This window comes from Lontra canadensis, unplaced genomic scaffold (assembly GCF_010015895.1).
Source record: "Lontra canadensis isolate GAN:19392208 unplaced genomic scaffold, GSC_riverotter_1.0 scaffold123, whole genome shotgun sequence".
In the NCBI taxonomy this organism is placed as follows: domain Eukaryota; kingdom Metazoa; phylum Chordata; class Mammalia; order Carnivora; family Mustelidae; genus Lontra; species Lontra canadensis.
The window spans coordinates 4901431-5045609 of record NW_022631117.1 but is presented as its reverse complement, the minus strand read 5'-3'; the positions used below and the strand labels follow the sequence as shown (position 1 = coordinate 5045609).

Sequence of the window (144179 nt, the reverse complement as noted above, 5' to 3'; positions counted from 1 at the left end):
AGAATATCCAAAAGGATATAAAGAACTAGAGTTAATAAGGGAAAAATAGCCAAGTTACTGGATGTAGGAGCAAGAACCAAATACCACATCTATTTCTATGGAATAATGAAAATAGTTAGAAAAAGGAATTTAAAATACCATTGAAAGGAGTGTTAAGAACATCAAAACCCAGGGAGTAAACCTAAGGGAAGGTGTGTTGGAGCATTACATGTAAGACAGAAAACCTCACCGAGAGATGCTAAAGCCCTCAGTAATAGGGAGACAGAAAGTTTGCATGGATTGCACTCATTATTAACTCACTATTGTCATTTCTGTCCAGAATAGTTATTGCATCATACTTAAAATGTAAATAATTTTTTATTTAAATTTTTCTTAAAAACCATCCTCTTAGTTTTGGGGGACATTCATGACCTAATACTAAGGAGTATATGGATATCAAAAGGCCTAGAATAGCTGAGACGCTATTTAGGCAAAAGCACCAGGTTGGGAGACACACACAGCCAGACAGCAGACGTAGGAGCCATGACAACGCTGTGGGGTTGGAGCAAGGGTGGGTGGAAACACCAGTGAGACAGGACAGGGAGTCTAGACATAACTCGGAAAACAGCAGGTGCTAGATTGCTGACACTGGGGCCTTCAAGCCTCTGTGGTCCATTCAGTAAGTCCACCTGCTCCCTGTGGGGAACGGCACCTCTGCCCTGATCCCCTTCCTGTCCATATAACACTGATCTCCCATGAATAGGAGAGCTAGAAGGACATGTAGGATATTATCATCGTGGCTTTGGAGTAGGCAAAGATTTTGAAAAAATAAAAGCACTGACCATGAGCCATGAGGAATGGATTGATTAGACTTAATTACACTGAGACATTCTGTTCATCAAAAAGACACTGTTGAGAGAGTGACATGTGGGTGGCCTGGGTGGTTCAATTGGTTAAGCCGCTGCCTTCATCTCTGATTGTGACCCCAAGGTCCTGGGACAGATCCCAGCATTGGGCTCCCTGCTCACTGGGGAGCTGGTTTCTCCAGCTGTCCCTCTCAAATAAATTAACAAAATCTTAAAAAGAGAGAGAGACAGACAGACAGACATGGGGCATTTTTCCCGGGGTGCTCTGTCTCAGCCATGGTGGGGCTGGGCTTCTGTGGTGTTCTTTTGGTCCCTGGCGGGGAGCTTGAACGGAGAGCCAGGAACCATTCCCCACCCCACCAACACCCGACCCGGTTTTCAGGAAACCCCGTCGCCCCCGAATCCCCCACCCTCCGTGTTAGGACTCAGCACCTGAAGACGCATCCCTTCAACAGCAATGGGAGATTTACATAAGGAAAGTCCCTCACAGAACTCAAGATACCACCAAGCACAGATTTCTCTGCAACATGGCTGAAATAAACTGCCCCGAAAATGCGTCCCTTGTGCTGAGATCAGAACCCACCCAAGTGTCCCCACAGACCAAGGTAGATCCTCCAGGAAGACACCACAGCCAAGAAGAAGCACTTCCAGGTCACAAATTGAGCCCCCGGGGAAAAAAATCCACACTTCCAGCCTTAATATCCTGACCTTGTTCCAGGAGGCTGAAAGAACTCACACAATGGCGGTGAAATTGTGGTGCCTCTCACGTGGAACTTTCTAGAACCTGCCCTCCGAGTTGTTGGATATACGCCCCCTAGGGAGTATGGGAGTGGTGTGCACAGAGAGCTGTCTGGCCAGAAGACTCATCTATTATCACTGCCTCAGGGAGGTCTAAGCGCAGCTGCAGGACGTGGGGTGTTGCAGGCCACGCTGCCATGCAGATGCCTGGTCCCCGAGAAGCTGTGTGCCACGGGAAACCTGCTGCTGGAGAAGCCTCCTGTGCCCCATGGAGGGAGCTGTGCCAGAACCAGGAAGCAAGTGTTCCCCGGCCATGTATCGGGCTCCCTCTACAGGCAGACGTGGGTCACACATGCCACAGGAAAACAAACAAACAAACAAAAAAAAAACATTTAAAGGAACCAGAACATTTTTTCAACTGGGCAGGCTAGAATTGTGAATTTGGAGCTGAGTGAATAAGTCAATAGCTGGAGCCCTATAGGAATAGAAAAGGAGGCAGATCATATGATCGTCTTAACTGATGCAAAAAAGACGTGATAAAATATTCATGAAGAAAATGAAAAGTATTTGGTAGAAAGGTGTCTACACAAATCTGCTTTGCACATTATTCTTGGGGGACAAACATTAGAAATACTGCTCACAAACTCAAAGCAAGACAAGGCTACTGACTGTCATCCCTTCTCTTCAACAGTCCCTGCAGGAGGGCTGCCTGGCACCATAAGGTCAAGAACAGGGCTGCACACACAGAGTGAGCTGCGAGGGTATTGAATTATGCACAAGCCCACAGTGGTTCTTTTGGGGGAGTTGCCAGACACATCCAGTAGTGACAACTGTCTGGAAATGGAGCTTTGGGGAGGCTGTAAATTTATTTCTTCCCCTTTGGTGGCTGATAGGTTGCTGCTTCACAGAGCAATCATAGCCATGAGTCTTGATTTTCAAGGTTACTGCAGAGCAGAAAAGAGGATAGGAAGGGGGCCCTTTAAAACACCACAAAGCTTGTGGTTAGTATTGTGATTTAGCCATTTTCTTTTTTTTTTCCAAAGATTTTATTTATTTGACAGAGAGAGAGAGAGCATAAGCAGAAGGAGCAGGAGAGGGAGAAACAGTCTTCCCACTGAGCAGGGAGCCTGATGTGGGACTCCATCCCAGGACCCTGAGATCATGACCTAATCTGAAGGCAGACACTTAACTGCCTGAGCCACCCAGGTGCCATGATTTAGCCATTTTTCTGGAATAGACATTGTTCTGATTTTTGCAGCTCGTTGGTTAATTCCAGAGTTCTGAAACCTTGATAATATTTACCAGTATTCTCATTACCTTTTTGCATCAGTGGGTTTTCAGAAGTTCTTATTCATAAGTGCATCTTTCTATATACTGTATTTCAAATTACAAATCCAAGAAATTAGACTGCGTATTATTTACAAAATCTTCTTCCCCTCGAAGAAAACTAATATATGGTGCCTATATAATTATGCACAACCACCTATGACCAGGATTGTAACAAATCTATCTAACTATCCCCTATTTTTCATTAAGACCCATTAAGCACCTGCTAACAGAGTTGCGTAGATGTTCCCTGAGGGGATAGCTTGTACAGAGGGAGTCTTTCAAATTCCATATGTAAAATTTCCTTGCTATTAAGTTGCATAGCTAAACACGAACAAATATCATTGTTGATGCTGAGTGATGTTTCAGATTTAAATCCTTCTTCGGTTGTATTTCTAAAGAAAATGGTACAATAATTTTTTCTGGAAGGAATAATAATTCACAAGAGAGTCATAACTGGAATTTCTCCAGCATTAATGAACTTGTGAAAATAAAAAATATATACTTTTATATATGCAGTGATGTCACCTTTTTGTCCCCTAAATCTTTGTAAATTAATAAGAATGTAACTATTTGATTAAATGTAAACCTCTTCATAAAAATTAAAAGAAAACTTCCCAATACCGTGTTTTTCTTCCAGTATATCCAATGCAGTCTGAACAGGATGTTTTATCCCCCAGACTGCTCTATCATTTTGCCTCTCTATATATGCAAACCCCACCACAGTGGTACTCACATTAGCATTTGCCTGAATAACCAGAAGACTAGCATCTTGAAGGGACATACTTAGAATCCCACCTACCACACAGGATGAGAGGGGACAACAGCTGCACTGCAGCACCTCTCCAGGTCAGCCCTATAGGAAAGTTGTTCAAGGAAATCCTCCAGAGGGCAGAAAGTTGAGCTGGTCCCCTGGTTGTCCATTTTGATTGAAAGTAGAGATGGCCAGAGATGTGTCAATATTGATGTGTATATTATGCCCAGTTGACTGGCTGAAGGGTCGGGAACTTTTAAGGAACACAATTGAAGAGCTGTGGCCAAGAGGTATGAGGAAGAGGTACGTGGATACATCTGTCCAGGTGAGCATAGGATGTATAGATAAGTGTGTCTCAGGAGACTAATCAGTAAAGAGTAACCTCAGCAGAGCAGAAGTTTAATAATCTGATGGCTAGAAGACCCATTTTGTAAATAACCATCAGACTTTTCCCCAGCAGTCATGTCAGAACCCAGTGGGCTCAAGAACTAGGTAGCCAAGTGGCAGGGATGGAGTTTATACTCAGCAACATGGGCCTCTGCTCACCAAGGCTGATTTCACTACAGCCATTGCTGAGTCCCAGATCTGCCAGGAGCAGAGGCCACCATGGAGTCCCTAATATGGTACCAGGGAGTGATCAGCCAACTACCGGGTGGCAGGGACTTTACTTTGGACCAATTTCAGCTGAAATTGATGGTCCTTTCGAGAGACCGTGATCATGGAAATGTGTTTCTCTGCACCAGATACAGTCTGAAATCTTGTATCTTGCATCATTATGTTCTAGGATCTAGAATACTCTCCCTTTATCTCACTTATTACTGAGTTATTACTACAGGCTCAAATCACTAAGCCTAAAACAATTCCTATGCCCTTCAAGGCAGGGTTGAGAATGGGCTGGCCTCCCTTACATAATAAGCCCAACTCAAGAAAAACCCAAACTGACTTATTCTGCATTTGGAAGAACCTAGGCTCTGTGACGGCTTCTTATCATACAGAGAATTTTCACCTCTTTGAGAATTTAACTGTATATATTGACTCTCCTCACACACACACACACACACACACACACACACACACATACACACACACACAAAAGTACTCTTATACACACTTGGTATACAATTTCAGGGGGTCTGACCTGGCTTATATTTGTTTATTTTATTTTATTTTATTTTATTTTATTATTATTAGATTGGCTCCAAACCCAGCATGGAGCCCAATGCGGGTCCTGAACTCAAGACCCTGAGATCAAGACCTGAGTATCAGGAGTCAGACACTAAAAGCAATACGAAAGACATAAATATATCAGACGAGCTCAAGAAAACACCAACTATTCATGTCATAATCTATCTTGTAAACATACCTTTGACAAGACATGTCTCTCCATTTCAGGGATTAAATTCATTTTTCTATTCCTAAATGTAAAATGTTTCCACTAAGATAAAATAAGGATTTAGTGTGCTGCACACCTATTTCATTTCAAGGAACTCCACAATCAACTACCAATGCCAAAGTTCTCTGAGAGTCAGACTACTCTGATGGTCATCATGAGAACCATTCCCGCTTGGTTTTTGGCTGATAAGTGGTGCCACTTGGCTCTACCTTTTCAGATTCCAATCATGACCATTGTATTTACGAATGTTAGAAGTTTCCATAGTAATTTCTGGCCAGCAGACCTGAGCTACCATAGCACTCTTCAAAGATGTTGGCCCTTTCATTACAAATTATTTTTTCTCAGCCTTGGTGAAAGATGTGTCATCTGGACCCTCCAGAGGTAGATGAGCAGATCTTACATGAAAAATCCACTCTAACATAATATCCCAGAGCCTTTGGATACCTCACACTACAGTCCACCAAGGAAGTTCTTACATTTCTCCTTAATTTAGAGTAGGCTAACATTGGTCCTTATGTCATGCAACCAACCAAACAAGTTAGTAGAGCAGCCCAAAAAGCAAAAAGTAGCAATTGCCAACCTCATTTTAATAATTCCAAATCAAGGGGTGCCTGGGTGTCTCAGTTGGTTAGGTGTCTGCCTTCAGCTCAGGTCATGATCCCAGGGTCCTGGGATCTGAGTCCCGCATAAGGCTCCTTGCTCAGTGGGAAGTCTGCTTCTCCCTCTCCCTTTGCCCTCTCCCTCGCCCCCTGACACTTGTGCTCTCTCTCAAGCTCTCTCTCTCTCTCTCTCTCTCTCTCAGATAAATAGATAAAATCTTTTCTTAAATTCCAAAGTAAGAAATTTGGCTTGATCAACTTTATATTTCTTCCACTTTTATACTCTTCCCCTAAGGGCCATTTCCAAACAAATACCCCAGTTGTTGGCTATAAGTATTAGAAAACAGATTGCAGTTTTTCTGTTCTAGCACAGCTCCCAGTGGGTAGCAGGGTGTACCTCACTCTCTGTGCCTGTGGGAACTTGAGTCAAGTTATAGCTCTAGAAGTGAAAAGGGATGGAAAGTGCACCTCCTGAGGAGGATCTGAGTGTCCTGGAAGGGAACTAGCTCAGAGAAACCAGATCAGGTTCTTCAGAAAAAGAGAAAATTAATCTCCTTGGGCAAGAGTGGTAGAATGCCTACTAGCAAAGAACACTCACAGAACTGATGGGGTCAAGGCAAACAAATCCATGGGAATGGACCAATATATCCTAATTAAAAATGTCAAGATTCTGTTCCCTTCTACTCAGTACCCAAACATTAATAGTAGACATCCTGTGAATTTGGGATTCAATGTGTTGTAATTCAGTGTTGTGGATTTAATGTTTGCATCCCCCCCAAATCATATATTGAAATGCTAATCCCTAATGCAGTAGGAGGTGGAGCATTTGGGAGGTAATTAGGTCATAAGACTGGAGCCTTCATGAGGGCTTTCAGGCAAGGAAATCAGAAAGAAGTCCCTTATCAGAAATTGACCTTGCTGGGACCCTGATCCTGGACTTCCCAGCTTCCAGAAATGGGAGCAGTTAATGTCTATTATTTAAGTCAGTTGCTAGTATTCTAGGATAGCAGCCCAAAGAGTATATATATATATATATATATATATATATATATATATATAAATTATACTTTGGATCCGGTTTTCCCAAATCTCAGTATTGCAGTTACTGGACGTAGTGGCTCCTTTGAAGGCAATCCAAGAAACCTGCAGGTCCTGTCTTACCTCTTGAGCTGGGAATGTGAGAACTTGGGTTCATCATTGTCTTTCCCTGATTCTCAAACACATTTAAAAAGCAACCAACTGAAAAGAATAAATGAAACAAGATGGGATCCAGAGGGAGACAAACCATAAGAGACTCATAATCTCACAAAACAAACTGAGGGTTGCCGGGGAAGGGGGGACAGGAGAGGGTGGTGGGGTTATGGACATTGGGGAGGGTATGTGCTATGGTGAGTGCTGTGAAGTGTGTAAACCCGGCGATTCACAGACCTGTACCCCTGGGGCTAATAATACATTATATGTTTTTAAAAATTTTTTTTAAAAAGCAACCAACCAACTCTGTTATACTTTTTATTGTGACTAGAATGCTCGAAGGTAGCAAACACTTGGTGACCCAGAGCCTGGTTCTTTATAGACACTTGATTAAAAGGAGATAAAATTTATAAATTGAATAACTCTTTGCCACTTCCTGCCACACACTACCAGTAGCCTCTTTAACACTGGAAACAGGGGTGCTGATGCCTTTAAATCCAATGGGATTAAAGATATTCCAGAAACAGCAGAACCACTTCAGAGAATTATCTTTAAATTTAGATTTTTCTGGAACCACTCTCAGCACCAAAATCAGTATCAGCCTGTACTTCAATCAGAGAAAGTAGAACCAATGTGTATATGTGTTCATGTACACATATATTCATATATAATAGTTTAAAAAAACTATTTAAATAGTTTTAAATATAAATACTGTATAAGGTTAATTCCATGTAACAATAAGGTTAATTCCATGTTACATGGAATTAACCTTATGGAGGTAGTCATGTTATCTCCACCTGTAAGGCTATTGTCTCCTGTAAAATGCTGAAGCCAAGTGAACATTCAAGAAGGGGAGATCAGACCAGACTGGCACTTACAAGCACCAGCTGGAACTCCATGTGGATTGACAGAAACCCATGGCCATTCTTACCTCTGACCCTAGAGACAAGGGTATCCTATAGAAGCGGAGGTCCTTCAAAATGGAATTGAACACACACTCCTGGTCCTGGAGCCAGAGAAGCTAAAGTCAGATATGAGGAAGATAGAATAATCAATTAGGTGAATCAGCAAATTAGCCACGAAGTGTGGGAGCCACAAAATGGTCACTGCCCTAAGGATCTCTGTCCAGAAACACACAAGAGTGGAAACGGTGTAACTTCTACTTCAGCCTCGCCACCTTTTCATATGACAGAGGTATCAAATGGCCATTGTTTGAAGGTGGACCCGTGAAATTCCTGCAGCAGAGAAGAAACCCCAGAGCAGACAGAGAAACAGGCATATTCATCAGTCACACTGGGAACATATCCACCAGCTGGGTAGAATCTGCCATCGTGGGGATTTGAAGAGGGTAAGCTGTTATTCTGGATACAGCTTTGTTTAACCTTCCTATTGTTTGTCAACTGGCATTAGGAGAGTCCCCGCAGCAGATTTGACCTTACATTTCTCAACATAAACTAGCAAGATTACCTCCTGTGCTACATGGACTGTCAAGAATGGTAGTTCAGTTTCTTACACTTTAAAGTTAAAAATAGACCCCAACTGGGGCACCCGGGGTTAAGCACCCAATTCTTGATTTTGGCTCAGGTCATGATGTCAGGGTTGAGTCTCACATCAGGCTCCCCACTCAGCATGAAGTCTATTTAAGACTCTCTCTCTCTCCCCCCGCCCCCATTCCTCCCCTCTCAAATAAATAAATAAATAATCTTTTTTAAAAAATTGACCCTAACTTCTGAAATGACTGCTTTACAGAGGTTTTCGCAGAGTGATTTTGGAGGTGTTTTTTTTTTAAAGATTTTATTTATTTATTTATTTATTTATTTGACAGGCAGAGATCACAAATAGGCAGAGAGGCAGGCAAAGAGAGAGAGAGGGAAGCAGGCTCCCCACCAAGCAGAGAGCCCGATGCGGGGCTTGATCCTAGGACCCTGGGATCATGACCTGAGCTGAAGGCAGAGGCTTTAACCCACTGAGCCACCCAGGTGCCCCTGGAGGTGTTTTTAAGATGGAAAACCAGTTGTGGGATTCCTAAACATGCTATGCCTACTGCTTCTGTAGCAACATTTAATGTGTCAGAGCAGTTGGTGAAGACTTATTCTGGGCTCAGCAAACCGGATCTTGTACTAGAGGAACAGGGCAGAGGCATCGACTAGAGCACTTAAACAAATACGGCCCCAGTGAGCAGGGAGGCTGCACCTCAAACACACAACACTCCTGGGTCCGGGCAAGAAGGAGCATATGCACTAAACGGTGTGCAGACTTGATTTCCAGACTCTGCTCTGGCTCTAGCTGTCTATAACCTTGGATGGGTCCGTCTCTTCTTGGGGCCTCATTTGTGTCACTGTAAAATGGCAATCCAGGGACAGATGATGTCATAAAGTCCTCGTGGCCTGGACATTCCTGTCTGGGGAGATGGCTTTCCCTGCCCACAACAGTGGGATGTCTCTATTAACACTTTACTTATTTTTAACACCTTTATTCTAAAGTCTGAAAACTACCTTGTTGGAAAACAAAACGGTTGCTGTGAGGAATCTGACACTCGTTATGATGGTTCCTTCATCCAACAAATGTTCCTGGAAGGTTCTCTAGCGCTGGGTACTCTGGTAGACACTGAGTGAGATGGGGGTGAAGAAGATCAGATGGTCTGTACTTCACACATCTTACACTTCAGGAAGTGCATGACTTACGAGAGCACTGCGCTGGCAGAAAATCTGCCATGAGCATGGAGGTGGTTCAGGGTCTCACACAATGTGAAGTTCACAAGGACAGGCAGAGCAGGGCCAGGACTAGGTTGATCCAGGTGCAAAATTTTAGGAACTGCTGAAGCACTTGCCAGTCAAGATGAATAACAGCTTACCAACATGTTTTTGAGAGTACCCAAAACTTATTTATTGATAGAACAAGTTTGGAGACAAATTTCAGAGCTTACCATTCAGACTTCACTGTGTGTCATGATATGGTCCCTTTATTTTTTTTTTATATGGTCCCTTTAAAATCCATTCAGCCCATAGGGCACCTGGGTGGCTCAATTGGTTAAGTGTCTGCCTTTGGCTCAGGTCATGATCCCAAGGTCCTGGGATCAAGCCCCATGTCGGGCTCCATGCTCAGCAGAGAGCCTGCTTCTTCCTCTCCCTCTGCCTGCCTCTCTGCATACTTGTGTGCGCTCTCTCTCTTTCTCTCTCTCCCAAATGGATAAATAAAGTCATTTTAAAAAATCCATTCACCCTCATCCCTCAACAGACTCAGCCTCCAAACTTGAGGCTCCTTGTGGTTTCTGAAGCTCATCACACTATAAAGATCACTCAGTAAGTTATATGCATTTTATTCATTAATAATTTTTGACTTTTCAAAAATGAAATTTGACCAACTATCAAACATTTCCTGACAAAAATATACTTTACTGGGAAAATAATGTTATCAGGAACATTTTATACTTTAGTTACTTAAAACAATTATGAGGGTTGCCTGGGTTGCTCAGTCATTTAAGCATCTCCTTTCAACTCAGGTCATGATCCCAGGGTCCTGGGATAGAGTCCCAAGTCGGGCTCTCTGCTCAGCAAGCAGCCTGCTTCTCCCTCGTCCTCTGCCTGCTTCTCTGCCTACTTGTGCTCGCTCTATCAGATAGATAGATAGATAGATAGATAGATAGATAGAATCTTAAAAAACAATTAGGAATATTATAATGGTACTCAATTTTTTTTTAGAGAGAGAGAGTGGAGGAGGGACAGAGGACGAGGGAGATAGAGAGTCCCAGGCAGGCTCCATGCCTAGTGCAGAGCCTGACAGAGAGCTCGATCTCATGACCCTGAGATTGTGACCTGAGCTGAAACCAAGAGTGGATGTTTAACCAAATGAGCCACCAGGCACTGTGGTTCTCACTTCATTTTTAGAAATTTATTTTTCATGGTTTTTTTTTTCAATCTGGAAACCTCGTGTGTAATATTCTGTTTGTAATTATTGAGTTGTGTATTTTATACAAATTCTTATATGCACCTAAGTCTTTAATATTGTAATTTAGATGCCTATAGATAGTAAATATAAATTACTTAGGTATATATTATATACTACATTTACTTTAAATAGATTGTATTGATTTAAAAATATACTAGTAAATTACACTATAATTATTTAATGGAAATAAGACACCAAAAAGAATGTGGTGCAATGTTTAAAAAGGTGTCATTTAAATAAATTGTAAAAATACTATGACACAGCTTCTAATTTATAATAAAACAATAATATTTTACTTGAATGTGGAATGAACCCAGAACAACATGCAGATTTTAGAGAATCGACTTCACATGATGACCGAAGATTTTTAAAAGACTGGTGTATAAGAAAATATTCTAATAGCGAGTTGATTCATCATGACTGGATCGATTCCAAAGAATGCTTGCCTTTATGTAGCTTTCCATGGAACTTTTTAGCAGTCCTGTGACACATTCAGATATTTGAAACTCCAAAAACATTTTCAAAGATTGGAAGAATTGGAATAGAATAGAATAGAATAGAATAGAATAGAATAGAATAGAAACATGAGAATTCCATGTTTCATCACGTTCATCATCATGTTTCATATATTTCCAAAATAGAAATGTATTAAGATGTGTGTGTGTGTGCGCACACGCATGTGTGTACATGTGTGTGTGTTTGTGTGTGTGTGTAGTGTCAAACGGCCATCCCTCACTGTAAAGGAGCCTGAGTGAGTAAGGAAAGAGTTAAGGTATATGCAGGGAGAAGTAGGGGGCCCCTGACTAGGCTCTGAAATTACTCCTGGCAGGCAAAAGTGCTCAGTCAGAGGGAACCAGAGAAAAGGGAACAGACCAGACCCCGCTGGCCCCTGCTGTGAGGGAGTATTTTTCTTTGGCAGCTACAGTGTAATTACAGAAAATAGCCAAACCTCAAAATAGTAAGTCATTAAGGGTGCTATCATTTGTCCTTGTTCAAACCAAGATGGCACAAGAATCTCAAGGCCACAAGCTCCCAGGTCAAGTTTCCAATAAAGACCGGCCCTAAAAGCCCTCAGTGGCAACCCATGTGAGACCCCTCTCACCCTACAGAAAATTTTCCTTCCTTTCTGCTCGCACCTTCACTTGATAAACTTTCACTTCACTTCACCCTATTGGGTGCACGAGATTCATTGTTCCACTCTGTGAGACAGGGACCCTGCGATCCCGCAACATGAGGCAGGGGCATATGTATTGAAGGACACATGGCCACCCACCACAAAGTCAGGGTTCCGTTCCAGTAGTGAGGAGGAGAGGGGACTGAGCATGGGTGGACAGAACCCACACAGAACCAGGGAGCGGACCCACTATCTGCATGTCATCGTAGCGCTGACCGAAAAGGGGCAGAAGGAGAACTACGGAGGATCTCACTTTAGATGCAGTGACACAGTGCCTCTCTGAGGAGGTGGCATTTAAGGACAGAGAGGAAGGATGACAAGACTTTGGAAGGGAGATTGAGGCAGTGGGAAGTCTGCTACAAAGATCCCTGAATGGGCGCAGGCTGCCCTTTGCAGGGAAACAAGAGGTCAGGGTGGCTGCAGAGCAGGGATGGGGGAGAATGTGGGGATCCCGAGTTTGTTTGGACACAAGCATGAATCTTTTCAATGGCTCTACCCATGATTGCTTTGTCAGTCCTTAGTGGTTGAATGGTTGAAGGTCATGGTTAAAACAGTTTAAACACGGGTCTGGGGGTGCCTGGGTGGCTCAGTGGGTTAAGCCTCTGCCTTCATCTCAGGTCATGATCTCAGGGTCCTGGGACCAAGTCCCTCATCGGGCTCTCTGCTCAGTGGGGAACCTGCTTCCCCCTATCTCTCTGCCTGCCTCTCTGCCTACTTGTGATCTCTCTCTCTCTCTCTGTGTCAAATAAATGAATAAAATCTTTAAAAGAAAAAAATAAAAAAATAAACACGAGTCTGTGCAGCACACTGCTCCCCACATAAGAGACTTTTGCTAGAAGGGGATAACTCTATTCCTCTTTTTATGTTCCCTGACCATCACTTTTAATGATTACACGAATTGGATAATGAAGTCGTGGAAAGTCAACTTGAAGCAGACGATCAGCTATAAGCGGAAGTCTGCTGCATATCCAAGGGCACAATCATGTGGGACCCTGATTTTTGATCTTCAGAGATGACCTACTCATTATGTGCGAGCTCTTTCCTGAACCATCAGGGTAAGTTGTCATGGAAGCAGGGTGGGAAGATGAGCATCTGGAGTTAATCGCACCCCCCTCATCAAGGCTCCTGAAAACATTCTCTGGCTCCAAGAGACCCTGCTGCTTCTCTGTCCCTAATCATTAAGAGTTGGCTTTACCACTTCCTGAGAGAGCCACCTTGCCTGTGCCTTCAGCTGCCTTGGCTTGAATCTCCTCCTCACAACAGAAGAGCCGAATCATCTCTACTCCACAGACGGTAAGAAGGAGTAGAAGAGGTTGCACATTCCGAGTGTGTTGCTGGACTCGGTAGCACCCAGAAATCTGTGGGTTCATGCTGAGGGTGATGAGTGATCGCTGGGCTCTCTAATGCTGTGTGATCACTACATGGAGATGGACTCTGGGGAACCTGGAGTACAAGGGAGATGTCTACTCTCAATGTGCAGAGAGCTAGCCACTGGCCGACATGCTCTTTGGGGGGTGGGGGGGGGGGGGGCGCGGCAGGAACACCATCCCTAAGGGGATGTGGGCTTTAGATTTCAGCAGACTTTCTTCCTTGGTCTACTCCATGTTGCAAAAATTATCTGCCTAGGAGCACTCAACCCGTGGGAGCTCCTGTCAAGGAGGGAGAGTGAGCAGAGAATGTTCCAGATCCAGGGTTAGATGACAAATAAGGACCAATGGCAGGCTGTGGGCTGGGGACAGCCAGAGGCTGTGTAATCTGGGGGCAGCACTGGAGGACTGGGAAGAACTTGGCTTCAACCCAGAGCTGGCTTGGAGTGGTTGCTCCAGGTCTGCCCTTATTTGCTCATGACCTGGGGTTATGTACCTTACCTCCTTGTGTTTCCACATCCACTCCTGCAAACTGAGGTTGCTGAGAGCATCAAACTCCCAGTTTGGTCATGAGGTTTAGAAATAATTCATTAGCTATTTGGCGCAAACTAAGTGGCAGCTGCTTATTTAGGTGTGGAAGAACAGTGAACTGGATGCCCTTCGCATGGATCTTCCATGAGACACTAGACAAGCAGAACAACTATCACGTAGTGGTAAGTACTCTGCACAAGGTACAAATGCAATGGAGAGATGCAAAAAGGTGGACAGTAGCTTTTACGGGGTGGTCAGGGAAGGCCTCCTTGAGGAGGAGACATCTAACGTGAATCAGAGTAAAGGGCCTTGGCAATTAGTCCTTTCAGAAGGGCCCTGGCCTCTACAGAACACCCTCTTCCCCAAGCAAGGTGGAAGGAAATGTACACTCATGGGCATCAGTAGGTCTTTGTGGTGCATGAGGCTCATGTCTGTGGCTTCCAGCTTGATCCTGGCCACTTGTTTCTGAATTTCTGCTCTGCTCCAGCATCAGATAAGGATGCAGTCTGACAGAGACTGCCAAATCAGCAAGGACCATTGCATGAAATCCTTTCCCTGGAACAAATCCATACTAGCACACACATCAACACATATGTGCATGGACACATACAGACACGTGTCCATATTCTCTCCTACTGGTTTTCCTCCTCCTCTCTGATACAGATTTGATGCTTAGAGTGGTTCCAGAAAAACAAAAACTTTTTCTTAAAAAGATTTTATTTATTTGTTTGAGAGACAGCACAAACAGAGGGGGAAGGGGCAGAGGGAGAAGGAGAAGCAGGCTCCCCGCCGAGCAGGGAGCTCTACGTGGGCTCCATCTCAGGACCCCGGGATCATGACCTAAGCTGAAGGCAGATGCTTAATCAACTGAGTCACCCAGCACCCCAGAGAAACAGAATCTTAAGGATGAATTCTCTGAAAATGTTCTAGGTTTATGAGATTTCTTCTTTAATCTGACTAGATTTAAAGGCATTGGTGACTCTGTTTCCGATGGTAAAAGAGCACTGGTAGTCTGTTGCAGAAGTGACAACTGAGTTTCTCAAATTATGACATTTAGATCCCTATAATCAAGAACCTACCAAATGAATCCAAAGGTCTGTGAACACTGTAGTCACAATAAGGAGGATATTGTGGAGAACTGGTTGCCTCTAAGTCAGCTCAAGAATATAGGGAAGGAGAATAATGTCCCCATGTTCTTCAAGTCCCAGCTCAAGGGCTACATAAAAGATCTGAAATCTTCTATGAACTAGCCCTGAAAGAAATCATTATCTCCTGCAGCCACAGGGCCAAGATGTGGGAAAACCAAAGTCCAAGACTAATCCTGTGATGTTTTGTATTAGAACACAATATGATTTCTCAGATTCTCAGGGTTTTTCCACATAATGTTAGGGCACTGATTGAGAATGAATGAGATCCTGAAAGTTGGAGTGGGACACATGCACAGCCTAATGAAGCCCGGTAATTTGAACCCCTAAGTTCTCTGAGGTGCCTATGCCAATAGAAGTTGCTTGACCCTGCCATCTGAGGAGGTTTTCCCTCTCTGTCCAAAGAATCTGTAATCATCTTGCCTAATGGGGCCTGCACACAAGCTACCTCCACCACCTCTCTCTCCTTCAAAACCCTGTAACAGGCCTCAAATTCCCATAGGCCAGGAAATGTGAGTTATAGTGTGACCCATGAGTGGGTGTAGAATTTCCCAAAACTGGGGCCCCTGGGTGGCTCAGTTGGTTAAGCATCTGCCATTGATCAGCTCAGGTCATGATGCCAGGGTCCTGGGATTGAGCCCTGTGTGGGGCTCCCCACTCAGTGGAGAATCTGCTTCTCCCTCTCCCTCTGCCTACCCTCATTTTTGCTCTCTCTTTCTCTCAAATAAATAAATAAAAATTTTAAAAAAATAATAATTTACCAAAACTAACCATATGATTTTTCCAAAACAAATAGAAATCTGGGAAATTTGCACAGAAAATACTTAAGGGTAGGGTATGAAGGAAAATAAAGTTAAGTAGACCAAATTTATTGATATGGAGTCATTAAGCCAAGCCTCTGGATCCAATGCTTTTGCTTGGTTAGGGATGGCTCTAACACTTTGCTTGGCTGTTGGTTGAAATAAGTCCCAAAGGCAGCCTGTCCTTAATTAAGGAGAAATATAAGAGCTTTCCTGGTGTACTGAGGGGAATAAATACAAAACCTTAAAGAGCCTGGGAAGTTAAAGTGAATTTATCATGTAAGATGTGTTCACTCACCTCAGGAGTTCCAGGAGATACAATATTCACTGAGGCTGTGGTAAATTGCTTTCTAAGGAGAGCCCAGGCATCTGTGAAGAACTCTGTGTGGCTCTTCTCTGTTGGTCAGAAATTACTGTGGGCTTACCCTTGAGGAAGGACCATGGTACACTGCCAAATATTTATGCTGTTAATTGCTATCCCAACCTTCCCCCAGTGGACCTGTGGCCAATTACTAGGATAACAATGCACAGTGGAAAGGTAAGTAATCAGAATCCCAAGAGATTATTCAATATTGGCTCTGAACTGGCACTAATTCCAGGAGACACAAATATACCAGTATTGTTCTCTAGTTAGAGTATTGGCTTACGGTGGTTGGGTAATCCATGTGATTTTATCTCAGTTTCCTCTCTCAGTGAATCCAATCAGTCAATGAATTCATGCTCTGACCATTTCCCAAGTGTCAGAGTCTATAATTAAAACAAACATACTCAGTAAGTGGCAGAAATTCCACACTGGCTCCCTGATGTATGGAGTGAGGGCTCTTGTGATAAGAAAGTCTAAATAGAAGAGCTGCTTTAACTATAAAAATAGTAAACCAAAAGCAGTACCACATTCCTACAGGGGTTGGAGTGCCTTTGCCACCATGAGAATTAGAAAGATGCAGAGTTGTGATTCTTATGACATCCCTTTCAACTTCCATACTGGTCCTGTGCAAAAAAGATGGCTCTGAAAGAAAGATGGATGATTATCATCAACCTAATGGTGGTCATTCCAATTATAGCTGCTGTCCTGCATGTGGTTATTGTTGCTTTAGTAACCAACACATCCCCAGACACCTGGTATACAGCATTGATTGGGCAAATGCTTTTTTCTTTCTTCATTAAATATCACCAGAAGGAGTTTGCCTTGAGCTGGAAAGGGGAGCAATGCACCTTCACCTTCTACCTCAGGCTTCTATCAACTCTCTGAGCTTATGTCATAAGCTATGCCTTAGAGACTTTGATTAGCTTTTCCTTGCACCAGACATGATGCTATTTTTTTGCACTGATGACATTATTCTAGCTTATAAGGATGTAGAAACTAATATAGACACATTGGCAACACACTTGAATGAGAGAACATGGCAAATAATTCCCACACAAAATCAGGCACCTTCCAAATGAGTGAAATTTTTAGTGATTTAGTAGTCTGAGAAATGTTAGGATAGTGCTCATTAGTGAATGGAAAGTTTCTACATCTTGCTTTTCTTACCACTAAAGAGGAAAACAGCAATGAAGTGGCCTACTAAGATGCTGGTTGTAACATATAACTCATTGTGGTATGCTACCATGACCCATTGACTGAAAACCTACCACCTTGGAATGGGTCCCAGAAAAAGAGAAAATACTGTGATCCTGCACCTGTGCCTTCACAGAGAGTTCCCTGTGACCAGATGACTGGGGGGGGGGAATTGTGCCTGATTTTCAGTCATTTCTTCACAATAGCCATGCACCATCAAGTTAGTTTTCTATTCTTGTGCAACCAATTTTACCCCAAATTTGCAGCTAAAAACAATGCAAATATTTTAACAAGCAGTTCTGTAGGTCAGAGGGCAAGGCAGGCTCCATTGGTTTCTCTGCTTAGGGTCTCATAAAGTTGAAGTCAAGGGGTTGATCATGCTGGATCATTAGCTAAACACTCAGAGAAACTGCTTCCAAGCTCATTCAGGTTATTGGCAGGTCCAGGATGTAGGACTGAGGACCATTTCCTTGATGTCTCTCAGATGATACCACTCTAAGTTCCTAAGACCACTCCTATACTTTCTTCAAAGTGGTACTGGAACATTATGGTCACGGTGGCTATGATGGAGGTTATTCATGGGCTCAACATTAACTTCCAATCACCATGGCCCATCTCAATACAGTCACCAAAGACTGTGTAATCTGCCAGCAACAAACCAACACTAAGCCCCCAATATGGCACCATAACCCCAAGTGGTCATTCAGCTTCAAAGTGACAAGGGGATTACTTGGGTTTGATTCCATAATTGAAGCAGTGCTTTGTTCTAACTCAGACAGTTATTCTGGATATGGATTTTCTTCCCACCCAGAGTTCTTATAGAAAACCAACATTTGTAGTCTTAAAAATGTCATATCCACCATCATGGTATTCTACACTGTATCATGTCTAAGAATGAAACACAACAGGAAACGAGGTACAGCAATGGGATCATGTTAGTGGATTCCACTGGTCTTATATTCACTATCATCTTGAATTGGCTGGCTCAATAAATAATGGAATGACTCTTGGAGCTTCATTTATAGTTCTAGCTTGGTATCAATTCCTTTTGGAGCTGAGGCAACATAATCAAAGAGGTGGCAATGCTCTATCTTAGTGTTCAATATGTGATGCTATTTCTACCATAACCACATTTGCATCTTCAGCAATGAAGAAATGGCAATGTGAGGAGGACCTCCTCTCACTTAATCCTCCATATCCAATAGCAAAAACTCTGTCCCTTCAACATTAAGTTCTGCCAGACTAGAAGGTTTTTTTCCAAATGGAGAAATTTTATCAACAGGTGACCCAGCAATGATTCATTGAAATGGAACTTGAGACTGCCAGTTAACCCCTGTGGATTCTTCATCTGTCTCAATCAACAGATATAAAGGGGGTTTCTGAACAGGCTGGGTTGGTAGAATCTATCAAAGAAAATCGAGTTCTTGCTTAAGCAGTGGCCTAGGATAAGTATGTGTGGAATGTCTACAACACTTCCTAATATTCCCATGTTTTGTGGTTAAAGTATGTGGAAAATTACAATAACCCAAATCAGACAGGATGTCTAAAGGTCCAGATCCTTCAGTAAAGGATTAAGTCACCCCACCACCAGGCCAAGCACCATGACCAGCTGAGTTGCAGTCTCAGGGCAAACAAAATAAGAAATGGGGAGGGGCATCTGTGTGGCTCAGTTAGTTGGTTAGCTGGTTCTTGGTTTTGGCTCAGGTCATGATCTCAGGGTCCCGGGTTGGAGCCCCATGTCAAGCTCAGTGCTCAGCGGGCAGTCTGCTTGAGGATTTCTCTCCCTCTCCCTCTGCCCCTTCCCCAACTCTCTCTCTGTCTCTCTCTCTCCATCTGTCTGTCTCTCTTTCTCTCTCAAATAAATAAATAAATAAATCTTTAAAAAAGGAAGCTACTGTATTATCTTCATTAAAGTTCATGTCAGAGAAAACTAGAGGGATAAAGAGAAATGGTTGGATTCAGGAATTTTTATGATATTTACAGGAGAAAAAGAAAAGGAAAAGCAGAAGAAAAGAATGGAAGGGGGTTACCAATAAGGAGAAGGAAACCAGTAGAGCATGGAGTTTGGGAAGCCAGGGATGTCTACATGAAGGACAGACTGAACCCCTGTGTCCAGTGTGGCTGACAGATTAATGGCAGCCTCACTCAAAGCCAGTGACCTTGATGGGAACTACTCCCTTGGCATGGAGGAGCCAGAGGCAGGGCTGCCCTGGATCAAGTCAGGGAGGGGAGGGGAGGACGGGCATCCTCACCATCTTCCAAGGACATGGCTGAGCCCCCAGGGTGGGACACTCCCTCCCCTTCCTCTCACTGACAGCAGTACCACGCTCAGCATTCTCTTAGAAGGAAGAGGACTCGTGGGTTCTCCACGATGTTCGTTTGGCTTTCATCCCTGATAGCAGACTCCTCTGCTTTACCAGTCATTATTTCCTGAGAAGCATCAAGAAACAATTTCCATTAATGACAAAAATACTACCATGACCAAACTGCATTCTACATTTGTATAGGCAACATGCCTCTGAAGCATTTATATGAGTTTTCCTAGGGGCCAAGGTTTACCATGCCCACAAACACTCTGTTCTAGTCAACCCAGCCTAATTTCCATCCAGTCTATGGGGAAAATGGAGGATGCTAACATAGAAGACGATGCTAAGTCAAACATGTTATAATCATAGTTAATCAGAATGCTTAGGGAATGAGCAGTTCTCATCAACCAAAAGTGGCTAAAAACATGATTACCTCTTTGAAGTATAAACCAATATGTGTCAACTCATTAGGGGAAATTATTCCTCTTCTTTATCCTCTTTTTAGGAAATCATTACAAACCTGTTAACAACAGCTGAGAAAACAATAGTGGAAAGAACAACAGGCCAAGATTTCTCCTGAACTTAGACATGAAAATCCTAAACAAAAGATTAGCAAGTAATATACACTAGTACCTTGAAGGACATATATCTTGTCTTATTGTGTGTGTACAGTGCAGGAAGGCAATATTAGTTTGAAATTTGAAAGCAATATAATGAGTCAGATTAACAAACAAACACAAAAAGAAAAAAACTTTATGATAATTTTTATAAATGGGTTAAATTTCAGCACCTATTCATGATAAAACTACTAACAACTAAGAATACAAAGCAACACCAATGTTTATAGCAGCAATGGCCACGGTTGCCAAACTGTGGAAAAAACCAAGATGCCCTTAAACGGACGAATGGATAAGGAAGATGTGGTCCTGAGTGAAATAAGTCAAGTAGAGAGAGTCAATTATCATATGGTTTCATTTATTTGTGGAGCATAACAAATAGCATGGAGGACAAGGGGAGTTAGAGAGAAGAAGGGAGTTGGGAGAAATTGGAAGGGGAGGTGAACCATGAGAGACTATGGACTCTGAAAAACAATCTGAGGGTTTTGAAGGGGCGGGGGATGGGAGGTTGGGGGAACCAGGTGGTGGGTATTAGAGAGGGCACGGATTGCATGGAGCACTGGGTGTGGTGCAAAAATAATGAATACTGTTATGCTGAAAATAAAAAATTTTAAAAAAAGTGGTGAAAAAAAGAAAAACATAATAAATGATAATTTAAAAAAAAAAAGGAAGATGTGGTCCATATACACTATGGAGTATTATGCCTCCATCAGAAAGGATGAATACCCAACTTTTGTATCAACATAGACTGGACTGGAAGAGATTATGCTGAGTGAAGTAAGTCAAGCAGAGAGAGCCAATTATCATATGGTTTCACTTATTTGTGGAGCATAACAAATAACATGGAGGACATAGGGAGATGGAGAGAAGGGAGTTGAGGGAAATTGGAAGGGAAGATGAACCATGAGAGACTATGGACTATGAAAAACAATCAGAGAGTTTTGAAGGGGCAGGGGATGGGAGGTTGGGGGAGCCAGGTGGTCGGTGTTATGGAGGGCACTTATTGCATGGAGCACTGGGTGTGGTGCATAAACAATGAATTCTGTTACACTGAAAAGAAATTTAAAAAAAAAAAAGAATACAGGGCAACTTCCCTAATCTCACAGAGCACAGCTACAATAAATAAATAAATAAATAAACAACTATACTTAATGATGAAATATCAAACAGATTTTCCCCAAGTTTGGAAAAAAGACAATGATGTACACTATATATTCAATAATTTTCCAAAGGTCCTAAAAAAGTGCAGTAGCACTAGGAAAGTATAATAGTTATAAAGTTTGGAAAGGAAGAAGTAAAACTGCCATTATTCATGGATGACATTGTTCTGTATATAAAATATGCAAAAGAATATAAATCATTAGTGTTAATAAATGAATTAATCAAGTTATTAGACATAATACAAACCACTTTTTCTATTTCTGCAACAAATAATCAGAAAAACATTTTTAAATGCCATTAAAATAGTATCAGTTACATCAAATATCTAAACCTAACGAAAGCTGTGCTAAGGCATGGCACAAAAAGTACAAAACATCACTGAGAAATTAAAAGCTCCAGGAAATGAGGAGAAATACTTCTTTGCATAGATTGAAAGACTCATTAGTAAGACTCATTACTGTCAATTCTCCCCCAAATGATCTCTACCAATCCCACTTAAAATCTCACCATGTTACTTCCTTTTTTTTCAGCATAACAGTATTCATTGTTTTTGCACCACACCCAGTGCTCCATGTAATCCGTGCCCTCTCCAATACCCACCACCTGGTTCCCCCAACCTCCCACCCCCCCGCCCCTTCAAAACCCTCAGATTGTTTTTCAGAGTCCATAGTCTCTCATGGTTCATCTTCCCTTCCAATTTCCCTCAACTCCCTTCTCCTCTCCATCTCCCCTTGTCCTCCATGCTATTTGTTATGCCCCACAAATAAGTGAAACCATATGATAATTGACTCTTTCTGCTTGACTTAATTCACTCAGCATAATCTCTTCCAGTCCCGTCCATGTTGCTACAAAAGTTGAGTATTCATCCTTTCTGATGGAGGCATAATACTCCATAGTGTATATGGACCACATCTTCCTTATCCATTCATCCGTTGAAGGGCATCTTGGTTCTTTCCACAGTTTGGCGACCGTGGCCATTGCTGCTATAAACACTGGGGTACAGATGGCCCTTCTTTTCACTACATCTGTATCTTTGGGGTAAATCCCCAGTAGTGCAATTGCAGGGCCATAGGGAAGCTCTATTTTTAATTTCTTTTTTTTTAAAGATTTTATTTGTATTTATTTGTCAGGGACAGAGGGAGAGAGAGTGAGCGAGCACAGGCAGACAGAGAGGCAGGCAGAGGCAGAGGGAGAAGCAGACTCCCTGCCGAGCAAGGAGCCCGATGTGGGACTCGATCCAAGGATGCTGGGATCATGACCTGAGCCACTTAACCAACTGAGCCACCCAGGCATCCCTATTTTTAATTTCTTGAGGAATCTCTACACTGTTTTCCAAAGTGGCTGCACCAACTTGCATTCCCACCAGCAGTGTAAGAGGGTTCCCCTTTCTCCACATCCTCTCCGACACATGTTGTTTCCTGTCTTGCTAATTTGGGCCATTCTAACTGGTGTAAGGTGATATCTCAATGTGGTTTTAATTTGAATCTCCCTGATGGCTAGTGGTGATGAACATTTTTTCATGTGTCTGATAGCCATTTGTATGTCTTCATTGGAGAAGTGTCTGTTCATATCTTCTGCCCATTTTTTTCTATGATTGTCTGTTTTGTGTGTGTTGAGTTTGAGGAGTTCTTTATAGATCCTGGATATCAACCTTTTGTCTGTACTGTCATTTGCAAATATCTTCTCCCATTCCGTGGGTTGCCTCTTTGTTTTGTTGACTGTTTCCTTTGCTGTGCAGAAGCTTTTGATCTTGATGAAGTCCCAAAAGTTCATCTTCGCTTTTGTTTCCTTTGCCTTTGGAGACATATCTTGAAAGAAGTTGCTGTGGCTGATATCAAAGAGGTTACTGCCTATGTTCTCCTCTAGGATTCTGATGGATTCCTGTCTCACATTGAGGTCTTTTATCCATTTTGAGTTTATCTTTGTGTACGGTATAAGAGAATGGTCGAGTTTTATTCTTCTGCATATAGCTGTCCAGTTTTCCCAGGACCATTTATTGAAGAGACTGTCTTTTTTCCATGATTCTTTATATGGAAAACCCAAAAGACTCCACCCCCAAACTACTAGAACTGATAGAACAATTCAGCAACGTGGCAGGATACAAAGTCCATGTACAGAAATCAGTGGCTTTCTTATACACTAACAATGAAAATACAGAAAAGGAAATTAGAGAATCAATTCCATTTACTATAGCACCAAGAACCATAAGATACCTGGGAATAAACCTAACCAAAGAGGTAAAGGATCTGTACTCGAGGAACTACAGAACACTCATGAAAGAAATTGAAGAAGACACAAAAAGATGGAAGACCATTCCATGCTCTTGGATCGGAAGAATCAACATTGTTAAAATGTCTATACTGCCTAGAGCAATCTATACTTTTAATGCTATTCTGATCAAAATTCCACCGGTATTTTTCAAAGAGCTGGAGCAAATAATCCTAAAATTTGTATGGAATCAGAAGAGACCCCAAATCGCTAAGGAAAGGTTGAAAAACAAAAAAATAAAACTGGGGGCATCACATTACCCGATTTCAAGCTTTACTACAAAGCTGTGATCACCAAGACAGCATGGTACTGGCATAAAAACAGACACATAGACCAGTGGAACAGAGTAGAGAGCCAGATATGGACCTTTTTTTTTTAACTGACAAACTGAGGGGTGCCTGGGTGGCTTAGTCAGTTGAGCATCTGACTCTTGATTTCAGCTCAGGTCATGATCACAGGGTCATGAGATACAGCCGTGAGTCAGGCTCCACACTCAGTGTGGAGGCGGCTTAAGGTCTTTCCCCTCGGGGCACCTGGGTGGCTCAGTGGGTTGAAGCCTCTGCCTTCAGCTCAGGTCATGATCCTGGGGTCCTGGGATCGAGCCCCGCATTGGGCTCTCTGCTCAGTGGGGAGCCTGCTTCCCCCCCCCTCTCTCTGCCTGCCTCTCCACCTACTTGTGCTCTCTCTCTTTCTCTGTAAAATAAATAAATAAAATCTTTAAAAAAAAAAAAGATTTTTTCCCTCTGCCCCTCCCTCCACCTAGTGAGCACTCTCTCACTCTCCATCTCATTCTCTAAAATAAACAAATAAAATAAATCTTTAAAAAGAAAACTTAAAAGCTAATAGTAAAAAGTCCACGGATATCAAAAAGCTTAGAATAGACAAGACAATCTTTTGGAAAAAGAACAAAGTTAGAAGACACACCCTACTAGATATGAAGATTCACTTATAAAAACACTGTAATTAAAACAGTGTGGTCACGGAGCAAGGTAGGGCAAACACACCAGTAGAAGGACAAAGAATCTAGAAATGAATCTGGAAATATAGAACAGCTCGATTTCTCACACAAGAGCCCCTGCAAATCATTTTGGAAAGGAGACAGTGTTTTTAATAAGTTCACATAATATGTACAGGGGGAGAAAATGAACTTTTATTCTTACCTCATTTCATTCCATAAAACTTTATTAGAGATGAATGGAAGATCTAGTAGAAAACTTAGGATATTATCTTCATGGCTTTAAGGTAGGCAGAGATTTTTTTAACAAGGAGAAAAAAAGCACTAACTAAAAATAATAGTGTTTAGTTATATATAATTTTAAACTTCTGTTCATCAAAAAGATGCTATCAAGAGAAAGAAAAGCAAAACAGATCTGTAGAAGAGACTCAAAATTATATGCATCATTGTAAATTATATATAAATTATATACATATATATGTATGTATATATATTATGTATATATATTATGTATATATATTTATGTATAAATATATTATATAAAAATATAGAGATTATAAAAGACTCAAAATTATATCAATATAAAATTATATATATAATTGGATAAACATTTATATATAAAATATTCATATATACATATATATTATGTATATATATTATGTATATATATTTATGTATAAATATTTATTATATAAAAATATATAGAGATTATAAAAGACTCGAAATTATATCTATATAAAATTATATATATAACTGGATACACATTTATATATAAAATATTCATATATTAATATATTTATAATGTATAACTATATGAGAAATAGAAATGACATGTAAATTGTCTATATTTAAATAGATTAATCTGTATGTATAATTGGATATATATACCTCTTTCTCCAAAAATTGCTGGAATCTAGAACATATGTAGAACTCTATCAATGAAAAATTTACAATATAAGCAAAAGACCCAAAAAGGCACTTCAGAGAGACATACCCAAGTGGTCAATCCACAGCTCGAAGGTGCTCAACTTCATTAACCAACAGGGATATACAGCTTAGACATAATGAGAGGCCCCTGCACACCCACCAGACTGGCTGAGAGTCCCGACTGCCTGGATAGCAAGTGTCTAGGATGTGCTGCAGCTGGAAGTCTCATCCATTGCTGGACACAGACTCCCACCTAGATTCCCAAGGCCATGGCTGAAAGGTTAGACAGAAGTCTTTCAAGGCTGAGATAAAGAAATCAAAGAAAATGTAACTGAGCAATCTGGTTTCAGTTGAAACAGGGGAATTCTGGCGATACAAGAAGCATGGACTGATGGAGAGTTTCTTTAAGATGTCGTTGTTTGAGCAACTCAGCCTTGACTTTTCCCTGCAAAGATGCTGATTGCCCTAGTTTGTGTCAGGAAGGCACAGTTCTGGTAAGACCCTGTGGGGGAGAGGAGGCATGCTTCCCCAAAAGGGCATAATAGACAAAATCACCGGACATCAACCTTGCTAATGAAGAAAAACCTATCCCCTACCCTTGTTGCCTGTTGTTACTTCTCCTTTAGTGAACTGCTTCTTCTTTAAGTGCCCTTGATGTTCCTTCCCAACTATTCCATTAGTTCTTCTCTTACTCAGTTTTAGCTTTTTATATATTAAAACCATCTGCCCCATATCTTCTATATTCATTGTAAATATTTGATAACTCTCACTAGTTTGTTAAAAGTTAACCGGTATTCTTTCCAAAAATTTTTTTCTTGCTTGAATTAACCAGCACCTGTTCAAGACATTTGAAATGAAATAAACTTAATACCAAATAATAATAATAATAATAATAAGTTAAAAGTAAGTCAAGAAAATACTACATTCCATATAAATATTAAAATTAAATAATAACAAGAGTTATTACGGGCCTCCTCATAAAGTGCTGCAATTTTGGAGGGCGCCTGGGTGGCTCAGTGGGTTAAAGCCTCTGCCTTCGGCTCATGTCATGATCCCAGAGTCCTGGGATTGAGCCCTACATCAGGCTCTCTGCTCAGCAGGGAGCCTGCTTCCTCCTCTCTCTCTCCTCTCTCTCTCTCTCTCTCTCTCTCTCTGCCTGCCTCTCTGCCTACTTGTGATCTCTGCCTACCAATTAAATAAATAAAATTTTTTTAAAAAGTGCCGCAGTTTTTTGAAGGTTAACGTCTCCTGATCTGTTCCCACACAATACTATTTCTTCTCATTTATAAAAGTGAATTTTATTGTAAAATATTGTATATAAATATATTATAAATACAATTTATAAAGGTGGAAAGTTACAAATAAATTGAATGCTTAACATACAGAAGTGATGAAATATTTTCATATCGTTTATGATTAAATACTTTGCAGCCATTAAAACACAGGTTTTAGGCTGACATTTACCAACTAGAGAAATTGCTGATGACATAAACTTATAGAAAACAACTGATTCTAAGATATGTAGTATGATCTCAATTTTGGGTAAAAAGTATCTATTTGCACATAAAAAAAACTGCTAAAAGGGAAGATAAAAATATGTTCACATTTTACTGTTTTCTCTTTGTATTTATAACATTTCATTTTTTTCCCAATGAGAAAAGGTGTCATTTTTAAAATCAGAATAAGATGTAGCTAAAAGAAAAAAGAGAAATAATAAATCAAAGTACCCCGCCCCACAGCTGAGACAGAGCATCACAGTGACAGCACCTCCCCTCAAAGTGCATGAAAGCACCCAAATAAAACCTCACCCCAAAGGCTGAGACAGACCACACCAGGAGGAATCTACCCTGTAAGGCAGAGACAGAGCCCCCCCAAGGCCGGGGGCTCTAGTCTTAAAGCATCCGAGGAACAGCACCCACATAGGAGGGGACAGAGCCCCAGGGAACTCTCCCCAGGATTAAGAGTCCTCACCAGGGACCAGCAGAACACCACAGAAGCCCAGCCCCACCATGGCTGTGACAGAGCACCCCAGGAAAATGGCCCCTCGTGCTGAGCTACACCCCAAGGCGAGTCTCTCACAGGCTGAGGTAGAAGCCCTCAGGGACAGGAATCCGAGGGCTGAGCTGGTGCACCCCAGGAACCATCCCCCTCACAGAGCTTGAACGGAGAACCAGGAACCACTGCCCCCGTCCCTCACTTAGGACTAAAGTGATCACCCAAAGACAAGTCCCCTCACCAGTGCTGAGAGAATGACTAAGCAAAGTCCCTCACAGAACTCAAGACACCGCCAAGGACGGCCTTGTCTCCAACATGGCTGACACAAGCTGCCCAGAAAATACCTCCCCTGTGCTGAGGTCAGAACCCACCCATGACTCTCCACAGAGCTGAGGTAGATCCCTCAGGAAGACACTGCAGCCAAGGGAGAGGCACCCCCAGGGCACAGAGAGAGCGCTAGGGGAAAAAAAAATCCACTCTCCCAGGGTTAAAATCCTGACCTTGTTCCAGGCACCTGGAAACAAGAATGGCACTCAAGTTGTGGTGCCTCTCAGGTGGAACTTTCCAGAATTGTGCCCCCCGGGCAGTGGCTGGAAACATGCCCCCTAGGTGGTCTAGGAGTGGTGCGCACAGACAGCTGTCCGGCCAGAAGGCTGATCTATTTATTATTACTGCCCCAGGGAGGTGTAAAGGCAGTTACAGGACTTGGGGTGCTCTGGCCACGCTGCCCTACAGCAGCCCGGCTCCCCGAGAAGCTGTGTGCGGTGCGGAACCGAGTGCTGGAGAAGCCTGTTGCCCCCCAGGGGCCAGCTGTGCCCGCTGCCCAGAACCAGGAAGCAAGTCTTCCTGGCCACGTCTCAGGTGTCCCTACAGGCAGAGCACAGTTACACATGCCATGGGGGAAAAAAATTATAGGAACTGGAACATTTTTCACATATCAGGCCAGAAGAGTGAGTTTGAAGCTGAGAGGTAAAAAATTTAAAAACCAAAATACTATATTCACCAAAAAGGAAGAAGGTTATGATTTTTAAAAATGCAACAAATGTTCATGAGGAAAAATTAAAAGCCTTTGTTAAGCAGAATCTCCAGCAGAAAACTACATTGTACATTATTCCTGGGGGAAAAACATTAGAAGTATTCCACATAAAATCAAAGCAAGACAAGATTTCCCACCACCATCCCTTCTGTCCAACACTCCCTACTGGAACTCCTACCCTGCACCTTCAGATAGTAAATGGCTGTTTGCTCAGAGCGAGCTCTCACACTGGTCAGTGATGGACGAGCCCGGGAGTGGAGTCACCGGGCATGTCCACTAGTGACAAGTGTCTGGGAATGGAGATTTGTGGGGAGCTCCCATCAGTTTAGTCCCCTCCAGTGGCTGACAGGTTGCTGGTGTTCCGAGCTACTGTGGACGTGAGGTCCTCGGTTTCAAGGCCACCACGGAGCTGAGGAGGGGGCAGTGAGAACAGTGCTGGTGACAACAGCCCAAAGCTCCCCGTCTCTAGCGGGACAGAGCCATCTTTCTTGAGTGAAGACTCTTCCGGTTGCTGCCAGGCTTGGGTTAATTAGCACGGTTCTGAAACCAGTTCATTAGACAGGATTTGCCCGTGTTCTCCTTGCCTGTATGCTGGAGTGGATTTTCACAGGCCCCGCCTCCACCGACCCAGAAATGCCTCCTCCTATAGGCTACATAGTAAACTAAGTATAAAATCCAGTGCATGAGACTGTAAATTATTTATGCTGTTTCTCTCTTGTTCTGGAAGGAAACTGGAATAGGCAGTGCCTGCATATCAGGAAGAACTCTCTAGAATCCAGGCTGCACGTATTGCTTCTCTAGCCAACTGGTTTTAGCAAAATCCACATGAGCATATGCGAATCGCCATTCCGGGAGGGTATTTATTCATTTTTTTAATTTTGTGTGACAAATTACCCCAATTTCATGGCTTCAAAAATCATGCCAAACTTAGAGGCTTGAAACAATATTGTTCTTTCTTCTCTCAGGGTCCTGTAGCTCAGAAGTCTGATTTCAGCCGAGCTGGGCTCTCGTCTGGAAGATCTGGGGTGGAATGCGGTTCCGAATTCATTCGCATCTTTGGCCAAAGTCAAGTCCTTTGTGCAATGAGACAGATGCTGCATTTCTCGCAGGCTGTTGGCAAGGGCTCAGTGTCACCTCTAGAGGTCACTCTCGGGCCCTTTTCGTGTGGCTCTGTTGTCTCCAAGGGAGCAATGACACATCAAATTCTTATGTTTCTAACTCCCTGGGCTGCAGCCACCAGCCGGAGGACACTGATTCAAAGGCTCAGGAGGGCGGCTGGGCGCTCCCATTCATCCCACTACAAGGGTCAGACGATCAGTAATCTCAGTTCCATCTGCGAAGTCACTTTTGTCCTGTAATGTCGGGATGGGAGAACACCGGGGGGCAAAGGTCATGGGAAATATCTTGGAATTCTCCCCAGCAAGAGAAAGAAGTGAAGGTCGCAGGACTCAGAGCCATGGGTTTGGGGCCACTTCCTCGCGCAAAGCCCTCATGGCTTTGGGACCTGCTTGGGCTGATCTTGCACACACCACTTCCATTTGGAAAAGGGTGCTTCTGTGCACACCCACGGCTATGACTTGGTGGGTCAGAGAGCACCCAGGTTAGGACGGACAGCTCAGGTGGCATGGGGACGCGGTGTCCCCTGGTCAAGCCTTCAATCCTACTAAGGCCAGTAGTAAGCCCAGTGTTATTCCAAAGGACCGGAATGATGTTTTGGTTTGTGCTGGTTTTGGAGCCGGGCTCCTCTAATTTGTGCTGGTTTGGAGCCGGGGTCCTCTAATTATGGACAAATCTGATTATTTCTTGTCCCCAACAGACGGTCACACTGATAAAGGGTTGCAGGCCCCTTTGGGTATGGATGGGAGAAAGATAATAACAAACTTTTTTAGAAAGGCGCTTCCGTAAGATGCCTCCCCCTTCATACACGAGTTTTTGGATCTTTGACTAAGTCAGGTGTGGGGTTTGATTGATTCAGGGACCCTTGGTCAGAAGGGGAGTAAGCAGGTGTATGTGGGCAACGCACGAGATACTCCCATGTCAATACGCCCACATCCACTTACTTTGGTCAATGGAAACTACACCAAGTTAATTCATTCAGGACTGCTAATGGCCATAAACTGCGGGAGAGAAAGTTTGGGTCACCCATCAGGAAAAGGATCATCCTCAGAAAAATTGCCTTTGAGGCTAAAAGAAGGTGGAATGTGGAAGAAGTAATCACATAATCATATGCAGAAAAAAAGGACTGTAATAATGAGTAATTACTTCTTTATATTCATAGGAATTTACTCACATAATATTAAGCAAATAATTTTGATTTTGACACCCTCTCATCCCCTTATCTTATAGCACAAGATGTTTTATTAATTTTTTTTCAGTATTTAAAGTACAGTATTTTAAATTGCGGGGTAAATCAGGTAGCCAAGGAATGAACAAGACAAGAAAATATAGGATTTAGTGCCCTCTTTTAGGGAAGGGTTAGGATTTTCTCAGTTGTAGGTGAGAGAGATTTGTGTCATGTTAAGCAGAAGTATGACTTTGTCATCGTCTGTAGAGATTAAGTATGGTTTAAGGAGATAGGTATGGGTACCAAAGTGACAAGGATATCACTTGTGTCTCTAATGCATCAATTTGGCTAGGCCAAATTACATCACCAGCAATCCCCTTTCTGGGATGTATGTGGTTACAGTATGCCACAGACAGATTCTTTGAAGATTGGGGATGGTGTCTGAGTGGAAGCAGCAGCCACTTTGTAGCTCCCACGTGTTGCTGCTGATTGGCTGATTCACCCTACCGAGGTGAAGTAGCAGCTGGCCCTGCAATTTCTCTTTTTTCCCCTGGATCCTCCTTCAGCAGCTCTATCTTCTGGGCCACATGTAGGCACTTAGCTCCATGCAAAGGGCCCTCCTGGCTTCTGTGGGTTACCATCATCCCCAAGGTCAGAGGAAACAAGGATGAGTACGTACTTCAATCTGTCCTTATGCATTCCAGATCATGTTTGTGGGTTCCGGCCTGTTTTTTACTTCCTTACCCTTAGCTGAGGTGACAACATCCCTATAGAGCCTGCTTAACTGCCTTCCACAGTTGTGTAAGGCCAATTTTCTTTAACAAATCTATCATCTGTCTATCTATCCATCCATCCATTTATATAACCATGCATCTATCCCCCCTACTTTTTCTGCAGCTGGCTGAATGCTAAGGGCGGGGGGGGGGGGGCAATGACCAAACCCTTATTAATTTCATTATACCACCTGCTTCTAGACTTGTGAGGTCTCCCTCTGTGCTGGTATCTTGAACATCATCCTGTTTCGAAATCCATCTTTTTAAACTCACTCTGCTGTTAAGTTCAACATTTTGGGACCAAATGTGAACAAATACCATTGATGACAATGAGGGATGTTTTGAAGTTCAATTCTTATGACCTCTTCTTCATTTTTTAAAAGAAAATGGTACAATTTGTTTTTCCATGAAGGAATGACAAATCATAAGAAAGATATAACTAGAAATTTCTCCAGCATTAATGAACTTGTGAAAAACCAGTAAGATGTGTTATTTTTACATATGTAAAGTTGAAGTCTTTTTTACATAAAATATGTGGAAATTAATGAGAACACTACCAAAAATAAACTTGTGTATAAACATGAAAGGAAAACCTCACTTTATCTTGTTTTTCTTTTAGTGTTTCTTAAAGTTATTTATTTATTTATTTATTCGTTTATGTATTTATTTATATTAAATTTAAAAATTGTACACACTTAAGTTTTACAATACAATGATGTATACACATATACATCGTGAAATGGTTATTACAGTCAAGCTAATGAACATCTGCATCTCCTCACACAATTATTTTGTGGGGAGGGGAGGTGAGAGCACCAAAAATCTATTCTTTCAGCAAATTGCCAGGATTTGATACAGTATTTACTGTCCCCACCATGCTGCTCATCAGATCTCTAGACTGACTTATCCTATGTAACCCCAACTGTACCCTTTGACAAACTTGTCCCTCTTTTGGTGTTTTAAAAGCACAGAATGTGCAAGTCAACCTGCACATGGTCTTCCATTCTTATCTGCCTGAGCTGCTCCAACATCATATCTGGAGACAATGTCCTTAAGGGACTGCTTGAGCCAGTTCTACGTAGCAACCAAGTTCATTGGTTCATATACACTCGTATATGTGATATACATACATTAAAATCTCCCATTAGTTGTGCTTTTGAGGTTGAAGGCAACTGATACAGATTGGGGTACTGAGAATGGTTCCAAAGGAACAGAATCTTAACAGTGTGTTCTCTGAATTTGTACTGGGTTTCCTGGAATACATCTCTATTTAGACTGGAAGGCTTTAATACCTTGTTTCCAATGGTAAAGTTGGCACTGTTAGTCCACTGCGGGAAGTGGCAAAAATGCTACTCAAACGTTCACCTTTAGTTACCTATCATTAAGTGCCTATAAAAGATAAGTAAGTCTCCGGGTCACCAAGTATATGATATGTTAGAATATTTTTGTCAAAATAAGGAGGATTATGAAGAAAAAAATTGGAGTATTATGGAGTTGATTTGTCATTTCTAAATGAACTTCAGAACTTGAGGAAAGAAAAGACTGAGCTCGGGACCTTACAGTTCCAGATCAAGTCCAGATGAAGCACCTGAGAAGTCCTGTTACAGGCCTGAAAGAAATCATTATCTCTTGTAACCATGGGCGCAAGATTTGGGGAATCCAGATCCAAAGTTTAGTCTTTGAGTGGCTGAATTACAACACAAATTAAATTCACAACCTTGCAGGGTCTTTCTGTTAATATTAGGACACTGACTGGGAGACATAGGATGCTGGAAATTGGAGTGCGGATATACAGGTGCATGCCAATAAGTCAGGTCCTCAAACCTCTGAATTATGTGAGGTGTCTTTGCCAGCAGAAGCAGCCCTTCCACTCCTACCTGGAGAGGTTATTTCCCTTTTGCCTGAAGAAGCTCTAAGGGTCTCACCTGAAATGGTGGCCAGGCAAGGCCCTGCTGGTCTTCCTTTGTAGCTCTTACCATCGCCTCTCACTGCTCCTTAACATATACCTAGACTCGAAGGCCTGCAGGCCAAGACTTGAGTGAAAAAATGAGACCGTGGCAAGATGTGATAGTCACCAGAAGCACGTCACATCTTTTCCAATAGATACAAGTAGCCTGGGGTAAATGTGTGGGAATGGCTCTGAAGGTTGGGGTAAGGACATGGAAGCAATATAATGCTGGATCTTGTTCATGTACAAGTTCTTGTGTGGACACATGCTTCTGTGTCTCTTGAGTATGTACCTAGAAGTGAAGTTGCTGGCTATTTGGTAACTTGATGTGTTCTTTTTTGATGAAATGCCAGCCTGTTCTGCCAAGATGCCACATCATTTCACATTCCCACCAACAACATGGGAAGATTCCAATCTCTTCAGGCCGCTTGTTAAACACCTATTAACAGCTATCCCGGTGGGCATGAAGTGGTATCTCATTGTGGTTTTCAGTACCAGCTCCCTCCTGACTGGTATGTTGAGGATCTATTCACAGTTTAAGACTGTAAACGCGAGGTCCGCATCGCATTGCTGGGTGTCAGCCAGGGGCCACGGTCAGCTCCTAGGTCCTCCTGCATATCTTCTCACCCTTCTCACATGGACCCCTACACCTTCAAAGTGGTAAAGCGTGGCAAATCCTTGACTTCCTCTTCTCCCTCACCGAGATAGCTGCCTACCTTTAAAGGACTCACCTGCGTGGATCAGGCCCAGCCGCAGGACATCTCAAGGACAGTGGTTATAAAGAGATTCTGTCAACTGCAAAAGCCCATCACAGGAGGTCACTGCCTAGGTGGGGGGGGGGGGGCTGCAGGGCCATGGCCGCAGTGAGGACCAGGACGCAGGGGCACTGGAGGCCCAGGTCATGGAGCTGGGGTGCAGTAGGGCGCGGTTGTGGGACGTCTTCCCAGAGGGTCAGGACAGGACAGACCTTGAGCCCTGGCTCCCAGTGGCAGGGGCGATGGCCTCGCTGCAGCTGCCAGGAGGGGAGGGTGGTGGGGGGGGACATCTGGGGGAGGCCCTAGGGTGCGGGCAAGCTGAGAGCTTTCAGGGCGCAACCCCCCACCAGCACACCCGGGGTGGGCAGGGTGGGGGGGATGGTGAGTCAGTGAGGGCAGATGGGGGTCTGGCGATGGCTGTATCCATTTCTCTCCGGTCCCACAAGTGTCTGTCCTGGAGCCATCAGTCATTCCCCAATGAATCTCCAGGCAGTGACCCGGAGAGACTGCTGCAGAGACCTGAAGAACGCAGCTTTGAAGATGGTGTGCCTTCACACCCAATATCCCGACTCTTTGGGCTACTGGGGGAGGGACCAAGTTCTCCCAAACGAAACGGTCGTGGGGGAAGCTGCATTTTGTATGGGAAATGGCCAGAAATACTCAGGACACTGCTGGACCTATGCTTATACTAGACAAGGATCACTACTTACCCTTGGGCTTTTAGCACATCTTCCAAAAGATGGGAGAGTAAAAGCCACCAAGAATGTCCTAACTGTGGTGTTCTCTCTCTAGGGACCCAGACCCTCAGGGAGAAGTTTCTCTGGCACTGCTGACAAGCTGAAGACAAGAACTTGGGAGCACAGTACAGGGCTGGCCTTGACCCGGGATGCATATTCGAAGCTGAGTGATGCAGACGTTTTCTGTACTAATGATGATAATTACTGCGACAGGACTCTTCAATATTTGACAGTACCCTGGCTGCCAACATTCTGAAAAAAGCGGTTCCTCAAGTTCCTAGCAATTTTCATGTGGAGACAGGTATGCAGCACGAGAAAACCTGTAGGCCATCCACCCAGAATTTTGTCCCCCTTAAATAATAACAAACAGCACATATTTCCAGAAACTCTACCAGTGAGAAGTTCGTTATGGCAGCCATTTTCCCCACCCAGGAAAGAGGGGTGGGGGGATATTAGGGCCCATGAGTTCTGTAAAAGCTACAATGAAAAATCACAATTACAAAAGCAAAAGTGATAGTCTTCTGTCAGATATTAGTCCAATCAGGATATATAATCGAATAAGAGGTTTTGGGAACTGGTTTCTGCTTTAATACAAAAAAGAAATGGTTTTATAAAAGGTTTCCAAATATAAGTAAACTTTTTCAATTATATCTGATTAAGATTTAAAACTTGGGTTTTCATTTGGGGGGTTGTATTTAATTTTTTAAACACTTTATTCATTTGAGAGTGAGAGAGAGAAACAAGCAGGGGGGGAGGTGCAAAGGGAGAAGGAGAAGCAGGGAACTCAATGCAGGGCTCAATCCCAGGACCCTGAGATTATGACCTGAGCTGAAGTCAGATGCTTAAACGAGAGCCACCCAGACACCCCGGGTGGGGGGGGGGTTGTATTTTAAAGTTCAACTCCCAACTGCTAAAGATTACCATCGATGCTAAGGGAGCGGAGGGGACACCTTATTAAATTTCTTCCCCTATCATTTTATCTGGAACTTTGTACACTCTTCCACTTTCAAAGCCTATTTTAAGTACAGGAAAATTTATATAAAATTGTCATAGCAGTAAAAAGTATTACAATGAAATTGTTAGAGTATTAATGGAACATGCTGTTTCACTCTTGACACAGTTGTTTGGAAGGGATTGCTTGACTGCTTTTAGAACTCAAAAAATATGTTTTTAAACACCCTGTCAGAGAGAGTTATTTTCAGTATTACAGATTCCTGTACCATTGTGTTAAAATTTGCCTGTGCTTTGGGACCTTCCTAAAACATTCTCATTTGGAATATATTTGGAGGATAACAAAGTTTAAACATTGTTTTCACCTCAACAGTAGAAATACTGTTGTTTATTCCTTTAATGCTACCAAAATAAAATACTCATTTTTGCAGTAAAAACATCCCACAGCAGTACTCATACTAGTGTTTGAATAACCAGAAGACTGGGATATGGGGGGGGGGCATAATTAGAATCCTGTCTCCCACACAGGCCAAAGGTGGACAGCAGATGCACTATAGTCTCATCCGGGACTGCCCTGAAGGACACTGGTGAAGGGTAAACTTCCCAGAGGGAAAATTTTGAGCAGTGCACCTGCTTGTTCACTCTGCCTGGAGGAGAGATGGCCAAAGGTATGAGTGTATAACCATGCATAGGCCGTGTCTGAGTCATTAGCTGAATGGCAGGGACTTTGAAAATACATGACTGAAAGTTTGTGACAAGGAGGTCTAGGGAAGAGGTGTATGGATACGCCCATCTGAATAGACATCTGATATGAAGATAAGTGTGTCCCATGGGTGATCAGCAAAGAACAACTTTACTAGGGCAGAAGTTTAATAATCTGATGGCTAGGGACGCCTGGGTGGCTCAGTCGGTTAAGCTGCTGCCTTTGGCTCAGGTCATGATTCCAGGGTCCTGGGATCGAGTCCCACATCGGGCTCCTTGCTCAGTGGGGAGCCTGCTTCTCTCTCTGCCTCTGCCTGCCACTCCGCTTGTTCATGCTCGCTCGCTCTCTCTCTCTGACAAATAAATAAATAAAATAAAAATAAAATCTTAAAAAAAATAATAATCTGATGGCTAGGGGACCCATTGTGTAAATACCCATCAGGCTCTTCCCCAGCAGTCATGTCCGAACCCAGTGGGCTCAAGAACTAGGTGGCCAAGTGGCAGGCTGGGATCAGCAAAGCTGATCTCACTACAACCATTTCTGAGTGCCCGATCTGCCAGAAGCAGAGGCCACCATGGTGCCCCTGATATGGCACCTGTGACTGATCAGCCAACTACCAGATGGCAGGGGCTTCATGGTGGAGCACTTTTATTAAGGAAGGGGCCATGCTTTGTGCTTACTTAAATAGACACTCTGGATATGGATTTTCCTTCCCATCTGTAGTGCTTTTGAGAAACCAATATGTGTAAGGGCGCCTGGGTGGCTCAGTGCATTGAGCCTCTGCCTTCAGCTCAGGTCAGGATCTCAGGATCCTGGGATCGAGCCCCGCATCAGGCTCTCTGCTCAGCAGGGAGCCTGCTTCCCCCTCTCTCTCTGCCTGCCTCTCTGCCTACTTGTGATCTGTCTCTCTGTCAAATAAATAAATAAAATCTTTAAAAAAAAAAAGAAACCAATATTTGTAGATTTGAAAAATACCTTATTCACCATCATGGTATTCCAAAGAGCATCCCTTCTAAACAAGGAACCCATTTTATAGGAAATGAGTGCAGCAATTGAGCACTATTCATGGAATTCACTGGTCTTAGGTTTCTCCTCATCCTGAAGTGGAATGGCACCTGGAAGACCTCACTTGTTTCTAGCTAAGTGGTGGTAACTTGAGGATCTGGGGTAGCTAAGCATTTACATGCATAGGTATATAGTACTGTTCCTCTTATCACATGGATTTATGGATCCTGCAATCAAGGTATGGAAACAGGAGTGCCTCTCCTCACTATTACCCCCAGCAAGACAATAGAAAATTTTTGCTTCCTTGTCCCATGACAAGAGATCTAGCTCTTCTGGGCTAGAGATCTTCGTTCCAAAGAAAGAATGTTTTCACCAGGAAATAAAACAATGACTCCATTGAATGGGAAGTTGAGTCTTCCATCTGGGCACTTGGACTCCCCAGACATCTCAATCAACAGGCAAAGAAGGGCTATACTGTACTGGCTGGGGTGACTGAACCTGACCATCAAAGGAAATTGAGTTCCTACTACAAAACTGCTATGGAGGCATATGTCTGATATGTTTGGACAGCTTCTTGATAGTCCCGTGTTTTGTGATTAAAGTCAATGAACAACGCATGTCTATCACATCATCATGATGTACACTTTAAATATCTTACACTTTTATTTGTCAATGAAGCTGAAAAAAAGTTAATGGATAATTATAATAACCTAACTGAGACAGAACCTCTAGTGGCCAAACCATTCAAGAATGAAGGTTCAGGGTGCCTGGGTGGCTCAGTGGGTTAAGCCTCTGCCTTCAGCTCAGGTCATGATCTCAGGGTCCTGGGATCAAGTCCTGCATCGGGCTCTCTGCTCGTCAGGGAGACTGCTTCCTCCTCTCTCTCTCTGCCTGCCTCTCTGCCTACTTGTGATCTCTCTCTGTCAAATAAATAAATAAAATCTTTACAAAAAAAAAAAGAATGAAGGTTCAAAGGGCTCAGTCGGTTCAGCATCTGCTCTTGGTTTCAGCTCAGGTCATGATCTCAGGGTCATGAGACCAATCCCCCATAGGGCTCTGCACTCAGCTCAAAGTCTGCTTGGGATTCTCTCTCACTCCTTCTGCCCCTCCCCTGCCCCACTCTCCTGCGCATGCTCATTCATGGTCTGTCTCATTAATGAATTAATTAATTCTTAAGGAAAAAAGAATGAAGGTTCAACTCCTCTTCCCAGGCAAAGAATCATGAGGAGCTGAGGAGCAGCAGAGGATAGCAGTGGTGAAAGAAGGCACTTGTCAGTACCAGCAGCGTGACCTGCTATAGACACTAGGAGAGTAGTAGGATTTTGCCTGAAGAGTTAATTCCATACCCTTCCTCAAGTGGGAAAACAAATAAGAAAGCAAACTATATTTTCAATGGATATTCTTAGGGCCAAAGCCAAATTTTACTGATGGAGAATCACAACATTAAAAAGTTCCATTGTTGGGGCTCCTGGGTAGCTTGATCAGTTAAGCATCTGCCTTTGGCTCAGGTCATCATACCAGGGCCCTGGGATCAAGCCCCGCATAGGGCTCTCTGCTCAGTGGGAAGCCTGCTTCTCCCTCTCCCTCTGCCTGCCGCTCTGCCTACTTGTGTGCTCTGTGTGTGTGTGTGTGTGTGTGTGTGTGTCAAATAAATAAATAAAAATAAAATCTTTTTTTTTTTTTAAAAAGGTCCACTGCTTTTTCTTAACCTCCAGAAGGCAATTCCCTTGAAAGCCACATTCTAGGAAACCAGCAATATCCAACACCATTCTACAACACAGCAAACGTGTCCTTGTTTCTCACAGATAGTTGTGATAACAGGCTATGTTTTTGATGTAATTAACTTTGTTGTGAAGACAGCAAAAATTACTTTTTCTAGTATCTTCTCAAGGTTGTGAATCTTTTTTCTAAATTGAAGATAAACAGAAATGTCATTAACCAAAAGATGCCTAAAACATCTATGCTGTGCAAGACGCTGTGGGGGATCCAAAAAGGAGCTTACAGTGTACATAGGACTATAAAATGAATTTTCATGCAAAGTTGCAGGATACTAAATCAACACACAAAAATCAATTGCATTTCTGTACACTAACAATGAAAAATCTGAAATGAAAATGAAGAAAACAATTTCATTTATAATAGCATCAAAAAGAATAAAATACTTAGAAGGGTACCTGGGTGGCCCAGTCACTTAAACGTCCAACCCTTGGTTTCAGCTCAGGTCATGATCTCAGGGTCCTGGGATTGAGCCCTGTGTCAGGCTCTGAGCTCAGTGGGGATCCTGCTGGAAAATTTTCTCTCCTTTTCTATCTTCCTCTGTCCCTACCCTTGCTTGTATGCTCATGCATGCACTCTCTAAAATAAACAAATAATTCTTTTTAAAAAAGAATAAAATACTTAGAAATAAACCTAACAAAGGAAGTGAAACATGTGTACATTGAAAACTATAAAACATTGCTGAAACAGGGCACCTGGCTGGCTCAGTCAGTAGAGCAAGTGCCTCTTGATCTCAGGGTTAAGTTCAAGCCCCACGTCGGGTGTAGAGTTTACTTTTTTCTTAGGTATTTTTTTAAGATTTTATTTATTTATTTGACAGAGAGAGAGAGAGATCACAAGTAGGCAGAGAGGCAGGCAGAGAGAGAAGGGGAAGCAGGCTCCCCGCTGAGCAGAGAGCCCGATGTGGGACTCGGTCCCAGGACCCTGAGATCATGACCCAAGGTGAAGGCAGGTGACACCTGAGCCACCCAGGTGCCCCTAGAGTTTACTTTTTAAAATGCTGAAAAAAATTAAGATGATACAAATAAATGGAAAGACATTCCATGTCCATGATTAGAAGATTTAATATTGGTAAGATTCTTGTACTACCCAAAGCAATCAACAATGTAATCCATACCAAAATTGCAACAACGTTTTGTGCAGAAATAGAAAAATTCATCCTAAAATTCATATGGAATCTCAGGAGACAATGAATAGACAAAACTATTTTGAAAAGTCAGAATCAAACTGGAAGACTCCCATTCCTGATTCTAAAATGTATTACAAAGCTTCAGTAATTAGAACAGTGTGGTAATAGCATAAAGATACACAAATAGACCAATAGAATAGAGATCCTAGAAATAAATCTGTGCATATATGGTCAAATGCATTTTTATAAGTGTCAAGACCACTCAATGAGGAAAGGAGTCTTTTCAAAAAATGTTACTGGGGGAAGGGGGCACCTGGCTTGTTCAGTCACTAGAGCGTGTGATTCTTGATCTCAGGGTCATGAGTACGAGCTCCACATTGGTTTTAGAGCTTACTTTTAAGAAATTTTTAAAAATGGTATGGGAGGGGCACCTGGGTGGCTTAGTGGATTAAGCTGCTGCCTTCAGCTCGGGTCATGATCCCAAGGTCCTGGGATCGAGCCCTGCATCGGGCTCTCAGCTCTGCGGGGAGCCTGCTTCCTCCTCTCTCTCTGCCTGCCTCTCTGCCTACTTGTGATCTCTGTCTGTCAAATAAATAAATAAAATAAATCTTAAAAAAATGGTATGGGAAAAACTGGATACCCACGTAAAAAAGAATAAAGTTGGGCCCTTATCTTACACCAAGAATAAAAATGAACTCAAGGGTGCCTGGGTGGCTTGGTGGGTTGGGCCTCTGCCTTCAGCTCAGGTCATGATCTCATAGTCCTGGGATCGAGGCCCGCATCAGGCTCTCTGCTCAGTGGGGAGCCTGCTTCCTCCTTTCTCTCTCTGCCTGCCTCTCTGCCTACTTGTGATCTCTCTCTGTATCAAATAAATAAATGAAATCTTTAAAAAAATGAACTCAAAATGGTTAAAAGACCTAAATGTAAGACCTAAAACTATAAAACTCCTGAAGCTAAACATAGGGGGAAAGCTTCATGACATTGGACTTGGCAATAATTTCCTTTTATAAAAGATTTATTTATTCATTTGGGGGGGCCAGAGGGAGAGAATCAGCAAGCAGACTCCCTGCTGAGTGTGGAACCTGACTCAGGGCTCAGTCCATGACCCATAAGATCATGACTTGAGCCAAAACCAAGAGCAGGAGACTCAACAGAATGAGCCACCCAGATTCCCCCCAAATTTCTTCACTATAACACCAAAAGCCAAAATAGTGCTGTATGTGGAGAAGGTATGTGCAAGGGAGGGAGTTCAGGAGTTCAGTTTAAACACAAGGAATGGGTTGAGTTTTGAAAGTCTCTTAGACATGTGAGTGGAGATACCATGTATGCATTTGAATCTGAGTCTGGAGTTCAGGAGCAAGTTGTAATCTAGAGGTATCAGTTGTTGAAATACCCATCATCATATTTAAAGTTCCAAGACTATGTGGGATCATCTAGGGAGAGAGTATATTCAAGGGAAGAAGGCCCAGGATCCAGATTAGTGGCCATAGAGTATTTAGTAGTGGGTATGAAAAGAAACAAGCAGAAAAGGAAAATGAAAAAGAGTCCCAGTAAGGGAGGAAGAAATCAGGAAAATGTGGTTTCTGAAAGCCCAAGGTTTTCATGAGGATTGAGTGAATGACTGTGTCAAATACTGCTGAGAAGTTAAAGACAACATACAGCAGACACTGGGGAACTGACAAGGACAGTTTCAGTGGAGCAGAGGAGACAAAACCCAGATGACGCTTGGTTAGAGGATGAACAGGAGGTGAGGACATGCAGAGAGCGAGTGCAGGCCCACTGTCCTGTTGAGCCCATCATCTCCTACTGCCACAGAGACGTGCTTCACCCTACCAACTCGTGCAGCAACTCCAAATGGTTGCAGCTTATTAGATTCTTTCCTTTCTACTGGCAAACATGCTCATATCTGTTTCTCAAAGACATAATTACCATCTTCCTTACTATTTCATTAACAGCAAGGCGTCCTCTAACTTCTCTTACATGACAAAGGACTGTCGGGTTCTCCAGGACTTTTCATTTTGTTTTCAAGCCCTGAAGCAAACTCATCTGCTTCATTGGTCATCAGCCCCTGAAAAAAAAGAAAATCAATCAACATACTCCATCACTGAAAAAAATGCAACTGTTGTAAAGTTGAAAAGTCTGCCTATGTGTCTAAAATCATGCATTTGCATCATCAATATAAGTTTTGATCATGCAGCAAAAACTTACCATCCACCAAGAGATGTTCTATTCTCAGAAATGCAACTTAATTTTAATCCAGCCTAAGCGGAATGAGGAGGAAGTGAAAATACAAAGTGTTGTCCAGGGCACCTAGGTGGCTCGGTTGGTTAAGCGACTGCCTTACGGCTCGGGTCCTGATCCTGGAGTTCCGGGATCGAGTTCCCCATTGAGCTCCCTGCTCGGCAGGGAGTCTGCTTCTCCCTCTGACTTTCCTCCTCTTGTGTTCTCTCTCTCTCTCTCTCTCTCTCTCTCTCATTCTCTCCCTCTCAAATAAATAAAATCTTTTTTTAAAAAAGTTGTTGTCCAAAGTCAAATATAATACAGCCATGATTCATCAAAATGTTTGGGGAATGAGTGGCTCTCATCAACCAAAAATGAGCCAATTACACGATTACCCATTAAAGAAGTATAACCCACTCTGTGTCAACTCTCTTTAGGGGAAATCGTGTGTGTGTGTGTGTGTGTGTGTGTGTGTGTGTGTCTTTTTATGTTTTAAAGTCATCATTAACAAAATCGATTACCACTTACCTAATGCTACACATAGATAACGAAGAGTAGGATAGTTTGAAAGTGTAAGTCCCCAAACACAAGGAGATTCAAATATGTCCACCTAGGTGCCAGGCAGAGATGGGTGCTTTTCAATGTTGGAGGATACAGATCAGAAGTATAGAAGGTTATGTTTAAAAAGAAAAGGTGTTATTTAAGCTGTTATCATGCAAGGATAACCAAAACTATGCCCCCTGTTATTCGAATAAAATCCCAAGAAACAATTTTTCATACAATTTGCATTTCCCACAGTAGAAGAGTACAGAGGGTAAAAGCATTTCGTTGAGCATTTACTATCTTCCAGGTATTATTCTAAATGGCTTACATGAACTCACTTAATCCTCTACAGAGCCCTGTGAACTAGGTGCGTTGATCATCCTCTTTGTTATAAATAAGGAAACCAAAGCACAGGAAGATTAAGGGAAACTCTAACTGAAGACTGGGGTAAGGTGGAATACCATCAAGTCTAGTTTCTGTGAGACAAGGATTATTCCCTGTCCTGTGCCTTTGTATCAATGACCTCTTCCACAAGTCCAGATATAACATATCTCTCCCATCCCCACCAGGGCTGTGATTGAACTCCAGAGAAGAGCTGCCCTTCAGGGCTTAGAAAGAACACCCAAGGAAAAGCACCACTCTCAGCACTGAGTCATAGCACCAAAGTTAGTATCCTCATCAGGACACCCAAGGAAAATCCCCCTACTGCGTAGCTGAGATACAATGTCCATGGGAAACCCCCCGCCCAGTACTGACATAAACACCCAAGAAAGAGTGCCACACCTGGGCTGAAATAGAACATCCAGTGAAAAGTCCTCTCCAGGACTTAGAGAGGGTTTAAGGGAAAAAATCCACCCCCTCTAAAAGTACTGAAGTCCAGATCTTGTTGGAGAAACTGAGCTATGACTCAGTGCATGGCAGAGGATTTCTGTGGTGCTGGAAACCCACCCTCTGAAATTAGAGCTGTAGAACCCAAGGCAGAATCCCTTTGTCTAGGGCTGAGAGCAAACACTGAAGGGAAAGCCCCTCCTTTAATACAGTTGAGAAAGACAGCCTTAGGAAGTATCCTCTTGGTCTCCACTCCGACAGGGTGCTCAAGTAAAAGCCCTCTCTCCATCTCTAAGACAGAGTCTCCAAGGAAGAGCCCCCACCCCAGGGCAATGTAAAGCCCCCATAGAAGAGTTTCCCTTTACAGAGGTTAGATACAGAATCTAAGAAACAGCCCCAAACCCAGGGCTGAGATGAAGCAATCAGGAAAGGAACTCCCCACTGCACAGCAGATAAACAAGCAAGGAAAGACCCTTGCCCAACATAGCAGAGATAGGGAGCATTCAGGGGAAAGTCTTCCCCCAGGACGGAGTACCAAAGAAGAGATCCTCCTCGCTGGACTCAAATAAAGGCCCCTCATCAACACAACTGAGAATGACCAAGGGAGAGTTCTCCCCCAGGCCTGAAACAGTCCCCCAAGAAAGACAGCCCCGCATAGCTGAAGGCAGAACACCCAAGGACTGGTCCCCCACCCCATGGCTGATCTATAGTACCCAAGGAAGAGCTCTCCTTCCCAGGGTTGAGAAAGATCAACCAAGGAATAGTACCACCCCCTGGGCTGAGAATACCCAAGGAAGAACCCCTTCCAGGACAGAGAAAAAGTTCCCAAGGAAGGGTATTCCCATGCCAGGAGTTGTAATCCTTACCTTATTGAGAGAGAATAGCAGCAACTCAGAGAATGGCAATCAAGTTGTGGTGCCACACCGGTGGAACTTTCTAGAAATCTGCTGACAGCTGCTGGAAATCTGTCTCAGGGGTATCTGAGGACGTTGCACACAGAGCTGTCTCACCGCAAGCACTCTAATGTATTACTGCTTTGGAGAGTTTAAAGAGAAGCTGCTGGCCAAGGAGTGCCGTTGGCCACAATGCCCTGTATCAGCTAGGTACTGGAAAAGCTGTGTGGGGTGCAGAGCGTGGTGCTGGAGAAGCCTCGTGCCCAGAAGGGGCCTGCTGTATCCGTAGCCCAGAACCAGAGAGCAAAACTTTCCCCTGCAATGTCTCTGGCGCCCCCTACAGACAAACTTTAGTAACAACTGCCACAAGAAAACAAAATTTAAATGAACCAGACCAATTCCAGAGATCAAGCCAAACAGGTGAATTGGGAGCTGAGAGGCAAGAAACCCATAACCAGTATGCTATATCAACAAAGGAGCAAAGTCATACGATCATTCTAATCAATGCAGAAAACATTGTAGAAAATGTAGTAAAGTGATAAAATGCAGTAACTATTCATGAGGACAAAATCAAAAGCATTTGTTGAAGAGTGAATCTACCAGAAATCTACAGTGCACATTATTGCTACTGGTGAAAATTAGAAGTATTCTTTGTAAGATCAAGAACAAGACAAGAGAGGTGCCTGGGTGGCTCAGTCGGTTAAGCATCCTACTCTTGATTTCGGCTCAGGTCATAATCTCATGGGTCATGAGATGGAGCCCTGTATCAGACTTCCCAGTCAGTGAGGAATCTGCTTGAGCTTCTACCCCTCTGCTCCCTCCTCAAATAAATAAGTAAATCTTTAAAAAAAATAAAAGAACAAGACAAGAATGTCCACTATCACCATCTCTCTTCAACACTGGACTACAAGAATCCCTAGCTTGCACCCTAAGACAATAAAAGATAAATAAGTTATTTAGCTAAACTAAAAACTCAAAGTAGTCTATAGACAAAGAGTTTAACAATGAAGCTAGGTGTAAAATCAACACATAAAAATTGATTGTATTTCTATATAACAGCCACAAGAAATTCAGGAAAGTACATTTTTAATTTACTGTTAAAATTAGCAAAATTACATAAGGATAGATATATAAAGATAGAAATATGTATTATGTATGGAATATATACACAACAGAGAGAGAGAATGTGTGTGTGAGAGTATGGAATGAATGTAACTAAATGTGTATAAAATCGATATATAGATAATTATAAAATGTTGTTGAAAGACATCAGAGAATAAATAGGAAACTCAGTGTCCACTTCCTCCACCACTTGATTTAATGTATAAATCTAGCACAATTATAATCTAAACCCCAACAGGGGTTTTTATGAAACTTGAGGAGCTGATTCTAAAATTTACATGGAAAAGTAAATGCTCCAAAATAGCCAAGACAAACAAAGAACAAATCTGCCTTACTATCCCAAGACTTACTAGCCTTTAGTAATAAAGACAGTGTGCTAGAGATGCAGAGGTATATGCATTGAACAACGCAGAGACCAGAAAAATTCTCATGAATAGAAGGACATTTGATGCATTTCAGAGATGTCATTTCAGATTACTGGGAAAAGAACAGAATATTTTCCTTTTTGCAATACATGGCACTGGGATAATTGGCAATCTGCACGAAAAATAATGCAATTGGGTTTCTTCTTCACACCATATACAAGAAATGAAACAATTTTAAGTACTTAAATATAAAAAACATGACTGTGGAAGAAATTTGGAAGACTTCAAATTAGGGAAAGATTTCTTAAGGAAGACACAAAGATTGCTAAACATAAAAGGTGGATACAATAGTATTGGCAATACTCTCACGTTTAAGTTTGATGGTAAGTTTACAAACATCCCTTTTATTAAGTTGCATCTTACATAAATGTCCCATATATTTTTGTATGGATGGAATTACCTTATAAAGTGACTGGAAAAAGAAAGACATACAAAGTATGGCAAAGAAGGAGGTCAGTGTCCTTAATAACCATGGAGGAAATAGGGACACCTGGGTGCTTCATTTGGTTAAGTGACTGACGCCTTGGTCAAATCAGGTCGTGATCTTAGAGCCATGAAATCTAGCCCCATGTTAGGCTCCACACTTTGGGCAGAGTCTGCTTGGTACTCTCTCTCCTTCTGCCCCTCCCTGCTGCTCTCTCTCTCTCTCTGTCTTGCTCTAAAATAAATAAATAAATCTTTAAAAAGAATAACCATGAAAGAAATAAATCCAACTTTTAGCAGAATTCTAGTCTTACTACCGAACCTGTGGTTTGAAGAAATTTTTATAAAAGTAGGGTTAACATTAAAGAAAATCATAAAAAACAAAAATCCTAGAAAGCTGTATTTTTTTTAATGGGTACCTGCTTCATCCATGAATGCAAAGATGGGTCATCACTTAAAAAGCTATTCTTATAATTTACCACTTTAATACATAAAAGAAAAAATATATGATTATCTCAATATATACTGAAAAAGCATATGATAAAACTCAAGATTAATTCCTAAAATTTAAAAATGATAATAAAGAGTAAGATATAAGGTTAATATACAAAAGTCAATTGCTTTCCTAAATACCAACAATTAAAATTGGAATTTGAAATTTAAAAAACAATACCATTTGCAACAACACCAAAATAATGAATACATATAAATCAAACAAAATATGTACAGGATCTCTATGTGTAAAACCAAAAATCTATATAACAAAGAGATACTCCATGTTCACAAATTGGAAGATTCAGTATTAATAAGATTTTAATTCTAACATGATCTATAGATTCAAAGTAATTCCAATCAAAATCTTAGCAAGTTATTTTGTAGTTATTGACAAACAGGCTATGAAGATTATAAGGAAAGATGAAAGACCCTGAATAGTCAACACAATCCTGAAAAATAAGAACAAAGATGGAGGACTCACACTACCCAATTTCAAGACTTAGTATAAAGCTACGGGAGTCAAGAGTATAGTATTGATGGAAGAGTACACGTATAGATGAATGCAACAGAGCAGACAAAGCAGAAATAGAGCTACACATATAGTCAACTCATTTTTTATAAAGAAGCAAAGCCAATTCAATGGAGAAAGTATAGTCTTTTCAACAAATGGTGTTGGAACAATTGGATGTTCATATAGAAAAAAGGAACCTGGACACAGATCTTATATCTTTCCCAAAAATTAACTCAAAATGGATCATAGCCCTAAATATAAAGTGAAAAACAATAAAATTCTATAAAAAAAAACATAGGAGAAAACCAAGATGACCTTGGGTTTGGAAATGAGCTTTTATTTTTTAAATTTTTTTACTTTAAATTTCAGTTTGTGAGCATACATTGCAATATTGGTTTCAGGAGCAGAATTCAGTGATTGACCACTTGCATACGACACTCAGCGCTCATCATAAGTGTCTTCCTTAATCCTCATCATCCGTCTAGCCCATGCTCCACCTACCTCCCTCCATCAACCCTTAGTTCGTTCTCTATCATTAAGAGTCTTTAATGGTAGGGCGCCCGGGTGGCTAGTTGCTTGAGCATCTGACCTTTGATTTCCACTCGGGTCATGATCTCGGAGTCCTGAGACTAAGCCCCACCTTGAGCCCCATATCAGTCTCCATGTTCAGTGGGGAGTCTGCTCAAAGATTCTCTCCCTTCCTCTGCCCCTCCCTCTGCTCTCTCTCTCTCTCTTTAAATAAATAGATAAATCTTTGGAAAAAAGAGGCTCTTATGGTTTGTTTCCCTCTCTCCCTTTGGAAATGAGCTTTTAAATGTAAAACCAAAAGCATGATTTATAAAAGAAATTTGGTAAGTTGGACTTCACTAAAATGAAAAACTTCACTGTGATAGACACTGTCGTGAGAATGAAAAGATAAGCCACAGACTAGGAAAAAATACTTGAAAAACACACATCTGTATAAGACTCGTATTCAAAATCTACAAAAAACTCTTAAAACCCAACAAAGAGAAAACAAACAACACAATTTGAAATTGGGAAAAAGATCCAAATAGAAACTTTACCAAAAGACAAACACAGCTGACAAATAAGCATATGAAAAGATGCTCAACATCGTTTTCATTACGGAACTGCAAATTAAAACAAGATATCATGGGGCACCTGGGTGGCTCACCCAGTTAAGCGACTGACTTCTTGGTTTTGGCTCAGGTTGTGATCTTAGGGTCATGAGATCAAGCCCAGTGTCAGGCTCCACAGTTAGCAAGGAGTCTGCATGGGACTCTTTCCCTCTGCCCCTCCCTCTACTCTCTCTGTCAAATAAATAAATCTTTCTATAAATCAATCAATCAATCAATCAATCAGGATATCACCACACACCTAGTAGAATTGCTAAAACTTAAAACCTTACCATGCCAGCTACTGACAAGGATTCAGAGCAATAGGAACTCTCCTTCATTGTTGATGGGAATGCCAAATGGTACAGCTACTTTGCAAGACAGCTTGGCAATTTCTTATAAAGCTGAAAATAATTTTACCATATGACCCAGCAGTCATGTACCTTGGTATTTACGCAACTAATATGAATAATTATGTCCACACAAAAACATACATGCAAATGTTTAGAGCAGCTTTATTCATAATTGTCAAAAACTGGAGAAGTCCTTCAATAGGTGATAGGTAAACAGACTGTGGAACATTCATTCAATGGACTATTATTCAGAGATTTTAAACAATGAGCTAAGCCACAGACAGACGTGGAGGAATCTTGAATGCATACTGCTAAGTAAAAGAAGCCAGTCTAAAAAGGCTACATAGTGCATGACTCCAGTTATATGACATTCTGGAAAAAGGCAAAATGATAAGACAGTAAAAAGACCAGTGGTAAACTGGGGCCCCAGTTGAACAGGTGAAGCACAGGGGATTTTAGAGCTATGAAATTCCTCTATACGATAATGCGATCGTGGATACATAACATTATGGATTTCTCAAAATATGTTGAACTATAGGGCACAAAAAGTGAACCCTGGTGTATATAAATTTTTAGAAATCATTTAGGTCAGGGGAATCCCAAGGTAGAAGGCAGAATGTGACAAAGCAATCTAACTATATTACAGATCTGTGAAGCTAACATACTGAAGGAGAGGGGGTAAATTTGGAAATGTGTGGGTCTGTAAGTTAATGGCAACCCAACACATAATCACTGCTCTAGTTGGAAATGTTGTCTTCCATGGGAGAACAGGGTAATGTTTCTGAAACTGTGTACACTGGTTTGTAAGCAATTCAAGTAAACAGGTAGCAGATGGTGGGAACCAGGTTTCTTAGTGTGGGAGTGGGAGTTTGCAGATCAGCAGGAGGGGTGGTTGGAAAGATTTATGTGGTGATGGATGGAACACCAGTATGAATTCGTGTTTCACTTAATAGAAATACAGAGGTTACATCCAGAAATATTTGTATGTGTGTATATGCACAGGTTAGCGCACACACATGTATTTTCTTACTCTGTCAGCTCAAAGGGCCTCGAAGCAACAAAACACTGGCAGCACTGGGCACAGCTAGGGCCCAGATCCTGGTTTCAAGTACCATTCTTCTGTAAGAGGAACTCGGTTCCCTGGAGAAAAGGTTGATTCCAGGACTGGGGAAGGAAGTATACACAATGAGCCTGGGACATCTTGTAGTGCCAGAAAGTAAGGAAGTGGTCAAATAAAACAAAAAAGTCCACAATAATGAGAGTATTTCAAAAGGACACAGGAGCCCAGTGAAAAAGCTCCCAATGTCCAAAACTGGAACAATTTCAACCTCAAAATAAAGTGGTGTTACATGATAACCTGAAGTATAAAAAAAAATCCAGGAGCCCAAACTCATATAAATATATTATTGAATAAATTAATAAGTGGGAAAGGAGAAACAGATCTCCTGTGCAGAAGAATGCCAAGTAATTGATGTAGATACTCCATCCTTGAGGAAGTAGACCATCATTCCCCACTCCCTAAGTGTAGGCTACGCATAGTGACTTCCTTCCAAAGAGTACAGTATGGAAATGGGGAAAAAAGAGTAGCTTTACAGTGGAGAAACTTGACAAACACTAACTTAGGTGATCAAAAATAACATCAACATAAGTAATGTTAATAAATATGTACCCTTGATATGATAACAACAGCACACACAATCCTAGTATAAAATGGTAAAGACAGACAAATCCCAATAAAGGAACATTTTACCAAATACCTGACCATTATTCCTCAAAGCTGTCGAGATCAGGGCACCAGGGTGGCTCCATCGGTTGAGCATCTGCCTTCATTCATGTCATGATTCCAGGGTCCTGGGATTGAGCTCCGTGTCGCGTACCCTGTTCGGCAAGGAGTTTGCTTCTCTCTCTCTGGCTACTCCTCCCTCCAACTTGTGCTCACTCTCTCTCTCTCAAATAAAATCTTTAAAAAAAAAAAGAGCTGTGATCAGAAACAAGGACAGTATAAGAAACTGTCACAGCCAAGAAAACCTAAGAAGACATCACAATTAAATGTGATGCAGTATCCTGGTTGGAATCCTGGAACACAAAAATGACATTAAGTAAAATCTGCAGAAACTTGAATAATAACTGTAGTTTATAATAATGTATCAATATTGGTTCCTTCCTTGCATCAAATGTCTCATGGTAACCTAAGATGTTAGCAGTAGGGGAAACCTAGTATGGGTTATATGAGAACTCTGCACCATCTTCCCAATTTTTCTGTAACTCTAAAACAGTTCTGAAAAATAAAGTTTATTTAGAAAATATCATTTTAAAAGAAGAGGTAGGGGGACCATTTAAAATTAGAGACTGGAGAGACACACTAACCAATGTAATTTGCAAACCTTGGTTGGTGCGGCTATGAAAGTCATTCTGGGGACACATGGAGAAATTTGAATATAATATTGGATGGTTCACCATTTTCTTCAGTGTGAAAATGGTATCGTGGTTAAATGGGAAATGTCCTCATCTTATAGGAACAGGGCACTAACATATTTAGGGATGTCATGTTGTCGCAAAGTGTGATTATGAAATCCACACTTACCATAAACTATTCAGGAGGGGACAAAAGCACATTTGGAGATAACAAAAGCAAAAGTGGAAAAATGCTAGGAATGGTGACTAAATGAAAAGTGTATTGGCATTCCTCATACTATTCTTTCACAATTTCTGTAAGTTCAAAATTTATCAAAATAAAATTTTAGAAAAATATCAGTAGGATTCTAGGAATAGACAAAATGATACTAAGATCCCTCTGGAAATATAAACATATATGAATAACTCAAAAAAGTCCTGAAAATAATAATAATGCAGTATGGACTAGCAATGTAAAATATGAAAGTGTACAGCAACTTAAAATAATTAAAAGACTGATAATTTACATAACAGAGTGCAGAGCTCAGAAATAGATCTAAATATACACAGAAATTCAATGTATGGATGAAGATGGTTTTTCAAATCAGTGTGGGGAGAAAAGTAAGAAAGTGGGGTTGGGATAACCAGATAGCCATTTGGGGAGAAAAATATTGAATCCTTACCTCACTCCTTCTACCTAAATAAAGTCCAAACGAATCAAAGCTTTAAAAGTTAAAAAAAAAACTTAAAAGTACTGGAAAAATACATTAAATTTATTCTTAAATGTAAAGAAGGCCTTTTTAAGCAAGGCACCAATCCCCAAAGCCATAAAGACTGATACGTTTAACTACATAAATAAGTAAATAAGTCTCAGGAAAATACTCTTAGACATATGACAATGGACCAATTTTCTTAGCTTACAAAGCGCTCATACAAATCAATAAAAAACAAATCATCTAATAGAAAACAGAACATGACCACACAGTTCACAGAAAATGAAGTGTAAGTAATCAATTAGCATGACACAAGATATTGTTTATTCCGTTTCAGATGATCAAATGTTTAAAAATTTAGTACCCAGTATCAGCATGGGCCTTGGAAGTAATTGTTCTTACAGATTACATGTGGGAGAATAACTGGGCCAAGATTCCTGGAGAACAATTTGGCAATAACTACTTAATTGAAAATGAAAAATACCCTTTGATCCAACAATTCTATTGCTAAGAATTAACTCCATGGGTATAATCTCATTATATGTGTAAGTATGTTCACTACAATATGGTTTAGCAGTAGTAAAATACTGAAAACCTGAGATCCCATCAGTGTTTGAACATTTGTAACACATTCCTACATTGGAATACCACACAGTCATTAAAAATAATGAGGTATTTCTGTATTTTCTGATATAGAAAGATCTTATAAGACACAGGTAGCAAAAACAGCAAGGTACAGAAGAGTGTATGCAGTGTGATTCCATTAACAAAAAGTTTTTAAAACATGTATTTGCTGGGAAATAATTTTTCCCCCAAATGAATATACAGGATACTCTAAGCTGGTTACCTTTGGAGAGAGGCATTAGGCACGAGAGAGAAGGGGGCAAGTTTTAATGGCATGCCTTTCTGTACCATCTGATTTTTTTGTTTTTGCCACATACGTATAGCGTCTTTGTTTTTCCTTTTTTAAATAATATTTGATTTGTAGGTTATTTTGAGATATTTCTAGGTAGATTTGAATATTGCTAGGGTTGTTTTTCAAAATACTCCAATAAGTGCCAAGTTTTACAAACCAGAACTTCCCCTTGGGTTTTCATCAGACTCTGGATTTGCCCGCTGATGCTTTTAATCATAAATGATTTCCCGTTAAGTGTAAAGTTATAACAAATTTGTGATGGAATGATTGGACACTGCTACTCAAGGACTGAAATTCTAACACCCCAAAGGTCCTTTGATAATTTATAAATATAAATGAGATTACACATTCTATTTCAACTCTAAAAAAACCCCATAAAATTGTAATTCGACTTTACATGTACAATAAAAAGTAAAGTATCCATTTAGTAGAACAGCATCACACTGGAAAAAAATACAGTCATAAAATTACCTCTTACATTTTTTGGGGGACAGAGAAGCAGAAGAGAATGAGATTTAAAAAACAAAAACAAAAACAAAAACCACTACCAAAAACAGGGTGAGACAATCATTTATTTATTGGACAGGGCAAGGCCATTTAAAGAGAGGAAACATATCCAAAAGAAGGTGTTTAGCTTGGTGTTACAGGCATTGATGTTCACAACAAACAACACTACTCAATACATCATGGAAACAGGCCACATACAACCAGGAAGATGCTGTCATGCCACTCAAAAATAAGCCACAGTGCTTAGGAAACAATCATTAGGGAGTTACAGAGCATCATGGTCTCCAATCCGCCGATCTGCATTTTCTGTGGCTGGGCCACTAGCCCATAGCATTTGGCTGGTTCCCTAGTTATTAAGAAGTATCTTCCTATATTTTAGAGAGCCGTCCAAGAGTGCACACTTCTGAAAGTCACTAAAATGGCAGTCAACTGCAGGCTTAACTAGCTCACATCACTACATTTTTGTGGGGGCGGGTGGGAAACTACCCTAGGTAGTCATGGACTGTCTCAAAGCATTATAAATAAAATTCTGAGTTTAATCCATTTAGCACTGTTATGATGCATCCAAATCACCTTTAGTTCTATGGTACATATTGGAAAAAGAAAACAGAAATTCACTGGAGGACACTGAAGAAGAAATTTGGGAAGCTCTCCTGGCCCAAGGTATACAAGCTGCTAGCAAAGTTAGACGCACCTGAAAACTATGTCAATTATCTGCCAAATCCTCAGGCATCATTTTTACTGGGACTTTCCTGACTGGGCAGGCAAAGATTTCCATATCTATTCTAGAGACTAGACAAAATATTATAAATAGTAGTATATCATGAGTGCTTGGTTACAAGGAAAACCATTCAGCCTAAGATTGATGAAGAAACGCAGTTAAGTGTCTGGCCCTCCCTACACCCCGTCTACTGATTTGACAAACCACTTCCTTCCACAGCGATCACAGTTCTCAAGGGGAGAAGTTCTCACTCCACACAGAACACAAAACTATACTTGGGAAGCCAGTCACTAAAGACCAGATAGTGTATGAATCCATTCATAATAAATGACCAGAATAGGTCAATCTATAGAGGCAAAAAGTAGTTTAGTGGTTGCCCGGGGCTGGGAGGCACTGGGCCAGGGGGATAGGAGAGGTGCCCGCTAGAGGGTACAGGGTTTCTTTTAGGGGTGATAGAAATGTCCTAAAATGCATTGTGGTAGTGGTCGCATAATTTCACAAGTATATGACAAAACCACCGAACTGCACCCTTTAAATGGCTGCACTGAAGGTATGTGGATAATAAAAAAATGAAGGCAGCCCCCAAAGAGAAGAGGCTCTTTCGAATCAAGTCATACCTGAGGAAATGGCAGGCAAGCCTGATGGGAGGAGCTTGTTTCTCACACAATATTTTGATTTAATTATCATCATATTAACCCCTGAATTCCATTTTTAACTCATTTCTAAATTATCTTAGGCTAATCAGCAGATTTCTAACTTTGTTCTCCTTAGAGAGCAGAGTCAGTGTTCCACAGATTGGGTTGGCAAAACAAAACTAATCAACAGTAAAAGCTCAACGACAAAAGAGTCTCGTGCTTTGAGGCTATGTGTTACCCGGCAGAAAAGAAGAGCTGGGGTCCATTTCTAATGGGAAAAATGCCGTCAAGCAGAAGGGCATCTTACGACTCTTGCCGAAAGCGTATTGCTTTTCAAGTCTGCAGAGTTATTCCCTTTGCACCTATACAATTCAAAGAAAGCAATGTTTTCATACCTGTACATTTCAACAAAAGCAGCCTTCTCTACAAAGAAGCGTTCAGCTCCCTGCAGATCGAAGGGCTAGCCAAATTTCCAAACCCAAAATTACTGTTTCTAAAAAAAAAAAAAAAAGTCTACTCTGTCCCCTCATCCTCATCTTCAGCAGCATCCAACAAAGATGGAAAAACTGTAAGCCTGCTAACAAATCCGAAGCTATAAAACAGTTTCTTAAATGACATTAATGGTTTTTCATTGAAGATACTAGTTCCAAATATTTAAAACATATTTGTCCCAATGCCTTTGAAGCCTACCTTTGATGAGAAGTTTCCTTTAGTTTTACTAATTTGCGAGTTTAGTATGCAATAAAATAACAGAGACTTTGAATAAGTTAAACTGGCTGATGAGAAGTAATCCGTTTTCTTCAGTGATTACTACTCTACACAGGCAAGATAATTCATGAAATCATGAAGGGTCTTGTGGTCTATCTTCAACTAGTCTTTAACTACTTAATCAATTGGGGAAATTTCTGACAGAGAAATGAAGAGAACACAAGTAGCTTTATAGCAAGTTGAATTTGTTAAATATATTTATGACAAAGAATTTCTGACACAAGAATTGCTCACTGCACACAGAACCCCAGAGAAGTGATGAAACAAGACAGTCGATGTTAGAAGGTATATGGGAGTGGGGGTGGGGTGAGAAGTCATGAGAAATTGAAAACCGGCAAGCAGCTGCTGAAGCAGAGCCATTTTTTAGGGGTCATAAGAAAAACTGATAAGCCACCATTTTGGTCTCTTTAGAGAAGTCCATTTGTTGTTAAAAACCAAAGACTTTTTAACTTTCATTCATGCTGCAAAATGCAGTAGTCACATTATTACCAAAAGGATCCTAAAAACTCAAGTGCAAAAGAAATCTAAGAAAATAAATAATTACAAAATCATCAACATTTTTCAAAGAAATGTGCTCAAAACAGTGACTTTTACAAAAGATATGGGTTTGTTTTAAATGGAAAAAAGAATTCTCTCTATGAAAGATCAGACTCATTTCACAGATAACTTATACTCCATTAACGATTTGATTGACAATGTACAAACAAGGGCCATAGACTTTTTTTAATTAGGTCTGAAAGATCAATATAATATAAATACTGATGATGGGGGGAGTGTTTTATACCCCAAACTCCAATATTCCAGCTCTGTGTCCTGTCCTGTTATGATAATTTGTAAAAATCTTAACGACGCAGTGATTCAAGTTTTCGTAACTTCAATGATGTGTTCGAGGACAATGCATCTTGATTTGAAGAGTTTGCTGTATCCGAAGGCCGGAACAGTACTCGACCACGATGATTAAATACATAAAATGATGGGTGATTCCTTAATGTGTCAAATGTCCTTAAAAGAAAAAAAAAGCATCCACTTTAGATACACCTGTACAAAAGCCTATTTGAAAACAAGCAGGCTTCTGACGAATTATGAATTTGCTATGGGTTATAGTCTTAACTAAGTTTAAATCCATGAGATCAGGAGACACATAGCAATCATACTGTGTCTCGTGTTTGTTTGTTTGTTTCTGTATAAGGAAAATAAGAAACGTGGAAAAGCAACATAAAGCTCTCAAATCTTTCTTTCAGCCACTCCTTCCAAGGTGCCTATGACTATAACACAAATAATTGCTCAGTTTTAATCACCTCTGTAAATCTTAACACTAGCTAGCCCATGCCAAATAGTCTTTAAAAAAAAAAACAGTACATAGATTGTACCTTTGATTATTCTCATTTGGCCCTCACTATTCAAGCAATACGATCATTTCACAGATCTGTTTCCAAGAATCTTTCAAGTACAACAACAACAAAAAAAACTCATTTTGGCCGTTCTGTACCTACTGTTGTCCAAACTCATATATTTTGCTACCACCTACTAAATTTATATATTTTGCTACCACCTACTTAATGCCATTCTGTTTTACTTCTTTCTTTCCTGGCCCTTTGCCTATGATTCTTGGTAGACTCTTTGTAAGAACTATAGTGGGTGGTGATAGTAGAGTATCCTTTCTTCTTTCCCAGTGAGATATGTGTAGTCGAAAAAAGTTCACAAACACCTAAGTGTATGGCTTTTAGTATTGGTTTGTTTAACCACTATTTTCCTGGAAAAAAGAGAACTCTGCCTTGATAAAAACTCCAATCTCAAAGCCAGCCCACCTAAAATTCCAAGCATACTCCCACATATAACAGAAAGCCTGACATGTAACTATCTAAAATGTAAACTGAAAAGTGAAAGTAACAAGGGGGTGAGTTTCCTCTAACAAATAAATGTTTATTGTGAACCCTTCTGAGGACACATTGCAAAGGGTTAAAACTGCCAGGCTCAAGAAGATAGGTAAAGTCCAGAGATGGAATTGAACAAAGCTAAAGAATAACTTTATGAAAGTAGGAAATACGGAAAAGAAAAGCAAGCCAGGTTCAAGAAAATAGCTTAGAAGAAGCACAAGAGAAAACAGAAAACAGAATAACAAATATATTGTAATCCAAGAATAGGAAAGGGCCAGAGAGCAGTTTAGGTGACAGTCTAGGCTCAAGTGATAGAGGAAATGGACCGAAAACCCCTATTCTTCCAAAGACTAACCTGGGACACGCAGATAAAAAGAAGAAAAAATGGAAGGGTGTGGGAGGGGAGGGAAGGAAAAAAGAACGGATGACAGGAAAACATTTCTGAGGGAATATCTTCCTATTCACCTATATTCCCTTCTACCCATCTAACCAATAAATAATTTTAAGCAAATATAACATGACCTCTGAGTCTAATGTCAATCATCTGTCATTCAACTTCCATTTTTCTGTCGTATCAAACACTGCCTCGATATTTTGACCTCATTATTCACACAAACTGCACCATCAAAATGTAAAAGCAAATTCAACTTTTATGTACCAGAAAACATACATTTGAAATTACATAAATGAAATAAAACCCTTATGAATCGAAATGCCTATGAAAAGGGAAAGACTTACTTATTTTTTAGTTCTGAAGTGGCATCCATGTCTTTAAATTCTCCTGCAATATGAACTATACCATAACAGGTAACTGCAAAGGCCAGAAGTGTCTGAAGAACTATCTGTGAGTATAAAGATTGAGATTATCAAATAACATACAAATATTATCATAAAAATTTACAATTTTCCCTCCATCTCTTTTTAGCCTCTGACAGGTATTTCTCCCAGATCCTATCAAGGAGTTAGTTCTCGCTTTAAATAATTTGAACTCAGATACAATAAAATCTTCCATAAATTCTGTGTATCAGTGGAAAAATACTTCTAGGTTTTGCTCCAATAGCAAACAGGTACTAAGCTATTCAGAACTCATTTATCAACTATTACCTGCTTCCAAGAGCAACTAAGAATTTGTTAATGTATTATTGTTAAATATCATTGAGTATGAAAAAGAATACCCCTGGACCCACCACCCAGCTTAAGAAATAAAACTACCGGTACCTTTCAAGTCCCACGTGTCCCTCTCCAATTATATCCTTCACCAACCCCCTCAAAGTTAACTATTGTACTGAACTGCATATTAATCAATTCTTTAAGGCTTTTCTTTATAATTTTACCAGCTATGTATACACCTCTAAAATGTGTATTGCTTACTTTTCCCTGTTTTTGAATATTTTGGGACATTCATCGCTGTTGTAGTATATCCTTGCAGTCATTCACTTTTACTGCATTTTATCTTTCATTATATGAAAATACCACAATTTATTCATTCCACTGCTGATGGCTGTGTGGGCTGTTTTCTGTGTGCTACTTTTACAATGCCAATATAGATATCCTGCAGTAGGTCTCCTGGCACATGGGAGTAGAATCAGTGCGGGAGGGTATACCCACGTTCAACTTCATTAGGTAATATCAAAATGTCTCCCAAAGAGGTCGTGCAAGCAAAAACTTGCAATGTTTGATATTAACCAACCTGGGATTACAGATAGGCACATTTGATTTTGATTGTGATTTTTCTGTATTTTTCAAATTTCCCAATTTGTAAACAGAAGCAAGCTATATTAAACAGATATAAATAAGGGACACCTGGGTGGCTCAGCCGGTTAAGCATCTGCCTTTGGCTCAGGTCGTGATCCCAGGGTCCTGGGATCAAGTCCCACATCGGGCTCCCTGCTCAGTGGGGAGTCTGCTTCTCCCTCTGCCTGCTCTGCCTGCTGCTCCCCCTGCTTGTGCTCTCTCTCTCTGACAAATAAATAAATAAAATATTTTAAAAAGTAGATATAAATGGATTTGTGTGTGATGTGGGGGGGTAACCTACCACACTGCAAAGGTGATGGGAGAGTGGCTTAATAGTCCCGTCCATCATAACTTTTATTACAGACAACTATAGTCAAAATTAGCCACAAGCTATTACTCTAACTTTCTAAATTAAAACTAACGTCACATGTTATACCAGCTTACACATTCCCACCACCAGTGTACCAAGACCTATTTCATATAATGCAATCACAGGCACCATGAACAAGAATGTGGCAAATCTGTGAGTTATCATGAAGTTATGTCAAGATAAATAATGTTAAGTAATAAAAGGCTAATTATAAAACTATACATATAGACATGTAGATAACTTTTTAAAAGAAAAACTCTTTTGATTAGGTAAAACTATACATAATGTAAATAAAGACCGCTGTTTATGCACGGGGGGGAGCTGAACTACTGACATGCTCCAAACTGGTGGGAGTAGCAGCAGAACTGCTGAGCAGTGAGGTCACTTGTCATTTCTTATTTTATGGGGTCAGTTTTACTTTTTACGCTTACTGCTTGATTCTGTTTTAAAGAAGTTACTATTTTGTCACTTAAAATCCATTCGAGATAAACAAAATGATGAGTGAAGTTCACACTGTCATTTCAGCTTAAAAAAACACTTCCTTGTTTTTCTTTACTTTTTCCACCTACATATATGTCCATAAACAATGTTTAGTTTTGCTTGTTCTTAGCCTTTACATAAAAAGGAACTTTGCTAAGTAAAATAAAGTCAAATAATCAACTTTTTAAGTCCATCTCAGACTATGAACAGAACAACTTCTAGAATGACTACTTAAACTACAGTTCTAGAAACCAAACAGAAATCTTTTGTTTCCAAACCTTTGGGGTTTACAATGAGTGACAAATAGTAAAGTAATGAACAGATGTTACTTCATGTCTGGAAATTTTTTAAGAGAACAAGAACTAGTAAAAAATTATTATAAGCTATGTGGCTAATTTTTAAAATATATTTTAACGGAATATAAATGACCAACTTACATCTATTGGCAGTGATTCATCTTCCTTTTCTGTTAATCGCATATAAGAACGATCTATAAACCAGAAGCATACCATTAAGGAAATTGTAGCCCATTTTTCTTTCTTAAAATGCAAGCAAATCAATATACCAAAGAAGTGGCTGACTTATATGCTACATAAAGTAATGCTAATCCCGGATTCCTCAAAAACCTCTATCTCCTAACCAGTCTGCCCGATCTTGAACTATTTTACTTTCATCATGACCTGCTTTGTCACCTTATAAAACACCGTAAGAGTGAAAGGTGAGCAAGTAGGAGGAAGAAATACCTAAACGTATTTTTTTTTTCCTTTCGGTACTATGGGAAAACTAGAATCCTCTGAAGCTAACAGTTTCTTTCACTGACTGGTCAGAGAAATCACAGTTCTTTAAAAACGAATAATCCTACAGAAAATCTCAACTCTGAAATAGCACCGCCGTCACGTAGTATGGATAAAGTAATATTGGTATGGACATGCCTTTTCCTGAGAGAGTATGTTGGGGCAGTGGTGGAATAAGAGAAGTTCCAGAACGTCAATTTCTGCCTCTCTGATTAAATCATAATTCTGCTGCTGCCTTAGCCTCAGGAAGCAGCAAGGTATTAAAGAAAAGGACCAGGATTTGGAAGCTGATCAGCCAGGATCATAAAACCAGCTCCTCCACTTCCTGTCACTCACTGACTTTATCTCATCAAACCTTAAGACATTCTGGTGCATTGTAACATGTATCTCAATTTCAGACTGTTAAAATGTAGGAGTGGGAGGGGGAGTGTATCTTGGAATCAAAGAAATACAGTATCTTTCTACTGCCTAACTGTCTGCAACAGTAAAATGGGGGATAATGGGAAGATTACATTAGATACATGGTAGCCATTCTGCCATAACAAAGTTCATCCCAGCAAAGGTGATCATGCCCGTAGCACAAAGGTGTGTTATCTGCAGCTACCATCTGACATGACACAATTAGCTTCAAAGGTAAATATTAGTCTTTTTCCAACATGAGCATTATAAAGCGGTCCCACTGTAGTGACAAATGCCACAAGGCATTCTCATCTCATCAGAAACACAAAAACACAAAATCCTAATTCTAGAAAAACCTGGCACAATCCCTACTTAACAATGTGCTGTGGACTTAAAAACCCAAATTGCTGTGAGGGAACATGCAGCAATTCTTAAAAGACAATGTGTTTAGAGACATTTCTAAGTTTTATCTTACAGGTTTAACATTAGGACCGGTGTAAAAGAAACATCAATCCAATACTAAAAATAGGTTTGGCTAACTTCCTACTGTCTGTTCAATTCCTAGCCAGCTTTCTGCTTTGCATGCAGCCTAATCTGATTTGAACAGTACCTCTAACCAGGCATTTCCTCATCTGTAAAATGAAGGGGTTGGACTTCAGTGATCTCCTTGCTCGAGTACTGTAAAATTTTACAGCTGAAGCCAACTGTAGAAAATGACGCAGTACTCCACAGTATCCTGATCTCTAGGGTAGTGTTTCTCAAATGAATGTGTAGACAGATCTCCTGGGGAGCTTATTAAAATGCAGATTAGGATTCAATAAACTCTGGGGCGGGGCCTGAGTTTCTGCATTTCTAACAAGCTCCCAGGCAATTCCCTGGAGGCTGGTCCGCTGAACACCCTTGAGCAGCAAGGCTCTAAGGTATTTCCTTAACCCTCTGTCCCCCACCTTCCATCCCCAGCCTGTCTCCATGCATCCTGACATACTCTTAGCACAGCATCTATAGCACTTTATCGTGATTATTTATTGATTCCACTTGACTTTGAACTCCCTTAGGGCATCACTGTACCTCTGGCACCTAAGCACAGCACTATTTCAACCACTTACACAAAAATGAATTTCATAAAGCAGTGTAGCACACAGGCTCTAGAGTCAAACTGCTTGTCTTTGAATCCTGGCCCCACATCATCTGTCAGTTTGTGCAAGTTTCCCAGCTATGCGTGTCTCAACTTCATCTTTCAAGAGTGATAACAACAACAGCTACTTCACAGGGCTTTTGGTAGGACTGAATTAGATAATACATGTAAAGCGCTTAGTTCAGTGCCTGGCACACAGTAAGCATTTAATAAGCATTAGCTGTAATATTGTTATCATTAAAGACTGGAGCTTTGGAGAAACTGTCACAAAATATAGAAGACTGGGGAAACACGACAACCAAATGTAACGTGATACCCTGCTTGATTTCTGGAACAGAAGACCTTATTGGAAAAACTGGTAAAACCCAAAAAGAAGTTTGACTTTAGTTAGTAGTATTATACCAGTATCAGTTTCTTAGTTGTGATAATATACCATGGTAATAGATGTTACAATGCAGGACACTGGGTGGGGGTATAGAATAACTGTACTATCTTTGCAACTTCTCTGCAAAATTTCAAAATAAAAATGTATTTAAAAAATAAAGCTGAGTTTCAGACAAATGTCAGTACATGTATGTAAAAAGTAGTTAAAATAACTGGATCATTTTAATTCTACATAATAAACAAAAGGTTTTATCTTGAAAAAAATTAGAGCTTTGAAGGAATTCACATTTCATTTTCTACTTTATTCCTGAAGATGGAAAGTAATCTAGCAAATGAATTAAGTTCAACTTTGAGTTCACTTCCTTCATTCGACTAATTTATTGAGTACCTACTGTGGGAAAACATTGTGCTAGGCACAGAGATCACAGCAATAAACAAAATGGGCTGCCCTTGTGGGCTCTACAATCTAAGACAGAGGTTAGCAAACTCTTCCTTGAAGAGTCAGATAATAGGGACGCCTGGGTGGCTCAGTGGGTTAAAGCCTCTGCCTTCGGCTTGGGTCATGATCCCGGGATCCTGGGATGGAGCTCCACTGTAGGGCTCTCTGCTCAGCAGGAAGCCTGCTTCCTCCTCTCTCTCTCTCTGCCTGCCTCTCTGCCTACTTGTGATCTCTGTCTGTCAGGTGGCTAGGTAAGATCTTAAAAAAAAAAGAGAGAGTAAATATTTTGGGCTTTGCAGGCCATACTGTGTCTGTGTCAACTACTCAACTTCTCACTTAGAAAGGAGCCAGACAATACCTAAATGAATGGGCGTAGCTGTCTATCAGGAAAACTTCATTGATGGACACTGAAACTTGGATTTTATGTAATTGTCATGGATCATGAAATGATATTCATTTGTTTTTTTTCCCCCAACAAATTAAAATGTGAAAACATTCTTAGCTCACTGCAAAAACAGGAGAGAGGCTGCATTTGGCCCACATGCCAGTTTGCTGACCCCTGACCTAATAGAGAGGGAAGACCACAAAAAACAAATCAGCTGTCTCAAGACAGCTATACCTCCTCTGCTAGACTCCAAGCTTCTTCTTGATGATACAATAGTATGTGTATGTTAAAGTAGTTTTACTTTATTCTTTTAAACTTCCCAGTGATTCTGTGACACAGAAAAAGCAAGAATTAAAATCCACCTCAATGAAGGCTCAGAGAAGGGACATGACTTGCCCAAGGTCACACAGATTTAGGGGTAAAGCAAGTTTTTCAGAACCAGCCCTCCAGACTCCCAGTCCAGTGCTCTTTCTCCTGTACCACAGTGCCCCCATGAGGCAAACGGTCACTTAACTTCTCACTCTACCTGGACAGCCAGGAGTGCCCAAGATGTTGTCCACCTAGTTGTCATGGGACCATGAGCACCCGAAGTCTTCATTCTGACACTTTGCCTGCTCAGCCCCACGCTGGATCTGACATCACCTGTCCCGCATTCCCCAAAAGACTGCCTTCCTGGTCACCCCGCAGCCGGAGAGACTCCCTCTTTGCCCACCCTGCAGTCAGCTCAGAGCCTTCTCTCCCAGACACCCTCTTCCCCTTCCACCCCTGCTGCACTCTCAGGTGCCCGTCTCCTCAAACTCAGACTCCGAGCCTTCCACCGGGAAGCCCCGCGCCGCTTCTCGAAGTCACCCCCCCAACTCTAAGGGCTCAAACGACCATTCCTGGGACACTCGGTCCGACACTCCCTCAGGGTGCTCCCACACACCGCCCCCGGAGTCCCACAGAGGAGCGGTCGCTGTCCCCCCCGGCACTTACGCTGCGCAGCGGAAAAGGCCGCGTGGGCTAGGGCAAAGAGGCCGACGCCCACCAGCCCCTTCCACAGTGACGGCGCCATGATTCCGGAGGAGCAGCAGCCCAACAAAAGAGGCGAAGGGCGGCGGAGCTGTTCCTTCTTCCACGGGCGGGTGTCCGCGCAGCGCAGAGAGATGACGTCACCGAACCCCTGGGCGCGAAGTGCCTCAGAGGTGGAAAAACCAAAGAGCCGTGAGAAAGCGGAAGCAGGAATGACGGGAAGAAGGGGAAAGCGACACGGAATAAGGTCCGCGAGTGACCACGAGCCGAGCTTGCGTGCGCTGTCTCTCCGTGGGGGGCGGAGCTAAGCGGAGAGCGTACCGAAGGAGGCGAAAGCGGATCAATGGGGAAGCGGAGCGGAAGGGCGCCAGCGAATGAGCGCGGGCCGCGGGGCAAGAGGCGGGGCCTGAGGAGAGGCCCGGGCCGGGTGAGGGGCGCGGCGCGGGGAGGGTTGGAGGTGGAGGTTCAAGGCTGGCGGCGCTGGGTCTCTACTCCTCGCAGGGGGTTTGTTTGTTTGCTTTGCTTTTCCCTCCAGCTGGGTCCTTTGTTTTCTGCCAGCCTGTCCAGTGCTTCAGCCCTCTGGGAGCCAACACTGCTGAAGTCGGCAAGGTTGTGAAAGCGAAGAGGCGGGTGGGGTGTAGAAGAGAACAACCCGGTATTTGGAACCCCAAACACGTGGCACGCGTGGGATGCTCCGTAAAAGTTAGTTCCCTTCTCCTTACCTTCAAAAGGTCTTGAAGAAAGACTCGTGTCCCAAGGGGTGTCGTGTCACGCGGGAGGGTTTGTCCTGAAGAGAGCCAGTTTAGGGAGAAATGAAAGGGGAGGAATAAAGGACACGCAAAACGCCAGCCCACCTCGTCTATCTCCGATCAGAAAAAAAGTGTACTCTCCCTCTTTGATTTGTCTGTGTCTTCTATCCCCTAAAATACACACAGCCGTTAGTGAGATTCTCCCTTTCTTTCACTCTGCTCTCCTTTGGCGAGCTTACCTCTTCATTCCCACCCCTTCAGCTACCGTCGATAACACCGTAATTCCAAAGCGACATCTCGATCTCAAATGTCTCTCTTTGGCTCCAGACCTGGATTTCCAGACCCGCTAATCGCTTATTTCTATCCTGCGGCACTTGGAACTTAATATGGCCAAGACGGAATTCATCTATTTTTCCAAACTCTGCACCAACTCCTCCAGTGACCCCTGACTGATAGGCACAGCGTTGTAAGCGGCATGGCAAAAGGTAAATGCCTCAGTCTTGCCAGGATTCTACTTTTGAGCTGCATCAATTTTGCTAACTCTCATACACTCAAAGATGCATATCCTGGATACGCCTTTTAAATTTGCAATCTTACCATTCCCGGCCCCCTTAGCCTGCTCTATCTCTATATCACCCTCTGAAATATTCTATAATTTACCTGTTTATTATGTTTGTTGTGTTATTATTGTTCACTTTCTCTCTTCCCCCATTGGAATGTAAGTTCCAAGAGGACAAATATTATGTTCATTATTTTTCTCTGGGCCCACTCCAATTCTTTCACCTCTAAGCCAAGATTTGACACGGTACTCAATCAATGTCAAGTACAGCGTAATGTATTCCTTACAAATGTAGGCGTATTTATAAACCACACAATCAGGAAGAACCAGGAAATAATCTTCCTGTACTTGACAGGAAAGTGCTTCCTTCACCCCGGGAAGTGGCAAAATAGAAAAGGTAGTTGACCAGAAAAAAAAAAAAAAAAGTCTTAACCCTTGGTTTTAGCTTTGATAATGGTCAAATTTAAAATAGCCTTTTCAGATATCTTATTAAATTATCTCTGCTAATATTAATTTATCCAAAGCAGAAAAATCATTAGGTTTCTTAAGGGAGCTGAGGTCTGGTTCCTTTCCTTTGAAAAGATGAGGTTAAAGAAAAAAGAGAGAGCTGGTAAGAAATCTGGTATTTCTATAAGCCACCATACATTATCCTAGTCTTCAGGGTAGTGGGCAAGCATTGAATTTTGTTTTGTCCACTACAGTCTAAGTTGCATGCCCCCATTCTCTTCTTTTGAATATCTTACCCATGTGCGGAATGCAAAAGAAACTAGGCTAGTTTTGCATTTTCTAAAAATAAATGGTTAACTCCTATTCAGGGAGTGGGATTTTAATGGTCTCATCTGTAGATTTTAACATGAAGGGAAGCCAAGGAATTCATTCAGAGTCATAGTTACCAAAGATTGTATCATTCAAATAAGTACCTTGGGTCCAGTCATACATTGTTTTCTAGGTTGGAGTTCATTCCAAAGGTGCAAGGTACAGCTAGGGGCAGCACTGTTTTCATGAGCTTTTAGAACAGAAGTCAAACTTCATGTGAAAGAACACTTAAATTCCTAGGTGACCCCAAAAGTGCCTTTAGTTTTCCTAAAGAAACAGTCATTTTCCATATGCACAGAGGATACAAGATGTGGATTTGTTAAAGGCGGGGATAATGATCTCTAAAGCATTTCCGACCCAGATGTTATTTATGAAGGCGCATCACGTTTTCCCAGGATAGTCTGTTGAATAGAGAAAGCACTGCAATCCCAAATTATCTTCAAGTTAATTAATTTGGTTACATGCTACCCAACTAGGCGAGTGACTTCATACATCACTCAGATGTGCCTCCATTTCCCACACACATTCTCCCTCTTTCCAGCGTGCTCTGTCCTTTCCTATCTAGTTCAAAAACCTACTTTCCCTAGGAATACGTTGCTGTTATAGGTATGTGTAAAGGAACATATCTACTGTAGGTACTAAACCTTTCTTCAAACTATTTATACTTATTTCAACCTCCCTGGGTAACTAATTCTAGAATTTTACTACCTGCTGGGTAGACTAGTATTTTCAACCTTTATATTGAAATTGTATCATCTCTTTTTTATTTCTTTACAAAAATGGTGTGTGTTTGTGTAAGAAGTTCAAACAATGAAACCATGTATCCCTCTTAATGCATTAAGTGGCCCCTTGGCATCTCGCGTTTTGAATCTCAGTAAATAAGACTGTGGTTACTTGATTCATATCTTTGAAGACTTGTTTACTGAAAGTTTTATACTCCTGTGGTTAAAAGTGTATGCTTTAGAAACAGATTGGGTTTGAATCCTGGCTTCTCCTTTACTATCTGGGAGATTGGGCAAGTTATTTAACTTTACAGTGCCTCAATTTCCTCATCTGTAAAGTGGAGATAATAATAGTACTTACCTGGTAAGATTGTTCTTAGGATTGAGGGAGACAACACATATGAGTTAAGAATAATCCCACTTGGGGTAGGAAGGGTGCCTGGCTGGTTCACTTGGTGGAGCATACAACTCTTGATCTCCAGGTTGTGAGTTTGAGCCCCATGTTGGGGATGGAGATTACTTCAAAAAAATAAAATCTTAAAGAAAAAGAATAACCTCACATGGTGAGTACTCAGTAAATGTTAGCCATTATCATTCCTGCTGCTGCTACTGTAGAGTCTTCTAGCAGTTTTTCCAGACTAAAGGAGTTCTTTATCCCTTTGGTCTTTCTGAAAACATCAGTAGCTTCTCTCCTTTGTTTATTTTAATTGCCCTTCTCTGGGCCATTTCTAGATCTACTAATATCTCTCTTGGGGTTTCATTACCACATCTGCACAAAGTATCCTAGGTTACTTGTCTGGGGCTAAAATGATTATTTATTTCAAGTAGCCTTGACCCTGAAAATGACACCAAAAGTCTAATTTGCTGTTTTAGCACACTGAGCTGATAAGTTCAGGAAGTGAACATAAAACTCTAGCACTATACTGTGTCCTAACTAATATTGGGGGCTTTTTGTTGTTGTTATTAATGTTTGTTTGTTTGTTTGAGAGAGGGAGCGAGAATGTGCAAGCATGCACATGGTAAGGGGGAGGGATGAAGAGGGAAAGGGAGAGAGAATCCCAAGCCGACTTTACTAAGCAGGGAGCCAGACACAGGGCTGTATCTCAGGACCCTGATATCATGACCTGAGCCAAAATCCAGAGTGGGATGTTTAACTGACTGAACCACCCAGGCATCCCGCCAACTGATATCTGTGACCTATTCTTCCTCTCACTTCTTTTTTTTTTTTTAAGCAGGCTCCACACCCAGCATGGAACACAATGCGGGGCCTGAACCCACGACCCCGAGATCAAAACCTGAGCTGAGATCAAGAGTCTGACGCTTCGGGGCGCCTGGGTGGCTCAGTGGGTTAAGCCGCTGCCTTTGGCTCAGGTCATGATCTCAGGGTCCTGGGATCGAGTCCCACATCGGGCTCTCTGCTCAGCAGGAAGCCTGCTTCCCTTTCTCTCTCTCTGCCTGCCTCTCTGCCTACTTGTGATGTCTCTCTGTCAAATAAATAAATAAAATCTTTAAAACAAAAACAAACAAACAAAAAAAGAGTCTGACGCTTAAACAACGCTTAACCAACTGAACTACCTAGGTCCCCCCTCCCACTTCTTGAATATAGACATTCCTTATACCACTGCCTTAAAACTGGGTCTCTTTCTACCTTCTGTTCTTTGGAGAACACATGAGTTCCTATAACTTCAATATAGCCTGTATAGCTCCCACATCTTTCACTGGTCCTGACTTCACTCCTGAATTGCAGACCCTCCACTTGGACATCCCACCAGTCCCTTAAATCCAACCAGTCCAGAGCCAAGCTGTACCTCCTGCCTCCCATTTTTAAAAAAGTTTTATTTATTTATTTGACAGAGAGAACATAAGTAGGCAGAGAGGCAGGTAGGGCAGGGGGAGCAGGCTCCCCACTGAGCAGAGAGCCCAATGCGGGGCTCAATCCCAGGACCCTGAGATCATGACCTGAGCCCAAGCAGAGGTTTAACTCACTGAGCCACCCCGGCACCCCATGACTCCCATTTTAATGCTATTAGCACTCCTACATTTTCAGGTTGCACGGGTTTAAAACTTTGCTGTAGTCTTCTAATTGCCCTTTCTCAAGCATTCCCCATCTACCTGCCCAGTCAGTTTCCATGACAGGTTAGTCCTACCTCTGCATTGGCTGCTGAACCCTACCTCCCTTCTCCCTTTTCCATTCCTACTGCATCCGGTCAGTTAAGGCTGCCTATTCTAACCCTCCCACACCTTTTTTTCAACTTTTCTAACCTCTTAATCAGCCTCCCCTACTGCCCATCTGTCTGCATTTCATTCATCCCCCTTTCTGCTGCCAAATTAACATTGGGGAAGTCTTGACCAGGGAAATGAATGAGTTAAAAATGTCTGCAGCATAAAGACCTTCCACAGTATGGCCTCAACTTTGCTTTCCAGCCTTTCCCCCATTTCGGGACTCAATCAATTCAGTGTTTATCAAGCATCTCCTGTGAGCCAAGGACTTATCTCCACTTTTCAGTGATCAGGTATTTACTGAGCACTTACTATGTGCCCAGTACTGGAAAGTCCTCTTTCAGTTTAATCCTTGAACTGAGTCTGTGTCCCTAAGAGAATTTAATGTCATCTGCAAACATGGAGATTTCTTTGGTCCTCAGTTAAATCTGAGAGACATTCACTGATGCTCAGATGTGTTATATTTTTTAAAAAAGATTTTATTTATTTGACAGAGAGAAAGAGAGAGCACACAAGCAGGAGTGGCAGGCAGAGGCAGAAGGAGAAGCAGGCTCCCCACTAAGCAGGGAGCCTGATCTGGAGCTCCATCCTAGGACCCTGGGATCATGACCTGAGCCGAAGGCAGACAGTTAACTGACTGAGCCATCCAGGGGCCCCTTAGATGTGTTTTATTGAATACCTCTTTGGATTAGACCTTATGCTAGATGCTGTCAGTAAAGAAATAAGTAATGCCTGGTTCCTACCCTCAGAGTACCTATCTATGACCTGCGGATTAACAAACATGTAAATCAGGCATGACAGTATTTCATGAGGGCTAAAAGAAAGAGTTGCCCAGTGGGCTGTGGGAGCTCATACAAAGGGCCCCAGACTCAGCCTGAGGGCATCCCGGAAAGCTTAGTGACCTCTATACTGAGTTTTGTCAGAGGAGCAGAGGTTAGGTGAGGAAAGAGTTGAAGGACTTCCAAGCAGAGGGAGCACATGGAAAGGCACATACACGTATGAAACCACATGAAGCATTCAGGAACCCACGGAGTTCAGAATGGCTGAAGCAAACGATATTTGGGGGAGAAGCAGTAGGGAGTCGGGGCTCAGGGAGCATCACAGGTCAGGCTAAGGAACCAGAACTGACGACAGTGCGGTTACTGGAGGGTTTGGAGCAGGGCTGTGCTATATATAATCAGATTTGTGCTTCAAAAAGATCCCTCTAGTAGAAGTGTGGGAGGACAGTTGGTAGAGGCCAAGGCAGAAGTCAGCAAACCTTTCCCGTAAGACCAGCCAGTAAATAGTTTAGGCTATTTGCAGATTCTACAGTCTCTTTGGCAGCTACTCAACTGTGCCTTGTAGTGCAAAAGCTACCACAGACCATTAGTAAACAAATGGGCACGGCCGTGTCCAATAAACATTTACTGATGGACACTGAAATGTGAATTTCACGTCATTTTCATGTGTCACAAAATGTTCTTCTTTTGACTTTTGTACAGCCATTACAAAAAATGTATAAAACATTCCCAGTTTCAGGCCATACCGAAATGGGTGGCAGACTGGATTCCGTTGGCTGTATGTTGCTAATCTCTGGACTAGCAGATGGGAGTGTAGAGAATGTAGGCAACTCTTTGGAGAAGTTCATTTCTGATGGGGAGACAAAACTAATGTGGTAGTGGTGGCAGGTATAGACAGTGGCCCATTTCTCCGAAGAGATCTGGAAATGGTTTTGGAGAACAGGAAGAGACAGTGGGCCAGTTTTGTAAGAAATGAGTCATGGGGATGAAAGGTACAGCACAGGAAATATAGTCAGTGGTATTGTAATAGTGTCACATGGTGAGAGATGACAGCTACCCTTGCGGTGAACACAGCATAACATATAGACTTGTGGAATCACTATGTGGCACTCCTAAAACTGATCATGTGACACCGTATGTCCACTAGACTTCAATTAAAAGAAAGCTAGTGGACAAGGAGCCATTGAAGTTGGTGGAGGGAGATGATGGTTGGAGTAGATCCTGGAAGAGGCAAGTAGGAGGTGATGGAATGCAGAGCACAGATTGCAGTGTATGTTTCATAGGGGAAGAGGAAACATATCTTTTACTGAGCTTGGAAGGGAGGAAGAAAGGTGGGGTCCCCACAGGATAGCTAAGTAGGTGGCAGGGTAAGGAAGGCAAGGACCATCTTCTTGAGGATCTTGATTTTCGCAGTGAAAAAGGAGACAAGGCTCAAATTCCAGGTGATTTATCAGTATGGACATTGAATCAGCTGGGATGAAGGCAGGGCTGGGGCGGGGGGTGGATGCTGTGACCCAGATGCCCACATCCTCCGTGAATGTACAGGAGAGACAAGGAAATCATTAGGGGACAAGGAATAGAGAGTGTTAGAGCTTAAAATGAGGGCTGGAGGAACGAGGAGCTTGGAACAACAGTGGGGAAGTGAGCTGAGTGGCAACCTCTTCAGGCCACAGGATACAGGGCGGGAGTTGCACGTAGGTATTGTGCGTGTGTAAGCGGGATGGTGACACAGCACCGCCTGAAACAGCCGCAGAGCACATGATGTCCTGAGTGAGATTCAAGTAGCTGTTAAAGGAGGACATCTTGGGGACATCAGTGCAGCAAGTGGTTTGGGTTGAGCGAGGGGTACATTCTCAGGTGAGCCAAAACTCATGGGGATTGGCCCACTTGGTAGAGTTATTGCCCCGTCAGGATTCCTCCCAGAACTGGATATAAAGAGGTGGCTGGGTGGTGGGGGGTGGGGGGTGGGTAGCTGCTAGGTCGCTGGGGCCTGTGGACAGAAGTAGAGTCTGGCGCTTGAAAATATTTGCTTACTGGTCAGGCAAGAAATCTCTGACTTCAAGTTTGTTTGTTTTTTTTTAATTCCAAACACTCAGAGACTGAAAAATGATTTTGTGCTGAGGCAAAACAGCCTGAGAGTAGGTGGTTAGGCCTGAAGAAACAAGTAAATGAATTTGGTGGGTCTTCTGGGGTGATCAAGCTAGGTCTGGGGAGGGGGCAGTGGGAAGACTGGGAAGGATCCTCACCTGGGTTTCTTAAAGGCCAGCCCTGTGTGCACAGGGCAGTGTGGTTAGTCTGGAGCCAGGGTATAGGGGACAGGCAGGCATGGATTTCTTGGGAAAGTGCAGATAGTCCCAGGTACTAACAGGAGAAAATGGGCTTCACAATCCCTGGGACAGTTCCTGACCTGCTAGGGACAGAATTTGGAGCTGAACAACCTGTTCTAGGTCTTTTTTTTTTTTTTCTTCTTAAGCTCTCTATCCTCACAAAACTTAAAGAGATTAAAATGAAGAGCCAGTTAACAGGAGGGAATCCAGAATGGGGTAGCTTGGAGTTACCTGAATGTTATTTGTCTTAGCAAGGGGGTGATATAGCATTTAAGAATCAGGACATCTAGGCAGAATGATAGGAATTGGATTGATAGTACCATTGATAGTATGCAAAATTTGAGAAGGAATTCATGTTTGTAAGGGGGAATCGAGCTCACTTCAAAGCAGTTCTAGTTTTTAAGCTTGGTAGGCCCTTCAACAGGATGTGATCAGTATGCCGCCGCCGCCGCCGCCGCCGCCGCCGCCGCCGCCGCCGCCGCCGCTAGAGGCCTGAAGGGAGAGTGACAGGTCAGGGCTGGGGATTTGTAGTGCATTCATGTAGAGGTAGAAATGAAAGTCCAGAGAGAACAAAAAGCCCACACAGACTAAGGTGTGATTTGATAAGTATGGAGAAAATAGGAAGCCACTGTTCTCCAAGAGGTGAGAACTGTGAATCTTTCCCTGTGGGTGTGAGGCGTGGAAAGGCTGAGAGTAGAGAAAATACTCTTGGAGGAAGAGAGATGAGAGATGGTGTCAAAGGTGACTTCCTAGCTGGGGAAATCTGCATTGTAACAGCAGGAAAAAAGGAGCAAGGAGAGAAAGAAATGCACCACACCTCAAAAGATTTCCTCTTTGGGAAGGAGAGGAGTGGTTTGAAGCTTGGGTAAGTTTGAGCACACACTGAATCTTCTTTGCGAGATGGACGAGTGTCTCTGTACAGGTTCCTGATGTGAGAAGATGACTCACATCTCCGGTGGTTTACATATAAGGAAAACCGAACGTACAGACACACTCATATTCCTTGCCTTTGAGTCAATTCTTTCATGAACTACTACATTGTTGGTTTTTTCCCAGTGAGGACAGAACAAGGAGAATCCGATTTAAATTACAGAGATGGAGTTCAAGGCGTCCCCCAAGGGGACAACTTCTTATCCAGTTAAGAGACACTGGGGGACAATATTGAGATGGGTTATGAAAGCTCGATTCCCCTGAGAGCGCTAAGAATAGGACCAAAGTAGACCTAGCTCGATCCGCCTCTGCTTGATTAAGCCGAGCTGAGGTTTCTTTTCCAGAAAGCCGTGGGCTGGATGCGACAGCCTTTCGTTCCCTGGAAGCCCCCGAGTGTGCTGTATCCGAGGCTGGGGGAGCCGGTGCGGTGGAGGCCCGAAGGCCCAAGGGATGGGGCCGAACCAGCCGGGAGTGTCGCGTCCCCTTTAAGAGCGGCGGCGGTGGCGGCGGCGCGCGCTCCGACGGCTTCCCTGGGGCCCCGCCCCTTTCCCGTGAGCCCTCGGGGAGTGGTCCGACCGCGGGCGGCTGCGGGTGAGGAGCGGGGCGGGGGGCGGGGGGAGTCATGGCTCGGCGCGGCTGGCTGCGGGCGCCCCTCAGCCGCGGCGGTGGTGGCGGCGGCGGCGGCCGCGGCCCCGGGGCCCACCGGCTCATGCGGCCGTTCTGGTTGCTCCTCGCAGTGGGCGTCTTTGGCTGGGCCGGGGCTTTGGACGGCGCCGGCAGAGCGGCGAGAGCCATGGATGAGGAGATCGTGTCCGAGAAGCAAGCCGAAGAGAGCCACCGGCAGGACAGCGCCAACCTGCTCATCTTCATCCTGCTGCTCACCCTCACCATTCTCACGATATGGCTCTTCAAGCACCGCCGGGCCCGCTTCCTGCATGAAACCGGCCTGGCTATGATTTATGGCAAGTACCTCAACCCATGTCCGCCCCCTGGCGCTCCCCCTTTCTCTGCCCGCCGGCTGCTTCGCCTCCTCTCCTGGCCCTGCTCGGCCTGTGTTCAGCTCCCCTTCTGATTCCTTTCATTTTCTGCCTCGCTTTCCCTCCCACCCCCGTTTCTCAGCCTCGTCCCCCCTTTTTCTGCTATGCCCCCCGTTTCTCTGCCTCACCCAATTTCCTCAGCCTCGCCCCCCGTTTTCTCTGCTTTTCACCCCCTTTCCTTTGCCTGTCCACACCTTTTTTCCCTCCGACCCCACCCCCTTTTTCTTCCGCGCACCACCCCCCGCCCCCCTCCCCCGCCTCTGCCTACCAAGCTTGGGACCCGGGACTGAGGATGGGAAGGGAGTGGGTGCGGTGTCTCAGATTGGGCTGGGGACTGGGGGAGGGGAAGACAGCGTAGCGATCTATTTCTCTGGGGTGTCAGTTTGTTTAAGGTCCATTGAAGCTGCAGTAGTATCTCTACCGCTCAGGATCTGGCGTCCTTTTGGAGCCGGAGTCCACCTATACCCATCACCCAGCTCTTGCTACGCCCTGTCCTTTCGAGGTTGAGAATGAAAACGTTACCTCCCTTGTAGCCCAAGTGAAAACCCGAATGCAGAAAAAGCTACCAGGAAGGCTTAGGGTATTTTTAATGACATCCTGATTTATTGTACTATGCTCGTAATATCTGATTAGGATACGTGTAGTCTACCGTCCTAATCCAGGCATACCGAGGTGAGGACAGGAAAGAGTTAAAGATCTCCCAGCAGTGTGTTGTACTATACGGCGGCGATCAGGACAGTTCAGCCAAACAGTGTTTAGGAACACCACGCATATGCGGTATGGGTGACTTGCTGGTGCCATAAGGTTATTGACGGATCATTGAGTAAATGGTTTCAGTTCTGGTGTCTTAGTGTGCTTTCTTTTTGAGGTTTCTTATTTATGTATTTTTATATTTTGGTCTTAAGGCAAGAAGGGCAAATCAAACCATGAGCTCACAGGCATTTTGGCCTGCTGGGAGGCCTCGTGAGTGGTAAAGATGCATATTGCTGACTGTCTTAATGTGACTGTGAGGGTAGATGGCTGAAGAGATGAGGATGGACAGACAGTCCTTTCAGTGAGGTCCGTGAGTGAAGATTATCTTCATATGAACAGGCTTAAACTGATGAGCTTGCTGAGCTTTGTTTCCCAGACTTGCTTGTTTCCAAGCAGCCTTGGCACAAAAGAGACATTTCTCCACGACCCTGCTCCCCAGCCCTTCCCAGTAAACACAGACTTCTGGAACGTGCATATGTGCATCTCAAGAGTGGCAAAACAAGGTAGTTGTGTGCGTCAGGAAAATACATGAACTCAGGCTTATTTTTCATCTGTAAGGTAATACGATTCTAAGCCTGTGTGCAAATATCTCTGCTCCATAGGATTCTTAGTTTCTAGACATATTGGGTAGTTTTCTTACTTCATATTTTTTTGCATTTTACTTGCAGTGCCCCTTAAGCTACACCTCTCTCTATATATAATTTCTCTGTATAACAACATATGATTTGTATTTGCTATACTGAATGAACATTTGCTAGTTAGCCAACTATGGCACAAAAAATACAAAGAAATAGAAGAGCCCCTCCTTCAAGGCACTTAGCTTCCTTGGGTAGACAGGTCACATAAAGAAAATAATGGCATCTTGGGACATCTGGGTGGCTCAGTCGGTTAAGCCACTGCCTTTGGCTCCGGTCATGGTCCTGGGGTCCTGGGATCGAGTCCTGCTTTGGGCTCCTTGCTGGGTGGGGAGCCTGCTTCTCTCTCCGCCTTTGCCTGCCACTCTGCCTGCTTGTGCGTCCTCTCTCTCTCTCTCTCTCTCTCTGACAAATAAACGAACAAAATCTTCAAAAAAAAAAGAAAGAAAAGAAAAGAGTGGCATCTTAAATTCAGTTAAATGCCAAATGAGTATTATGGTGTTAAAATAAGGAGCTGATCATAGAAGCCTCGTTGCTCCATATGGGGAGAGTATGATGTAGTGGTTAAAGGTGCAGGGCTTTAGACCAGAGGTCCGCATTTATTTTGTGTCAAGGGCCAGAGTGTAGATATTGTTGACTTTGTGGGTCACATAGGTCTCTGTTGCATTTTCTTCTTTTTTTTTCCTTTTAAGAAAGCTAAAGAACATTAAAACTGTTCTTAGCTCTTGGGCCACACAAAAACAAAACCTCACTGTGGTTTGCCAACTCCTGCTTTAGAGTCAGACCAGGGTTCCTGTCCCACTGTGCTAATTGTTCTGTGTGATCTTAGGCAAGTCCCTTACCCTCTTACACTGTCACCTGTAAATTGGGGGAAATGACAGGAGGGTTGTGAGGAAGAAATGTTTTTAGCTTAGTACCTGACCCCTAAGTAAATGTTCAATAAATGATAGCTTTGATACTATTATTATTGCTGTTATATTGCATTTTCTCAGATCAGGCTCAAAACATTTCTTTTAATTCATTAGTCTTATAAGTTAAGAGGCAAACACGGTTTTTTTAGTATCAAATACAGACTTAGAATTGCCCTGAAAATATTTGCTCCTTGGTAGTTGATGTCATTAACTTCCTCTAACTCTTGAGCTAAATAGGAAAGTGGGATTACTGACTGCATTTCCTGACATTTCTGGTAGTAAAAGGTAACGGAGTAGCTTAGTGTTAGTATTTTGTGAAGGAAATACAAAGGTATCTCTTGTGGAATATCAAGTGGAAAGGTGTTATCTGGGAGTCAGATCTGGGCTTGATTTGCCACGACTTGGCATTCTTTAGCCTGTTCCATTTTCTCAGTACGGCATTGGGGGCTGTGGATAAACAGCGTCCTGAATAACTCCCAAGTCCAGTTTGAGAATAGGTGGGATTGGGTCAAAGTATTTTCAGTGCCATAGAAACCGATGTTTTCTAATCCTAATTACTGTCTGCCATTTACCTTTTCTTTTACTCTTAGACCATCATAGCTGTTAATATGCTAACTTAAGACCTGTATTTTTCTGCTTGACTTTTGGATGAAAAGGCTCCTTACTCTGCGACTATCCAGCCCTCCACGATTCAGCCCACCAATGATTTTATTTCTGTGATGTCAGTTTAGCTACCTAAATCCTGGAAGAATGCTATTTAAAATAAGCCTCTCCTTTATCTTTCTGAGAATCAAGAGTAAAAAAAGAAAAGATTAAATTGTGATCAGTTTCTAGATTGTAATATAGCCTAATTGCTCTAGTTACAAACACAATGTGAAAGCACCCAAGGGTTCTGTTCACTGGGCTAGCTTGCTTAAGAAGCTTAAAAGTGAGTCACCATTAGTAAAAATTGTCAGGGTAGTTAATTGAGTCTGAAAAGTGATCACTCACTGTAGTGTGTTTACAGATGCTATAGAAAGCAAGAGACAGGAAAGAAATATTTTGCCTGAAACTTCCAGCATCCAGAGTCCTATGCTTAACTGACGTGATTCATCAATAAATATTATTGTCTTTGACATATGAGATATGATGGGAAATACAGATATGAGTCATCATCCCTGTGCACAAAGCACTTAGGATCTAGTGCCTTAATAGATAGTGTTCATTGAGCATTCTAATGTGTTCATTTAAACCCCCTAACAACCTTGTGAGATGGGTACTATTATCTCTCCCATTTTACATATAAGAAAATTGGGGCAGAGAGAGGTTAAATGACCTGCCTGAAGTCACATAATTTGTAAGTATTGAGCCAGGATTCAGACCCAGTCAGTCTGGCTCAGAAGCTCCATTCTCTTACCCCCTAACCTTATTGCCTTATATTGAAGTGATAAAACTTAAGTATAAAGATAAACAGTTAGTATTATCATCACGACATATAAGGAAACTGAGGTTCAAGGAGGGTTTATTGACCCTAAGATCACAGACTAGAACTTGATGGAGCCAGAATTCATGCATCTGACTTTCAGACTTGTGCTTTTCTGCTGTACTAAATTTCATAAGATCATGTATGTAGAGAAATAATACTTAGGTTGTAGGAGTTTTGGAGGTAGATTGAGAGGGAAGGCTATGAGGGAGTAGAGACCTTAATCACTGGAGCAGTTCATTGTGACATGAGATATTTAGAAAATTGGAGACTATGGACTCTGAGAAACAAACTGAGGGTTTTAGAGGGAAAGGGTAGGGGGATGAGTGAGCCTGGTGGTGGGTATTAAGGAGGGCATGGATTGCATGGAGCACATAAACAATGAATTTTGGAACACTGCATCAAAAACTAATGATGTATTTTATGGTAACTAACATAACACAATAAAAATTTTAAAATAAATAAATAAGAAAATTAGAGAGGCTTGGGGTGCCTTGGGGGAGCTCAATCTGTTAAGCGTCCGACTCTTGATCTCACCTCAGGTCTAGATCTCAGAATCATGAGTTCAAGCCCTGTGTTGGGCTCTATGCCAGCATGGGATGTACTTAAAAAAATAAAGGAACTTTAGAGAAGCTTCGGAGATAGAAAAACCAGATTCAGTGCTGGTTTTATCACTTAATGCCAAATACTGGTGGCTAAGTCATTTATCCCCATTTTAGAGATAAGGAAACAATGACTGAGAGATTTACAATAATATCTACTACATAAGGTTATGAGGGTCAGATAATACATGCAGAAAGAATTAAGATGGGGATTGTTTAGTTCAAGGTGCTAAGTGAGAGAATTCCTTTCGAAAAGAGGTTGATCTTTCCCCAGAGTAGGGCTAAAGAGAAATGAGCTGGTGTTGACATGGAGAGGCTTGGAATTGAGGCAGCTTACATCAGATGGCCTGTGGCTTCTCCAAAAAGGAGATAGTGAGATTGAAGATTTGAGAAGGACAATAAAGGTTGGAAGAGCTGCTGTAGAAAATGTGGTAGGAGACAAAAAGTTGAATAAACACATGTAAAACTAACCAGAGGTCAGCAAAGGCCTTGCCTTTTTTGGTTGTCTTGAAGCCGAATTAGCTTTTTTTTTTTTAAGATTTTATTTATTCATTTGACAGACAGAGAGATCACAAGTAGGTGGAGAGGCAGGCAGAGAGAGAGAGGAGGAAGCAGGCTCCCTGCTGAGCAGAGAGCCCGATGTGGGGCTCGATCCCAGGACTCTGGGATCATGACCTGAGCCGAAGGCAGAGGCTTTAACCCACTGAACCACCCAGGTGCCCCTGAATTAGCTTTTAAAACAAAATCTAACAGCATTCTTCAAGAAGTAGACAAATATTATATAATAAATACACGCACATACATATGTGTATATAAATCTCTGTGTACATACATACACATGTTAATCTGTAGAAATTTTATCAATTTTGACCACATTTGATACCCCAGCAATATTCCTTCCATATTTTGACTATCAGAGGCTTTTAGTGTCATAGCCTGGGAGAATGGGCTGAGATCCCTTAGAAAACCAATTTCCATTGACCGTGAGCCCCATATAGTGTTGGGACCCTGGGTGATACACTGAGTTCTTTATCCCTGGGAGGGGGTCCAGCACATGAGGGTCAGGAATGTGTAGGAGAGGTGGGACCTTTCTGTTTTGTGCAGGATATCTCTTTGAGATTGTATTCTTTGTTGCCTGTTAGTGGTAATTTTACATTTCATGATATCAGTATTTTTTTGTGCCTCTGTCTGTGTAGGAGGCTGGAAGTTTCCGCCTTATCCCGTAACAAAGCACTCTTTTTGTGTACTGCTCTTCACTGAGAATTGCTTTAACTCTCTGATTACAATTTGACCTTTCACAGAACCCAAATTAACTTGAACTATCAACTTTATTCAGAGAAATTCCAATTTTTCAGATGTCTGATGCTGTAATAAAAGCATCTGTTTTTTCCAACCTAAGTAATTATTCTCCTTGCTGAAGTTTTAACTGCCAAAGTGTGTGTTTCAAATTTGTCCAAGCGCTGAGCCCTCCTCAGGGCACGCAGTGACATTTCAGCTTTGAATCGGAGTGCAAAACTGGTGGATACCATTCCTTCCACAGTCGGCCTTAAGGACATGGACAGAATTTGTGCCGCTGTTATCATTATTTTTTTTGTATTTTTTTATTATTTATTTTTTTAAATAAACATATAATGTATTTTTATCCCCAGGGGTACAGGTCTGTGAATCGCCAGGTTTACACATTTCACAGCACTCATCATAGCACATACCCTCCCCAATGTCCATATCCCCACCACCCTCTCCCGTCCCCCCTCCCCCCAGCAACCCTCAGTCTGTTTTTTGAGATTGAGTCTTTATGGTTTGTCTCCCTCCCATGTTATCATTATTTGTAGTAGCTTAGCTATGATATTGGCACAGAAATATAAGGGGGGTATGACTTTTACTGAGCCTCTTGATTAGGAGGCCTTACAGGATAGTAGAGAAAAGAGCTCTTTCTGTATCATGTAGGCAGGGGGACTATGGATCTATAGCTTTTGCTCACCGAGGTTGTGCTTATGAAACCCAACTCATACCCAACCATCCCTTGCTAATTTTGTATTCTAGAGGTTAGCTACCCTCACAGTGTATCTTTTATTTTTTTTTAATTTTTAAATAAATGTTTACTTCTTCACTAATTTCTTCCACCTCCCACACCCCACCTCTGGCAACCACCAGTCTGTTCTCTGTATCTATGAGCTTGGTGTTTTGTTTTGTTTTAGATTCCACATATAAGAGGGATCATAAGGTATTTGTCTTTCTCTGTATGACTTATTTCACTTAGCCTAATGCCTTCAAGGTCCAGCCATGTTATTGTAAGTGGCAAGGTTTCATTTTTTATGACTGAATAATATTCTATTATGTATATACACCACATTTTCTTCATTCATCCGTGGATGGACACCTAGGTTGTTTGCCTGGCTTGGCTATTATAGATGATGTGGCAGTGAAATTTGTGGGTACATATATTTTTTGAGTTAGTGTTTTTGTTTACTTCAGGTAAATACTCAAAAATGGAATTGCTAGACCATATATGGTGGGTTTTTAACAATTTTTTTGAGGAACCTCCATGCTGTTTTTCATAATGGCTGCAACAGTTTGCATTCCCACCAATAGTGCACAAGGGTTCTCTTCTCCATAGCCTCGCCAACACTTGTTATTTCTTGTCTTTTTGATCTTAGCCATTCTGACAGGTGTGAGGTGATCTCATCATGGTTTTAGTTTGTATTTCCCTGATGCTTAATGATGTTGAGCATCTTTTCATGTACCTACTGGCCATCTCTGTGTCTTCTTTTTTTATTTTTTTTAAAGATTTTATTTATTTATTTCAGAGGTCGATCACCAGTAGGCAGAGAGAAAGAGGGAAGCAGGCTCCTTGCTGAGCAGAGAGCCCAGTGTGGGTCTCGATCCCAGGACCCTGAGACCATGACCTGAGCCAAAGGCAGAGGCTTAACCCACTAAGCCACTCAGGCACCCTCTATGTCTTCTTTGGAAAAATGTCTGTTCAGGTCTTCTGGCCATTTTTTAATCAGATTCTTTTTTTTTTTTTTTTTTTTTTTGCGAGTGACTTATGTGTATTTTTTATATTTTTTGTCCTTATCATATATATAGATATAGATATATATATATATATATATATATATATATGGAGGGGGATATTAGTCCCTTAGCAGATTTTTGACTTGCAAATATTTTCTCTTTCATTTATTTTCTTTTTTCTTTCTTTTTTCTTTTTTTTATTTTTTAAAAGATTTTATTTATTTATTTGACACAGAGAGAGAGCGATCACAGGTAGGCAGAGAGGAAGGGGGAAGCAGGCTCCCCGCTGAGCATCGATCCCAGGACCCTGAGACCATGACCTGAGCCAAAGGCAGAGGCTTAACCCACTGAGCCACCCAGGCACCCCTTTCATTTATTTTCAATCTAGGACTTTGTTAAAAACTTTCTAAAAATTTGAGGTCATCATACTGTTCAGCAGTTACTCATTGCTGCTCACTTAAAACTGTGTGACTGTAAGTTGCCTGAAAGAATCCCTCATCTCTGCACCCTCCCCACTTGCCACATTTGTCCCCCTCCCGCATTTATCACTTCCCATTCTGGCCTGGCTTCTGCCCCCACTGCTCCACTGGAACGGCCCTTACCAAGCTCACCTGTGAGCTCCTCGTTCCCAAACCCAATGGGCCATCCTTAGCATCTGTCTTCCTTTACTTGGCTGCAGCATTAGCTAGTTTTCATCACTTCCTCCTCTTCTCTTCCTGTTCCTGTTACTTTTCCTTCTTCCACTCCTTCATCAGCTCCTCCTCCTCTACCAGCTCCTTCACATTGGCTGTTAAATGTTGGGATAAAATTCTGGTCATATATCCATAGTCCTCTTCCCATTTTATTTGCTCCCCAGGTAATCTCAAAGGCACCTGACTTCAGCCATCTCCACTTGAGACCCCCTACTTCCTTGAGCTCCAGATCCCACACACTCAACTGTGCATGTTGTCACAGGTACATCAAAGTCAACAGGTCTGAAACAGAACTGTATGTTTTCCCCTGTGAACCTGTTCCCTTTCTCACCAAATGGCCCTGCTACCTATCTGGTTGCTCAGGCCAGCTTACCCACATAGTTGCCAATTCATTTTGGCTCCTCTTAGTCTTTCTCCCAGTCTCCCTTCCTCCTGGTCTACTCAGTCACTGATTCTTGTGAAAAATAATTACCTTCTAAAAAATCTGTCTCCATCCCTTTCTCTGTCCTCTTAGATGAAGCCCTAAGCTTCGTGCTTGAAAGACTGCAGTGGCCTTCTATCTGGCCCTTTCAAACCACTGTGGTCTAAAGCAACCAGTCTTTCTAAAATAGAAATCTGATGTCAAGCCCCTGTTTATTTATAACCCTTCTATGACTTCCCTTTGCTTTCAAGATAAAGTCTAAACTCCCTTCCCCAGCTTGCAAGGTCTTTTATGACTCAGCTCCTGCCGATCTTTCACACTCAACTCTGTCACTTTATAACCCAGCCATACTGAACTACGTGTGATTTCCCTGAATGGGCTATGTTCTCTCTTCCATGACTGGGTGTGTCCTATTGTACCTCCTTCATGGAAAACCTCTTCTTTTACTTTGTTTCCTTGCTTAGGTGACACCTCTAGAAAGACTTCCTCACCATCCCACTCCCCCCATCCCACTTCCCCCTCTCACTTCTCCTGGCTTAGTTAGGTACCTCTTTTTTCTGTGTTTTTTTTTTAACACCTCGTGTGTGTGTGTGTGTGTGTGTGTGTGTGTGTGTGTACACCGTACTGTAATTGTTTATTCAGTCTGTTTTCACTAACTAGGCTGAGAGCTCCTTGAAGGAAGGACCTTGTTTTCATCTCTGAACCCTGGGGGCCTACTCAGCATAGTACTCTAATCACATATATTAAGAGAGTGGCTGGCGGGTTAGTGTGAAAGGAAACAGGGAGGTCAGGTGTAACTGATAGTGGTATGCTGTACATCTTGGAGTTAAGGGAAGTTCCAGAAGTTTGAGTTCAGTTTGCAGTTGAAATATAGCTAAACCATGGAATATTATTTGACCATGAAAAGGAGTGATGTCTAATACATGCTACAGCAGGGATAAACCTTCAAAACAGGATGCCGAGTGAACAAAAGCCAAACATGAAAATTCATATTGTAGGATTCTGTTTATATGAAATGTCCAGAATAGGCAAACCTATATATAGAGAAAACAGATTAGTGGTTGCCAGGCGCTGGAGTTTGGGGGGTGTGGGGGGGAAAGTGGATGCTAATAGATACGGGGTTTCTTTTTGGAGCAATGAAAATGTTTTAGAATTAGATAGTGGTGATCAATATATGACTTTGTGACTATACTAAAAGCTACTGAATTGTGTGGTTTAAAGGGTAAAGTTTATGGTATGTGAATTACATCTCAATAAAGCCATTATCAGTTTGATCAATATAGGTGTTAGTACCTAGAACATGGTGCACATCTGAATATCAGTATGATGATCCAAGTACAATTCCAGCAATACGTTGATGTCATAGTGATGGACTGAGGACTTCTTTTCCATGTTTTGATTTTGAAACACATATTTTTATTTATTTTATATATTTTTAACTTTTTTAAGATTCTACTTATTTATTTGCCAGACAGAGAGAAAGAGAAGCAGGGAGAGGGAGAAGCAGGCTCCTCACCAAGCAAGGAGCCCAGTGCGGGACTTGGGGATCATGACCTGAGCCAAAGGCAGACACCCAACCAACTAAGCCACCCAGGTGTCCCAAAGCACATATTTTTCAATTAAAATCTAAGCTTTTAGTGGTAGAAGAGCTCAGTTGCTCTTCAAATGCTATTGACATTCCAGTTTGTTAAACGTGTATTATTTGGCTAGCCAGATGCTGTAAGAATAATTTGGGAAGTGTCGTGTGTTTAACGGTCTTATGAACTGATGGATGGAGGTGGCGGTGGTAAACACATTTCTAACAGGATTATGCTGTCAGGTTGGGACACCTTGGAGCGTATTCTGTGTGCAGATGATTTGAAGGTATTTTTTTATTTTGTTACATTCCTAATTACCCACTTATATCTTGATCTAGAGATGCAGCAATATGTGCTTGTGCCCTAGGGAATGTTTTTTCCTCTCGTCCCACTGGATTATATGAATATTAGACTCTTAGATTTGCAAATTTAATACTACTTTAAAATGTAATTGCATTCGGTCTAGAAATTGGTTCTGAACCACAGAGGACTATCATAAGAGTTTTTCTGTTAACAATCCAAAGGTGTGTGTGGGGTATAAAAGAAGGAGTCTTTGTCCAGAAGAAGAGCTTATATGGTTCTTTTATTATTTCCAGGTCTTTTGGTGGGCCTTGTGCTTCGATACGGCATTCATGTTCCAAGTGACGTAAATAATGTGACCCTAAGCTGTGAAGTGCAGTCAAGCCCAACTACCTTATTGGTAAATGTTAGTGGAAAATTTTATGAATATACACTTAAAGGAGAAATTAGTTCACATGAGCTCAATAACGTTCAAGATAATGAAATGCTTAGAAAGGTAAGTTCTTCATTAAAGGGAATATTTGGATTTTTTTAAGTGTATAACTAGTAGCAAAGTGGTTCAGGAAGCAAATAGTGAGTTTTTAATGATGTTGAAAATCAGTCTCTTAAAATGGAGAGAAATCTCAATTTGTGTGTGATATAATACTAAGGAAATAGACATCTGTACATTTCATTTTCTGATCGAGGCTAAGTACTATAATCCTTTTTGTTTCATTCTGTGATGTTTATAATTGTAATAAATGGTGACTAGTATTGACTTAAGCAGAATTTATAAGCATTTCTTTCAATTAGCAGATGGTCCTTAGAATTTTATGGTACTTCAGCACGTTGAGTTTATTTGATAATACCTAAAATATTCCATTAATATTTCTTTGAATATTATTATTTCTTCCTTGTTTTGACTGTGTTCTATATGGAGGACAATCTAATCTTTCTTTGGTTCATAATCTGGCACAACTTCAGGGGCCTCATTCTGAGAACCAGTTACTGTACCATGCTGTGCATAAAACTTTATGTAGGAGGCTGTGCCGCAGTCTCACTGGCACCCCGACATTCCTGGAGCTGCTTCTTCCTGTCCTCGCCATAGTTCCCCATGAAGCTTCTCAGGGCCTCTTTGCTCGTGTCTCCTGTTTGCCACCCACCCTCGGCCAGGCGCCTCCACTTCTGTCTTCTGCATGGGCAGAACTTGGCTTTCAGAGCTACGTGGTTGTGGTTCTGACCATCCTTAATGCTTTTTACAGTTTCGTACAAGCTTAGTTTGCTTTGCAGCGGGAGTTCTTTCCACCTGTGGAAAATTCCAGTTCCTTAAAAGTTCTGGTAAACGAAGTTTTAGCATGGGTATGTGTGTAGTAGCTTTGTGTTCATGTCAGATCCTGCTGCAGCCTTATGAACAGAAAGGGTCATCTATATTATTATAAGAAATAGATATTAAAAGAAATGGGCCATCAGGACTAGAAATCTTAGTCACACAGAAAGTTCTTGCTGTAATATTATACTGTATACCCTTAGAGGCATTACCTGTTTAAGAAGTCTGTTTCTTTTTGCCGGCAATAATGGTATACCCTCAAATTTTGTTACCTAGTTTGGGGGTCTACTGAATTTAAAGCAAAGAAATGTTCATGATTTCCCCATTTTTAAGATTTTTTAATGTCATAGTATTTTACTACCCTTTCCACAGATATGACTTAACTGATTGCTCCAACAGTGTCTCCTTGTCGTTTGGTTGAGAAATAGAACAGCTATCCTATATGAAATACTTTTCAGTGACCACAGTAATATTCTTGCCTTTCATCAGTTTAACATTCAATCTTTCTTTTTCATAATTTGATAATGTAATACAAGGTCTTCTAAGGGAATTAATCTAAAAAAACTCTTTATTTTAACAGGTTACCTTTGATCCAGAAGTATTTTTCAACATATTACTTCCTCCTATCATATTTTATGCAGGATATAGTCTGAAAAGAGTAAGTGCTTGTATTATTTCATATACTTTGAACAACTTTAAACTCCGTGGACTTTATCATGTCTGACACTTCAGAAACAAGCAGTTCTTTCCAGCTTGCCCTCCCTTCTCTCCTTGCTGAAATTTATGCCTGTACAAAAATTCTTTCTCTTATTTCCTTTAATGAATAATGCATTGAATATTAGCAAAGCACACTAGAATAGAAAGCCTTTTCTTTTTCAAATAATCAGTAATTATTCTAACACACTGTAACTTTTTCTTTTTTCTTTCTTTTTTCTTTTTTTTTTTTTTGTTAGAGACATTTCTTTAGAAACCTTGGGTCGATCCTAGCATATGCTTTTCTTGGAACAGCAATTTCTTGTTTTGTAATTGGGTAAGTACTTGAAAATTAAAACACTTTTTATCCTTCAAATTATACTTTTTAAATAATGCAAATTTGATTTATGTAGTATTGTATTCCTGAGTGTGCCTAAGGACCTTTTTCAATAAAATGCGTTCGCGTAGATAGTAAATTGTTTGAATTCTCCTTAAGGACAAGATATTACCATATTTAAATGAAATGAGTTAAATTTGGGATTAGTCATAAGGTACTACAGTAGACTCATCTTATTCTTACTTAATATTCTGACTTCTTTAACAGTTGCTGATTTTTTCTAAAGTAGAAATGTGTTTATTGAGCAGGTCAATAATGTATGGCTGTGTCACACTGATGAAAGTAACTGGACAGCTTGCGGGAGATTTTTACTTTACAGACTGTCTGCTGTTTGGTGCCATTGTATCAGCAACTGACCCAGGTATGTGTCCATGAGAGCAGAGCTTCAGAACTTAAAGGACAGCGTTTTAAAGATTTTTTTTAATTTATTTGACAGAGAGAGGTCACAAGTAGGCAGAGGAAGGCAGAGAGAGAGGAGGAAGCAGGCTCCCCACTGAGCAGAGAGCCTGATGCGGGGCTTGATCCCAGGACCCTGAGACCATGACCTGAGCCGAAGGCAGAGGCTTAACCCACTGAGACACCCAAGGTGCCCCAGTACAGCATTTTGCTAGCAAAAGCACATGTGTGCAGTCCTTCCTTTGGGTGTAGAATTAATAAATTCCCATAGTACTGTACTTCCAATTGTAGAGGAAAAAACAAAATTCATGGGTCCTTTTGGCTTAAGCACCCTATTTTATTTTATTTATTTTATTCCTTACATTTGCCATTACTGGTCCTCAGCTTGATGCTGTTTAGATGATGGCTCTAAGGCCTTTTCTTCAGAAATTCAGGTTGGTGTCTATCTTTAGTAATTGGGTATTTGGAGAATATGAACTAGATTAGTTAAAATGGGTAATAATGGTACACTTCCTTTCATGCTTTTAGAAGTCCAGTTCCCTAAAAACCTTCTGTTTATATTCAGCTATCTGCATGTAAGGATAAGAAAAATAGTTTTTATATGATCGTTAGAAGGCAGTTGTGCTACCATTAGTGTGATTTAGCATCACTGGTAGGCCTTACTATACATTAAAGAATTGTTTTTATAAAATCAGCTTTATGGTTATGATATAGTTTTTTATTTATGTATTTTTTATTTTATTTATGTATTTTAGAGAGAGAGAGCTGGGGTGCCTGAGTGGCTCAGTTGGTTAAGTGTCTGCCTTCCGCTCGGGTCATGATTCCGGGGTCATAGGATCAAGACCCCTGTCGGGCTCCCTGCTCAGCAGGGAAACTGTTCCCTCTCCCTCTCCCCCTGCTTGTGCGCCCTCTCTCTCTCTCTCTGTCTTTCGGATAAATAAAATCTTGAAAAAAAGAACGCTTTAGAGAGAGAGCACTCACACAAGCAACTGGGGGTTGGGGGTGTAGGGAGAGAGAATCTCAAGCAGACTCTGCAGTGAGCACAGAGCCCCATGAGGGGCTTAATCTCAGAACCCCGAGACTATGACCTGAACCAAAACCAAAGTTGAATGCTTAATGGACTGAGCCACCCAGGCACCCCTGAAATAGTTCTGATATGAACACAGCTGGAGAATGAATACAATTCTATGGAGTTAGGTGGTAATTTTCCTAATACAGTATTGATGAGCCTCACAGTTACGTTCATGGTAGCAACTTAGAGAAGACGCAGGCTGAAGACCTAGTGATGGGACCAAAGACTGGAGTTTTTGAACTAAGGATGCCCGGGTTCTTTCACTGGGCTTTAGGACCTCGGCTGAGATTTGTTCTGTTTGACTTTTTGCCCTTGTAAGTTAATCATCTTCTTTAATTGTCATGCAGCACAATTAAAGGTAGGAGAATAAGCTTATCTCTGAATTCCTGTGTTAACTCTGATAACACAGGGCATTATATATAGGAAGTAGGAAAATATGTTCTCTACTCTATATGAGATGATTTTATAAAACTCAGAGGGCATTTTTACAGAGGCATTTGTATAGTTCAGCATTTTTTTTTTATTTTTTTTATTTTTTAGTTTTTTAGTTCAGCATTTTTAAAACCGAAAATCAAATTGCTCCCTTCAAGACCATCAATGCTATCCCCTTACTATTTAGAGCTGCTCCCATTATCTGTATGAAGATAAGATGGTTTTTGCAAGGAGGCAGTAGTCTCGGTTTTCTGCGTCCTTTTGCTGAGAAGCAAAGCCCTTGGCTTTTCAACATCTGTGAGAAATCTAAGTCAACTGGACTGGCTACATTAATTCAACCTTCTGGTCTTGTGTTGGTAGAGGTATTTCCCGAATGGCTTAAGCAAAAGTGTTCTGTTCATATTAAACTGGACAGTTAACATTTCTTCTGAGTTATATAGGCATTTGCCCCTATAATAATTCTGTTATTTTGCAATAGAAGGGTGAGCCATAGGTTCTCTTTGCAAAATTCTTCAGCACTGCTTTTGCTCTCCTTTTCTCTGTAAGCTTTTGTGTCAGTATATTCCAAATGAAATGCTTTGCGGTAGAAACTACATCTTTTAAAATGCAAGTTTCCTGTTTCGTTGGTTGGCATTTGAAGGGGCTTTCCCATCTCTGATTATATAATAATCTTTCATGACTGCTTGGGTTTATTTAGTGAGTGAGCTGTATGTGACTCAGCAACTAAAGTTATAGTACAACTTCAGCTCATCTGATTTTCTAAGAATTCTCATGGAATTGTTGCCTAGAAGAAGGTTTTTGTGTTTTTTTTTTTTTTAATCTTCTCAGGTTATAGCCTGGTCATTGGCTTCTTATTAAGTTAAATATAACAGCTGTAATCCCGGTCATAAATTTTATCTCAGCCAAAAACCATACTTGTGCTTTCATTTCCTACTGTCTTTGCTAAACTAAACCATGTGCCTGAAATTTGCAAGTCAAATAGAAACAAGTTGTAAGGCTCCAAGGAGAAAATGAAGTTAGCAGCAAGAGATGCTTTTCATAATACCCTTCTTCATCAGATTAATGATCACCTGGTCTGTAAGAAGTCCTGTATATATTCTTTATGGAAAAGAAATGTGCAAGACAAAGATGATTAGCATTTGCTTGAAACGTGTAGGTCAGCTCAGTCCTCCAGGGTTAATTTCAGCTGTTTGTAAGATAAAGGAAATATTGTGGTACACAGTTAGGAAAAAGAGCAGTATTAACAGGAACATACTGAATCTTTAATATGGTAAGAGAATTTGTTGGGATCAGATCCTAAGAGGAAGAGACAAATTTCTAAGTAGCCATCATAATCATCTTTGAAGGGGACTGTGTTACATTTGTAATGTCTAAATACTTCTCTGACTCTTTCTGCATGCTAGTGACTGTCCTTGCCATATTCCACGAGCTTCAAGTGGATGTTGAACTCTATGCACTTCTTTTTGGGGAGAGTGTCCTCAACGATGCTGTTGCCATAGTGCTGTCTTCGTAAGTGTTTGTTTTCTTGTTATCTTCTATATTTTGAATATTGGGGTACTAGGAACCGAAAGTCGCTTATTGAATGAAGTACATTACAAATGCAGATGTTTGAAAGACTGAGGCACTGGTTTTTTTTCCCTCTTAAAGAAATACATACTTACAGACAACATGGAAAATGAGGGGAAGAAAAAAATGGTATATCCTGCTCACACCTAAAGACAATTACTTTAAAGATTCAATGCACTGCCTTTTATTCTTGTTTTCTATGTGCGATGAGTGCTGTTTTTACACAGTTGTGACTGTGGTGTGTATATAATTTTTTATTTTATTTTAACATGATAATGTGAACATTTTCTTTTTTAATTAAATTTTTGGAACAGATAAAATATTTACATGGTTCAAAAATCAAAAATGTATAGAGATATAACATAGAAAAGTCATGTTCTTACTCCTGTTCTCATCCTCCTGTTCCCCCAGCCCCTTGTATGTAACCATTTTGATTAGTTTCTTGTGTATCCTCATATTTCTTCAACCAAATGCAACCACACATATGAATAAATATTCTCATCTGCCTCTTATTTCTTATTTTAAAAGTAGCATGCTAAATATAGTCTGTGCCTAGCTTTCTCTCACATAACTATATCCTGGAGCTCTCTCCATGTTGAAGCAGAAAGTTTTCTCACTCTTGGTTTGCAGCTACAGAGTACCCTATGTGCTGTATTATGAACTGTTAAAGTTGGTTTACTCAGTCTCCCATTGCTGGAAGCATTAAAGAGTTTTTAGTCCTTTGCTATCCCAAACAATGCTACAGTGATTAACCTTGACCTCACCTGTTTTATACATGCATAGGTATATTAGTTGGATAATTTTCCAGAAGTGAAATTAGTATGTTCAAGAGTAAATACATGTGTAATTTGGTAGACATTGCTACATTGCCTGTCAAAGAGATTATGCCATTTTGCACTTTAACCACTGAATTATGGGAGTGTCTGTTTCCTCATAACTTCCCCAACAGAATATTTGTCAGACTTTTACTTTTTTGCCACTTTGATGATTGAGCAATATCTCATGGTAGTTTAATTTGTATTTCTCTTATTTAACGTAAGCATTGCAGAAATGTTTAATTTTTAGAAGTGGTAAGACAATTACTGAAATGAGCAATACTTTAATCTACTTATGGAAGTTTCTATACAAGTTAGTAGAAGGTGTTTGCTGGTGAAAAAATGAGTGTGAACCTCAGAGGAACTCAGTCCTGCCAACCCACTCCTACTAAGCAAATATCTAGCCCTGTAGACAGTTGCCTTTACAGGACAGCATCCACCACCCAACAAATAATTACCTGACCCCAAATACCAATAGTGCCAGAACTGAGACACCCTGGTGTTTTAACCGAGCTCACTTGTACGTTGTTCTTAACATTGCAGTTGGTATCATCTACTCTTTTGCACTCTACCTTTTTGTCATTATTTATGATAATAAAATTAATACGTTTATAACAATCTCAAAAGTATTTGACTTAGAAAGTAGAACATTCCTGAAATTTTAGCTCTCAGATAACCACTATTCAGATTTTCATTTAGGCTTTTCCATTAGGATATTAACATACATATAAATATATTAATTTTCACAATTAAAAAATATACCAATTTTATTTTATTTTTATATTTAATTTTGTTTTATTTAAATTCAGTTAATTAACATATGTATTATTAGTTTCAGAAGTAGAGTTCAGTGATTCATCAGTTGCATATAACACCCAGTGCTCCTTGTATCAAGTGCCCTCCTTAATGCCCATCACCCAGTTACCCCATTCCCCCACCCCTATATTAATAATTTTTAAACAAAAAAGGCATAGTACTAAACATACTCTTCTGTAACTTGCTTTTCTCATTTGGACATTTTACTGTGTTAATACTTCTACCATCCCATTGTATGGTACACCACAAATTTACCTCTCCTGTCCCTTAGCGTTTAATGTTCAGTGTTTTCTAATATTGTTTTATTGTGAATGGCACTGCAGTGAACATATTTATGTGTAAATCTCTGTGAATCCCTGTGAGCTTTTCTGTATGATTTTTAGAAGTTGAATTTCTAGGCCAATGGATGTGATCAGTAAAAAATTGAGAGATACAGTCCTGTTTCCCTCCAAAAATGTAATATAGGTCTATTTGAAAGCAGTTGCACTACATGTAAAAGGAGCCATAGGTATAGTAATACCCAGGTTCCAGAAATATAGCACAGGGAAATAGTCCAAAATTTGGAAAAAATGCAAAAATGCTCTTTCACATGTTTATTATGGTAGCAAAAATATTAGAAGCAAGTTTTACATGTCTAGCAGTAGGGAAATGGTTAAACAAATGGTTATATCCATTTGGACCATTCTTGACGTCTTAAAAATCATAAAAGGTGGTGGGACCCTTTATGTATAGATAAGATAGCATGACATTAGAGGCCATTTCATATTTATTAAAATAATTTTTTTAACTTAACTGTGGAGGTATGAAAAAAACTTGGTGTATATGGTATAGCAAGCCCATTTTTCAGCCTGAAACTTAAAAGGCATTGCAGTAACCACAGCGAAAATTCATTATATTCCTGGGAATGTGTTTTTTTTTCTTCTTCTTTTCTTTGACATGACTTGTATGATGTCTTTGAGTCCACTTTTTATAAAAACACTGATATGTCAATTAACTGAGATGAGAACTGATTTACTAATGGTAGGCACTCTTGCCAGACACCTGCTGGCAACAGTGATTTTCTCAGCCACTTCTCTTTCCCAGGGTGACCATTTTAAAAAGAAGCATTTTAGACCAGGTTTGGACTTGTAAGTTCAAGATGGAGAGTGTCTCCTATAATTGCGTGTCTTGGCCACTTGCAGAGTGACTTTCTTTCAAAAGTTTGAGGTAGAGATCCAGCTGGGTAAGCTGAGTGGATTCTAATTCCTTGGATGGACTTTCAAGCCCTTTTCCCTATAAAAGTCTATTTCAGTGAGTGAATAGATGTTAGGCATTGGGCCCATTCTGGTATTCTAAAAGTTGAAAGGGTACTTCAGTCATCTTTTTTTTCCCATAGGAAAAACAAAATGTGACCAGGTTGAGTATTGAGCAGTATTCTTTATATTCTTATGCCTCTGCTGAAAACAAGTGGAATTTTTCATTAGTTTGCTCACATTAGTATGTTAGGACTTGTAGGCATTCAGTGCTAGGAAGTCTTGAACAGAGTCATAGGAGAATAGTACTGCAGTGTCTTGACACTGGAGAAAAAGGCTCGGTCCAACTTCACATAGAAGACCTTAAAACCTTCAATCTCCTGAAATTGTCATTTAAAGTAAAAGCTGAATTTCCTTGCTAGATGGATCCACCACAGGGTGTTTTGGTAACCTTTTGTCCTTATTTTGGCAATTCAAATCAAAAGTTTTTGTCCCCTTTCCCCCGTACCCTCCTCCGGCCCTGATTTCATCTTTTGAGCTCTACGACACTAGAGAATGTATTTATTTATTATTTTTAAGATAGTTTTTGAAGTAAAAGTTGCTTCTAGAAGTAAAAACGAACTCTCTTTTGTAGCTCAATAGTGGCATACCAGCCAGCTGGAGACAACAGCCACACCTTTGATGTCACAGCCATGTTCAAGTCTATTGGGATTTTCCTTGGGATCTTCAGTGGCTCTTTCGCAATGGGTGCTGCTACTGGCGTGGTGACCGCTTTAATATCCTTTTGTTAATCTTTCCTTGTTAACTGAAAAAGTGGTTGAATACTGTATTCCATGGTCTCTCCTGCTCCATAATTGCTGTTGTGGTTACAATTATTTTTTTTAAAGATTTTATTTATTTGAGAAAGAAACAGCATGAGAGAGGAGCATGAGCAGTGCGGAGCAACAGGCAGAGGGAGAGGGAGAAGCGAACTCGCCACTGAGCAGGGAGCCTGACGCAGAGCTCCATCCCAGGACCCTAAGGTTATGATCTGAGCCGAAGGCAGACACTTAACTAACTGAGCCACCCAGGTGCCCCTATTTATTTATTTCAGAGAGAGAGACACACACAGAGAGAGAGAGAGAGAGAGTGGAGGGGGAAGGGCAGAGGGAGAGAATCTTCAAGCAGACTCCCCACGAAGTGTGGAGCCCAGTGTGGGGCTCAGTCCCAGGACCCATGAGATTGTGACCTGAGCTGAAACCAAGGGTTGGGTGCTTACCCGACAGCCACCCAGGTGACCCCACTGTGTTATAATTATTAACCTTATAATCAAGGACTTGGTTTGAAAATATTATGTAATCATCTTTACCAATAAATAAAGGAATTTCCTTATTTTGCATTGGGCTCCATGCTCTCCAACTTTCACTACCAGAGTCTAATTAGACACAGTGACCCTCTGGGAGTGAATTTTAAGGTTATAGGCTAAATTGATATGAAGGTAAATATATTTCAATGAGCCTCTGGATATTCTGCACTGCTGTTCATTTGCTCTTTGTTGAGTGGGACAAATAGGAAATGTATGACCATAATGTCAGTTGAACAAAATCAGCTTCCTGGGTTTGGACAGATGGGAGTTCATCTCGGCTCTCAATGGTTTTAACCTTCAGTTCTAGAGTCCTTGGCTCTGCCACTGGTTTGCTATTAGAAATGTTGGGCAAGTCATTCTTGTGCTCATTCAGAAAGCACTTCTTGATTGCCTGCGGCATGTGAGTTGCTCTGCTCTGGGTATCAAAGATGGGCAAGACAGACATGGCCTCTGCCTTCCTGGAGCTTCCAGTATGGGAGCACTGGCCCTTCACCTGTGGGCCCTCAGTGTAGGAAGGTGGCAGGTAGGAACAGCAGGAAAGATGAGTGGGACTAGATGGTCTCTAAAGAGCTTCCAACTCTAAAATGTCTAAGATATTTTCATGTAAAACAAATACTTTGGGGGGCACCTGACTGGCTCACTCAGTAGAATGTGTGACTCGACCTCAGGATTGTGAGTTCGAGTCCTATGTTGAGTGTAGAGATCGCTTAAAAGTAAGATCTTTAAAGAAAATAATAACAACAAATACTTTTTTCCAAGGATCTGTAAGTTTGCTCTCCTTCAGCCTTGTGCTTGAAGAGACTTGTCTTACAGCTTTTTACAGGTGAACTGAGGCACAAAGAGACAGTACAAAGTTCTGAAGGAGGAACCAGGACGAATCATACCGCTGTCCCATTGCAGTCTCCTTGAGGGGAGGGAGTGTATCTTGTTCATCTTTCTGCTGTGGTACACATTTTTTGAAGCAGACGTAGATTCCATCCTGAGATTTGTCACAGGTCTGCACAGGCCCGTCCCTGGTCGACTAACAAATAATTTTTAGATTCGTATAAGTGAGTGACATGCTGCAGTTTCTTCATCATGGAATGCTCTACATCACGGAGGTCCTAGGGGATCAAGTAAACATGAAATCTCATGGAAATGCCATGTTCTTAGTAATTGAAAATTGCTGTAATTAGGGAAGCTGTCTTGCTTTGAGTTGCAGATTAATAGTCAGAGGTGGCCTGTCGTGTATCTGATCTGTTGCTCGCCTCTCTGACTGACCTTTATGATGTGGTTTCCAGCAAGGCATTTGATACCCATAAAACAATTGGATTGACAAAACTATGTGACTTCCTCATGGAAGCAGAGACTGTGGACTCCTTGGTACAACACTCCTTTTAAGAAGTCTTTCACTTTGGCGCCTCCTTATTCTGTGTCTTGTGTTAGATTAAAGAACCCTTCTTGCCCTGTCATGGTTGCCTTGCCTCGACTATTATTTTTCTTGTCTTATTTGTGTATTATGAGATCCTGTTACCAACCTTGACAGTCTTACGTGACAAAGTTCACCAAATTACGGGAGTTCCAGCTGTTGGAGACAGGCTTGTTCTTCTTGATGTCCTGGAGTACCTTCCTCTTGGCTGAAGCATGGGGCTTCACAGGTAGGATCCTTTCTCCTTTTGATTGTCAGCCTTCACGGGGAGTGACTTTGCCAGTCATTGCTTCCACTCGTGGACACATCCTCTACCATTTGAACATACTTGTTAGCATTGGGATTTGTGCTGTCACTTTAGAATATAAAAAAAGATTTTTAATGGAAGTGGTTCCTCTTAAAGTAAGTCACAACTGGAAATTCCAACACTAAGCATATGATCTTCTGTAAAATACAAGCCTCGGTATGAAAGTCGGGAAGTCTCCTTTGATGTGAGCTTGGAACTTGTTGTCTTTATAGGTGTGGTTGCAGTGTTGTTCTGTGGCATCACACAGGCCCATTATACCTACAATAATCTGTCCACCGAGTCTCAGCATAGAACTAAACAGGTAAGAGAAGCTTATAATTATAGTTTGTGAATAAGCGTTTCCTCCTTGGCAGCAAAACCAAAGTCTGTCTTTACTGAAAAACCATCTTTGGTTGGTTCCAAATGATGTCCACCCGTTTCAGCTCCTCTTCCTTTGATTCCAGAGATTGCTGGGATTGGCAGGTGGAAGGGTGGCAGCATTTAAGGTAGAGATAGTTCATCAGAATAGCTCGGGGCCATTGTTACTGTGGCTCTGGTGATCAGTTGGCTTCGCTTCCTTGTTTTCCTAATCAAATTGCTTTTAAGAGGAACGTTTTGGAAGTTCACTCCGGTCTGCCCAGAAGGACCGCTGAGTGACAGAAACAAGATACATTTCTGATCTGACTGGCTCTGCTGCTGGGTGACATGGAGATGATCGACCTCCCACGGGCACCTTGCAGCTGCTCTGTTTCCAGGAATGTCAGCTATGCCCGTGGTTGGGTTTCATATGGTGCCAAGTGATCGGGTGTGCAGGGAACCTAAAGGGACTTACAAAGGAAATAGGCGTAGCATTTCCTAGTCTCATGAGACGTTTGGGACAAATGAATGAACGATATGAAATGTCTGGAATAGAACTAAATGCATACTTGATTATGATTCGATGCTTTCAGTTTTGCCAAATGACTAGAACACAGTGAGATTAGCCTGGAAAGGACTCCCGCTAAAGCAGGAGCAAATGTCCTTATTCTTTTCTTCTTTCTTCTGGAGCTACAAATTTAGTATGTGACCTGTGCTTTTTCCTAACTCTTCAAAAGAGTTAGACATTTTTTTCCCCCAAGCATATATGCTGAGGCTACAAATCCCTTTTATGAATTAATTTACTGTAGTAAGTGTGGAGAAGAAAATCAGCTGGGGTTTTTGGTATTTTTCTAGACAGTGGAGTGGGGAATTTAAAAAAAAAAAAAACAAGGTCTTTTGGTCTTGTTGGTGATATGAAGCTTGTATAACATTAGAAAAACCCAGACTAATGGAACTTGTAGATAGCATGTTTCAAATGATTTGCCATACAAGAGGTCAGAGAAGTGGGGAAAGGTTTTGAGGCTTGCAGAGGCTGGAAAACTATCATTGAAGAAATGGTATACCTAGAAAGATTGGAAGGACTCAGAAAAGCATAGAGAAAGGATAAGAAAAGAAGCTGTGGGAAGCTCCTGGTAAAGGCAGGAACAAAAAGGTAGCTAGCGTCAGCGAATGGAAGGCTGCAAAGTATGGCACAGGGGTTGGCAGACAGCGGCCAGACCTCCTGGTAAGGTCTGCGAGCTGAGGATGATGATGCTGACATTTCTAAATGGTTGGAAACAAAAGAAGAAGATTTTGTGACACAGGAAAATTCTTTGAAATTCAGACTGCAGTGTCCATTAGTAGTTTTATTGGCATGCTGCCACACCCATTTTTTTCTTTAACATGTAGTCTGTGGTTGCTTTTGGGCTACGTTGGTAGAATTGAGTGACTGTGACAGGGACCATGTGGCCCACAGAGCCTAAATATTTACTGTCTCTCTCTGATCCTTCGTAGGAAAGATTTACCAGCCCTTGGCATTGTGGTGTAAAGCAGAGAGTCTGTGTTGTTCCAAATCCTGGTTCCACTGCTTGCTGGCGGTGTGACCAGGGGCCAGTTACATAACCTGTCTGTTCTGCAGTGTTGTCATCTTTAAAATGAGGATAACGATAGTACTTACCTCATGGAGTTGTAAGATTAAAATGAGATAATGCTTGTAAAGTCCTTAGCATAGTATCAGGCATACAGTAAAAACCAGATAAAGCTTAGCTATTATGCTTAAACAAATAAGTATAATTATAGCATATTAAGTCATTTAAAGTAAATTAAGTATGTACTTACTTACTTCCATTTTTAATTCCCATTTTTCAAGAATGAGGCAAGCCCGGTTTAAAAAGTTTAACTTGCCCAAAGCCACACAGCCAGCAAGTAGGAAAAACAGGCTTCAAGCCAAGGCATTTTGACCCCTGGGCACATGTTGTTACTTAACCACTACCCTGTTTAGTGGGGCAGAGGCTTGTGTGCACGAGCAGTGGTAGATAACTGTGACAGACGGACGGACGCTGGATTACACAGGGCCTGGGATTCATTCATGCGGCAAGTCAAGTCGCACGTCTCAGCTCCCTGCTGGGTCAGTAACACTTGCCTGGGCAGTGGTGTGAATGGCGGGGCACGCAGGCAGCCGGGGAGGGGAGGAGCACAGGGCTATAACCCGCAAGCCCCTGCTCCCTAAACAAGGGCTAAGACCCACGTGAAAAGTGAAATCACACAAGGCAGTGATACAGAAGTTGGCATGAAGTGTTCGGTGCCAAGAGAAAGGAATTTGAACTGCATCTTCCAGCCTAGAAGAGGGAAGTGTCTTCCAACTGCCATATCCGGAGAGACTCAGCGGATGAGGCTGTGGGATGGGGGCAGCAGGATACAGTTAGGGGCCCTTTGCAGTAATTAGGATTTGGGCTTGCTGAAAGCTTTAGACTAAGCCAGTGGCAGGGACAAGGAACATCCCCATAGGAAACTTGACAGGTTTTAGAAGAGGAGGTGGAAGACAATGACTAAACTTGGGGATTGACAAAGGAAATGATGGGGGGACGTGCGGGGGCAACATTTCTGGCTTTATCTGTGGGACTAGAAATGTCATCCCTACATTTGCTCCCCTCTGAAGCACCTGTTTGAGGGATATACATGAACTTTACATATGTGAAGTGTCTACGTTGTTATCTTAGTGATACTCGTGTTTTCAAATTACGTAACTTAATGTATTTACTGGACTAACCTTTCAAAATTTCGTTTCAGTTGTTTGAGCTTCTCAATTTCTTGGCAGAGAATTTCATCTTCTCCTACATGGGACTGACACTGTTCACCTTCCAGAACCATGTCTTTAACCCAACATTTGTAGTGGGCGCATTTGTATCCTTTATTATGTGTTCTATTTTGAAAACCTCTTTTCGGTTGAGATCCGCACGTGTGTTCTGGAGAGGTGGTTGATAAGAATACATTTAAATATATAAAATTTTCCTCTGAGTAAAACAAAGGAAGAATTGCAACTCTTTTCCCTATTCTATGTATTCTATTCTCTTTTCATTTTGTTTATTGCACAAGTAACACAGGTTGAGATGGCAGAAAAAGGTCTCCAACCATTCCAGCAGTCCCCCAAAATAAAACTGTTAGTCCTTTGTCGCTGAAGGGAAGAGAGAGAGCAGATCCTGGGAAAGAGTTTGCAGTCTCTGCCGTGGGGCAGTGGTTGCAGGATGGTGAAAGGCTGAGGGGGGCTGCTTTCCTCTGTCTCTGTCTCTGGCTTTAAAAACCAGTCAGAGTGGAGAAGCTGAGCACATGAAAGCGAGCACTCAGTAGTGCCAGCCTTGGGAAAAGACAGGAGAAAATGGAATCTAACATGTGTGGGGAAGGGTAGGCGTCCAGTGGGAGGAGGCCATTGTTGCAGGAGAGGACAGGGAATGTCAAGATGCAGGTACACACCTGTAAGGTAGAGTTCCTGTCTGATGGCTTCTATTTTTATCTGTAAAGTAGGAGGTGAGAGCATCTGCTGAGAGGGAGGGAGGAGCAGGTGGCCTATCAGTTTTCTATTGTATAACAAAGCACCCTAAAATGTAGTAGCTTAAAACAACAAGCACGAATTACCTCACACAGTTTCTGAGGGTCAGGAATCCAGGAACAGCTTAGCTGGGTTCTGGCACAAGGCTCTCTCCTGGGGTTGCAGTCAGGTTCTGGACTGTGGCTCTCCTCTCTCAGCACTTGACTGAGGCTTGGAGGATCCTCCCCATCTCACTCACATGGCCTTTAGCCAGAGGCCTTTCTCCAGGGGACCTCCTCGTGGGGCAGCTCACAGCATAACTTTCACCAGAGGGAGCGAGCTGAGAGAGCATGAAGATGGAAGCTGATGTGCCTTTTATAACCTAATCTCAGAAGTGACTGTCATCCCTTCCTCCACATTGTATTGGCCACACTGATGGCCGCTGGTACAGTGTACACAGGGACTACGAAGGTGTGAATACTAGGGGACCCTCTTGGAGGCTGGCTCCCACAGGTGATCGGAGTTTTGAGGAGAGGGTTTGGAAATAGACGTAGAGAGCTTGGGCATGCGAGTGAGAGCGTTGACTGAAGAAAGGCAGTAGAGTTGCCAAGCAGTACTAAGGATGCTTTTGAGTTTGAGGAATAGGTGCAAACAGCAGAATCGGTCTGCCCTGCGGCACTACTTTGTCCAGGAGTACTTGGCTGGAAGCATGGAGAAGAGAGAGAGATGGGTCTTTCGAGGTTTGGGATTTAGTCAAGTGAGTGCTGTGAAAACCCAGAGAGGGGCAGATGAGTATAGGGTACCAGGAAGAGTGTTACTAAGATGTGGCTGAGAAAGGAAGTGAGGAAGGGAGAGGACTGGTTGTTTGAGGGAAGAGTTGAGGGTTCTTTGGATGGGAGGTCCCAGGGAGATGGAGGTGGGGGAGCGATCCAAGGGGGATAGATAAACGTGAGACATGGAAGCAGAGAGTGTGATTAGAGAGGGGGATATTTGAATTAGTAGTTTCCAAAAGAAATATTTTTAAAAACTACTTCAGAATGAAGTTTCTGCCAAAGAGAGTACCAGGAATATTTTTAAAATTACAACTCTAAGTAGGATCTCTATTAGAAAATAAGGTATTACTGAAATGCCATCCTGTTGTGTTTTAGTCTTCTGGGAGTGAACTTCAGGCAACAAAAGAGAAAACCCTATTAATAAGAGAAGAACCCTAGCTGAAGACTCCCATGAGATCAGTCCCTTTGTATCCCGTTAGTCTTTGAGAAACTTTGGAGCTGTCAACTGGCTTGATCTACTATACTTATCCAGAAATGAGGCTAAATATTCTCTATATGTTTCCGAGTCTGTGAGGAGTTCAGGTACCTCAATGCAAAAGCCTACCAGGAATATTGACTTTTACTAGGAGAGTTGTCCTCTTGCCAGCTCTATTAGTTAGGATATAGGCTTGATGCTATGTGACAATGACCCAAATTAACCAAGATTTAAACAAGATAGAAGTTTCTTTCTTTCTTGTGTCAAAGTCTGAACTAGTGTGGCACCTCAGGGACCCAAGCAGCCTTCTTGCAACCATCCTTCAGGAGTTGCCCTTATTCTTAGGGGCCAGCATGGCTCTCCCCTGTGTCTGCCAATTCCCTTTAAGGACATGATCCAGAATAGCCACACATCACTTCCACTTAACATCCATTGGGTTACACATACCTGCAGGAGAAGCTGGGAATTCTGTTCTTTATCTAGGTGACTGTGTATGCAGATGAAAATTGGAGGTGAAAGTGAGGAGGGTCTGCTGCGAGAGAGGGAGGGAGGGATACATATTGGGGATGTAACTAGCAGTCACTGCCACATGGGCCCATGTGTTTTGTTGTTCTTTTTTTTTCTTTTCTTTCTTTTATTAGGGAATCACTATATTTGATAACCTTTGCATTCTAGACTAGTTTTAGAAATAAAGAAAAATTGTGAAGATGATATAGAAAGTTCTCCTATACCCCACAGCCAGGTTCCCCTGTTACTAACTTCTCACGTTAGCATGGTACACACATCACAATTAATGAACCAGTATTGACACATTATCATTACCTGAAGCTTGTCCTTCACGCAGATTCTCAAGAGCTTTTCCCTAATGGCCTTTTTCTAGTCTAAAATCCCATCCAAGATGCCACAGTTCATTTAGTTGTCATGCCTCCTTAGGTCCCAGTTGACTGTGACAGTTTCAGACTTCTTTTTGATGGTCCTTGATAGTTTTGAAGGGCTGCTACAGAATATGTCACGACTAGAATTCCTGATGTGTTCCCCATGATTAGACTGGGGTTGTGCATTATTTGGGAGGAAGACGCAGAAGTAAGATGCCATTCTCATCACATTATATCAAGGGCATATACTCATTAGCATGTGAATAATGTTGGTATTCGCATTCATCACTTGACCCAGATAGTGTTTATCAGGTTGCACCACTGTAAAGTCATTCATTTTTTTTTCCCTTTCTCTATTGTCCCACTTGGAAGGGAGTCACCATCCACAGCAGGGAGTTAGGTTCCACTTTCTCAAGGACAGAGTATCTACAAAATTATTTAGAATTCTTTGCATGGAGGACTTATCTATTCTTCTCCATTTGTCGTTTTATTTTCATTTATATCAGTATGGACTCACTGAAATTTATTTTATACTTCGGGTTATAATACATTACTACATTTAAAAATCTTGTTGCCCAAACTGTTCCAGCTTTGGCCATCAGGAGCTCGTTCAGTGGGTACTTTGTTCCTTTGGCACACTCCCATCATTGTGTGTTTCGAAATTTTTTCTGAGCACTGCCTTACTTTCTAGGGAAGATGCTTCATGCTCATCTTGTGTATTTTCTGTTCCAATGTCAAATCAGCCATTTTCCCAAGGATCCCTGGTTCCTTTTATTGGGGAATGGTATTAGAAACCAAGATCTGAGCTATAAGTGTGTTCAGTGTTACTGGGGTGTCCTGGCTTCTAGGCACCCTCAGCTGACACTGGGAGGAAAGATGTATGTATGTACTAGCTCCTGTACGTACATATACCTATATGTATGTATGTAATCATCCATATCTCTTTTAATCTAAGCATAAGTTCATACTGATGTCTCTAACTCTAATCCATTACCACACTCGTCATCCTGGCCTCCTCCTCTTGATGATCCATGAATTCCCATTCCAATAGTGAGAAATCTGGCTCCCACGGTACACCATCCCATTCCCTTAATTGTTCCAGCATACGTAGGAGCATCAGAATCGTTACCCAGTACTCCCATGGGAAGCAACTTGACCAACAAGCCCATGATGCCTTTGTGCAGTTCCTTGTGCCATTAGTCTTACAGACTCTGTCCACTTCCAGAGTTTCTCGGGTCAACACTCTTTACTCCACCTAGTTTGTTTTTTCTCCTCCCCCAGCTTCCCCTACCTTGTCTTGTTTTGTGTCTTAAATGCTCCTTTTTATCCCTTTTAGAAAATGGGGTGGAGACTGTATCATAAAATTGTAATTGCAAAGCAGGAGTCTCTACACAGCTAAGTGGGCAAAAAGACATGAGGATTGGTTTTTAGTTAAAACCAGTCTGCATTCCCATTAAGACTTCCTTTTGAAGCAGTGGGGATATGGTAGACTTGGAGGAACACACCTGGGCCAGTAGGAAAATCAATGGTAGGAGGGGTTAGAGCTGCCCGTCTGTTTGCTCTGAGGAAGCAAGGGCAAGTTTAGCCAGTATTACTCTCCCTCCCACCAACGCTGACTTAAATTAAGATGACTTAACCTATTACATTAATAATCTTACAGTTATACCAAAGAAGATCAGCTTTTAAAAATGTTTCTATTCATCTAATGAATTTCATGTATATTAGAGCTGTCCAATTTGGTACCAGTTAGTCATATGTAATTATTTAAATTTAAGTTAATTTAAATGAAATAAAGTTTAGTTCCTCATCACACAAGTCACATTCAGACACTCACCGTGTTGGGGGCAGATACGGAATATTTTTTGTCATGGCAGAAAGTTCCATTAGACAGCGCTCTGTTAGCAAAAGCAAAAGACCGTTAAGAGACTGAACTTCTTTTTTTTAAGATTTTATTTATTTATTTGAGAGAGAGAGCGAGGGGTTGGGGTTGGAGGGACATGCACAGGGCTCAGTCTCATGACCCAGAGATCATGACCTGAGCCAAAAATCCAGAGATGCTTAACTGACTGAGCCACCCAGGCACCACCCCGGAGACTAAGCTGCTGAAGATAGCCTTTCTCCGTCTTGAGTGTGTAGTCTAGTTAATATTAATAGTAAAATGAAATTAGCCTTAACCTATTAATTTTAGATTGCTATTTTCTTGGGAAGAGCTGCTAATATTTACCCCTTGTCCCTCTTACTTAATTTGGGTAGAAGAAGTAAGATTGGATCAAATTTTCAGCACATGATGATGTTTGCTGGTAAGTTGGAACTTTCCCTCTTGGCCCATTCCACGGAACCACTCACAACACATATGCTAGCTTGATTTTAAACAGGAATGATGTGCTAGTAATATGACTCCCTTAAACATTGAAGTTGCAACCTCCAGTAGAAAATTCTTTTTATAGCGTCCCGTTCCCTTCTGTCAGAATTTTTTTCTGGTTTCAAATTCCTGGTTCAGAAATATGTCACATGTTGTAGAGAAGGTAAGGATTCATGTATTTTCACGCAGAAACCTGTATGTGAGGGTTTATGGCAGTCGTAGTCATAATTGCCAAAACCTGGAAACAGCCCAGTGGGTGAACCAGTAGGCGAACCGTAGGATGTCCATGAGGCCGTGGGGGTGCTCCTTAGCACTGGAATGCCCAACTGGGGATACGTACGTGCCTGAGAGGCGTTGCGCTGCGTGAGAAAGAAGCCAGTCTCAAAGGGTTCCATTCTCAAAAAGACAAAAGTATAGTGGTGGAGAACAGCTCAGGGGTTTGGCAGGGTGACAGAGAGGTGGGACTAGAAAAATGTAGTACCAAGGAATTTGTACCAAGGATGTAGTACCAAGGACACATGCCTCTAGCCACTGTCCACACTCATGGGACTGTACACCCAAAAAGAGTGGATGTCACTTTGTGTAAATTTCAAAATAAAATTCAAAATACTGCTAAAGGGTCAGCGCATGTAGAGGATCCTCTACTCATTCTCTGTATCTGTATATATTTTTGTGCATTAGTATATATTACGTATTTGTTCACATGCTTCTGAGTTCTTAGAATGTGCCTTACTTCTCTGAGTTTCTGAAGCTCACATTAGTAGTGAGTTACTGAAGAAAGCCTCTTTCGTTCCCTTCCAGGCCTCCGTGGCGCGATGGCATTTGCCTTGGCCATTCGCGATACTGCCACTTACGCACGGCAAATGATGTTCAGCACCACACTTCTGATCGTGTTTTTTACCGTGTGGGTATTTGGCGGTGGCACCACTGCCATGCTTTCATGCTTGCATATAAGGTAGGTAGTGCCTGGGAAGCTCATTTTCATATTAAATTCTAATTTAGGGGTTTTTTTTCTTTCCATTATGAGAAAAGTTTAAGCTTTGACAAATGTATAATGTTTTATTCTTTCCTTTTAAAAATTATGTAACCTGTAGTACAGAGAAAATCGGAAATGTGCAAAAGAAAGTTAAAAACCGTTGTTTACACTTCAAGGGATGTCCGTCCAGATCTCTTGCTATGCGTTTACATGTATTTTTAACAGAAAGGGGCAAGGCTGCAGGTATTCTTGTAAAGCGATTAATAAATGTAATTATAGCGTGGGCATTTATGTTAGGAAGTATATTTACATCAGAACTTCATGGCTGCATACACCGTAATTTATGTAACCAAATCCCTGTCTTTGGGTTTTTGCATTATTTCTAGGATTTTTCTGTTGCCATTACCATTTGAGGATTTTGCTCTTCAGTGTTACCATTAACAGCATGAGCATACATAAATGTACACACCACTGTGCACTTGTTCAATTATTTCCTTAGGATCCATTCCTAGGAGTGGCGTTGCTTGGTCAGAGGATATGCCTATATTTAAGGCTTTTCATCCATATCACCTGATCAGATCGAAAATGTTTCTTCTCATCTGCAGCATATGAGACAGTCCAGTTTATTCCAATCCTAATCAGATAACTAGACGCTATCCTTCTCTCTCAACTTTATGATCAGCACTGTCTCTAACCTGACAGTCCAAGGCCAAGATTGCAAGGTCTTAGTGTTAAATTCATACTAGTTAATGTATTCAGTTGGAAAGCTCCCTGTCTCTCGGGAGTACTGCATTGTTTCCATGGATACAGCAGCCTGTGTTGCTAAAGCTTTTGTAGATTTTAGTTCTGTGTTTGGCTGAAACTTCATAGACCTTCTGCTGAGCCTCTAGAATGTGTAGGGTTCATTACAGAAAACAGTATTTCATGTTTTATAGAATCTGTTCTCTACTTTTTCCATTCTATTATGCCTTTCCCTTAAACATTCTAGAGACCAGCCGGCCCTAAATCACACTTTGAATGTTATTATTGTCTTTATTTCTTTTACTTTTCAAACTACTTTCTTACCATTTCTGTGCTATTATTGTATATAATTGCAAATAATGTTCTTCTAATCCAGATCATTACTTCAGGGAGGACCTGGCATTTGTTGAGCACCTACTATGTGCTGGGCATTGGGCTAAGTACATTTCATGTATTCATCTAATCACAATAGCTCCATTTTACAAGTGAGGAAATAGTGGCTGTAAAAGTTTCTAAGTTGTTCAAGGTCATACAGAGAAGTCGCAGACAGAGGAGCCTCGGGTCTCACTTCATTTCTTGTAGACCGTGCTGCATCAAGAAATGAAAGTGTTCACTTCTGGAAGGATTAAACTCCTTTGTTGCCTTAAGAGCTTGTAAATGAAGATTCGTCCTTATTCTACTGAGAAGAACAAAAGTCCATATAAGATAATTTATGAAAAGTAATGCTCTTCGGTAGAGTCTCAGCATTTCCTCAGACTCAGTTGTCTTTCCTAACCACTCTCCACACAAAATACCCATGCATGCCTACCACCGCCCCCTGAAAAAAACCCCACCTAGAGTTGAATCCTCTTCACCAGATTTGCAGGCCCTTCGGCACCATCTTGCCTGTCCTGGAGCATAGTTTGGCACTTAACTTACATGCATTGCCTTACAATCTTAGGTTGGTTCTTACTCTGCTTGGTTGGGGGTTTTTTGGCCTCTTTGTGAGCAGGGGCTTGATTTTAAGTTTCCTTTCCCTCCCCCCAGATTTGTCTAGTACAATTTTGAAGCTGCTGAGAAGTCCTTAAAGTTTAAGATTCATGCAGACCGAGTTTTGACTTCGAGTTCTTGCTCCTTCATTCTCCAATTCTGTGGTCTTGGGCAAGTTCTTAACTCTTCTTATGCCTCAGGTTCCTCATTTGTAACATGTGGGTGGTAGTACCTGCCTCCTTGAGGGTTGCTGTAAGGATTCAGTGAGCATTATAATGTCTGTAGAGCTCTTGGTACAGCATTTCCAATGTGCCTTTTATTCATTGATTTAATTAATACCAACTGATCGCCAGCCACATGCCAAGCACTATTTTAGGCCCTGACTTAGTGGTTCTCAGTGGAGGGCTGCAATTTGGCAATGTCTGGAGACATTTTTGATTGTCACAAAGAGACAGGGCTGCTCCTGGCATCTGGTTGGCAGAGGCCAAGGATGCCTTTAAACATCCTATAGGGCACAGAGCAGCACCCCTGCAGCAAAGAATTGTCTGGACCAAAATATCAGTAATGCGAAGCGTAAAAGACCCTGCTCTGGAGGGATACAGTGGTAGGAGTAATATAGAAAAGACTACACTTTAGTAAGAGAACACAGACAAGAAGCCAGCAAACAAATGTATGGAGAAAACAGTTTAGTGCTGTGATGACAAACACAGTCCTGTGAGAGCGACTGGGGATAGAGTGACTTTTATATGCAGAGGTCAGGTAAGGTCTCTCTGAGGTTCCACTGGAGCTCAGTCTAACTGAATGACGAGATTATGAGTTAAACAGTGAGCAGGAAGAAGAATGGTCCAGACAGTAGGGAAACGAAGTGCAAAGGCCCTGAGGCAAGAGCAAACTGCCTGTTTAGTAAACTGAGAAAAAAAAAAAAAAGCCCACATAGCTGGAATATAGTGATTGAAGGGTAGGCAGGAGCTGAGATGGGCAAGATCCTACAGAGCAAGGGTTGGCAAATGTGTCCTGTAAAGGGCCAGATAGTAAATATTCTAGGCTTTGCTGGCCGTATGGTCTCTGTCTCAACTACTCAACTCTAGCGTGAAAGCAGCCATAGACAGTGAGTAAATCCGTTGGATTGGCTGTGTTCCAGCAAAACAGGAGGCATACCGGATGGGGCCTGTGGGCCGTAGTTTGGGGAGCTCTGCTATCTGGCCTTGTAGGATGTGGGGAGTTTGGATTCTAAAATCCAATTGGAAATCTTTTAGGATTTTAAAGCAAGGGAGTGACATGATCTCTTGGACCATATGAAAGGATTGCTCCAGCTGTTGTGCAGACAAAGGCTTCTCAGTGAGCTAGAGCCAGCCAGCCAGCTCTTCCTGCGTCCTTTCACGTAGCTTGTGACAGTCACACTTGGCTCCCTGGCATTTCCCGCACAGACTTGGCACTTCTCGGTCTCCGAGCCTTTGCTCATACTGTTTCCTCTGCCTGGACTTCTCCTTCACCCCCCCCCCCCCCCCGCCCAGGAAATAGCACAGCTCAGATGCCTCCTCCCTTTGCCCTGTTCTCTCGGACCCCCTCTTCCCTTTGCTTAACATGGGCATGGCTGTTACAGCACTTCTGTCGGCCAGTCTTGTAATGGCCGAAGAGCGACTGTCCAGTGGGGGTGAGATGAGGCATCAGATGTTTTAAAACTCTCTAGCTACATTTCTCATTTAATCCTTGCATCAACTCTGTGTGGTGGATATGGTCCCCATTTTCCAGGTATAAAATTGGGGCTCATCAGGCTGCATAGCCAAGTTCACCCAGCTAGAAAGGAGCTGAGGCCAGACTGGAGCCCAGCCTTCCCCAGTGGCAAAGCCCCTGGGGATTGCGCTCTAGTTGTGTCTGTGCCCCCCACTAGTCTGTGAGCTCCTTGAGGGCAGGCGCTGTGTCTCATTCATGTCTATGCCCTGTGCCTAGCACAGTGCCTGGCAGATAATAATTGCTCTATAAATGTTTATTACACTGAACTGGCTTCCAGTAACGTTCCATCTGAGTATTACAAATGTGCTATCGCCAAGACCACTAGATGTCACTTTAGATGCACAAATGTGTCTGGAGTTTAATATGGCTAAGAAGGTATTAAACAGCTTCTTGGCCATTTAACAAAGACAAGATGAGCCTTTTGAATTATGAATCTGGTCATGGCCATCTGTTTTCAAGCACTTGACCATGATTCACTTGCCTTCCAGATGAGGTCTTGCATCATTTTCCTCTCTTTGGTGTATTCATATTCTGGGATGCTACTGCTACAGCTACTCACACTGCTATTTTTTTTGTGTTGTCTGTAGTAGTGACCTTAATCGATAAACATTTGAGCACCTATTGTGTATCAGGTACTGTGCTAGACTCTGGGGCTACAGAGATGAATTGAGACATGGCCTTTACCCTCAAGGAGCTCACAGTCTATTTGGGGAGACTGACAGGTAAATAATTATACTCTACTGTGCTAAGTATTATTATGGAGGAATCTAGAAAGTGCTGTAGAAGGACAGAGGAAAGAATGGTTCCAGCTGCAGGGGTCTCAGAATGGTTCTTTTGGAGCTTACCAAGAGTAGGAAACACATGAGGGACAGTGCATTTCAGGTAGAGGGCAAAGGTACAGAGGCTTGGGAGAGTATGGGTCTGGGGACAGGTATAGGTGGGGATGGCTAATAGAGGGTATATAGAAGAGAATGAGGGAAAATGAGGGTGGAAAGCTAGGTTGGAGTGGCAGGGGTCACTAGTCTTAGAGTCCTCGGTGCCACCCAAAGGGCTTTAGGCTTGGCCCTCTGGGTTATAAGCCACCCTCAAAGTCTTTTGCCAAGGGAATGACCCAGTGAGTTCTGTACTTTAGACAGCTAACTCGAGGGGGTATCCTGGCAGCCAGACAACCTTACAGCCAATTGCGACAGACCTCATGAGTCACAGGCCTGAGCTTGAGCTGTTGGAATGGAAAGGAGAGAAGATGTGAGAAACAGGGTAGAGAAAGAACAGACAGAGTTGGTGGGAGCTGCCGTTGCGAGAGAGGAGTCCAAGAGAGCTTCCTAATGAAGCTGTTCCCTGGGATACGGAAAGCAGGAATTTTAAGCAGATGAAAGATAATTATGAAGAAGCCAGGCTAATATCTGTCCATTAGCCTGTGAAAACAACTGTAACTGGGCCCTCTCTTCAGTCATCATAACAGAATGTTGCCATGAGAGCTGAGAGGTCCGCAAACACGCAGCTCCCTCCTGGAACTGCGCCATGCCGGCCTTGTGTTTGGAACTACCCAGTGGTTCCTATCCAGCCTCCAGTGCCCTGGCATTCAGTGAAGAGAATGTTATTTTTCTGAAACTGGTAAGTGGGATTGCAGGAAGAGAATCATTAGTAGACCCTGCCTGCCTCGGGATCCAAGCTGTTGCTAAGGAAAGTGGCAGGAGCCAAAAATCTACATCAACAACCAGAGAGAAGGAAGAAAAGATTCACCATTCCATAGCTTGCGTGTTGGGGAAAGTAGCGGCCTGACACGGCGCACAGGGGACTAGATCTCGTTTTGGCCTCAGGATCTCATTTGCCTTTTGTGTTTCTCCTTTAGGGTTGGTGTTGATTCCGACCAAGAGCACTTGGTAAATATGCGTTTATGTTGTCTCTAGCGTTCCTGTTGAATGTGCAGCCGCTCGGAAAGGAAAGGGCCTACCGTACACTTCATGCCACTGTTATTTAGACTCTGTCCTGTTTGCACCGGTTTTTAACTGACATCATTCCTGGCTTTTCTCACTGCTTGATAGGGACAAAACCAAATTTTAGACAACATATGGTTATCGGGGGTGACAGGTCTCCTGTCTGTGGGCCGGCCTGGGTTTGGCCATGGAGCGAAACAGTCCCTTAAGCACTCCTAGTTTTCAAGTGGCGGCTCTGGCACATGGAGCCTTTTTCCACTCTGGTTTGCGCATGAAGGCTTGTCTCTGATGTCAGCTCCACTCCAGCTGCTCTTCCTGTGTAACTCTCAAATTGGATGACCAGCAGCTGTCCTTGAGAACCACCTAGAAGCTTTGCGGTCTTTAGCCAGTCTTCCCTGGCTGGTCCGGAGAATGTACTTTCTTGCCCCCTGCCTCTACCTTGGCCAGGTCTCCTTGCTTAATTTTAGGTGTCCTTTTTTCACTTGTTCCTCTGAACCTGACCCTGGTAGGTGCCTTCTCTAGACTTGCCACCCATTTCTGGTGTTTTCCATCTGCTTTTTCATGGTTTCTGAGCACCACTGAATACGTGACTCCATCCTAGACATTAGATGGTAAATCACAGAAATAATGTTTTGAAAGATGGAAAGTCTCTCTTCCAAAACACATTATTTTTCTTGTCTGAAACAAGCGGTGGTCTATTTGTCTTCTGGGTGTGGTTCAAAAAAAAATTCTCAGATTCATTTCCTAAATGCTAATTTTGTTAGCTGTTGAGTGACGAGTGTGTATGTAATACAGTAAGTACTTGCCTCTTTTGTGGTCCAAACCAGGCTAGTTTAGTTTCATGGGCTTGAAATACTTGCGCAAACCAGGCTGAACAAATCCCCATGATGCCGAGCTGCTGGGGTAGTTTCTAAGGTAGTAGTTCCTCAGGCCTCCACCCCCGTGTCCCAACAAGAATCAAATATCATACGATTCACCAGACCAGCGCTTGGTCATGGTCCACGTAAGTCTCCCCCTGCTATGTCTCCTCACAGAGGAGAGATGGGAAAAAGAAAACCAGGTAGGTGAGTACCACCTGTGAGATACAGAAAAAAAAAAAACATTTTTCCTTGCCCTCAAAACCCTGTGGGTATCTTGCTTTGTTGCATCATGTAGTCAGTATTCCGAGTGTCCACCGGGAAGCAGAGAGGAATGTGTTAGGAAGCACGGAGTATGTGGGGGTTAGGGGTATAGGTGTTTATGTAGTGAGGGGATCATGAGATTTATAGACCCATTGCTCTTCAAAACACAGAGACATACAAACCTTTGTGTACCAGTGTGAATGGAAGTGCAGGTGTTTTTCAGCTCCTGTAAACCCATGCAGTGTTCTCAAACATTCTTACTTTGTGTATGTTTGGATACATGTTGAGAGATTTACTTATTTATTTTGAAGATCAGGAAAGACAGGAAGGAACCAAAACCCAGAATCTAAACTCTGTGTCCTTCAGAAAGCCTGGGACCATGGAACATCCATGCTAGAAAGGGCCTTTGAGATTCTGCACCCCTCACGCTGTGGACACAAAGAAATCCAGGCTCAGGGAGGGGAAGGGACATGTCCAACTAGTTCATGTCAGAGCTGACATGAACCAGATCACCTAACTGCCCCACTGCTGACTGTACCGCATTACAAATAAGGGCCCAGTTTGGTTTTGGAAGCTATTTTAGAAGAGGCCTGCTTGCTTTGTTAGTTTTTCCTTCTAGCCAGTCAGGCTTACCATGGAATTTTTCTGCTTGCTTTCATTTTGCTAGTGTTCTAAGAACATAGCATCTTTGCAGAAGCCCGTTACTTTTGGGACCCATAACAACTCCCAAAGATAGGGATGTCGATGTGATGTTTTCTGTTAAGATGCAATTCACATTGTGGGTGTAAGTCTTGCAGATTTAAGGGTGAATTATCACACATTGATTTTTTAAATGACAGTCGACTCATAAATCAGCAGGCAGCCTGAGTAATAGAGGTATTCAGAAAAACATTTCAGTTCCGTATTCCAAAGCTGCAGTATACAAGCTATTAAATGTCTAATGCTACCTGTGATAGAGGGTATCTTGTGTGAAGTAGGCTATATTTCCAAGTCTAAAAAGAAATCATTCTAAATAAATGTGTTTTTTTATCTTGGTATATGGATTGATTTCTATATTATCTGTTTGCAGGGTATCCCTGAAAATGAGAGAAGAACCACCAAAGCCGAGAGTGCCTGGCTTTTCCGGATATGGTACAACTTTGACCATAAGTATCCTTAACTGAGGGGGGAAATGGTAGTGTGAACATGGCCAGTTACAACTTAACGGGATGGCTGTTTTGACTATTCCCTTCCTGAAGTGGAATACAAAACCTGCCTTTGGTCTTCCTTTTCCCCTTCAGTGTGGTGGGTGGAGAAGGTTATGAGGGACAATCCCCACAAATGAATCCCTCTGAAAACCCATGACACCAGCGAGGAGCGGTTAGTGCAGAAGGTAGCTATGTGATGGGCCTCAGGAGCCCTTATGGGAGACTTTATGGAGCAGTTGCTGTCTTTTACCTAATTTAGTGAATCTTGCAAAAGGTTATTTGCCAGTCCTTGTCAGTGCGCTAGGGTCAAAGCGGAAAGGCTGCCTCAGGGAAAAGAGTGCAGATGAGATGAAAACAGAGTCATATTAGATACCGCAGTAGCCAGTGGTGGGTCTGCTTTCCCTGACCTTGTCAGGAGACTGGAAGATTCGCCTATCCACTCAAGGTGCCAGTGTTTCATTGTTTACCAAATCTCTGTCTTCTATTATAACTGTCTTCCTCATAGCACTGCTTTGGGTTGTGTTATGTTCTATAACCTGTTTAAATCATGCCTTTCAGAAAATACTTTATCCCTTACTATTTATTAAAATCAATTTCTTAGGGGCACCTGGGTGGCTCAGTGGGTTAAGCGTCTGCCTTCAGCTCAGGTCATGGTGCCAGGGTCCTGGGATTGAGTCTGCCATTGAGCTCCCTGCTCAGCATGAAGCCTGCTTCCCCCTTTCCCTCTGTCCTTGCTTGTACATGAGCATGCTGTCTCGTGTAGTCTCTCTCTCTGTGTCAAATACATAAAATCTTTTTTAAAAAATCAATTTCTTATTTGAAAATTGAACTGGGAAAAGGGAGCATGCAGTTCTTTTAGGCTGAGGCTTATTAGTAAATGAATCAAAACCCGGTCTCTGTTCCACCAAAGCCAGTTTGGGACAACCACGTAAAAAATGTTTCCCTCGCTTTCGACTTGCTGATGAAAGCTTTGTGTATTTAAGAAAAATGCACTTGGCACTTATCATTAGAAGCTACTACTTACTATATTCCATTTGCTAGATTTTTACAATCACTTTTTGCAAGTACTCAAAATGAAATTACTCTATGGAAATAAGAACACAAGCATATCTGTGGTATTAAGCCTCCTAGTAGGGAGAGAGATTCTGCCTCTTTAAAATTGTTTAATGATTATGTCATTACTTCTGGCTCCATTATCAGCATTTTGGGTATAAGCCACTCCCATATCTCTTGGGGCTTTTTCTTCCCTCTGATTTAACAAAAATTGTTTAATGTTTCCTGCATAAAATGTTTTGCACATTTTCTGCATAATACATGTATGAAACAACTAAATAATCCCGATGTAGAGAAAGGGCAGAATAATAGCTCATTTTTCTGTATATTTTTATAGAAGTAAACACCAAGATTTGATGCAGTACTGCTAGACTAAGACACAGTAATTTTTTTTTTTTTTTTGAGAGAGAGAGAGCTAGGGTAGGGAGGGGGCGGGGGGCAGGAGGAGAGGGAGAGAGAGAATCTTAAGCAGCCTCCATGCCCAGCACAGAGCCTGACGTGGGGCTCAGTCTCACGACCTGAGATCATAACCTGAGCTAAAACCCAGAGTCAGGCGCTTAGCCAACTGAGCCACCCAGGTGCCCCAAAACCCAGTAATTTTAATACCTAGTGCCCTAGTAGAATTAATCATTCATCATTCTGGATCTCAGGTCCTTTGGGTAGCCAGATTGTTATAATTGAGATACAACTGAAATAATATACCCATATCTTAAGCTTGCGACCTGTGTATATTAGCTGTGTGCTTGCTACCCTTGTAAAGATACATAGAACATCTCCAGCATCCCCGAAGCTGCGCGTGTTCTCTTACAGTCACTAGTGCCTTCCCTGCCCCTCCTCCCCCCACAAAGGGCACCACCGTTCTGCTTGCTGGCAACATGGATTAGTTTTACCTGGTTTTGATCTCCATATAAATGGGATCATGTATTGCGTATTATTTTTTGTCTTACTTTTTTCACTTAGCAACATGTAATTTGTCCGTATCATTGCCGATACCAGTAATTCGTTCTTTTTCATTGCCGTGTGGTGCTCCACAGTGCAAATATATTACAGGTTTGTTGGTTTGTTTGTTTCCAACCATTCTACTGTTTGGTAGACATTTGGGTTGTTCCCAGCTTTTGGCTATTACGAACAAAGTTAAAAGTCCACATGTGCATCTCTTAGTGACCCTCGGCACTCATTCCTCTTGGGTATATACCTAGGGGAAAAACTTCGAGCAAGTGTATTGTTCGGCTTTCATAGATACTGCCAACCAGTTTTGCAGAGTGGTTGTAACCAACTTACATTCCTACCAGCAACTTCAGGGAGTCCCCCTTGTTCCGATCTCCACCAAAACTTGATATTTAATCAATCTTTTAAATTGTAGCCATTTCCATGGATACCTAGTGATACCAGATGTGGTGTAATTTGCATTTCTCTGATGGCCAGTGAGATCAAGCATTCCTTCATATGTTTATTGGCTATTTGGGCTTCATTTTTTATGAAGTGTGTTTAGTTCTGTTTAGTTCCTTTGCCCATTGTTTAATTGATTTGTCTTACCTTTTCCGTATTGACTTGTAGTTCTTTCTATGTTCCTGAATTGGGTTCTCTGTTGGTTGTATGTACTATGAATATCTTCCCCCAGTCTTTAGCTCACCTTTTCATTTTCTTAATCCTGTCTTGTAAGGAATAGAAATTCTTCATTTTAATGAGGTTTATCTTACTAGTCTTTTCTTTTGGTGCTTTTGTGTCTTGATAATGCTTTTATATTTCATATCCCAAGATCCTATGTTTTCTCCTAAAGTGTAATTGTTTTAGCTATCACACTGAAGTTTTTGACCCACCACAAAATAATTTTTGTGTATGGTGTGAGGTATGGGTCAACACCTACTTTTTTCCCATATGAGTATACAATTAACCCCGCACCATTTATTGAAAATGCCGTCCTTAACCCACTGAATTGGAATGGAGCCTTTGTTGTAAATCACTTGGCCATATGAGTGGAGGTCTGTTTCTGGACTTTCTTCTCTCTTTGTCTTTTTTTTTTTCTTCACATCAATACCACACTCTATTAATGATTGTACTTTGTAATAAATCCTGCTGTCCGATAGGGGAAGTTCTGTAGGTTTGTTATTTCTTAGTATTGCCTTAGCTATTCTAGGTTCATTGCATCTTCATCTAAATTTTGGAAACAGCTTGCCACTTTCCACACACACACACGCACACACACTCTCACTAACTCATCCATTCACCAAAAAATACCTGCTGGTAATTCTCTTGGGTTAAAGTATTAAATCAATAGATGAATTTGGAGAGAACTGACGTCTTAACAATATTGAGTCTCCCAATCTAATAACACAGTATATCCTTCCATTTCTTTAGATCTTTAATTTCTCTCATTAATGTTTTATAGTTTTCATTGACCAGTCTTGCATGTCTTTTATTGTATTTACTATCCCTAAGTATTTGATGCTATTGCAAAAGGTACTTATTTTCTACTTTTTTGCTCTTAATATATAGATCTATAATGGGGTTTTTATATATTGACCTTGTATCCAGCAGTCTTGTCACGTTCACTGATTATTAGCAAATAGTTTATAGATTCTTTTGTATTTACGGCTCATAAAATCAAGTAAAAAATAATGTGTCTTTTTTTCTTTTCTAACACCTTATTTTTTTTTTAATGTCTTATTACACTGGCTGGTCCTCTCCAGTACAATGTTGAGTATAAGTGATGATAGTGGACATTTTTGTCTTATCCTGACCTCAGAAGGAAAATTTTTAATATTTCATCATTTAGTATGATGTTAACTATAGGTTATTGAGATAGCTTTTGTCAGGTTAAGGATATCCTCTTCTATTTCTAGTCTCCTGAGAGATTTTAGCGTGAACAGGCATTGAATATTATCAGATGCTCTTTCTGCTTCAGTTGAGGTGATTGAGTATTTAATTTGTTCTCCTTTGATCTGTCATTGTGCTGTTTTCATTGACTGAATATTAAACCAGTCTTGCACGGTTAGAACAAATCCCACTCGGTTGTGATACACCATCCCTTCTGTGTGTCACTAGATTCAGTTTACTGATATTTTGTGTATGATTTTTGTGTCTGTTTTTGGGAGTAATACTGCTTTGTGGGTTTTTTTTGTCATTGTTGTAATGTCCTTGTCAAGTGACTACAGCAAGATAATGCTGGTTTGATGACATGAATGGGGAAGAATTTTTCTCTTTTTCTGTTTTCTGCAGGATTTGTATGTTTTCTTCCTTAAGTGCTGGGAAGACTATACCAGTGAAGTCACCTGGGCCTGGAGTATTTTCTCTGAGGAGGGTTTTCATTTCTTTAATAGATACAGGACGAGTCCTCATTTTTTTTAAAAGATTTTATTTATTTATTTGACAGAGAGAGAGAGATCACAAGTAGGCATGGGGCAGGCAGAGACAGGGGGGAAGCATAGGGGCAGGCAGAGAGAAGGAGGAAGCAGGCTCCCCGCTGAGCAGAGATTCCCGATGCGGGGCTCGATCCCAGGACCCTGAGATCACGACCTGAACCGAAGGCAGAGGCTTAACCCACCGAGCCACCCAGGCGCCCCTAGTCCTCATTTTTTTTAAAAAAAGGTTTTATTTATTTGAGAGAGAGTAGGTATGTGTGCAAGCAGGGACAGAGGAAGAGGCAGAGAATCTCAAGCAGACTCTGTGCTGAGTGTGAGGCTCGGCACAGGACTCAATCCCATGACCCCAAGATCACCACTTGACCTGAAACCAAGAGTTGGATGCTTAACCAACTGAGTCACCACCCAGGTGCCCCAGGACTATTCCTCATTTTTAACTGAGAACAACCTTGGGTTGTGACTTCAGAAAGTGGGGAATATGTATATGTGTCTTTCTCCCATTGTCTCTACTTTTTCTTATGATTCCCTCTTGTTTTCTTCTGAGTATCATAACTGTTATCGTGTCTGTTTTTATTTTTTGGAAAATAAATGAACACTGAAATAAGGGTCTGTGATAGAGGAACTCATGATACATAATTTTTAAACGTTTTTAGAATTGAATTTCCTTTGATACGAAGTTTTAGCTCATTCAAGATACCAACTGAATTCACAATAGATGATTAAAACCATTTTTGTTACTAAGTTCTGTGACTGGAAAATTTCATCTTTTTTCTGACTCTTCAAACTCTTTACTTTCTACCATATCTCCTTCAGTGCTAAACTGAGAGTGATTCTGTCTTCCCTTTGGGTTTAGTAAAAGCAAAACGGCAATATGACACAGTAGACATGGTGCAGGACTTGGAATCCAACCAGTTTGGGTTCGTGTATGGAAATGACCCACCTAAGAGTCACTTGCTTCATTGTGTGACTCTTAGGTGGGTCATTCCTTTCCCTGAGCTCAGTTCCCTGAGCCTCAGTTTCCATTTCTGTGAAATAGAGATAACAAAATCTCGCTTTGCTGACTCACTGGCATGATGTGGCCACAAAATGAGGCAGCATATGTGAAAGCCCTCCGCTGCCCTCGGAAGCAGCAGGTACGCCGTGAGGGTGGTGGTGAGCATATGACTTGTTTGGGGCTCGGGAGGAAAGGGTCGTGGCTCTTCCTTAACCCGGGGTGCAGCTACCTGAAGCCCCTGCTGACACACAGTGGACCTCCTCTCACTACAACGCTCCCTGCCTGCTGCGGGCCCATCGCCAGATGCCTGACCAGCCCCCAAGCTTATGAAGTAAGTTGGTTTTATCCAAAACCTAAGTTCTTCATGAAGTTAAATTTTTCTGCTCTGTGGATACATCACTGGTTCGGTTTTGCTTCACCGGCCTTTAAGGTATAAAATCCGTGAGAGGGAATATAAGCCTATTTTGCCTGGCCAGAAAATGCATATGGATCCATATAGAAATCTAGAGATACAATTTCACGGTCTTTGAAACCTCATTTGAAAAGAGATTTAGTGTATTGCCTCACTTACTGTCAGTGATTTTAGTAAATAATTCTATTTCCACACTGGTTTTCGTTTATTTACAGTATGTGGCCCGAGCTCAGTATTGAATGTGTTATGTTTTCATCTATGAATTAGAGAGGTCACAGTCATGTTGAGAGGATTAATAAAATCAGTTTTGATATCCCTAAAGTACAACAGATGGTCTTTTACTTCAAACCCGCCACATTTGGACATCAGGGAGAGTTTATCTACCGGTGTTCCACATCACTCGGCGGCAGGAGCATATCTAGATAGAACCTAGAGTCCATATTTTTTCCCTTAGCTGCCAACATGAGATTGGTGATTCAGCACACGTCACAACACAGAAAGAAATGACAAATGCTGACAGCCTTTACTTTAAAATATGAACATCTTATTTTTCAAGTTCTTTTTTTTAAAAAGCTTTGCTTCCAACCCAAGCCTTCCAGGATCATCTGTGGCATCAGATACGGGGCTCAGATTAAGCCCACACCTGGGCTGGTCTGATGGAACAGCTCGAGTAGAGCAGCAAGGCCGTGGCGAAGCCGTGTAGACAGGCACTGTGTGCTCCCCTACGCCCTCCTCTGGGGTATGTCAGGGCAGAGCCCGCAGAGAAGGGACGGGCAGAGGAGTCTTAGTAGAGGTGGCACCTACAGGGTGGGATGCCCTACAGCGCTATGGGACGTTGAGTCCATGCAGCTTCCTGACAGAGTAGGCCCGGGGGCGTGGGGAGCACCTGTGTTACCTTGTCTCTCCCTCCCACATGGCCCAGGCTCTCCGTGTCGAGCAGCCTCCCTGTCCTCTGTGCCCTGTCAGCCCACGAGGCCGCAGGGGGGCAGCCGGCTTTGTCAGCTCAGTCAGTGAGCCTCAGCTCTTGGATTCCGGAGACCCGCTCACGGTCACGAAAAGCCAAGAGTTCCACAACTGCGCGTCCCGCGGGCTCTAGCAAGATATGACATTGTCATTCTCGTTTCCTAGGGCAGCCGTAACAAAGTACCGCAGACTGAATGGCTCAACAGAAGTGTGTTGTCTCATAGTTCTGGAGGCTCGCAGTCTGAGGTCTAAGTGTGGGCAGGGTTGGTCCCTTCTGAGGGCCATAAGGCTCAGTCTGCCCCGGGCCTCTCCCTAGCTTCTGATGGTTTGCTGCCAGTCTTTGGTGTTGCTTTAGATGAGTTATATAGATTGCTATCTTCATCTTCACATGACACCCTGTGTGTGTGTATGTGTCCCCCCAAATTTCCCCCTTTTTTTTAAGGACGCCCACCAGTCATACTGGATTGGGGCCCACACTAATGACCTCATCTTAACTTGATCATCTGCAAAGACCCTATTTCTATACGAGGTCACATTCACAGGTACTGGTGGTTGGGATTTTAGCATCTTTGGGGGGGATAGCATATAACCTGTAACAACCATAAAACTTAATTTTTAATGTTTTTCCGTTAATTAAATAACACCTACTTTTTTAATTATTAAAGTTAACTCTACTTGTGGCCAGCTATTCAAACAGTATGGAATGTACAAAGTGAAAAACCAGTTTGCTCCTTCTCCCACCTACATCCCCCCAGAAACGGTCTTTATTAATGATTTATTGTGTATACTTCCTAATACACAGGAAGTATGTTACTTACATGTGTACATATAGCTTTACACAAACTTAGACAAATTTACATGTGTAGCTTTCTTACTGTTTTATACAAGTGAGATCACAATTGCATTGTCCTGCTACTTGCATTTTCACTTAGTGATATATCGTGGCTACCTTTCCATGACTACACAAGACCCATTATCTTCTCTTTATTCATGGCTGCCTAGTGTGGCTAGACCAGCATTGATTTAATCAGTCTCCTGTGGATAGACCTTTAAGTTGTTTCCTCTCCTTTTTTGTCTCTACAAACCATGTTTATAGTAAATATTCTTGTACCTATGAATTTATCCAAGTATATAAAGGTATATAAAATAGATTTTAAGGGTTAAATTGCTGAGTCAAAAGGCATATATGCATTCTAAAATTTGATAGCTATTGCCCCAAACCTCACACTCAACACAGTCCTTAAAGGTGCTGAAGAGCCCTTGCTGGTGCAAAGGCATCCCCGAGCTTTTTTGTTGACTATCACTCAGTGAGGTGACAGACCCTAGTGGGCCTTCATGTCATACTCTATAGAGCAGGAGGGCCTTACGGTTGGTTAGTAGAATGGGTTTGTTTGGTTTTTAATTCACATGGCTTTGAGTATTTAGGCAAATATTTAGCAACAGCAAATTAAAACTATTTTAAATTGGTGTTTAACAGTCTCCTCAGTCTGACTCTCTCAGACAAATTTAAGATTTTCAAACACATACAGCTCAGGAGAGACGGGTGTCCACTGTTCGTATCAGCTCTGCTTCCCTCAAGAAATAGTAGTCACAGATTTTTTTTTTTTGCCAGATCCGTAGGAGTGTTTAGAATGATTCTTACACTTTATATTAGAAAACAATGACTTTCTGATTTTTAAAAGTAATATGTACTCAATATAATAAAATTTCAGTACAAAAACATAAGAAAATAAAAATCACTAGCAATTTTATCATGCAGAGCTAAAGATCATCATTTTGTTGACTACCCTTCCAAAGTTTTCTATGCATATATAACATTCTTTTATTTACCAAAATGGCATTATGTGTGTGTGTGTGTGTGTGTGTGTGTGTGTGTGTGTATTTGATTTTTCCCCTTCTGTAGAACTTTATTTAATTCTACATTTTTGGCCACAAAGTCTCCATGAGAACCAAAAGCTTATTGAGCTGGGAGACAAGTGTACGGTGAGGTTTCGACACATTATATCTCTAGGCATTGTTCATACGTGATCCATTGACCTTACATTTGGATAATACCCTCTGTGTGCCCCAGGCCGTCTGGTGGTTGGACTCGAGCATAGAAGGGGCTCAGAAGCTAGTGTGGGCTGAGAGCAGACCAGTGCGTGTGCAGCTGTGGTACAAGGGTAAAGGGCACTACAGGGCCAGGGCTAAGTGCCGGACACTGGGAGAGAGCACAGGAGGCACACCTAAGCCAGCTTTGCAAGATCAAGGAAGACTTCCAGCAGGAAGGGACTTTCTTTTAAGCCAAGACCTCAGTGATAAGCAGGCTCCAGTCACAGGACGGAGGGCGGGGGAGACAGAAGGTAAAGGAAAGCATGAGTGATTTGGGTACGTGTCAGCAGTTCAAATGGCAGGCACACAGTGGGGCGGCTGGCATAGGTGAGGCAGATGCCAGGGCGGGATGGGGTGGGGGGATGGTGAAACGCCACATCCCGAGTCACGAGGTGTCTTTAAGCCAAGGTGAGGACTGTGGGCTTTATCCTGAAGGCAGCAGACTAGCCCTGAAGGGTTTTAATGCAAATCCTCGAAAAATTCTTCTATTGGAAATGTTTCTTGAGTCAGTCACATAGCAATTCTTAAGACTTATTTTATTTGCATTTAGAACCAGGAGCAATTGAAAGACGATGACTCCGATCTTATTCTCAATGATGGCGATATTAGTTTGACGTATGGGGATTCCACTGTGAACACCGAATCGGGAGCGTCCGGTGCCCCTAGGAGGTTTATGGGAAACAGTTCTGAAGATGCCTTGGATCGGGAGCTTGCGTTTGGGGACCACGAACTGGTCATTCGGGGAACACGCCTGGTTCTTCCTATGGATGATTCTGAGCCCCCATTAAATTTGTTAGATAATACAAGACACAGTCCAGCCTAAGCTTACTAATACTCACCTAGTGATTTGTAAAATTTGCACATGTGATTGTGAAGAAATTTGTACTACCTAAAAAGTCCCAGTGCATGTCTCTGAATGTTTAAGCTATATAAATGCTCTTTATATGGCATCGAGAGAATATAAATATCCTGTACAAGGCAGATTGTGAACAAACTATTCTTTTATGTTTCATTGGCTGCACTATGTAGATTGGATCTGTTTTAGAAAAAAGTTATTTTCACAGTGATGTTGTGTGTTCCGTTAGCTTTACGTCTCAGTTAAAGTACACAAAGTGACAGATTTACTCTTTCTTGCACTTACCTGATACTTAACCAGAGTACCAAGTTCTTGTGCCGTGAATTAATTTTGTTTCGTGGGAGGGGAGGGAGAGGAAAGGGAGTGTTAGCTCTGGGAAAGCCCAGGGACGGAGAGGTTCCTCTGTTGGGAAACTTGTGTTCATTGCTACTGCCTTGGTCGTGACCTTTGTCTTTCCTTTTTCTCCGGTGGCCTGTTGTGGCATTAGAGGCTGATGGTGTTCGGATCTTGTTCCGTGGGGAGTTGGGAGTGAAGTTGGGGGCGGGGCTCTTCCCCCCACCCTTGCTATGAAAGAACAGATTCATTGACTATAGCACACTGGTATTCGGAAAAGAAGGGCTACAAATGACATCCAAGACTGTGTTGCTTTTCTCCCAGACCAAGACAATAGGAAGGAGTCGTATCATCCTGCCAGGTTAGCCAAAGTACAGGTGTACATGGCACAGGGCAGGTGGTTTGCATTGGTGGGGGCCGGGGCAGAGCGTGGGAGCGGAGTCAAGGGAAGCGGAGGGTGCTTCGGAGAGCTCTCTTCCCAGATGTGTAAATATTCCATACCAGATAGGTTTAAATAAGAAACTCAGTGCTGCTTACTTTTGGATTATATACTTTATCTGTATAGCAAGCTTTGTGGTCAGATGTTTTTATATCGATTTAAATCGCTGCTCTTTAGCAGCCAAACAGGAGCAAAATGTAAAATTTTTGAACTTTACTGTGTCTCATTGTCATTCGTTAGTCTGTAGTTGATGTTTAAAGTTAATTTATGACTCCCATGATCGTTCCACACTACATCAAGGTCAGTCGGGGAGAAGCGCACCGCTTTGGAACTCATCATAAGGGCAGTGTTCCTTTACGTGCTCCGGCTAGACTAGTCTTCCTCTCCATGTTACTTTTTAATATGAAATACCGAAGCTGCCATGTGGGTGTGTGTGGGTGTGGGTTTGTTTTTTCTTTTACAGTTTTCAAGGAAGAGTACATAGCAACTTCCCATTTCCTATTCAGAGAATGAAAGTAGATTCTATTTTGTAATGCTGAAAAATCCTACAGGTGCAGCGAATGCTTCAAAGGGGGATACGTTCTGATGTGGTTCCTGACCAGTTGTTCATGTTTCAGAAGACAAATGGAAACTTTTGTGGGTCTTCCCCCACCCCGCCTCGGGTCTGAGTAGCATTGCCTTAAATCTTAACCCGATTCGCAAACTGATGTGTTTACATGATGTTCAAATTTCCCAGCAAAAGATGTCTTTCCAAACAAAATATGTACTTATTCTCCCCAAGGTGTCTGTACTGTTGCGAACACTCTGAGATTTTAAGGGAATTCTACTGTCGGACTCTTGAGCGGCAGCTCTAACTGTTGGCATAGCCATTTGTTACGTAGTGGTAGCGACTTTCCTGCTATGCAGGAGCCCCGTGACGTGTGCATTCAAGAGGACGTGCGCCTCTTCATACAGTCTCTCATTTCTTGTTAATGTGTGTTTGAGGGGCTTTGAACTTCGTCATTCACCCACGAAGTTATTCAAGTTGTGAAAGGTCATACACGAAACTAACAACTACCTTTTTTATTCTGTCAGTTTACTGAGCTCACTTTAGGAAAATGGCTGTAAATACTTAGCATGACCCAGTGAGTAACTCGTCTCTTTCAGCATGCATCAGACTTTTTCTTAGGGAAACCGATACAGCTTGAGTCAACTAAATCTGCCTTCGTACTTTATCAAAGGGGAACCAAGGCTGCTGTGCTTATATCAGCATCTGGAAGCTTCTCCTCTCCTCTAATCTGTGTGCACATCTCCAAGCAAAGAAGAACCAACAAACTGTGCTCATATACCCGTCGGTTTTTGACACCTGAGTGAACTCGAATGAAGGACAGTCTGAGTTACCATCACGCACAAAGGAGAGCTGCTCTCGGACTTAACTGTTCTGTTCTTTGTGAACCCTCCGCGTTTGAGTGACTCAAACATTGCATCTTTCAAAGTTATTTTGTAAGGTTCCTTGGCATTTTATCCTCGGCGTCCGTGTTTGGCAATGTGCTGTTAAAGAAATAGACTTAATCTGTATGTATTTTTTCGTTTTCCCTTGGAGTACTTGGACAGATGTTATAGTGGTTTCTTTTAGGAAAATCTGTCATTAAAAAAAATTATAGCCTTGCAAATAACCACTCACCGTATTTGAGTCACAGTTTATTCTAGTGAGAAGTAAAGAGTGCTGACTTCATTTATTTTTCTACCTATACACCTACTGGGAAAGCAGGGAAGATTGATGTTTTAAAAAAGAGCAGACAGGAACCTACCAGAACGTAACGTGTGGGGCTGCCAACCAAGGGGCTTATGTGTAAGGCTGGACATGTTTGCTTGTGGTCACAGTTGGACCATTTAAGAAATAAGACTCAAAGCACTCAAATTCCGTCACACTGATTTGTAGCCTGTTAGCTCGGTAATGGATAATGTCACGAAAATGTCAGTTCCATGATGTGGCGAGAGTAGATTCTGTGTCCTGTTAGGTAGAAAAGCCATTCCAAGTTTAGTTGAAAGCACGCTCACGCAAACAGCCCTTTCCCCAGTTAGATCTTTCTTTGTGTACCTGAGCAGTTTTATAGTTTAGGGTTTGCTCACAGCAACTTTGTCTAGTAAAGGCACCAACCACACTAGCACTCTGTTTTGTTGCCAGCTTTCTTATTCATGGTCCAGTGAGAGACGCAGGTGGTGGGCCTACACACCCCTCTTTTCTTGAATAAGCCATGTTTTCTAATTCACAGATCAAATCTGACATTCGATCTGAGTAAGTACATTGTTAACCTGGCTCAACGCAGGAGTGTAAAGAGATGAAGGGTAGGGACGCCTGGTGGGCTCAGTCGGTGGAGTGTGCGACCCTTCATCTCAGGGTCATGAGTTCGAGCCCCATGTTGGGAGCATTGTTTTCTTGAGTTCACTTAAGTTACTTAAGCTTAGTTTCTTCAACTTAAGTTTATTTAACAAAAAGAGATAAAAGTACAGATGTTTTAACTCCATCAGGCAGTCCTTGATAGGAGGCACCCCACACAGATGATGCAGTGTATGAGGCTTAGAATAAATTGGAAATGATAGCAATACTAATGCCCATTTTTTTTTTTTTGGACATTTGTAACCTTTGTTTTTTTTATTGCATGTGAAGCTCTGTCCTTAAGAAAAGTCGTAACAAAATAAAACCAAACTGACTACAGAACAAAAACAAACATAAAAACTCAAGCTAATGCCCATTTTTTGAGCCCCTCTTGGATACAGGCTGTGTGTATACATGGTCTTCTTGAAGAGCTACATTTTAACATAATCCAAATCATGCAGTGGGAGTACGTTCTGTTCTTTTCATTTCACAGACGTGGAAGCTAAGGTGCAGGGAGGTCGTCACCCTGCTAGTTAGTGACAGAGCCAGGACTCAAATCCAGGCTTGATCCAAAGTCTAGATTGTTAGCCACTCCTCTAGTGGCTCCAGTGGCGGTCTGTGGGCTAATCCATCTTGAGAACTAGAAGGAGGCTGCAGAAAATTGCAGGCTTCCATTCCGCTGCCCACCACCTGCTTGACATGAGGCCAGGGAAAGGCATGAAGTCTCAGCTCTGTCCCTCCATTTGCTGCACTGTTGGCTGCCAAACACAAGTTTGCCCGATTGGGAAGTTTCTCGAATTCTTGGTGAAGTGCCCTCCTGTGTCCATAAGCAAGGCAGCCTGGCTAGCACCTCATTCTGCCTTCCACCATTTTCACCAAGGGGGGCCATCTTTTGTGCCAGAGCCTGTGGTCCTAAAGAACGGCTCTGTGCCTGCATAGCATGGTATAGTAGGAAAATCCCAGGCTTTGGAGTTACACAGATCTGGTTTCAAACCCAGGCTCCACTGTTACACAATGTCAGCTGGTTACTTGACTTTGCTGAGCCTTTCTGCTTCCTTAGCTATAAAGTGAATTCATTCAAGAAATATTTGAGAGCTTACTTTGTGCCACACACAGTGGCTATAGTGCAGACGGTTCCACAACCATCCCTGCTTTCACAGAGCATATGCTACAGAAACACTGATTGCCTTCCAGTAGGGGAATATCTATCTTAAATAACTGGCAAAGAACGTAAAATACAATAGCCATAAAGACCGTGATGGCAGAGTACGGGAAGCTGGGAGAGGGGACTGCTGCCTGCTGGTAGGGGAATACGGCAGATCTTCTAATGAAGTGACATTTAAACAGACCTCGAAGCTAAGCAGGGGGTCACCCAGATGAAGGGCGGTGAGGACGAGGAGCAGTTCTGGGCAGAGTGAACAGTGACAACTCACCACCTGTAATCGATCTTCCACACAATATTCATCCGATCAAATGGTTCCTGAGTGACAGACATACTGTGTGCTATGCTGTATACACAGTGAAGAATAAAATTGACACAGGCCACCCTCCTAGCCCTTAATATCCATATGGAAGACAGTACCCAGCAATTGTAACGAGGGGCACCTCGAAGCCAAACCTACCCTTGTGACTTCCTCCCAGTCAGCCCTTTCGGGCTGCACCTGCTAGGCAAGTCGTGCCCTCTGTTCCCTTGCAGCCTTTTGACATTCGAAAAGAGGAGCCGGTATGTCTTCTAGGCCTTTCTGCTCCCAAGCTTATAGCCTCATTCTCTTCCTATCTTCTGGACACGCACCAGGAGTCTGTTGTTCTAGACTTTTTCATGAATGCGCCTGAGCCCATGTTGGCTCTTCGTTTCAGTGGCCACATCTCCCTCGTCTTACAGCGGGCTGACTGTCCCCAGAAAGTCTGGGCAGGGTCCCTGCCCTCACAGAGCTTATATTCCCAGCAGAGCAGGCCAACTACAGATACGCACACAAAATAATTAGAGATTGGGATCAGGGACAGGTAGGGAACACGGTGGAGGGCGATGGGCACGAGGAACGGCAGGGGAGTGTGGGAAGGCTCGGGAGGTAACGTTAACACGAAGGCTTGAAGGAACCAGCCAGGCAGACAGCAAACGGGAAGAGTGGCGGAAAGGTCTGGTTTAGGGTAGATGCTCAATGAATGTGTTGAAAAGAAGCACAACGTCCTCCTGACCTTTCACTTAGCTGGGTCTGGAAGGCCTTCGAAGCATGGAGCAGGAGAAGCGATAGGCCGAAGGCCCTACCCTGCCTGCCACTGGGCGCTCTCCAGAAGCCACCTAAACCTCTCTGATCCTGTTTCTTCCCTTATGAAATGATGCCAGCCAACTGACTCAGTAAACATTCATTGAGCTACTGCCGTGTGCCAACACTGTGGTAGGTGCTGGATTCTGATTCCGGCCCCGTGCAGCTGCCAGCCCTGCTCAGGGGAGCAGATGAAGTGATGTACATCGGAACATTTTGACCAGGATTCCGAAGACTCTTGAAACTGAGGTTGCGTACCCTGTAAGGTTTTGCTGTTGAGGTGCTGTATGAGTAAAATATGGAAAACACTTTACAGACCATGATTTGACTCCGGGCTGCTTTTCTTTGAAATCTCCCATTCAGCAAGTTGGAGGGGTCCCAAGCCGTTGCCACGGTGCAGACTGAACTCTGAGAACTGGCTTAGTTGGGGCTGTCCTGGCTGTAGCCGGAACTTCGTGAGACCCGACAGTTTCTGGACAATTCCGTCTGCCTAGTGAAAGACCTTCTCTCCTTTGCCACGCACCATACGGCAATTGTGGCCGGGGAGTCCTGCCCCTGGCGTCCGCCTGGACCCCAGGTCTACTCATTTTCCACTTGGTGCTGGCTGATGGGCCCTCAGTCCCCCTAAAGTGACACGGTGTATTTGTGCGAGTTATTTCTTTTGCAGCGATGAAAAAAATGCATCAAAGACTCAGTGAGCACTTCTTGGAAACAAGGTTTAATTTCTCCAGATTTGTTGGAACTGAAGTGGCTTGCTCTGTGTTTAAATACTAATCTTACAAAAATTGCTTGAGAAGGATTCAATTCTTGCTTGCTCTGGGAGTCACGAGGCTTTATGGCATGCTTTTTTTTTTCTTTTATTCATTTGAATTTCCTATACAGCTGTGTTCCCATGTAGACTAGGCAAAAAGCATGTGAGCTGTTTTTTTCGTCTGAAAAAATCTGGAAGACTTCTGTCGAATTATGGAAGATGCCTGTTTTTTGGTTTTTGTTTTTTTAACTATAAAGCTGGTTTAGTGTGAGAAAGCAAGACAATGGCAACTGGACCCCTGATTGTGCTACAAAATTGTTTTTTTAACACTTGCTTGAAACCTCGATGCTCAAAGCTCCATTTTCTAAGGGGAGCCAAGAGGTTGATTTAAACATTCCGGCCAACCGATCCTTTACTCCCTGACTTCCAGTCAGCAAACGCTGAACATGTCAAATGGGCTGAGCCCTGGGCCGGGCGCTGGGGCCACAGAGGGGACTCAGTCACAGTTTTGATCTCCAGGCCACTGTGGCCCATTAGGTCAAAGCATTGCAATTGTGTGAAAAGCATTAGCAAAGGACTTCAGATGGAATTCCCTCACCCGCTCCTGCTTCCGATGGGCAGACTAATGGTCCCTAAAGACGTCCGTGGGACATCCCGGGAACCTGTGACTGTTAGGTTACCTGGCAAAGAGAATTAAGACTGTAGGTAGGTTGGGTTGCTAACCAGCTGATCTCAAGAGATGGGGAGATTATCCTGGGCCCAGTCTAATCACACAGGCTCACAAAACCAGAGACCCTTTCCGGGCCGTGTTCAGAGAATGAGCTGGGACAACAGAAACAGGGTCAGAGAGATGCTATGTTGCTAAATCAGAAGAGAAAGGAAGGCCGTCTCTGGAAGCTGGAAAAGGCAAGAAAATGGATTCTCCCTGTTACAGCCTCCGGAGGGAATGCAACCGGCTGACACCTTGACTTCAGCCCAGTAAAATCAGCTCAGACTTCTGCCCTCCAGAAGCATAAGAGGACAAGCCCCTGAGTCTATGCTAATTTGTTAGGGCCGTAGTGGGGGGCTAACAAGCTGCATTCGAGGGAGAGAGTGTCGTCTCTGTTACTATTTAGTTCTGAATGTCTGCTCTGTGCCAGGCACTGTGCCCGGTGTTGCAGACCCATCACTGAAGCAGGTCCACGGTCCACAGCCCAGTGGGGAAGACTAGCAAGTAAAGGGCCAACATGGCACCATGATGGAAGTCCAGATGGTAAACGCACAGGGAGGGGAAGGATCAGGAGGCTGGGAAGCCTGGGAAGACCCTGCTGTTCCTATGACTTGAGCACTTACACATTGCTCACTGGTGTAAGGAATTTTCCCAGGCCACCATGCCTACTACATTCCCGGGGAGTGGCAGTGTATGGAAGACATTGACCACATTTGGGTTCTAGAAAGATCTCTCTCCTTGCAGATGCAGTAGGAAAGATGGGTTATCGAGATGGGGCAAAAGTGGATGCAGGGGTAATGGTTAGAACACCTGGCCAGGTGAGACAGCTGGCCCAGGGGAGGAAAAATTCATTTAGTAGGTAGACTCGGCAGGACTCAGTGACTAACTGTAGCGAATGACTGGGGAGTGGGGCCGGGGGAGGTGGTTACGGTGACACCCTGCCACCTGGAGCTGGGCAAATGAGGGGGGCAGAATGACAGTAACTGCAGTTCTAGAAAATACTTTCACGATAAAGAAGTTAAGGGATGGAGCTGTCAAGGTACAGAGCTAAGTTTGCCCCTGGATCCCTCAGGTAAGAAAAGACAGAGCGCAGCTGGGAAAGGTGTGGGAGAAGGGGACTGAGGGCCCCCAGCGAGAAAGTTGAGGGAGGATGCCAAGTTTGAGAAACGCCAGGACTTGTAATCCATTCTCCCATTATAACCCAAGAACATCTGGAGTTTTCTGCTATGGGTGGTGTCTGGGGAAAATAATTGCTCTAACCCAAGTACAATAGATGGAGGAAAAAATAAATTATCTTCCCTCCTTACAAAAAGCAGAAAGCTTCCGAAGTTCTCAGGGAATGATGGGTGGTGTGATTAGGAAATTTAAAAGTGCGTCACTCTGGATTTCGTTGTATCCTCCACTGGTCTGGCCAGAAGAATGAAAATATATGTTGCGGGCTCGCTAAAATGCAGTCCTTAGCATTTTCTGGGAGGGTCAAGGGCCAAGGAATGAATACTGGATCTGGAGAGGAAGCCGCGGCTAGTTGGCCAGACCCTTGCTGATTCCGTGGAGGTTGATCTGCGAGCACAGAGCCCGCTTCACCCTGCTTTTCCCCAAAGGTTGTCGCAAGCGTTCTCTAGCAAGTTCCAAGCTCTCTGGTCTGCTGTAGCTTTGCTGAAACGGTCAGTGCTGGAGCTGCAGTCTTTGTGCAAGTTCGAGCCAAATAGCAGGGACTCAAACTTTTTAAGAAATTGATTCTTGCCTCAATAGAAGGAAATCAGCAACGGACAGTGTAACTTACCAACGAAAGCATAGAGGCCTATAGTAAAGTGAAGGAAACATCTGGTTTTGTTTTCTTAACTTTTATTAATTCATCTGAGGTGTGAGTCACCAGCTCACCCAGCCAATGTTTCCAAAATGGAGCCTTCATTGCCTCCAGGGTCGTTGGGAAAAGTCACTTCAGAACTACCTGGAGAGAACGATGATCTGCAGAGAGGTGTCAGGTTTTGGGTTTTTTTGGTTTTGTTTTTGTTTTTTTTTTTTTTTTCAATGTAATGTTGGTCCTGATAGACATTTCCTAAAATTGCTTTTATGTTAACTCAGGATTGCAGTCCTTCTGCAGCAGGATCTAAGTCCTCCGCCCAGAAATTGTAGGACTAATGTGCTGACCTAAAAATGTGCATTAAACTCAGAATCTCACAAAGTATGCCCTTCACACTATAAAGAAAATTTTCTTGGCTCATCTTAGACTTTCCCGGGAGAGGCAGGAGTGAGATGCGTAGCCCCTGGAGATGCTGCGGAAGGAGAAAATCTCTCTCTCTCTCTCTCCCCGCCCCCATCTCTCTCTCCGTCTTTCCAAGGTTTTCTTGAACCAACACCAACCGCACCCCACAAAGGAAGCTCAGGTGGAGACACCAAAGAGAGATGACGATGATGGGCTGGGGTCAGATCCTACCGCCCTTGGGGCTGATGATTCTCTGTTCTCACCCACAGCCCTTGGTGACCACCGTTACATTTCCAAGATGGCCACTTAGAGTTCAAAGTTGGCCTATGGCTACCATCCAGGACAAGCTGGCTGGTCTGTGGAATGATGGAGCCGGCAACTTTGCTCTCATTACTCTGTACTCTAACCAGCTGAGCTCTACTTTTTCTGACCTGTTGGTAGAGATGTCTGTAGTGGGAGTCAAACCTCTACCTTTCATAGGTGGCTAATTACTTGATTCTATTTATCATTTATTTATTGAGCAAACTTTGAGTGCCTACCCTTGGTACTGGGAATTCAGAGATGAATAAGGCGAGGTTTGTTCTCACGAGGAGCTCACACATTAGTGATAGAGACAGAGCTGAAGTAAGGGGGCACTAAGTTCAGCTTTAAAGGACATGTTAGATCTCTGAGCCCAAAGCACAGGAGAGAGATCTCAGCTTTGGGTGTGGATGAGATCACCAAGAGATCCTGGTCTGCAACAGAAAGAGTCCTAGAAATAAAATAGGAAATAAACCAAAACCAAACCAGAGCAAACGAAAACCAGTAACATTTAGAGGGCAAGTAGAGGAATGCCTGGGTGGCTCAGTCACTTAAGCGCCTGCCTTGGGCTCAGGTCATGTATTCAAGTTGAACTTGGGGGGTTGGTGAGAAACAATAAGAAAGTGGTGTTGTTACAGATACAAGGGAGAAAAAGAATTTTCATAAGGAAGGGATGGTCAAAAATGTCAAAATCAATCAAGAAGTCAAGTAATAGACCGAAAGGCATCCACTGGGTCCAGGAATATGGAGACATCACTGACCAACAGTGATGGTAAGGGAACGGCCAAAGCAGGTTTAGGAGAGACCCTACTGACTGAGATGGAAGAGTGAGGGAGAGTGGGACATTCAGGATAACGACCACGTTTTTGGCCCAGGTGAGTGGTGAGTGGTGGTTCCATACTCCACAATGTGGAACTCAGGAAGAGCAGGGAGAGGGAGAAGGAAGGAGTTCAGGTTGGGACACATCGAGCATGAGGTACGTGTGGGTCTCCAAGCAAGCATGGCCAGGGGGCCGTTAGCTAGACGGGTCTAGAGTTTCAAAATCCTAGTTTGTAAATCAAGTAGACTAACATGGCCAGTTTTTTTTTCCCTGTGGGTAACTCCATGCCACTCCATTTTCATTATGCCCTTTTCCAGGATCAGTCACTTAGATTATTTTCTGATTCTCATTATTTCTCTGTGAGTTCTCAACTGATTTTATTTGAAGCAAAAGCATCTGTACATGTAGTTTCTGTACCACACATTTGGAGCCACCACACATTTGGAGCCACTTGTAAGGAAGAACAGAAGAATTTACAGGCAAATTAAAGAGGAGCTGGAACAGCTCCCCTCTCTGTACTAAGGCAGTCACACACACCCCCTATAGCATTGACGGATTACGTTAGAACTCTCTTGTTGCTAACCTTAGGAAGAAACCAAAGGGTAGCTTTAGATTCTATCTCAATTTTTTTAAGATTCTATTTATTCATTTGAGAAAGCATGAGCAGGGAGGAGAGGCAAGCATGAGCAGGGAGGAGAGGCAGAGGAAGAAGCAGGCTCCCTACTGAGCCAGGAGCCCAACATGGGACTCGATCTCAGGACCTGGAGATCACAACCTCAGCAAAGGCAGAGGCTTAACCATCTGAGCCACCCAGGCATCCCCAGATCCTATCTCAGTTATACAGCAGCTGATGTCATAATAATAGACAATGACCTGTTCTCTATTAAATAAAGCACAAAGCAGTCACAAATATTTAAATGACATGACTGGGTTGGACAGGGCCTACCCTGGTCATTCAGGACAGGAATCGCAGTGCCTGTCTCTATGCTGTAGATATAGTAAGCCCTCTTGGGTCCTTATGTATGAGGGAGGGTCTGTGTCTAGGTATTCCCACTTGCCTTCTACAGATAATCTTCATTTCTTGCCAACTTCAGGCTCATATAATTTCCTACTCTAAGATGGTCTTTATGTTGTGTCCCTTGCAGTAAATGAAAACTCCAAGCTTCGTAAAGAAAATGATGTCATTGCCTTGCCCTTTTCTCGATTCCCCATCTGATTGATTGTAGGTATGAGATTGGCGAGAGCAACAGTATAAATGATCAATTTGTGATGCGTCCGGTCCAAGGGGGATGACTTTGACAGTCTGCTCTAACCATACAAGCGATGTTTCCAATAAAAAGTTTTATTAGGTGTTGTCACAGATGTAAATGTTTCATAAAGATATCACTCCAGTTGTAAATCATATACTTGAATTCATACTAAAGTCACCTCATTAAATACCAAGAAAAACTATGTCTTTCACATAAATCCTGGTCTCAAGTGACTTTTAAAAAAAAAGGAGCAAAGAATGAAAAACAAAACTCAAGCCCCAGCCATTAAGGCTGAACATGGGGAGATTGACAGGCATAGGAAAATTCTTTTTTTCTCTGATCTTTTTTCGAAATTGTATACTCCAAAATATTCATTATCTTCTATGTTTATTGGACTGTCCCAAGATAATAGAAGTGGAGAAATGATCTACACTCCAACATTAAAAAAAACCTCTGATGTATTAAGGAACAATTTATATACACTAAAATTTATCATTTTTTGTGTATAGTTCTGAGTTTTGAAAAACACACAGTCATGTAATCACCACAAGAAGGATACAGAATGTTTTTAATCACTCCAAAAAATTCCCTTGAGTCCCCACACCAGACTCCTGGCAACCACTGACCTGTTTTCTGTCCCTATAGTTTTGCCTTTTCCAGAATGTCACATAAACAGAGTCATACAGCATGAGCCTTTGGCTGGCACTCCACTTTTGAAATTTACAGTGTTTATCAGATAATAAAGATTAATAATGTTCAGTGTGGGAACACTTAAATGTTTAAGAAACAGGAAGATATAAAAATACTTCCCAAAGACAACCCTCATTAACATTTTGATGTGTTTCCTTCCCACCCCTTTTGCTGGATATGCACCTGCTCTCCCACGTACAGAAACAAAGTGTTCTATAAAATTGGAATCCCACCAGTCTACAGGATTTTGTCTTTTTACTTTGTATTTCGTAACCTCAAATCTTGAGCATTTTCTTAAAGATGAACTGCTGGCGGGTTGGAGGCTTGAGCCTAATCGGCCGGCTCAGGGATGGTGGAGAAGAAGGAAAACCCGAATCACCAGGAGCCAGACGAACAGGCTCGTTTGCAAGTTCTGCACCAGCTGCGTTTGGTTTCCTGGGCTGCTGAGTTCCGCTTGTTTTCATGAGAGCCTATTTTTTGTTGCTGCTGCTGCTGCTGCTGCTGCTGGCTTTGTCTTGGACTAAAACAGACACGCTGCGTGATGAGCTCGGAACCTGTTCCTCTGGGGCCCGCCGCCCCCCTGTGCTCCTCTCCTGCGGAGAACTTTGCAGGGCATGTTGGAAGCGCTTGTTTATTTTGTCCAGCTTCCCCACTAGACGGTGCGCCCCTAGGGCACAGTCCTGTTTGCCCCTTTCCCCCGTGCCTGAGGCATATTACTCAGCGAAGAGTAGATGCGTCCTGAGAATGGAAAGAATGAGCAGAACGACGCACCAAGACAAAACACTCCCTTCCCTGGACCCGTTGCTACCGCTCATTTTTGTTCCCTCTTCCGCCTGACCTTCAGAAACCCCTCTGGGGGCACTATTTGGGGTGGGCCATCACAGAAGGGGTGGGTGGGTTTTCTTTTCGGATGCCTTGGCATTTCTGATTCACAGCTACACAGCCCGGCAAGGTAGCCCACTGCCAACTTCTCACTGGGCAAGCGGGCCAAAGTCACGTTGTCCAGGGAGATGCAGAAGGCGGACCTGGCCAGGAGGAAGGAAGAGGCAGGCTGCTCAGAGTCGCCGCTCACAGGCAGACAGAGCCGCGAAGGATGGCTTTGTGCTTCCCGCCCTGATGCTTTAGCCCTTGCCCTCTGCCCACCCTCTTTGGGGGCCGGGGGAGAATTGAACGAGTCTGTGTCTAAGAGCCAAGGGAAGGTGAGAAGAGGGAAGGTGAGGGAGGACAGAAGTCAGACAGAGCTAAGACTACTCTCATTCCCCCCTTCGATCCTAATCACTGGATATTTTTCACGTGGACAGTTACCGCCCGTGTACGGAGTGCCTAACGGGTCCAGGGACACGGTTAAGCCCTTCACACACGTGGCCCCAATGAGGCCCTACAACAGCCTTCTGAGTGAAGCACTGATAGGACCCCTCTTTTCCAGATAAACTACAAACTGAGGCTCAGAGAGGGTCAGGGAATGTCCGAGGTCACACAGCTACTTAGGGCGGCGCCTGGGCTACCAGGAACGCTCAGTGGTAGCTGTTATGGGCTTTATCACTATTCTTCATCCTAAGCAGTGGCTGATGCCATGGGCTGACAGAGGCCTGCTCAGTGGGCACGAGACTCCCTGACCCCCCCGCTTCCCCTTTCTGCCTCTTTGAGACTTGGGAAGGTGGCTCCTTGGGTGGTGGGAAAAATGATGCCATGCCTGTGTTTGGCTCCTTCTTGGTTCCCACAAATGCCCTGAACATTTTCCATTTTCTGAGCACTTTTGTGAAACAGCTATGATGTGGTTGACAGTATTTGTAGTCGGAGCCAAGTCAAGCCTTCCTCTGGAGGAGAGCTGGAAGCCTCTAAGGGTCTTGTCAGTGCTCACGTAGCCCACAGGCCCCTTCCCGGTGTCCCCCGAGGCTGAGGCTTTCCGGGCAGGCAGCTGCCGGGACAGTGCGCCCATTGACACCCGCGCCGTGTCTCCGGGTGGGGAAACCGGCACCGTATCGGCCTGGCAGGGCCTTGCCGGCGCCTTTCTCCAGCAAGCTCTTTCCTGGAGCCTCTGATCTGCTCACGATACTCTTCGTGGTTTCAGAACTGCCACGGGTGGCTCAAGATGATTTCCCCTCCCATGTTTTCTGCAGGTTTTTTTTTTTTCCAGAACCTGGGAGAAACTTGGAAACTTAAAATGACCCCCGTGCCAGAAATCCCCACAGCCTCCAGCTGAGGGGGAGATGAGCACCATATGCTGTTTATAGAAAAATAAATGGCTTCCCCCCATGAAGCACACGGGCCTGAATCACTGGCTAACCCCTCTTTTACCTTAGCAGCTGGAGCAGCGGCCCTCTGGATGGGGATGCGTCTGCAGAGAGCAGTTTGGCTCCGAAAAGCCCCAGTCTGTCTGTGCAAGAGCTGTGTCTCCTGGGGAGGCAGGTGGCGGGCAGGCCAGCAGCCCCGGTGGGACCAGCAGGTCAGAACCAGAAGGCAGACAGGTAGTTCTGGGCCATGACCTTCTGCCTCTGCAAGTGGATTTTCAGAGGGGTCCCTTCGTCTAGTGCCCCCCAACATCATGAGCTCTAGAGATGACGGAGAAGGGGGTCTCTTTTCTTGGACTTCAAATACCAAAGGACTTGGCTTGGGCAATAGCCGTTCATTCATTTGTTCATTGGTTCATCCATTCATTCATTCATTTGCCAAGGAATTACTGAGCACTTACTCCCTCTACGTCCCGATATGGCACGAAGTCTAGCCTCAGGCTCTGGTCCCCAGTGATGACCCAACCAGGCCACTGGGCCCAAACTGAGAGTTTGGAAGTGAGGCAGGTAGAAATTCGCCAGCCTAGGCATAGTGAGTGAAGGCATCGCATGCTGCATTTCTGTGGGGGGCCTTTCATTCATTCAACAAACAATTCGTGTGTCTACTGTGTGCCAGGTACTATGCTAGGCGCTTGGCTCATGAGAAGGGAGAATCCCAACACAAATTAAAGGGAATCTCACATAACAGTAGCTGATGCTGTTTGAGTCCTTGCTGTGTGCCAAAGACTATGCCGAGTGCTGTCCATGCCTTGTCTTTTTGAATCCTCATTCCAGAGCTGGCAAGATGGAAAAACTAAGGCTCAGAGGCCACCCAACCAAAAAGTGGCAGAAGTAAGCTTGAAAAATCCAAGTGAGTCCAAAGGCCTGTGGCTGTTTTGTGTGCAATCCTGCCTACTGCAGGGGTCAGTCCCCTGTAGCCCGTAGTCCAGATCTGGCCCATTGCCTGTATTTGTACTGCCCAGAGCTAAGCATGGCTTTTACGTTTTTAAATGGTTAAAAAAAATCGAAAGAAGAATGTTTTCTGAAGTGAACATTACATGAGATTCAGATTTCAATGTTGATCAATAAAGTTTTATTGAGACACAGCCACACCCATTCGGTTACACATGGCGGAAGGCCTTTCCTCTGCAACAGTGGAGTCGAGGAGTCGTGACGGAGACCTTATGGCCCGCAAAGTCAAAAATGCTATCTAGATCTTCACAGGAAGTTTGCCAAACCTCCCTTCCCATCACCTTGCAGGTCACTGGCAGAAAGAAAAAAAAAAAAAAAAGCAGGTCTCAGCTGAATTCAGGTGGTTTCCAGAGCCCTGGCCTCCTCTCCCAGCCTCTTCCCCAGCCTCTTCCCCAGCCACCCAGGGCGAGTTCCAGGGAGCCTCCGACGAACATCTCCATGACGGCTGCCTTTGGGTTATTTTCAGCACTTCTTTCAAGAATCTTTGAGGCCTGGGATATGTAGGGTGGTACTGGGTTTTTCCTCAAATGTTTAGATGAAAACGTAGACAGCAGAGCGAGAATTATTTGTGAACAAAGCCCCGAAAGCAATCCTGTTGGCCTTTGCCGAGAGGTGCCAAATTATCTCGGGCTCCACTGGGAGCTGCCTGCAGGGCCTTATATGGGCATAATCTCCTAACCCGGCCTTGTCTTGCTCTGCAGCCTGGTCAGAGCCACTTTTAAGGTTATGTGTGACCATTTCTGGTCTTTCCCTTTGCTCGGGCTGTGGGGGAGTTCGTTTCTGCCACACTTGAAGGAAACACGAATGCTGTCAACTCTGCGACCATCTTATTTGGACACGAAAGGTGACAATTAACCTTTTTTGGGGGGCAGTCATCTCCCTTTATGTTTGTCTGAGGGTGAAGGGAAGCGTCTTTGGAAGCACTGGAGTGGGGCCAATGTGGCTTCATTATCCTAGCTGTTTCCTGGGATTCACAGAGTCGAAGAGATGTTGACGGAGAGAACAGTCACAGAGTGCCTACAGGCAGTGGGTACTGTGTGAGGCTTTCCGGGTGGGTTGGCTTACAATACTAGACCTCACTGCGTTCCTTCATGCATCCCACACATAGCTACTGAAAGCTGGCTGATGTGCCAAGCGCTGTGCTAGGCCAAGGCCACGACAGTGGGTAGGAAGGACGGCCTGTGTCCTCATGGAGCTAACCCACCAGTAGGGAGAAGCAAATCACGCACAAGTCAAGACATATGACCAGTCATTACAGATGGTGTTGAGGGAGACAAAGAAAAGAACTGTGGGCCAGGACAGAGTCGTGGGGAGACCTACCCGTGACTGGGGAGTCAGGGACAGCCTCTTGAAAGAGGAGACCCTGAAGAGAAGCCCCCTGGAGCACAAGAAGAAGCTGGCTGGGAGACTTCCAGGAGAAGGATGGAGAGTCTTGGTATATAAGAGCTCAGTTAAGAAAGTTAACGGAAGGGGTGCCTGGGTGGCACAGTCGGTTAAGCGTCCGACTCGTGGTTTCAGCTGAGGTCAAGATCTCAGGGTCATGACTTCATGGTTGTGAGATCAATCCCCGCGTCGGGCTCCAAGCTCAGTGCGGAGTCTGCTTGAGATCCTCTCTCTCCCTCTACCCCTCCCCTCATGCACGCTCTCTCTCTTTCTGAGATAAATATATAAATCTTTAAAAGGAGAGAAAGAAAGAAAGAAGGAAGGAAGGAAAGAAAGAAAGGAAGGAAGGAAGAAAGAAAAGGAAAGAAGGAAGGAAGGAAGGAAGGAAGGAAGGAAGGAAGGAAGGAAGGAAGGAAGGAAAGGAAAGAAGGAAGGAAGAAAATAAGGTAGTTAGTTAACAGAAGAGCTATGCGAGTGATACAGTGGATGGGAGCTTTGTGCTGAGGAAGCCAAGGCTGTGTATTCTAGAGGCCTTCACCTGGAACCCTAACTGAGGCTAGCCCTGGAAAACACAGCTCTGGTTCAAAAGAGAACAGCTGGGCAAGTAAGGTGTCTCCATGATTGGGCATCTACCCTCACAGAGGTTTCTGGAGTTCTTCCCAAGGACCAGCACACTCTCTGCCCTGGGGATCCAGAGACAAGGAGCTCGCGCTCTTTTGGAAGAAATCCGTCAGATAAGCAAATAAAGGACTGGAGAGTGTGGAACGTACAGTAGGAGAACCATGTGTTTAAGAGCCCAGGGTAGCACAGAAAGGGGGTGGTGCTGGACACACTTGCGAGGGGCAGGGAACAGCCAAAGGAGACTGAATTTTGAAGGGGAGACAGGACTTCGAGAACAAGGAACCCCAGTGAGCAGGGGGCCACATACCTCTGGGCCTCTGGGGAACGAGAAGCCATTCCGTGCTGTATTTTGGAGTCTGGAGCACAAGGCGGAGAGTGGTGGGCACCAAGGTTTCAGCAGGAGCAGGTCACGGGAAGGCCTTGCGGATGCATGTTCGGGATTTGAGCTGCACTAAAGGTAGGTAAACACCAGAAACAGATCTCCCCTGGGGATCTGCCTCGATAATGCCGCTCTTGTTACCTAATCCTGCTGGTTTAGACTCGGTTTTCTAGTAAGCATTTCAAAGAAACAGCCTGATCCCTTTCTAGACAAATTTCATGCTTTTAGACGAAGATTTCACCCGCCTAAGTACTTTCTACTTTTCTTACAACTTCTCAAAGCATCTACCATATGGTGTTTCTCCCAAGTGAGAGATGATTACCCCTTTATTTGAGAGGAGCTGAAATGAAGTCATCTGTCCACTAGAGTGACAGCTGCAAGTAGAGAGGTGCTCTCCTGCCATCTGGGCCTGGCCCAGTGTGCCTCCTCCGTGGGAATGACTGTCCCTCGAGTCACCCCTTGCTGCCTTCCCTTTGTCCCGGCTTCCCATTATGTAAGAGAGTTTTTGCAGAGATGAGCTCTGGGTTTGTTCTGAATATTTTAGGTGTCAAACATCCTGTTTTTCTGAGTAATGTGACCCTGTCAGTGACCCACTGCATTGCAGAATGACATCATGGGATTAAACTGAGAACGGCTGAAGAGAAGTGATCATGGGAACCTAGGGACCAAGCTCGTCCCTTTACCTTTCAGCAAGTTGTTTGGAGACGTTCAATGAGAAGTCTGCAAAGGGGTGTTTGCTCTACGGAGAGCAGAGGTCACGAACGACATACAGCCTGCGGACCGGAGTCAGCCCACAGACCAAGGCTGGGCCGGCTGTTTTTGCAAATAAAGTTTTATTGGCACACAGCCACGCTTGTTGGTTCGGACACCACCTGTGGCGGCTTTTGCACTACAAAGGCAGGGTTGAGCCCATGTGACAGAGCCCAAATGGCCCACAAAGCTGAAAATATCTACTCTGTGGCCCTTTCAGGAAAAGTTTACCAAGCCTCCCAGCCCCGGAAGAGAGCATGTGAATTTAGTGGCATGCCCTGTTCCCTTCCCCTGCTCCCAAAACACACAGCACGCAAAAAAAAAAAAAAAAAAAAAAAGAGAGAGAGAGAGAGAGAGATTGATTTTTAACAAGCATCTCAAAGCTTTCATATTTATTCAATGACATCAGAATTTTTACATTTAGTAAATGAGCGTTGTCCTTCCAAGAAGTTCCCTAGGGAGATTGCACACTTATTCCAATGCAGCTGCCAGTGCCCTGGACATCTCAGGGGGCTGATCCTCAGAGCCCAGCTCTGTGACACCTGAGAAAACCCCCTTCACCTTTTGGGACCCAAAGAAGTGTGGCCTTATTGGGACATCGGCCTCGTGGCCATGGATCAAACACTGGCCAATTAAAAAAAAAATCAATATAGCGCTCAGGCTATCTCAAGGAATTGGCTGCAGGTTCTGAATGAAGCAAGTTCCCTAAAAAGCACTCTGCAGAGGATTTCTTCAGAGAAAAAAAAGAGAGAGAAAGAGAAGTGGGAGAGGGTGGTCAGCCTTACCCAAGGGATTAGGAGTCAGGGTTCTATTTCAGAAACACGTTTTGGGATTTGGGTGTATGTTTTCAGCATTTGGGCCATGCAATTTCTCAGCGGGGGCTTTCTCTCCCTCTGCAGGGACTGCTGTGGGGTGGCGTCAACATTTGGGGGGCTGTCTGGAATTGGATGGTTTCTGAAAACCACGACATACCTGCTTTCTCCTCTTCCTGGAGCTCATTCTGCCATGGGGATATTGCCTGGCAAGAAGATAACCAGCTCGGGGCGCCTGGGTGGCTCAGTGGGTTAAAGCCTCTGCCTTCGGCTCAGGTCATGATCCCAGGGTCCTGGGATTGAGCCCCACATCGGGCTCTCTGCTTGGTGGGGAGCCTGCTTCCTCCTCTCTCTGCCTGCCTCTCTGCCTAGTTGTGATCTCTGTCTGTCAAATAAATAAATAAAATCTTAAAAAAAAAAAAAGATAACCAGCTCAACCAGTTGCTTTTTGGTGTGTTCTTTCTTCTTGACTGTCTTTCTTTCTTTCCTTTTTTTTTCCCCCAAGAGCCGCTGCCTCCACACAAAATGTCTGCATTTTCTGAGCTCCCAGTCGCTTCACTGATTTCTGCTCA

General features: G+C 42.6%; 2 protein-coding genes, 2 long non-coding RNA genes and 1 pseudogene across 7 annotated transcripts in view; 3 read left to right on the top strand and 2 right to left on the bottom strand.

Moving 5' to 3' along the window:
* Positions 1–1613, bottom strand: part of LOC116857378 — a 15648-nt gene extending 14035 nt beyond the window's left edge. The window contains exon 1 of the long non-coding RNA XR_004380747.1: positions 1554–1613. This is a non-coding gene — a long non-coding RNA (uncharacterized LOC116857378). The remainder of the gene's footprint in view (positions 1–1553) is intronic.
* A 33023-nt stretch (positions 1614–34636) lies between these two features.
* On the top strand, positions 34637–35680 carry LOC116857412 (annotated as a pseudogene).
* An 18518-nt stretch (positions 35681–54198) lies between these two features.
* MMGT1 (membrane magnesium transporter 1) lies at positions 54199–65589 on the bottom strand (the record flags this gene model as incomplete). The annotated part of the gene is made up of 4 exons (XM_032841449.1): positions 54199–57279; positions 58893–58996; positions 61176–61228; positions 65250–65589. Coding segments are annotated over 4 exons (657 nt in total), but the record flags the coding sequence as incomplete, so codon positions are not given.
* A 161-nt stretch (positions 65590–65750) lies between these two features.
* Positions 65751–69400, top strand: LOC116857377. Its single transcript, XR_004380746.1, has 3 exons — positions 65751–65987; positions 66362–66519; positions 69364–69400. It is a non-coding gene; the product is annotated as an uncharacterized LOC116857377 (long non-coding RNA).
* A 4848-nt stretch (positions 69401–74248) lies between these two features.
* SLC9A6 (solute carrier family 9 member A6) lies at positions 74249–126729 on the top strand. 4 transcript variants are annotated; one of them, XM_032841455.1, is made up of 18 exons: positions 74249–74322; positions 75125–75349; positions 86089–86288; positions 87679–87756; positions 88052–88128; positions 88437–88549; positions 91492–91597; positions 95152–95293; positions 97394–97499; positions 97790–97878; positions 100683–100796; positions 105730–105841; positions 106705–106858; positions 110956–111045; positions 112176–112206; positions 114451–114530; positions 120203–120308; positions 123994–126729. In XM_032841455.1, exons 2-18 carry the CDS (start codon positions 75181–75183, stop codon positions 124264–124266), a joined length of 2040 nt encoding a protein of 679 aa, XP_032697346.1. In that variant the 5' UTR covers positions 74249–74322; positions 75125–75180; the 3' UTR covers positions 124267–126729. The 4 variants fall into 4 exon arrangements, with proteins under 4 accessions (XP_032697346.1, XP_032697345.1, XP_032697343.1 ...); XM_032841454.1 differs by lacking the exon at positions 74249–74322 and adding an exon at positions 74932–74978; XM_032841452.1 differs by lacking the exon at positions 74249–74322 and having other exon boundaries at positions 75010–75349.
* The last annotated feature ends 17450 nt before the right edge of the window (positions 126730–144179 follow it).

Coding starts and splice junctions, on each gene's coding strand:
- SLC9A6 (XM_032841452.1), top strand. CDS start 75,010: ATGGCTCGGCGCGGCTGGCTGCGGGCGCCCCTCAGCCGCGGCGGTGGT. Junction 106,859..110,955: donor CTTTCATGCTTGCATATAAG/GTAGGTAGTGCC, acceptor ATTGTGTATCAG/GTACTGTGCTAGACTCTGGG. Junction 111,046..112,175: donor CTATTTGGGGAGACTGACAG/GTAAATAATTAT, acceptor TTTCTCCTTTAG/GGTTGGTGTTGATTCCGACC.